General features: G+C 39.0%; 3 protein-coding genes across 7 annotated transcripts; 2 read left to right on the top strand and 1 right to left on the bottom strand.

The window, feature by feature from the left end:
- Positions 1–35,176: 35,176 nt before the first annotated feature.
- ALKAL2 (ALK and LTK ligand 2) lies at positions 35,177–40,478 on the top strand (the record flags this gene model as incomplete). Its single annotated transcript, XM_083858124.1, has 4 exons — positions 35,177–35,459; positions 37,795–37,848; positions 37,945–38,025; positions 40,414–40,478. 4 exons carry the CDS (start codon positions 35,177–35,179, stop codon positions 40,476–40,478), a joined length of 483 nt encoding a protein of 160 aa, XP_083714250.1.
- A 4,710-nt stretch (positions 40,479–45,188) lies between these two features.
- ACP1 (acid phosphatase 1) lies at positions 45,189–69,108 on the bottom strand. Of its 2 annotated transcripts, none has more exons than XM_083858231.1 (6): positions 68,996–69,108; positions 58,835–58,908; positions 58,449–58,562; positions 53,799–53,860; positions 51,486–51,591; positions 45,189–50,602 (listed from the first exon to the last, which is right to left on the bottom strand). In XM_083858231.1, exons 1-6 carry the CDS (start codon positions 69,036–69,038, stop codon positions 50,525–50,527), a joined length of 477 nt encoding a protein of 158 aa, XP_083714357.1. In that variant the 5' UTR covers positions 69,039–69,108; the 3' UTR covers positions 45,189–50,524. The 2 variants fall into 2 exon arrangements, with proteins under 2 accessions (XP_083714357.1, XP_083714356.1); XM_083858230.1 differs by lacking the exon at positions 58,449–58,562 and adding an exon at positions 58,618–58,731 and having other exon boundaries at positions 68,996–69,107.
- A 210-nt stretch (positions 69,109–69,318) lies between these two features.
- SH3YL1 (SH3 and SYLF domain containing 1) lies at positions 69,319–117,411 on the top strand. Of its 4 annotated transcripts, none has more exons than XM_083858213.1 (10): positions 69,319–69,414; positions 82,820–82,930; positions 83,996–84,109; positions 84,658–84,722; positions 87,289–87,401; positions 90,565–90,693; positions 91,402–91,564; positions 92,200–92,272; positions 92,937–92,993; positions 116,688–117,409. In XM_083858213.1, coding segments are annotated over exons 1-10 (1,026 nt in total). In that variant the 5' UTR covers positions 69,319–69,413; the 3' UTR covers positions 116,888–117,409. The 4 variants fall into 4 exon arrangements, with proteins under 4 accessions (XP_083714339.1, XP_083714342.1, XP_083714340.1 ...); XM_083858216.1 differs by having other exon boundaries at positions 91,402–91,546; positions 116,688–117,407; XM_083858214.1 differs by having other exon boundaries at positions 69,341–69,460; positions 116,688–117,410.
- The last annotated feature ends 26,768 nt before the right edge of the window (positions 117,412–144,179 follow it).

The raw sequence follows: 144,179 nt of genomic DNA, 5'->3' as shown, positions 1-144,179 counted from the left end.
ACTGTCTCCCTTGTTTTGGTACCACGGCCGCGTTGTCCTGATGGAAGGTTGGGGTCACTGCGGTTGCTGCATTCACGGCTTTCTTTCGATGTTCCGGCCTTTCTGGTTTTCCCGGTGTCATCAGGGGGACTACCTCAGTTACCACCTCGACATAGTCCTGTAATGTCGGCTTGGGATTCCGTGGAAGGGTGAGCATGGCTTGTTTGCAGACTTGATTGGCGTGCTTGAACGCCAGCGACGTGACAAGCCTGTTCCTTGCCACTTCGTCCTCTTCCTGCTGTTCTATGGCTACCGTTAGCCTTTCCACAAACAGCAGGAAGTTTTCCTGAGGTCCCTGAAAAATATCTAAATAGGATTCCATGGGGCCGGAAGGCCGCATGGTGGAAAACACTTTCACAGCAACCTGAGCAATTCGTTTCAACAACGGCCTTGGGAGGCTTTCAGCTTGTTTTTGTGGCATCTCCCATTCTCCCTCACCCATTACTTGTGACAGCGTAATCATGTTTCCTTCATTGTCTACAGCCGTGTCAGGATCGTTTGACCACCCTGGGAGGGCGTCCTGCAAGTGCCTTTTCCAGGTTGCAAACCAGAGCTGATACTCAGTTCTGGAATGCAAGCACTTGAATAGGTACTTGATGTCATGTGGGACTACATCACTCCCGGTAATCTGGCCATCCAACAAGCCAAGGAAGTACGGACTCATGCGGCCGTACTCCTTGAGGGCCTTCATGAGTTCCCTGACCACGTTCTGGGACAATTGCTGCCAATTTGCCTCCTCATGCCCTCCCCTACCCCTCCTGTAGGTAACTGGAGCGAGAGAAGGGACATGGGGGTCATCACTTCCTGGATCCCACCCCTCCCCCTCCAAGCCCCAAGCGTGGGAACCGGAAGAAGGGGCGTGGGAACCGGGAGGCAGTGGGCGGGACTTGGGCGTCACCGAGGGGAGTGGCTTGCGACAGGAGGGGGGCGTGTCAGGGTCTGGGAAAGGCACGCCTTCGGAGGAGTGGTTTTGGGTGGAGACTTGGGAGGAGCGGCAGGTGGGGGGGTCATAGGGAGGGGTTTCAGGAGAGGGACGGCCTCGGGGAAGAGTGGAAGGGGACAGAAAAGGGTTGGTGGGAGAAAACTTGGGAGACTGGGAGGGGGAAGGGAATGGGAGCGGGGCCATGGCGGCGGCGGCGAGCGGCGCCTCCGGCAGCGGGATGGCGGGCAGGGTGGACAAAGAGGACGATCGCGCCATGCGGCTGCCGCCATTCCGCGCCTCTGCCGCGCGGGCGCCGCGTGCCAGCGCCTCTCCCGCGTGGCCGCCACGCGGCTCTCCCGCGTGGCCGCCGCGTGCGCCTTCCGCATGGGCGCTGCGTGCTCCTGCCACGTGGTCGCCATGCGCGCTTTCCACGCGGTCGCCATGCGGCTTTTTCGCATGAGCGCCACGTGCGCTTGCCACGCGGTCGCCATGCGGCTCCGCGCGGGCATTTTGTGTGCATTCTCCTCCGCTAACGCTGAACCGAACTCGGGGTTTGTTTAGGGAGGTTCGGGAAGGGAAAATTCCTCGGGAGCGTGGCCAGGGCTCCGTCGGATGTCCCGGGCAGACTGCCCTGTCTGCCCCGGGCGGGGGGTCGGCATTTTGAGGGAGCCAGGGCTGGCGGGCTGGGGTATGCCCGCTGCGTCCCTGAGAATGCCGCGGCGGGGTGACGGGGAGCGGGACACAGAACGGGAACAACGGGGGGAAACGGAACTTTCTCCAGGAGACCGCTCTTTCTGCACTCCTTTCATATTTTTTACGGCGGTCCGAATCTTTTGGGACCAGAACAGATATTTCGCCGCTTTTTCGTCTCCGGAGGCGGCCAATTTGGTAAGTTTTAAAACGACAGGCTCCCAAAATCGGAGCTCCGTCACAACCTCCGGCGTAGTCTTGGGGAAATGCAGAAAGAGCATGTGCACAAACCGCTTCAGCTCTCCTTCGGAAAACTTAACATTATTAAAACTGAGAACGCCAACAAAACAACGAAACACGCCTTTCTGCTCTGCCGAGAGCTTGGCACCTATTTTTAACTTCCAAACCGTACCGCAACACAAAAACAAACTAAAAGTCGAATCCAAGCACGAAAACTCCGGTCAGGCAGTCCCCCCCACTGCCTCCGCCCTGGAGGTGCCTCGTAAAACAAAAAAAACCCGCTTTAAACTGCATCTGTCACCCGTGCACAGACTGAAAACGGGGTGGGCTCCGGCTTGCCGTCGGGGAATTGAACCCCGGTCTCCCGCGCCCGGGCCGGCCAAGGAACGAGCACGGCGCCGCTCCGGTCCCGCCGCTCCCGCGGTCCCGGTCCCGCCTGACCGGGAATCGAACCCGGGTCGCGGCGGTGAGAGCGCCGAATCCTAACCACTAGACCACGGACTCGGCCGTGTCGCTCCCGATCACCGCGCGCGGCTTCCCGATAGCTGGGCTCAGGCGCACCAGCTCGGAGCCGCGGAAACACAAAACACAAACCAACAAAACAAAATAAAACCAGGAACCTTTAAACAAAAACCCGAGAGAGGAAAACAACCCCCCCCCGAGTGCCGCGCGGCTTGATCCCCCCAGGACAGCAGCTCCTGGGCTGGATCCCCCTTTTTGGGTAGGGTGAGGGCTAGGGGCTCACCCTTACCCTTCCCTTGGTTCCTGCGTGGGTACGGCGGTTTGGTTTGGGATCAATCCGCACCGAAGAGGACTCCGCTGGGTGCTGCGAAGCTACCCTCTTCGTCCTCCCGGGAGCGCACCTGAAGGCTGCTTCCACCAGGAGGCGCGACGTCAATGAAAAATCCGTAAAGGTCCCGATCGACCGGATTCACCCGCGACGCTCTCGAACTGAGTGCGCCTCGTCAGTGCCGTCGCCGTCGGGTCGTCTGTTGTTTGCCCACGCATGACAGCCCCACGTTGGGCGCCAGACTGCAGTGGTTCGGCTTTTCCAATGGGTGCAGCTCCGGCCAGCCCTGCCGCCACTACAACCAGGGGGCCACTTTGCCAGAGGCGTGAGCAAACCCGACCACGGTGCGGATAGTGCGCAGAATAGAAAGGCGGGACTCTCAGGATGTGCAACCAAGGGGTGCGTGTTCCCCAAGGCAGCGCTCCAAGAGAGACGCTGACCTCGGGATGCCACGGCTCTTTATTGAGTGGGTTACAGGGGTGGGATTGCGTGGGACCAATCACAACCTTTTGCCAATGTATAATGAGGGAATGCACAACTTTTGAACCAATAATAAGTAACTTGGGGAGGAGGAATACATGATGAGGGGGTGGGGAAGTTATATAACTTAAAGATTGACACCTAACAGAAAAGTGGTAAACAACTATTATGGGATAGGGTTACCAGGACAACCAAGGTTTTGGCGGGAAAGTCTGAGGGAAGGAGAGAAGGAGAGGGAAGGAGAGGCCATCTTAAACAATAGTAATAATTACAAAATTATAAAACACAACTTATAAAACCAAACTGGAGCAGTGAAAACCCAACTGGAAATGAATTTAAGCACCACCACAATCATATAATAAACATATAAAAGGAAATGTTCTTAAGAAGGCTGTCAGGTACCTGCCTTTCTGAAGCCTATGAGCCACATAGCACCCAGTGAGTGGAGTCAATGGAACTCTTTCCAATAACTTCAGCGAGCTTTGGATTAGTATTTTCTGTTTCTGTAGTAGTTATGATCAGCCATTATATAAATGTTAATGAGATTAACTGCTTAGAAGCTGCAAAGACAGAAGATACTGTTTCCTCCATCCATTTCTGACAAGGGTGAAGTGCCACGATGGAGGAATATAAGGAGATACCACACAGTGTCTCAATATGGGAAATGAAATTGCTCATTATACTCTTTAAAAATCCTAAAGGATTTAGATGGATGAGTTTCTTTTGGCTCCCTTAATAATTCCTCTTAAGGATAAATCTGTAAGAGGAATTAGAATGGTGGTAATGACTGAGGTTGATATACATTTGCTGAAATTTCTTTCCCATCAGGAGCATGCCTATGTGCTTTTGTTGGGGGTTAGGTTTGTTCCTTTTTTACTTTAAAGAATTTTTCCCCGTAAGTTACCAAGGAGACTAAGTGTTGGATACTTAAGAGTACTTGACCAGAACAAAGAGGCGGCTAAAGCTCAGCTGGGGAGATTTTTCTTCATCTGTTGTAACTCCAGAAGGGAGGGGGTAACTGCCTTCTCTGATAACAAGCCAGCTCTTAAAAACCAGGTGGGGTATTGTTTCGTATCTCTGCACAGTCTTCCACTGCCTCCCAAGCCAGCTGTTAAAACCAGATGGAGCAGTGTTTCTTATCTCTGTTCACTCTTCCACTGCCCCCATGGGAATATCTTCTGTTAATGGGCCATTAAAGCTCACCAATGACATGACACATTTCATCATCCTATTGTGAGATGCTCCACCCTGGGAGAAGGAGCCAAACCATTTCCATCTAGATAAAAAGGAGCCACAAGTGTCACCAGACATCCCGTGTTCCCATGGCACTCCCAAAGGAAGACTGGACTCATCTCTGGACCCTTGGCTCCACAGGACCATCTCTGCTTCCAACAAAACCACGTCTGCCACTCCAGGAGGGCTGACTTTGGGCTGTTTCCAACACCCTGACCAACAGGGCATCAGGTTGTATTTCTGACTCTGTCAGGGTTTTCTAGGATTTCTTGTTTGTTTGTTTGTTTGCTTATTCTTCTGTACTACAACATTTGTATTTTTAATATCTTTAGCAAAGAACTGCAACACCTATTCCCAAAATCTTTGCCTGACAGCCTTTTAATTGCAAATTTATAATAATTTGAAAAGGTAGAGGGGGGGCTTACATTCCAAGGGAGACTCCAATTTTCCTTGGCAGATACCTGTCTATCCAAACCAAAACAGCTTTTAAACATTTCAGTACCCCTCCTGAAGTGGAGAATCACAAATGAATACTTGCAAGTAAGTAAAGTGATCACATATTACCACTTTGAATTTAAAAAAAAAAAACTATTTTCTCACAATGCTAACTCAGTGCTATAGGAAATTCTGGATAATAAAGAAATAAAAATGAGCTCAAATTTTTGGTCTGTTTTTGGAAGAAATGTTATTCTAACAGTATTGAAAATAATGGTATGGACACTGAGCCTTGTAAAGTTTCTATGAAAAATGTTCATGTCAGGTCATATTTAGGAATACTATTTCCTAAGAACCCACTCTTGGCCTCTGTCACAGAGTGGCTTAGAAAAACTAGATATCCTGATTTTCAGTGCAAACCCTGAACTGTCTGCTACTGGATGAAACAGCACATCTTAAATGTAGTGATTTTTCAGGCAGCAAGACAGAACATAAGGAAGATAATGCAAAGACATTCAAAGACATAAACAGAACAGTTGTGCATTAGGTGGAGGTGTCTCGCTGACATACAGAGTTTATGTTACTCTTTTGCAACAGAAAACATCATGAAAACATAGCAAAAAGCTTGTATAGAATTAACATTAAGCTTAAGGTAAACACTCCCATATGCCTATACTTGGTAAGGTTTTGTCCATTAGGTTGTCATTTGCCAAGATAATATGTCTTGAAATATATATATTGTTTACATCTTGGAAATCTTACAAATTGCTGTGTCCCTCCTTCAAGCAAGAAACTGGAAGCAGTTTCTCACTGTTCTCATGTTAAAACTTCCTGTGTAAAAATAGAAAAATGTCATGATACCTATTAATTTTCTGAGCCCTCAAATAATTTCCTAACATGAAAAGAGAGGACACTTCAGAAAACCTTCAGACTATTATAACATGAAATATTGGTGATATCATGTTTATTTATTATTGATCTCACGTTTGTTTATCTGTATACTTTTGAACTGATTTTCTTCCAATATGTAGTATATCTTTTTTTAGTATACAAACAATTAAGCTATCTTTGTCAAAACTGTGAAAAAGTGAAAAAAAATACATTTCATTTGTGAGCAAGATATTATTAAAATCTTTATTTTAACACAAGAATGACTGGATGAAATTCTGATATAATTACACCGAATACCAGACTGAATTAATTCTGTAATTTTGTTGGAATATGATAGATACCATGCAGGAAAATTAGTTTGGAAATTTTAAATATACAGAGGTTGACATGCCCTGTTGAAATAATTAATAAAGTCACATGAAAAATTTAAGAGAACTGTTTGAGTATCAACTACTCCCTTCATTCCTCGACAACTAGAAAGAAAATAAATTCCTACTAAATGGAAAACTGCTAGCTTTGATGTCGCCAGAGTCACACTGTATCTACACCTCAAGCCCATAAATGAAATATTTTCACAAGAAGTTATTATCGGCACTGAAATACATATATTTCAAAGAAATTTAAATAATAAACATAACATTTTTCTCCAGAATAATTTATTGCCCATCTTAATATGCTTATGACCATAATTAAAAACATAATAGCTTGATTATGATGTCTGCATTTCATTCAAACTTTTATCTCTTTATGTATTAATATTTCCTTGTTTTGTGACTTAGCATCAAGGGTTTTGCTATAATTTCAAATGAAATAATTTTTAGACCCATATAATTTGCTCTTGCTCTTCTGGTGAGCCTCAGAATAAATCATCCTTTATGTTACGGATACCAAGTCAGACATCTCTTTGGAATGCTATATTTACACATCTAATCAGTTTCTGGTGGTCATTTGTTTATTTATTTCACTCAGAATGGCAAGAGCAAAAGGATATACTGGACCTCAAATCTACTTTAATACTGAAGTGCTGCAACCTGTTGGTCATCTGTTCATGGATGATAGCTAAATCAGCTTAATCATATCACTGTCTCCTCTCTATTCCACAACTTTCTGTTCATCTACCTATGACAGATAGTGAAGCCTGACAAGAAACCCTGTCTTAATTCAAGATAGAAATACTTCCTTAGGAATTATCTCCCTATTAAAAATTGGAAATAGCAGCAACACATCAATACAATCAGTGCAACAGTAAAATAAAAATGGTGTTTTGCTTATATAACACATGTGGTTATTTGGGAATTTTATAGGAAGTTAAGTTTTGGAAATACATAATTTGTCCTATGTGGGCTTCCCTGCTGTGACTGCCATGTGCACAACTTTGTTTCCATGTGCATCTTGCAGGAAGACAAAGACTGTGGCATTTTGACTTTTGCCAGCACAGAGACCCCCACCCAGCTGCTTGCTCGTTCTCCCTCCTCAACAGGATAAGGGGAAAAAATAAGGTGGAAAACTCATGTATCAAAAGAAGGACACTGAGATCATTTAACAACTAACATCAGAGGCAAAAGAGACTCAGCTTAGGCATAATTAATTTAATTTACTGGAAATTCAAGATATAGTGGGAAGGTGAGAAACAAAGACTTCACACACTCTCCCTTATCCCAGGCTCAATTTCACTACTTCATTCCTGACTTCTTTATGTCCTTCTCCCAACCCCAAGTGACACAGGGGAATGGAGAATGGGCACTGTGATCAGTCCATAAGAGTTCCTCTCTGTTGCTCCTTCCCTCTCCCATTTTTCCTCTTTGCCAGTCTTTCAGGGTAAACATGCTCCAGCATGGTGTCCCCACTGGCTGCAGCTCCTTTAAGGAGTCTGCTCCAGCATAGAGTAGCATATACCCATGGCTACAGCTTCCTTCAGAACACATCCACCTGCTCCCCGTGGTGTCCTCCATGGACAGACAGACAGCACAGTCCCTCCATGGGCTGCAGGGGAACCACCTGTGTCACCCCAGGCCCCTCCACAGGTTTTGGGGGAATCTCTGCTCTGGGGCCTGGAGCAGCTCCTCCACCTCCTTCAGTTCTCAGCTTGGTATTCACAAGGTTGTTTGTCTCATCTGTTTTTCACTCACCACCTTTTGTGCAGCATTTTTTCCCTTTCTTACACACGCAGTCCCCACAGTGCCCCCAGCCATGGCTCAGCCGCCCCCTGTGGTGGGTGGTTGGATCCGGCTGGAACCAGCTGTGTCTGGCTGGAATTGGTTGTGTCCAGCTGGAATTGGTTGTGTCTGGCTGGAACCAGCTGTGTCTGGCTGGAATTGGTTGTGTCCAGCTGGAATTGGTTGTGTCTGGCTGGAACCAGCTGTGTCTGGCTGGAATTGGTTGTGTCCAGCTGGAATTGGTTGTGTCTGGCTGGAACTGGCTGTGTCTGGCCAGGGCAGCCCTGGCATCCCCTCACAGAGCCCCTGCAGCCCCCGCTGCTGCCAGGGCCCCGGTGTGGGAACTCTGCAGAGTGTCTCTACATGGAGAACATGGAACCAGCAGCTCTGAGCACAGACACCCTCTTCAGACTGGCCAAAGCCACTATCTGTACTAGTGGAGATTATCTTTAAAGTATGTATTTGAGGGTTGCATATCTTCTAGACACCTTAATGATTTTCTGTCACTATGGATACAGCCTGCCTACAACTCAGTGTGGATACAATGTGCCCAGAGAAGTGAGGCTCTGCAGTATAAATTAGGATGATTTTTTTTGTGACTGCACTGCCCACTGTATGATGGGGCCTGGGACACAGGAAGGATGTTGTCAGGAAACTGTCATGGCTTGTCCAGCCCTTAGACTGTTCTCCTGATTGCTCCATTGGAATGGACATGCTGGTCAGTAATGACATTACCAGGGAAGACTTGGAGTATACCAAGCATGACTACAAGACTCTTGTGGAAATGGCCAAGGCCATGATGGCCCAGAGTTCTTTCTCTGTAACCCTTCTGGATGAGAGGGAAGAGCTCAAAGATGATTGGAAAGATCCTACGGGTAAACAACTGTTTGCAGACCTGGTATCATCATCAGGAATTAAGCTTTCATAACTGTTTTTGAGGATTTGAGGACTCCTAGGAAAATAGAGGACCACCTGAGCAAGTGGGGCAAAATTGTCTTTGCCAGCTGGCTGGCCAACCTGCTGAGGAGAGCTAGGAAAGATGGAGAAAGGAGGTGGTGATCAACCATCAGATAAGGAAATCAGAGATGGGTGGCAAGCAAAGGATGCAGGGTGATATGGTCAGGAGAGATATGGTAATCAAAATCATCATGGTAATCATGATGTTAATCATTGAAATAGGGCTGAAGACACTATTTATGATGCCATAAATAAGGGAATGATGAGAGAGCAGCATTATAGAAGATGTCACACTTCTAGGAAATCAGCACAACTATGGGCTGTATACTAATTCATGTAGCATGGGGAACAAGCAGGAGGAATTAGAGGACTGGGTGCAGTCTCTAGGCCATTAAAAGAAAGCACTCATTCTAATGATTCATATGTACTTTATAACTTTGTCTCATCCACAATACTGTTGTTTTGAAGATATATCAATGAAGTGGTGCTAAACTTAACTGTTGCAACTTCTTAGACTCTGATCTAGCTTCTTTTGTTCTCTGATGTTTTGAATGATTTCTCTGTGACTACAGCTAAGGATGAGCTGTATGAGTGTTGTTGAGTTGGGTGGAAAAAAGAGATAGTGGGAAAGAACAGATGTTCTTAGAGATAGCATCCTTTTAAAGTTAGGAGGACTATAACTGACACAATAGAAAAGGTTTAAGTCACAAGAACCTTTCTTCAGATTTAAACTAGAATCCTTAATCAAAATGACTTCATCCCATTTACACTGTCAAATACAACTAAAGATACACAAAGTTCAGCTTTAAAGACAGAGATCACATCTATAAAAATTAGGGCAGATTAGTCCAGATTTTGAGGCAGTTCTCTTTAAATGAAGTTCATTCTTTATCAGTGTACTGGATCTGACTGAGCTGGAGCTCATTTGCACCACAGCAGTCCTCACAGCGCTGTGCTTTGTATTGGTATCTAGAAAGGTGTTGATTACACACCAGTGTTTTGGCTACTGCTGACCAGGGCTGGCACAGAATCGGTACTGTCTCTCCAGGTGGGCAAGATCTTGGGAAGGGAAACAACCAGGAGAGCAAACCCAAACTGTCCAAAGGGACATTTCATGCCACATGATGTCTACTCAGATGCAAAAGCATTCATTATTATAATGCCTGTCCTCCAGAGCAACTGCTATACATGCTCAAGGCCTGCTTCCCAGGAAGTAGCTGATGGGAAGCAGAGAATAAAGCTTTTGTTTTACTTTGCTTCTGTGCCCAGACGTTGCTTTCCAGTTTATTAAACTGCCTTTATCTTTATCCATGAGGTTTTCCCATCTTACTGCTTGGCACCATGGATAAGAGCCTGGATCCATCAGAGGATGGACATCAAAGGCAACCTCCTTTCAGATACTGACAGACATTGACAAGGAGCCCTCTCAGCTGTCTCATCTCAGGTTTGAGCAGGCCCAGCTGTTCTTTGTGAGAGAGACGCTCCAGTCCTTTAATCCTCTTTGCAGAACTCTGCTGAACCAACTCCAAGAGCTTCTGGGCCTCCTTGTACTGAGGAGCCCAGAATTGGATACTCCAGGTGCAGCCTTACTAAGGCTGGGTAGAGGGGCAGGATGACCTCCTTTGAGCTGCCAAAAAAACTATGAGGAAAATAATTTTATTAACATCTCTATAGCCTAAATTGTCCCTGGTGAGCTTATTTCCATTCCAATAAAGTGCTAAGAGGGATTTAACGTCTCATTCTGGAGAAATACTAAGAATGCAACCTCTCTGTCTTTTCCTGATTACTGCAGACGTGCATACACATCCCTTGTGAAGTGTGGATTTTTTCCTCCATTTGAATGGGCCTCGTAAGGACACGCACACACACACACACACACCCTACCTTAGAGTGACTCAGGCAGTTCTCTAAGAGGTGTCATTGTCTAAGAGGAGGAAAGGACACTCTTCCTATCTCCTGTAGACTTTTTCTACCTTGAAGGGTTTACAAATCATCCATGATTTCAAATTTCTGAAAAAATTAAGATTTCATCCAAGAAGTAAGCACATAACATTGATACCAGGTAGCTAGGACAATCTTCTGGAAATGAGGAGGGTTGTTTATTGAACAGGTAACTATCTAATATAAAATCTAAATGGTGAACAAAGAGCAAAATAAAATGGAGTTGCCTTCTCAGCAGAGATGCCTGGTCCCTAAACTATGAAAGGACAGTCCATCCTCTGGTCTCCCTCTCTCTTAATCTTGAACCATTTCTAGAATGGAAAAACAGCTTCTGTAATGATGGAGAATGCCTCATCAACATCACCCAAAGCAGTCTTAAAATAATATTGTCATGGAAATGTGGCATACAATTCAGGTTCTCGGCCATCTTGATGGGAGCTGTAACCCTGTGCCACTATACAGAGGGAAAGAAGGATTGGACTGAGCTTGGTTAAGCTTGGCACAAAATTGTGCTCATGTTTGTAAAGGCTTCTGTTTATACAGGGAACCTTGCACAAGCTCAGAATCTACATAAGCCACACAACGGAACACAAGTAAAAGTTTATGCTCAGAGTTCTCTAAATAAATCTAAATGTTTTAAGCAAGTACAAAATGGGAAAAGTGCAGGTAAAGGAAGACTGGATGTCAATTAAGCATTTAAGCTGTTAAATTTTGTCTTCATAAATGAAGAAATACATGAATGCATGAAAATATTTGAAAAAAATTTATTTTTAAAAAAACGGCACCAAGCTACTGAATGTGAAACTTGGGGCAGATGTGAATTTAAATACAAAATAGTTGATAGGGTCAATCTGAGAAGTAAAACTGTCTACATAGAGGTAGGGCAGTTGGTAAAGCTAATACAAATATTTTATATGTAAGGACTAATTATGATAGTTTTTACTGTTAGTAGAGAGTTCTGCACATTAAGACTGTGATGATTTTAATTATTTCAACTCATCTGCATTAAAAAGCACAAGTATTTATTGAAGAAAGTGTGGGAGAAATATTAAAATTAAGCATTTTTATGATTATATTTTTAGAGACAACTCCCAGGTCTAGAGGGATTATGAAGGTTGCAGGGAATTTTGTAATAAGCTTTGAAAGGAAAAGGAAATTTTTGTCTTATGAGGCCTATATGTCTTACAAATGCACTCAAGGCCAGAGTTTGTAGGTAAGGGACAATTAAAGAGACCCCAACTATTTTTAAATTTCACCATTCTCAGAGGCAAAAAGGCATAAAGAAACACCCACTGCGCTTCTGGGGTATAAAATAAATATTAAAACAGAACTCAGATCTCCCTAAAATGAATTCTATTGGTTCTATTTAAACATTCAGAAATAACTAATACAAATGAATAACTTACTTTCAGATATATAAAAACAGCTACAGAAAAAATATCTCTACTTTGGTTTCAAAGTCACGCAATCAAAAACTTGGAAATATCTACATTAAGGTTTCCTGTGCTCTCTCATTTTAATTCTTTATGTTCATTATATGATCATTTTTTATTTCCTATTCAGTTGTAAGCAAAGCATGCAATGATACATGCAACTATTTTTAAGTATGTAATTAACAGATATTTGTGCTAACATTTATTTGTTTATTGATACTGAAATTGTGGGTGGAAGAGCAGTGTTCAGAAGACTTGCATTTCAGCACCTATTAGTATGCTAGGACTGAGCTCATATATTAAATATGTCATTCTTAGAACTGTGTTCTGTTGTTTAGGGTAATTTGTAGGGAAGGCAGGTGGAGAATGAAAAATGAAAACTAAAAATGAAATCATTGTAAACAAACAAAAAAAATGAAGAAAAAGAAATGTTAATAAATTCTTGTAATATTTCATAAAGTCTACAAGCAACTTTGTATTTAGTTCAACAAACCAGTAAGTAATTTTTTTATATATAAATGGTAATAAACATACATTGGTAACATAAATTAAGATCCCAGAATCTAAAGCTCTAGTTCTCAATTATTTAAAAAATAATGGTTTTTTTGAACTGTCAGATAATAAATCCAAAATTAGTTCAGTTACATGATCTAGGGTAATTAAGGAAATATTTTAAAACTTGGTATTTTATCATAGCGCACACGTATTTGTATATACTCCACCATAGTGAAATAAAAGGTAACATTTCATCTTGACATTTTATCCAGTAAGCATTTTCAAAAAGTTCACGCAGAAAAAAAACCAATCACATCCAGATCTTCATTTTGTCCAATAATTCTGAGATTAGTGAGGGTTTTGTTTTTAATAAGCAAGCAAAAGAATGTAAGTATTTTTAGTAAGCATCAAATTTGTATTCTGAAGTCTCTTGGGCATGTTATGTTATTTAATAACTCACTCATGAATAGAAAATACAAGGAAGGATCAGTGAAAAAAACTTAACTCTGACACAGAAAACATAACACAATTTTAATTAAGTTTGGCAACTGAGTACTGAATTTTTATTTTAAAGGTGAGCAGCAACCTTGTTTAAACAGTGAATTTGGCAGGCTAAGTCTACTATTTAATGCATGTGAGAAGTTTTGACTTCAGAACATGGAATATTTTAAAACAATCCTATTACTAGGAAAAAGAGATTTGTGTATTTTGTAATGAGGATATATACACATCTATGATAAGGATGTAAATATAAGATAACCTCTGCTTCACACATTTTTTTTCTTAAATAGACTCCAACTGGGAGGGAACCTCACGATGCACTTCAGAAGTAAACTTACCATAGATCACATATCAGACAAGTCCTGTGGCTGAGAACAGAAATGAGGCTTAGCACTGCGCTCCCTGGAGTAGCACTGGCAAACTCCTGCCACTGGTGCCAGATTTGGTACCAGCAGAGATTTATGCTGGCACCAAAAATGCTTAAAGTGCATTTAAAATAAATTTTTCATTAGACATGAAAAATCTTTACTATTACACATTTTCAGGTCCTAGAGAGAATATGAAAAGCTAATTTATTTGCATTTGCAAGGCCTGTAAAGTTGGTACGACAGTGAAGGCCAACAATAATTCTAGCTAGTTCTTTATTTTTTTGAGATATTTGCCTAAATTTGGAGTTACAGTTATAGTTGGACTAAAGATCTAGTTTTATTTTTGGATTCTGAACACAGATACCAGAGAACATGAGAAAATAGCATTAAATGAATTAGGGAAGGGAATTCAGCCTCTTAGTAAGGCTAAGGCTGGATTAGAAATAGATTTAACATCTCAGGAGAGAAGGCTGAAGATCTGGATTAATTTCTGGATTCTTCAGTGCCTAGAAAACATATCCAGGGGTATATAAGCAGACAATGGCTTTTGCTTACTTTGGAAGCAGATGTGAACTAGTTTAAGAAAAGCTGTAAGATCACTCCAGGAGGGATGGAGGAGCATAGTGTTATTGGCAGCACTCGAAAAGCACAAAGGGCTGTGAAAGACTTGGTGCTAGAGCAGCAAATTGGTTTTGGTTAATTGTCTACACGTCATTGAGTTCTGGGTTCAGTTATCAAAAGGATAAAATTCAGCTCTGAGAATATAAGCAGAATTCACCAGCATGTGAAGGGTTTACCAGCAATGTTATGTATGACAAGTATGAATTAAGTATATCTGAAGAAGGCTTTGATTTAACATTGAGAACATGAAGAAGTGAAAAAGCTCTTTTTTTCAGGTTCCTGACGCTCTGCACTCTAGAATGCACAGTATCAGAGGCTTAAAATGGGTCCTATACACAATATAGTATAGTGCACATCTATAGAGTACAAATAAAATTTATATTTTGTGTAGCAGTTTAACCTTGAAAGCAGGAACTATTTTTTTTAATGTGTGATTTACAGGCCTAGGATGATATTTTTAGCAGCATCAAATAGGTCAGAGTGAGATGGACCTGGCCAACAAGTCTATTTTTTGGTTTATATTTCATTTTAGCTCAGAGATTCATACCAAGACATACTGAAAATGGGGGCTATGTGTAACCCCTAAGGCTCACAGAGTCAAGGGACAGAAAGAGTTAAATTGGTAAGACTATTTTTGGAAGACGCACAAAGGCAGAAAAGATCTGAAAACTGTAGAAACGAATTTCTTTTAGTTGACCTCCTGTCTTTAAAAATCCTAACTGCAATAAATAACCTCCTTTTACCAACAATCAATGCCCACATTAGTATTAGACAGGCTTTCCAAGGCCATTCCTCATCTTGTTTTAGAAGATCCTCAACTATATTGTTACCAGTTTAGCTCTAGAGCACTTGCTTTATAGCACCATGAAACAAGCAGAAATATAGTTTTAAATAAGATATACAACCTCAATCTGCTTCAAACCTAAAGAAAACTCACTCACCCTTATTGCTAAACATTTATTCCAGATCTGTGAGACTTGTAGTTCCAGTATAAACATCGTATCTTCTAGTTCCTGAGACATACACCCTTACTCTACCCTTAAACACAGCTTCCTTTAAACCAGCTGGTTTAGTCTATACAGACTGGGCTAATTAACTTTTTTCAGCTGCTGATGAACCGTTATACTCCCTTACAATCATACACCCATCCTGAATTTATGTGAAGCACATCTGAACAAGAAACAAAACCATTTATCCAAGCCACTTGTGGGATCACCCTAATTCTGCAAGAATTAAACCCACAAAATTCCCAGAAATTTTCAGCATCTCTTGCACAGAACCTATATTTCCTCAGTTATGCTTTCAGGGCCCATAAACTTCTTTACAGAACCTTCTGGTCCTGTGTCCTCAGCCTCACAATAGGCTTAATTTTTTTCTGTGGTCTTCTCACTTATTTCTATTCCTAAACCTCATTCAAACAGTAAATTCTCCAACACAATCATCATAAAGACTCAAAAGAAATAATTCGTAACATGCACCCTCATTCCACCTCTTTAAATTACATCTTATAAGACTTCAGTCCCCACTGTTCTTAGTACTACCCCATACCATAAAACTAGCCCCAGACTTTACCTTTTACAAAGAACTATGCTCCCTTCCCTTGCAGAACTGAACTTCTCATTCAGACCAAACTCAGCTATAATTGTCTGGTCCCACAAATTTCTCAGAAAAGATAGTCATTATCTCAACTCTGTAGTCATTGTTACTATAATCTTTCTTCTTGTTTTCAAACTTGTTAACAGCAGTGTGCTCCATAGGAAGGGGCCTCTAAAGAGTAGCTTCTAGGAGATAGCTCTGTGGTGACCCCAGCCTCCTACTGTGCAGTTAAGACAAAGGAAAAGATTGTGGTTATGGCAAAATTCATTATATTGTCAAGGAATGCCACTTGGCAAACTGGGGCTTGGGCTGGAACTGGCAAGGTCTTGTATCTTATAGCTAATTCCTAGATTATTGTAGGCTGATGGTAAATCTAAGAATAAAATTTGACTTCGGTGTTGGTAGTACTACTGGTGAGAGGAGATCACAGAAATTTCAGGATATAGCCACAGTGCTTTCATCTGCTCTCCTGGCACCTCTATGTCCTCCCTTCTCCCAGTTTTGAGATTAAATTTAAGAATAGGGTTGATTGATTTTTTGAGGCTATAGGTATATCTTGATAAACATGCAAAAAATTGATGAAGGCTAGGTTTACAATGACTGTATCCTTTTTCTTCTTAACCTGGCATCAAAGCATATATTTACATTTAACCAATAACAAAGTGCTTCAATTCATCTTAGGTCTGCATGGCTTACAAGATCATCAGTATCAAGTTCTTCATTATCTCTGCTGCCCGCATTCATTGCATCACTGTTCCTAATCTTTGGTCTCACTTTGAATCTATTAGTCATAACTGCCAGAGAATGAGCCATGACTCCCCCACTCCTGTTGGCATCAGCTTTTATTCCAAGACTATAAGCTTTTCTTCCAATACTGCATTATTAACTGTTTGGTGCCACTTTATAACACTTCATAATGTGGTGAGCACTATTATTTTACTTAAGGTTTTAGGAAGGAATGAAATCTCCTGCCTGTCTATGCTTTTGGAAAAGGTGTGAAGTTCTCAAATAAGGTACAGTAAAAACTTGACTTTTCCTGAGCTCACAAGGGCCAAAAAAGCAAAACTTGAAATGACAGAGGTGGGTAGGTTCCATTTAGTAATTTCCAGTCTGTAATTCCCATCTATTGAATTCTCAGTGTTACTGATTTATTGAAAAATCTCTTTACTGTTTTAGTAAAGGTTCTAGTTAAAAGCATAACAGATACAAATTCAAAATGAGATGTGCTGAATGTGATACACATAAATGTTTTAGAGCTGTTTATCTACCTACTAGAAGTACCCTTTGGTACAGTAAAGAAGTAAGGGTCTGATAAAGACCAGGGACAAGGGCCTGAACTGGAATTCAGCTACTCAGCCAGCTGAAGCCTCCAACACAGCTTCTCACAGATCTTTCACAAATCCTATTGCAGCAATCTGATCCCAGGTTCCACAGCTGCATTGTATCAAGCTGGCCTTGACCACAGGTGGTCAAACATCTTGAAGAAGGGAAAGGAATGAAGGGGTTACTGTTGGCACTCAGGGCTCTGACAAGAAGAGTGGCTGAGGAACACCTATCCAATTTTTTAGCAATAAACTCCTAGCTCGACAGCTGAATGAATGAAATGAATGCTAACAAAAAAGAGGCACCTAAGAAAGCAAATTAGCCTCACAACTCATTTCCCAGTTGATATTTATCAGCATTGTTGCAGTCCATGCGAAAGAAAACCCCCCAGGTTAGCCTGCTGATACTTCATCTGAAACAAAGACATCAAAAACTTCCACATACACAAAACAAAACTGTGGCATGGTCAATACACAGTCAGATCTCCTGTCACTTTGTAACTAATATGGTTGATCTAATATATTCCAGATCTAACTCTTCCATGTCCTTAACACCCATCTTTTGCTATTCTTTTACTCTATGCTGTAGGCTTTCCATATTCAGAAGTTCTGCAACCACCTATATAGAAGTGTCCAAAAAACATGCATGTCCTTAATCACAAAACAAATGTCTATGAAAACTTCTGAGGCAGCTGCTTATCTTTTCTCTTATCCTGAGGACAGAATCTTCATGTCTGTTACTGTGCCTCATGCCCAAAAATCAGCTGCCAGTTAAGGCATCAACAACTTTCTGACCATAATAGATCCAGGCCCTATATATTGTAGCCATCCTTCACAATATACCATGAAGAATTCCTTACAGAATTCCATGAAGATCAACAACTTAATGTCTCTTAAAGAAGTAAAATACCGTGTTGATCTATGGATATTCTAATAGCTCCTGAGAATGCTTTTCATGTCCAGATAAGTAACTAGTAAGATCTAGCCTTCACTGTAAGTCAATGCTAGACCACATTTGACATGTGACCTTACATTCCTTGCATGAATTCCTGCAGCAAATCTGGGATTTTCCAAACTACCTTCCATAAACTGGATAGTTTGACAACCTAAAGGTGTCTGGACCACATTAAGCCACTTGAAAGCCCTACAGATGCTTCCAGGTTACCCTCGGGCTGATTTTATTGGGATACAACAATTCCCTGTGAGTTTCGACATCATTGTACTTTGTGTGCTGGTTTCCTTTTTATTGTGGTCTGCGGATCACAGCAGCAGCTTTTAATCTTTTCCTTGGTTCTGGAGTCCCTTGTTGTTGCTGTAGGACATGAAAGACTTCAAATATTTCAGAAGGCAAAGGGCATAGAAAAAGAAGGGTTTATTGTCTAAATTCTTACTACCTTTTATAAGGTGTTCCGATATGGACTTAACATGATTGGTGAATAGGAACAACACCTCTCTAATTCCATTGGTTAAACTAAAGAAACAGCAAAATGCCACCTGGAGAAAGATTTTTTTGAGAAAGGATAGTTGTTTGCCAAGACTGTTTTGAGAAAAAACTTTCTTGAGGAAATTTTCCTTGGGAAAAAGTTAGCAGCTGTTACCAGGCTAAAAATCTCTCAGGCCCACATCTTGTTTTTAATGTTCCTCCTATAGCAATTGCTCTTGCACCATAAGTTCTTGCAAGTGCTCACAGGTTCTCAAAGGTTCTACCAGGTCTGCTGCTGCCACCTTTAACTGCACCTGTAGGTATTTTTGCTGCAGCTGTTGCTGGTGGTGTGCTGGTACCTCCTGGTTTTCTTACCAAGGAACTCTGAATCTGCCTTTTCCACTAGTAACAGCCTTGCTGCAGACATTCTTCCTCTCAGGTGGTCTGCCTTTGCCTATGGTCATCACAGGATCACTGGTATCACTCTACTGAACAACTCTTGATCAGTGTTTCAACACAAAGCAAATGCAGCAAGGCTACTCGGGGAACAACAACAACAAAGTCCTTCTTCCTTGAGTAGACATAATTTATTACAGAAGAATCAGGACACACACAATGGCAGTCCCACACTTTTAAAATCCACAAATACTTGAAAAATTGGTATGCAAACTCTTCTGCTCCTTCACTGGGGTAGGAATTGACAAGCATGTATGTATCATTTTATTATAGAGTACAGTCAATTTGCTAGATTCAGAAAAAAACCCCTCATGAACTCAATTTGAGGGAACTAACAAAATTAGTTCTTGTGAATCATCACTGTACTGCTGGTAAAGTGAAAGTATTCAGAACAGGAAGAATGGATTGATTAAACTTGAACCCTGCAAACCTCGCATGGCAAATATAAAACAAGGAACCAGTAGGCATAATACGGGTTTTATTTTCTTTTCTATCAAGTATTCATAGGTGGTTTATAAGGCTACTTGTCATCTAAAAGAATATAATGAAGGTCAGAGATCGTAATTGTTACACGTCTTCAATCTAGAGTAGAGTTAGTTATGCTTCCAATTAAGGTTTCTCAACAGAAACAGCTCAATTTTTTTAAGAGAGATTTTCAAGACATCCAGAGATGCCTGTAGGTCTGGAGCTATGACGTCTATTTCTGAGGCAAGTATGGTCATATAATATAAGAAATATAGTTGGCTTTCAACAACTCAAAATAGATTATAGTGCACGTGATGGCATCCTGGATTACTATTAAGCAAACAGTTTTATCTGGAAATGGGCTTGGGTTCAGGACTGTAAAAATCTGAGACAAGTATTGTACAATTCAAATACATGGTTGAGTAGGGTGAAAGCTGGATTTAACAAGCATGGGGTTTTGGTCTTTTTTGGTGCCCACTGTGAGGCAGCAGCCACAGGTGTCAGGACTTCCACATGGAAAAATTGCCCTATTGGTTGTTGTTTCTAATGAAGGGCTCACCTGTGATCATCTCGGGTGAAAATAGATTTCCATCACCTGTCAGAAGTTCCTGGGTCCTCCAGAAAAGACAGACACCAGAAGAGAGCAGAAACCAAGGAACTACCTGGTGCAAGGAAGCAGGAATTGAAAAGGAAAGACACAGACATTCCTGAAGAGTCCCTTTGAAAGAGGAAAAGAGGAGAATAATAGAAAATGAAATCAGAAAAAGAATCAAAATCATTACAGTCTTCAGCTAATAGACTCCAACAAACTGAAAGCATCAAAAACTTCATTTGAAACCCAGAAAAAAGATCTGCTGCTCCTGCCACTGTCACATATGTCTATTACAGTCTGCACCAAAGTCAACCAAGATGGCCCAAAAAGAGACACATAACTGAGACTGAAAATCTTCCTCCCATGGGTAACACTGCCAGGAACAAGAACAACCACAAGGATCCTTTGCTCACCATGCAGAGGAAAGTGAAATGAAATCACACAGAACTGTCAAAGAGTGTCAAAGGACCTGCAGGATGGATCACAAATCATTTCCCAGTGCTTTCTTTACCAAATGGCACCTTCAAGTCAAGAAGGCCTCTAACCAGTTCTGAAAAATAGTGTTCAAAGAAATACTATCTAGAAAAGTCCAAGATGCTGAAGCACAAAGCTGACCAAACAAGCTGCAAATGCCTTTCTGTACCCAGCAGAGGCTGCCCTTTTATTCACCAAATATGAGATTGCATTGAAACTGGATGCCCTAGAGCCAAAATCAGTTTACAGCATATTCAGTGACACCATAGTTCTCATCAAATTCATTATGACATGGAAACCATCTGCAGACTCCTCAGTATCTTCACATGAAAAAATCTTTGCCATGTTATGAATATGTTGCCAGTCCATTTGGCAAATAGCCATGCTTGGTTACATTATTCCAGGCACCTGAATGACCACTTCAAGAGTAATTCCACAGTAAAACAAGCACCTTCTCAACATGCTACAAGAACAGACTTGCCTTCTACTCTTTATCCAATACTCTCTCCTGCTGGTTTGTAAGTTCTGAGCTGTTATCAAATATCAACAACAGCATTGGCAAGAATGGCATTGTCTAGAACATCTTCACTTCTGAATATATTTAAACTCTTATCATCTGGAGGGTAAGAAACAGTTCCTATCACCTGTTTTGAATCTAAGCCCCCCAAACCTTTCATTGGAAGGTACAAGCATTCCCTATTTACTACTCTACCAATAGCACTCTTGATTTCATAAGCCTTTACCACCTGCCATCAATCATAATTATCATGTTGAAAGTCCTAATGCACTTAGCTGTTCCCTGTATGGAAGCTATTTCAAGTATCTGATCACCTCTGTCAAACCTTCTGTTCTTTTCAGAACCTCATCTAGTGCTAATATATTTCTGCAGTGGATAGGGGGGTAGGAACATAGCTGCAGACAAGATCACCATGCTCCGTGGAGAGGGAAGAAGTGATTTCCACCATGTTTGTCTGTTCTTTTTTGAAATAGTTCTTAATATTGACTTGATTTTGGAGCAACAGGATGACATTTTTAACAGAACAATCAATTTTAATTCAGAGACAACATTCAGAATAGTAATAAATTCAATCTCCTTTCTCTGTAAAATCTGTATTATTTTGCCCATATATTTTGCTGAACATCAGATCTATCTGTACTGAGTTTCACCTGCCACTGCAGTGACCATGCAGTCTTATATGGCTCTTTCTTACTTTTTTCATGGTCAGGCTTTCCTGAATACTTTAATATCAGTAAACACTGTCACATTTCCCAAGGAGTGGCTCATTTATGAATATGCTGGAAATTATTGATCTCAGCACACATTACTGAAGGGCTTTATCTGTAATTTTACAGAATCACAGCATTAACTATGTTGGAAAAGACCTTGGATATCATCAAGTCCAATGTATGACCTAACACCACCTTATCAAAGTAAACCGTGGCACTAAGTGCCATATCCCATCTTTTTTAAACACCTCAGGGATGGTGACTCCACCACCTTCCTGGGCACCCCACTGCAATGCCCAACCACTGCTTCTGTAAGGAATTTTTTCTAATGTCTAGCCTAAACTTCCCCTGGCACAACTTAAGACTGTGTCCTCTCATCCTATTGCTGATTATCTGGGAGAAGAGATCAGCCCCCACCTAGCTACACCCTCCTTTTCAGGGAGTTGTAGAGAGTGAAAATTTACTGCTTACTCCAATATATTGCACTGTGAAGTTTTACTGTTTACTCCAGTTTCCATTTTCTGTTGGCTATACATCTACATGTGTAAAAACTTTGCTTCCTATTCAGTGGATGCTTTATTTATTTAGGAGGTTTTGAGATGGCTTGTTGACAATATCAGTCAGATTTCCCTGATGTGTGCTTATTTCTCAAACAAAAGCACAACAGGTGTTATGTAATTGTAAGGTATGACTTTCCTTTGCAAATTTTTTGCTAGTAATATTGCAACACAAACCCCATCTGAACTAAAACCACCTGGACCATAAGAAAGCTAACAACAATGGGAAAAAAAAATCCATCTGCAGCACAGCTAAGAGTGAGGAATTCTAATGCACTGAAGAAGAAATGAATCACAGCAATGAAACGGCCTTTTAACTAGACATGGATTGTTAAATTATTAATAGTGTAGAAAAGGAACGTTTATTCAATTAATACTTTTCTTCTGTCTTTAAAAGAAAGCCAGATAAGATACATGGGTCACATAAGAATAAAGGAAAAACTCTTAATTCACTAGCAACTGAGAAAGATATTAGACAACATTACAACCAAATATGCATCTTACAGGTGCATAAGATGTTTCCAGTAACACTTAATTGTTTGCTGAGGAAATATCTGCCCTCCTAATTTGAATTTTATTTATTTATTACAATGACAATAAAACTGTAGAAAACTGAAAACACTGATTATTTTTTTTGTAACCATTCCAGATGAGGAAATGGAGTATTAATTGATTAGTCTGATTCCAGTCAGAAGTAAATTAATCAAAAATAATTCAGAATCAATAAATAAAGAATTAAAAGACAGAATTGTAGTTAATCTCAGTCAACAAATATTTTTTTAAAAAATACAATTTTTCAAACAAGATGGAAAGGATTTTTAAAAATAATGTAGATCTATAGATAATATTGATAATTTAAGGAATATATATATATTTACATAATATTTTAGATAGTATATTTTTGTTTACAAAAGTCTTTTAACCAAACCGATACTTTATCATTAAAGAATTAAATATGTGCCATTAAGATAATATAATAACTCAATGTCATCCTATAGGAAAATGACAATGAATTGGCACTTGAGTTTACTAACAAGAGATACATAACTGGAAATCCAAATACAGCAGTGGTGAGACTCACTGTCATACTATGACCTCTTGATGTTTTCTTTTACAAAAATTGTAGGGGAAAAGATGGAAGTCCCACAAAAGAGGGAACCTAAAAATAATTAAAGGGTTACAGAAAGTGTGAGGAGAAACATTCTACATAAACTGGAACATGAGTCAGGTGCTCTTGCCTCAAATAAAATGAAAACCTGTGAAAATAGGCAAACTCAGTAACTTATCCGCTGTAATCTTCCATCAATCCATGATTAATCCACTGATGTTTGAATAGTTAATTATGCTGAGTTCATTAGGACCTTTTCTGGAGTCATAAAGTATATGGATATTTCATCAACTGAGAGAATTAGGATCCAGGTTAATGTGGTTTTACTGAATTAAATATCACCAGAATTTGATTTTCTCTATGTATTCCTTTGGGTAAGATAAAAAGGAATCATTCAACTTCGCAACAAAAATGTACCTGCTTTTCATATTATCTGGAGCAACTAATCAAAGCATCCATTTGTTCCAGACACATATTATCAATATTGGGATAATGTTTACTTTCTAAACTATGATATACAAAACTGCTTGCCATCCTTGTGGGATACACTGGTGAAAGGGTCATTTCACCTTGAATATGGATTAAGATTAATACTATGAAAATACTGATTTTTAAAAATGAATATAAGACCCCAGAACTTTTTCTGATTTTTCTTCATGCCTTTCTGTTCAATACATATCTGCTTGCCTACATAAAGACTTGCTTGTTCAATACAGTGAGTTTTACCTTGTCTCGAAAACAACAAAAAAAGCCCCAACAAATAAACAGTGGCAATATTTAGTGCTCTGCTACTAAGAAGCACCCTAAATGGATCATGCTCATTTAATTTTTTTCCTTTATTCAGTTTCTCTGACTGAGAAATGAAGAGAGATAGTAAGAGATTTTTAAACATGGCAATATTTCATTCGAGGAACACTTCTTTGTTGAAATGCTGAACAAGTATTCTGCTTTCTATTAACTTCTGACAAATCACAAATGCTACTTCCTAGAAGGCTGCACTACACAGGTCACTTCAGAGTCCAGCAGCTGGGCACTTAACAGATGGAACAGCCAATCTCAAGTTTCTTGGCACAGTCAGGAGTTGCAGAATATTATGCAGCCGAGAACATAGAAGCCTTGGGAAATCTATATTCAAGCTTTAAAGAACCTGGAAACATCTTCAAGGCATCCTGTTCCACATATTCGTTGTGCTAGTCCTAAAGATCCCAAGAATGCTCCCACTTTTGAATGAGACATGTGCACTGTTTAATTATGGAAAATCATAGGAAATTCTGATTTCTTGAAATTATTTTAACATTTATTTTCTACTGTCAATATCTTTGAAGGGTTTTTATTTGTCTGTGAGATTGTCTCGGATCAAAACTAAAATATTTTGAAATATTTAGACTTTTTCAGACAATGGAAGTTCCATATTTTATCTAGCATCTAATCATTGCTATTGAGATCATGATCCTTTTCCTTTGAGTATTACCCTCTTGCTCCTCTAATGTGTGAGGAATGGACAAAGAAAAGGTGATAAATAGCTCCATCTGAAACGAGGAGTTTTTTCTTTATTGTGAATCTCATATTTTCAAATAGAATAATTGCAGAGCTCACAGTTGCATTGGTCAACACTGCTCAGGGAACATTCTCATTCTATGACAGCCCCTAACAGAAATATCTGCTTGCAATTTGTTGCTTAACTGACACTACTAAAGTGGTATTTCAACTAAACTAGCACTGCAGAATAAGAAGATGGGCATAAATATTGATATCTATGTGCAGTACCTGATAGCTGTGACTGAAGTCCATCTTCATTCCTTCAATCACAGAGACAAATTCTTTGGTATATCAGAAGAACATTTTACAAAATTTTCATATAAGAGAATGAATATCTAAACCAGAAATTAATATTTTAAGACAGAAACCCTTCTCTTGTGGTATTTTCCACTACATCTTTAGAAAAATGGATAACGACTTCCCCAGGTGAATATGCCAATTGGAAAAGGGGACAACAATTGCTTCTCCTATTCAGGCTGAGCTCAACGTAAAATTTAAATCAATGACATAAAACAGTGAATCATCAATTCCATTTTTATCTTTTATGTTAACCATATAGGTAATAATTCAGCAATACAAGATCTTCTCATACCTGTATACGTTGTTGTTGTTCTTTGCTGAATAGAGTGAAAATTTTGGGAAATATTTTTATAATGTAATTTTTGGAATATGACACTGCAGCACCAACTATAAAACAACCCATAAAGATTGGTTCCATTTTGGTATGAATGTCTGCTCCAAGTAGATTTCCAGTTTCAGACCCATTTGGCATTAAAGTTCTGAGACAAACTGTAACACACCTGACATTTAAGCTTAGAATAAGACAAAACCAGAAGTGAATACTACTACTACTGCTACTACTTAATGACCACTCAAATGAATCAAATTATTTGACTGGCCTCAAAACGGTATCTTTCTTTTATGTGTGAAAATTTCTCCATGAAAGAATATATGATTGGTTTTGGTAGGGACTGAGAAGGGGAGAAGGTCAAGAAAGAGGCTGAAAGAGCAGTCATACCAGCAAAACATTCATTAGGTATGTGTCATGGTTTGACACTGGCCCAACACCAGGCACCCGTGAAAGCTGCTTGCTCACCCTCCCCTGCTACACCTGAGCAGAGAGAAAAAAAAAAAATAACAAAGGATTCATGAGTTGAGATAAGGACTAGAAGAAAATTCTTCAAGGGCAAAACAGGATCAACTAAAAGTTGCAAAGTGAATCTATTACTAACAGAATAAGAGGAGGATAATGGTAAGTAAAGTTAGCCCTTAAAAATGCCTTTTTCTCCCCATCCCCTCCCTCCTTCCCACCGACAGTGGGAGAGACAGGGCGTGGGGGTTTGGTCAGTTCATCACCGAGATTTTCTTACACTGCACCCTGCACCCAGGGGAAGGAAAGGAGTCCTTCCCCTGCTGCACCCTGGGGTCCCTCTCACAGCAGAGTTTTCCATGAACTTCTCCAGCGTGGCTCCTGATCTCATGAACAGAAGTCCTGCCAAAACTGCTGAAGCATGAATTTGTCCCTCGGGCACACAGTGCCAAAACTGCTGTTGCGTGGGTGTCTCTTCCACGGAGTGCAGTCCTCCAAGGACAGGCTGCTCCAGCCTGGGACCACGTCTCCCACAGGGTCATAGACTCCTCCAGAACACCTGCCCTGGTGTAGGCACTCCCCAATGGGCTGTGGGTGGGCCTCTACATCCTCTGTGGATCCCCATGGGCTGTGGGTTGATCTCTGCATTCCCTGTGGATCCCCATGGGCTGTGGGTGGATTTCTGCATCCTCCATGGATCTCCACGGGCTGTGGGTGGATCTCTGCATCCCCTGTGGTTCTCCATGGGCTGCAGGGGCACAGTGCCTCATCATGGTCTCACCATGACCTGCAGAGGAATCTCAGCTCCAGTGCCTGGAGCACCTCCTGCCCCTCCTTCACAAACTGACCTTGGTGTCTCCGTGTTGTTTTCCCTCACATGTTCTCACCTTCTCCTCTTCCCTGGGTAGGAAACAACTGTGCTCCCAATGTTATGATTTTCTTAATTGTCATCACAGAGGCATTACCAACCTCTCTCATTGGCCTGGTCTTTGCCAGTGGTATGTCCATCCTCAGAGCCATCAGGAATTGGCTCTGCCAGACATGGTGGAAGCTTCCAGCAGCTTCTCACAGAAGCCACCTCCATGGGCCCCCCCACTACCAAGAATCAGGCCATGCAAAACCTATACAGTATGTTATATAGTTGTTTAAAAATAATGTAATGTGAGACAAAGGCATTTTCTGTCTTAGGAGAAAGACCAGATTGTAATGTCATATAAAATTATTTTTTATTCTTCAGACTAAAGCTAAAAATATTGATAATTCTGGCCTATTGCCATACAAGATCTAAATGATTTTGCATTTATAAAAATGGTGGACTTGAGGGGAAAAGAAAAAAATCTTTTTATTAAGTTGTGCAACTAAGTTGATTTCAGTGTGGTTCTACCCAACTTACATTGATTCTTTGCTGCCTCCAGTGGAAGCTGTGTACAGCTGCCTGACCATAAAACATGTAATTACTTTTTTGAAGTGATTTCAAGTGTTGAGGCTGCTTTTTGAAGCTGCTACAGTTCCCAGATTCTGACACTTGTTTTATTCCCATTTAGGACACGATGCAAAAAAGGTTATGTCAGTTCTACCAACTGGTAAGAATGCCCAAAGTTTTTGTCTCTACCCCTTGCAACACAGGTGGGACCCACAGGTTGTGACTATACCGGAAGACAAATGTGAAAACTGCCAGGGAGGTTTCCTGGCACTGGAACCCAGCAGTCAATACTGTTAAATAGGGCAGTCCCTGGAATGTGGTTAGTCTGTGACAACCCTCCTGATCGATCCCTGTGTACTGTTGGGAAGCGAGGCTTCCCAGGAAGTGTTCCTAATGAGTAGTTTGCGTAAGGTTGTCCTCTTGCTGGCAGTACGAAGGATGGACAGAATGGATGGGGCCTATCCTGTGCCAGCTGGCTTAAGTGCCAGACTTTATCAGTGCTCTTGAGCGCATTATATTTATTCCTGGAGATGTATCCTGTGTATTTCAGGTCCTTGGCTTCCTGCAGTTGAGCTGAACCAGGATGTTTTCTCTCCTCTAAAGGACAGCAAATTTCCATACAAGAAGAGACAACATTCACAATGCTCGGCTTGTGGATGTACAATATGCTACATTGAAAATATAGTCTGCACTTTAATATTTTTGCATCAAGTGTGGAATCAAGAAAAGCTACAAGTTGGACTCTGAAATCTAGAGACAGCTCTTCATAGTCTTCTGTTGCTGTTGAATAAACTGTCTGCCTTTACTGTGGAGACAGCTTAATCCCGTTATGAAGCTAGTCATAAGGAGGCTGCCTGGGTACAGTTCGGGACTGCTGCGTTGGTTTCTGGAAGGTAAAAACCTCTGGTCACCAGTGAATATGTGTAGGAAGCTCAGTGCTGCATAGTAGCTGTAGAACTGTTTACGGCCTGAAAAAATAGCTGCCTAGAAGGGGATTAACCCCGCTTCCTTCTTCAGCAGCTTTTGTAGACACATGATCTTCCAAAGAGTGTGCTTGCCTACAAGAGCTCTCTGGAATACAGTCTGGCCAATGGGCCTGCTCTACATCTGATGAGTAAAAAGTCATCCAGCTCTCCACTGGATAGTCATGAGGCCTGCTCACTAAACCAGCAGTGTGCCTGCCTACTGATGACCTACAGAAGGAAACAAGTACCTCAGCTTTTTATAGTTCTCAATGTTTGTGCTTAGCATTCATATGCTGATGGTGAGTCATACGGGATATCCTTATGTTGCCTGAGATGGCATTTGTTTTTCAGCATAAATTTTTTAAGAAGTGGTGCACAGACAATGTGAGATAAAATTCTCAGATTTAGAGTACACTATCAAAACATGTCATCATTTATCAGCCATGGCTCTAAAAAACACATGTGATCCACTTGTCTCTTCGAGCTAAGAACCATGGCTGTGATGAAAGATGAAGATAATCTGCTTCTAAAATTACTAAGTTCTTACATACACCCTCTTTCCTTTGGCATAGAAAGACCAGAGTAGGCCAGAGAATGTAATGCACTCTATCAGCTAATGAGACATCAGCTAGGGCTTTTACTTGTAATCTTAATTTGATGTAGAAAGAGTTTCTGTGGCTGCAGCTACATAACCCTAAGTGATCAGACAGGAGTCCACAGTGAACCCACATGTAGCAGGCTCAGAGCTGCATAGCAGCTATGGAAGGTAGTTTCATAGAATGGCATTAACCCCTACCCTCACTTACCTGCTTAAAAGTTTGAGAGGTTTGATTTGCTTCACTGGGGCATTTATCTTAACTGTGTAAAACAAAGTATCTCTGAAAACCTAAATACAGAATAATTCAGAGGGATGGTCTATGGAGATTTCAGGGGGTACTCTGAAGACCATGACAAGCATCTAAAAAAGTGAGACTATCCTCTCAAGACTTAAATTTCCTCCTGCTGGTTCAGTAGGACTCCCAAAGGAGCTTGTGTTGGTGCAGCACCATTGCCCTGCTGCAGCACTGCAAAGCTAATTGAACGTAACTTTAAAACTGCCTCAATAATTGATGCATTTGCCAACTCAGTGCTGTCTTTAGCCTTGAATTTACAGGCAGAGAAAAGTTCTAGCCAAAAATCTGGTTGGGAATTTTTGTTGTGGTTTCTTTTTTTAACTTACTACCAAACATCAAGCCGGCTCTGGCTGGAGTTGTGATGAAACATTTGGGAACTGTATCAAAATTCTTCAGTTTTGGTTGCAGTGATGATTAATGGGATTTTAATCTTGTTGGCATTTGCATCAGGTAGGAAGTGGGGAAAGCCCTTAAAATGCTCAATTGGCTTTAATACTCCTAACATCTGTTCAAGTTTTTGTTCTAGTTATATATGTTCTCTGGCTGATTTCAGTGCTATAGGAATTCTTACTGCCTCATCTTTAGTCTCCCCAGCAGCTGTCATTGGGCATTGCCTCTGAGAGTTGAAGGCTCACAGAGATGACTGAGCCAGGTGCATAAATATTATTTTATACTTATGTACAATACATTATCTTGAAAACATTCTGCATTTTCATTAACTTGGAACAGAGATTTTGGAAAGTATCATCTGTTGGTTGTAATGTATGCATTTTTCTATAGAGATTTTAAATGTAACTATCACACATGCAGATTCCATGTGTGTGGTCAACATTTTGTGAGTTGAATTGCCATGTCAACCGATACCCACTCAACCCAGAAGAATAACCAGCCCCATCTCATTCCATAATACTAACCTCTACAGGGATTGGTATGTGACCTGAAGATTAAATGCTGCTTTTCTTTTGTGAAGAGCTAAAAGTCTGGCTTTTAAACCAAGACTTTTGTAAGTTGATGTAATGTTTAAGAGAAAAAAGGTATTTCAATTTTTTTTTAAAGTCCTGAGGTCAATAAAGAGCAATGCAGGAAGCATTTCTTTAACCTAGCCATATAAATGTCCATTGGAATTTTCTTCTAAGCATACACTCAGTTCATGTATTGGTTATAAGCCTGATTTAGACAATCAGCTCTGCTCTGCAATCACTTCAGAAAATGTTGCACTTGCTTTTATTAAATATAGATAGGAACCCTTATGTCTGTTATAATCAGCTGAAACAAGAGCATGCTTAAAACTGTAGAGCTCTTAGCATGAAAATTTCACCAGTCTTAGACAACAGAACCAATGAGAACACATTTTCTTGTTTTCATGTACATCATGTAAGTAAAGGAAGTCAAGATATCTTTGCTTTTCTGTCTTAGCATCACATACTAGAATGGAATACTAGAATGGAGTTGGTGAAAACAGTGACTAATGTGTGTTATTTAACAAAACTAGAAATTCTGCCTGGCATTTGTTCCAAATCCCAAATGTAGTACCTTTGTTTCATAACCAAGGGAACGGGAAAGAGTACGCTGGCTAAAACTATCCACCAAATGCTGCATTTGATCTCATTTGTGTATGCTTACTTCTTGAGGTCCTTATTCTGAGGATCACAATGTTTAAAGACACCACATTTTTAATAACATTGTAAATCAATCTATGCATAGATTTTGATTGTGGAAGAGTTAACTAACTTGATGTCCTGTAAAAATAAGACAAAAAAACACCCATAACTTTTAAATGAAAACCACTCCTCCATGACAAACCAAAAAAACCTAATTGCATAGCATTAGCTCTAGGGATCTGCTCTCCCAGGTACGTGTTGCTTTTTGAAACTGAGTTTTATATGGCCCTCTCTACCTCCTTTCAAGAAAAACACGCAGGTTTTTGTCCTGGCAGGGAAAGTGTGTTCATCTTTCATCTCTGCCTGAAGAGATTAAGACTTACATCTTGTAATTCCTGGAAGAATGCTTTCTTCACCATCTTGACTGTTTAGTGTTGACAAGAGTAAGGCGCTTCCCGGCATCCAGGGAAGAGGTCCAAGAACCTGTGAGCAGCCATGGCAAACAGTGCACCTACTCACTTCAGAAGCCTCGGGAGTAACACTGAGGGTGGATGGAAGGCTTAGGGATTGTAGTTTTGACAATATATATGCAGAGTAGGAGCTTGGTAGCATATAGGCAGTTGCCATCTAGATGGCCAGCTTAGATGGAGCCCTAAGAAAATATACTTAAGAAAATATGAGCTGTTGTAATATTAAATTATCATCCTACGCCTATCAGTGGGAATTTGAATTTAATTCTATTGTAGTCATGGGAGCTATTATATACCTTTGTCTAATTCAATGTAAACAAATCAGAATAGACCCTTGTCTCAGTCTGCATGCAGAAAAAGACAACTGTTCAACTACCTCATATTTCAGCTAATACCTTCATTGTACTTTGAGTCCATGTTTATATTAGTAAATTTAAAAGGAGTATTCCTGAACATTGGAATTCAACTGTTTATGACATTGACTTGTCCTTGGTGTGTCTTAGGGCAGTTCCAGCTATCCCATTCTCAGAGTCGTGGTAGAATTATCTCATAAGAGGGATTAATGCAGTTTCTGCTTATGTCCACTGTCTTCTCAAAAGGAAGAAAACTATATAAACCATAATTATCAACAATTTGTTTGTTGTTCTTTAACAGCTGTTCTCTATGCCAGATATAACAGGCATGCCTGGGTACATCTAAGACAGTAGAAAAGGTACAGTCTAGCACTCCTGACTTGAACTGGTGTGTACTCAAAACACAGTTCGCTTCTTTCATACACAATGGTGACCAAAAACGACATGGAAATTGTAGCTGTAAGGAAGAGGAGAATCCATCCAGGTGTTTACCTGAAATCCCCTTTCAGTTTTGCAACTTTAGCTACCGTTTTCCAAAGAGATTATTTGTGTGAAGGAACACTTGCAATGTAATCTCAGTAACAGAATACCAGGCTATATTCTGCCTGCCTCGTTTTCCATCTTCCCTGTCTCCAATTGGTGACCTCAATGTGTCAATATTTGGAATGACTAACATGTAAATACAGCCATACCAAGTTATGTCATGCAAAGGGACATTCTTTCTCGCTGTTGAACTGATTGTTCAATTTCTTTTTTTTTTTCCCCTGAGTCTTAAGGTGACTGGAAACAAACCATGAAGCCAAGAGAAGGAAGGATTCTGGAAACCTGACAAAGCGGTCTTGCTCAGTCTTGCCTCTGGGTCTCTTTCTTCATCATGTGGTGTGTATTTATTTTTATTTTTTTAATGTTTTTGTACCTTCACTGTGACAGCACAGGCTAAGACTTTTGTAGTTAGATACATGCGGCATTCACATATTGGTTTTGAAGATAAACGACCAAAAGGATAAAGCACAGCGGGGCAGCCCCACGGCGCACCCCACAGGGCCCCGCCAGGCGAGCACGCGGCGCCTCAGGGGCGGGGCAGGCCCGGCCGGCCCCCAGCGCCAGGGGCCCGGGGCGCTCAGCGCCGCCTGCCGGCGGGCGGGGCCACGCGCGGAGCGGCGGCCGCTGGGGGTCGCTGTTCCCGCGGCGCGCAGCCCCCGGGGAGGCGGCCCTGAGGGTCGAGAAGCTGCCCCGGGGGTCGGGAAGCGCCCCGGGGGTCGGGAAGAGGCCCCGGCTCGCGGGGAGGCTCCGCGTCCGCGGCTGGCGAGGGGCAGCTTCATCCCCGCAGGAGAGGCAACACTGGGAGTTCGGCCGGATGGGGTTTGAGGCTCCCCCGGCGCGCCCCGAGGGGCAGGCGGGCAGGGCGGCAGCCCGTGTGTGTGCTGGGGAAGGGCTCTCGGTGCGGGGGCTCGGCGCTCCCCGTGCACTGCCCCTCGCCCGGGCTGTCACCCCTGCTGAGGGCCGGCAGCTGCGGAAGCGGACACGGCGCTCCCGGCGATGGCTCTGCCTTCGTCGTCCTGTTCCTCCTCGTCTCCCGGCCCCGCTGGGGGCGCTTCCAGGCAGCGCCGCGCCGGGAACCCGGGAAGCCGCCCGGCCACCCGGGACCGCCCGTGCCCAGAATCGGCGCGAGAGGCGGCACGCCTGCTCCCTCCCTGTGCCCAGACCCGCTCCACCGCGTCTCTGCGGGCTTCCCGGCCGGCGGGAGCAGAAAGAGCCCCTCCCTTCCCCGGCAGCTCGCCCCCGCCCCATCACCTCCCCTTCCCCGCGCCGCCGGGCCGGAGTTCCCGGTAAACAGGCGGCTTCCCCGCCCGGCCCCCCGGGGCTGCGGCCGCGGGCCGGGGACCCGCCTGGCAGAGCCGCGCCAGGGACATCAATATTTCAGTGCCTCCTCAGCGCGGTGCTAATTAAAGGCCCGGGCGATGCGCACCCCCCCGCCCCGACCTTCCCGCCGCCGCCCCCTCCCGCTCCAAACACACACACTTGGGACCGTCTCCTTACGTCGGAGAGCGGCGAAGGAGTGACTGCCCGGGAGAGCCGAGCAGGGGGAGGGACGGGGGGACCGGGGCGGGAGGGGAGAGAGGGCGGGAAGGGGGGGCTTGTGCAAGCAGCGACGCTCCCGAGGTTGCCAAGTGGACTTTTATTGTTTTCCACCCACTTCCAAGTCGATACTATCTGCCGTCTCATGTCCATCCTATAGCCTATATAAGCGGCTGCGCTGGGGCTGGCGGCGATGGAGTAGTTTGTGGATACGGCGGGAGCGCAGGGACGGGAGGGGAGCGGGCGGGCCAGCCGCGGAATACCGGGACTGCCTGCCGTCCGCGGGCTGCTGCCGTCCGGGGAGCGCCTCCCGGGGGAACACACCTCGGCTTCTGGGACGGAGACACAGGTAAAGCGGCCGGCGAGCGCCAGCAACCTCCTTCCCCTCCGCGTCCCTCCCCACGCCTCCATCCCTCCCGCCCCGCGGGCCGGAGCGCTGCGTGCGGCGGGAGCGCTGACAGCCGCGGGGGACCCACCGGGGAGCGCAGGGCAGGGCCGGGCCGGGCAGGGCAGGGCAGGGCAGGGCAGGGCCGGGCAGAGCCGGGCAGGGCAGGGCAGGGCAGGGCAGAGCCGGGCAGGGCAGGGCCGGGCAGGGCAGGGCAGGGCAGGGCAGAGCCGCCCCACGGAGCGGCCGCGTGTCTGGAGCGCTCAGCCGTCTCAAGGCGAGCGGGTCTGGGCGTGATGTTGGCCGCCGCTCCGGGCTGCTCTGCGGGGAAGGGGAGCGGGGAAAGGGACAGAAAAAGGGGAGACTGGCTGTGCCGTGCCCCGGCCGGTTGCCCCCCCCAGCCGCGCACCGCCCGTCCCGCCGCTGCTGCCCGAAGCCCGGAGCCCTGCAGCAAGGCTGGGCACAGATGCCGCGGCTCTCCGGCAGAAACTTCGGGGAAAGTTGTCGCCCCTGGGCCGCGCTCCTCCGCTGGGCGGCGGGGCGGGGAGAGGCGGGGCGGACCGCCCGTCCGGGCTGGGGATCTGCTCCGCCGGCCCCCCGGCCTGGCCCCGCTCCGGGGCTGCGCCCCCGCCCTCCCGCGGCCCGGTTCCGGGGAGCCCGTGGGGCGCTGGGGCGGCTCTGCCCGCGGGGCGGGCGCTGCGGGGCGCGGGGACAGCGGCGGAGCTCCGCGCACCCCCCGTCCCGTCCCGTCCCGTCCCGTCCCGTCCCGCTCCGCCAGTCCCGCGGCCCGGAGCGGTCTGTGCCCCGCCTTGTGTAACCTGCCCAGCCAGCGGTCGCCGCTCTTTTCTCCGCTAATGTTTCCGATTTCACCCCCACGAGTCTCCCCACCTTCGACCCACCCCCAGTTTTCTCTTCCAGTGAACAGGAGAGCTCACATCGCAGCGGATCCTTCCTGTTCATCCCTTCATGCACTCTTCAGGTCGGACTGCAATGAGTGGACTGAGGTCTTCTGGGCTGCTGGGGCTGGTACTCTTGATGCTTTCAGCAGGATACTGCAAAGAAAAAACGGACTCCACAGATTTGAAGGACAAGCAAAGTCTCTTAAACCTCATCATGGAGATCATTCACGAACTGAAAAGGTACCACCTGGAGAAGGACAATGGGTTGCAGTACTTCTCCAAGCATGACTATAACTTGGATCGAAGGGAAGTGGGTGACTACGGAGGATACCAGGACGAGCAGAGAGTTGGTAAGTCACAGTTTTTTGTTGTTGTTTTTTTTTTTTTTTTTTTTTTTTTTTCCCCCGAGGGTGACTTGGTGAATGAGGTAGTGCATTAGGTTACTAATTTTGTATTAAGAATTCACCACTCAAAATACCTGCAGATTCCCTTTGGTATCAGAAACAGACACAGATGGCAAATTTGGAATAGAAAACCTCCATTCACATCTCAGTGTTTTACTTTCTAGATAATGTACTTAACTGAAAGTCCAACTTCCTGTGGCTTTGAACAAAACCTAATAATAAGGGAAAAGAGTGAAATGGGCTGAGATCAAAGAAACAAGGGATAAAAATGCTTTTTCCTGGAAGGTTACCACTTATTATCATGTGCTTGGTTTAAGTGTTTCTTGGAAATGACCCTAGCAAGGATTCTCCTGCAGGATTGTAGTTACATCCTTAAAGACCTTATATACGGAAGTCTTCCCTGCAGCTCAGCTTCACAGAACTGTTCACCCTGCTTGTTAGTTCCTTTTGTACTCCAGAAGTAGCACCTTTGAAATACTAGGGAACTGAGAGTACTCCTCTGTCACTGTGCAGGCTGTGACCAGTTTGGGACCCTCCTGCAATCATCTTTCTGCTCATTTGACTGGCTCTTCTCTAACCTGCTTAGTTTGGGGATGTACTTCTGTGCACTCAGTTGAAAATTGATTTAGTTTCTCCTGCTGCCGTATCTAACTTAGTGTTCCCTGTCACTCCCTACGTGTTGCTCATCTGACCCCTCCAACTAAAAGTGACTTTCTGAATATTTTCCAGCAAGTATCTACTCACCTTTTCCCAAAATGGCTTTCATTTTGATAGTATGCTATTTATTTTGTTCTTATTGATCTCATAAAGCTTCATTGTACCTTTTTGTCATTCTCATTCATACTCAAATATCCTCATAATTTGCATTTATTGGTGGTTGTCATGAAGATGTCCATTTGGATGATTAATGATTGCATAGAGGAAGACAATTTTGTTCTACTTAAGGTCAACACAGGAGAGAACATTTTGTTTTATGAATGTTTAAGAGGCAGAGGCCAGACTAAGCAGGGAACCATGATCTGCACAACTCTAAATCTCATCTTGGAATGTGGGCATAGTTTTTGATCACCCTGTTGGTGCAAAACATCTGCCTTGTGTGGAACAGTTATCTACAAAATTAATAATCCTGCTTCAGAGCAGATTAGTTGGTAGTGTTGTTACTGATTCTGAAGCAGGATTTTTCATTCTGTTATTATAATGGAGTTTTTCCCAGCAACTCTGAAAAGGAACTACTAGTTAGAGTCTTTCATTTCAGTTTTGGCATCACTTTCCTAGTGAGCTTGTCCCATGGGAAATTTCTGAGTGAAGCATGTGTGTTTTTAATGCTCTTCATGACATAATTAGGTCAAATAGGATAAGGTCAATTTTACTTACACTGACTAAAGTTAGAAGTAAATGAAGAATGACTTTCGAGAAGTGTCTAAATTCACAAGTGAATCGGATCTGGATGGAAATGCTCTCTGCTTTATATCTGATAAGAGGTGCCAGGGGAATGAAAAAGGCTGCTCAGGCATTCATGGTCAAGTAAATAAAGCACCATATAGTGTATCATACACAATCAGCACTAAGCTATCAGCATAGAGTTTGTAACGGAAAGCAATCAAAGATAGCTGTAAATCAGGAAGTCACAAGCAGGGGTTAGGGCTAAAATGGATTTCAGTAAACCAGTTTCATTTTGCCATCTGCTGAACACAAAACACAAGGCGGTAAACCACAAACATAGGGAGCCAGAAGAGAGCAATTTGCTTGGAATCATTTCCTGTGAATTTTATTTACTGCTGGGGGGGGGAGGGGGAGGGAAGATTCCTGTAAGTAGATCAATCCCATTGCATGATTACAGTAGAGCAGTGCTTCTACAGACATACCTGGGACAGAATAGTGGTTACATTTGCGTAAGAGAATTATAAGACACAACCCCAAACTCGAATATGTCTTTGGGTTGTTACCACTCATGTAATATGAAAGAATTTAAATTTAGGTAAACTTGATAATGTAGTTTATAGAGAGCTAAAATCTGACTCTTAGTTAATAACCATCATCATTAATGATTTCTCACCTAACAGACATTGTTCTGTCAGTACTGTGTTTCACAGAGCCTTTTACAAGGTCTCCCTATGTAAAGTGAATGCATGGCATTTGGCCTACTCTGTGCAAAGGACTTTTCACCTCCATGCACCTGTCAAGACATAGTGGTGAATGTTGCTGGACAGAGTATTCACACTATGCTTGGCAAGCATAGGTCCAGTGCAGCAGAGTAACTATTCTTTTTTCTGTCCAACAGAAATAGTTCCCAGAGATCTGAGAATGAAAGACAAGTTCTTGAAGCATTTAACAGGTATATGTTAGTTTTGCATTTCACATACATATTGTAAGCTACGCTGCTCTACCTGGGAACTGTGTTGATTCATAACTTTTTTTCTTTATATTTCAGGTCCACTCTACTTTAGCCCAAAATGTAGCAAACACTTTCATCGGCTTTATCACAATACAAGGGACTGCACCATCCCAGCATGTAAGTAACAAAAGCAGACACTTCTCTAAAACAAGAGGAAACTCTAAAATTTATTAGCTCTATCAACTATCAGTAGTGATACAATGTCAGAATGCATTCCCTGCAAAGAAAAATTTGGACTGCTGTAAAATGTACTAAGTATCTTCTAGCATTGCTAGAACAGCATCAGCATTACAGAGAGGAAAATGGAAATAAAACTTTTTCATTGCAAATACACTATGTAGAATGGCTGTAAACACTGCATCCTTAGGTACTGATGTATTTGCCTCATGGTTTCCAAACCAAGTGTGTGCTTTTCCTAGGAACTTTACTCCTCTCACAAATATCTCATATTTAATTTCTAGTGCTGTAAGCTCAAGATAGGATCACAAATCCTATTGGGTTATTTACTTTTCATTGATTATTTATGTAGGACATGTTTTATAGGCATTTTCTATTTTGACTATTCAGCTACCAGGCTACCAGTGATGTTGGCAATGAATCTTTGCAACACTTGATTTTATAATACAGTGAATTATAAAAGTATAACTTCTTAGCTTAGGAAAAAAAAAAGTGTTGAGGGACACAACTAAGCAAATGCAGCTTATGCTACCTTATCACAGTTGCCAGCACAGAGAATTAAGTAAAAATCAAACATTGACATTTATCAGTCAGTAGTAGATGTGACCACAGATTCATACTGAGGTGGACCTGTTGAGTAAGCAGATGCTATTTTTGTACAGTCTTTTCAGAATGGAAGCACACTTTATTTTACTTGTCTGAGGTCAATCACTTGGGTCAGTAGCAGAGCTGGGAATAGAAACAAGAGTTACAGATTCCAAGTTTCAAGTATTAATAAATATTTCAGCCCAGTGCATTTTAAAGGCATATTTGGTAAGAATTGTGAACATTTTCTCTATTTGTAAGGCTTCAGATTAGGAATTCCTTGGAAAGACAAGGATTTCTAGATGACAGGTAACCAGATCACACTCTGTTTACATGGGTGGAGATGTAAGTTGTTCATAACTTGTCTGTTCTGAACCAGCAACAGTCATATCACCTTTTTCCTAAGGATCACAACACAAATGTCACTTGGCTCAGCACTAATGAGTACTCCAAGCTATGAAGCTAAAAACTAGTTGGCCTTAAAGGCTCTAAATCAGCTTTTTCCTCCTGACAGGTGACCTATCCACCAGTATAATGTCTGGATAATGGAGGATAATTTGTATGAGTGGCAATTATACCACAACTATGCTGTGAGTTGGGCATTGTTAAAATTTCATCTCCAGAAAACATTAGATGTAGTTACACATTAATGAAATAATGCTTAACAAAAGTGAACATCACTTACTGGGCTGGATTGACTAGCATCTCTTTAAAGTAACTTTCTTCTAAGAAAATGAGATGAACAGCCTGCTTTAATTCTTCATGCACAGAAAGATGTTACTTTTTGATAATATCCTGACTTCAAATTACACTGTTCCTTCTGTGTAGAAATCTGAAGGCCAAACAGCAAAGAAACTAAAAGTGTCTGTGATGCTGCAGTGTGGTGGTAGCCAATACAAAAGCATTGTGTTGGAATACTTTCTCGTGCTTTGTACAGTGTAATAGTAGCATTGGTACCTGAAAAATAGCTTACTTTTCTGTCTGTCCATAACCAACTTCCACAATATTTGCTTTTAGTTTTTCATGTAAATGAAAAAAAACCCCCTTTTTAAAATTTCTTTAGTTTTGCATTGGTTCTGTGTCTTACTATGAATCCATCAAAAAGTTAAGGGTACCTAAAATATGAACAACTAACAATGGGACTTCTGTGGAAAAAACAATTTTACTAGTTTTAAGATGAAACTTCATACTCTTATGAATGTTTATGATGTGGCCATTTACTTGGGCTAGACTTAAGATTTGTATGACTAGAAGATGTTATTTGTCTAATTTAACAGCTTTCCCAGGAAGAAAATCTATTGGAGAGTGGCATCACTTAATATTAAGTTGTCAGACTTGCTCATTGAGGGCTGGATTTCAAAGGTGGATGAGCATCGCTTATTCTTTCTCAAATACGGAAATACTACAGTCATATGTTTAGATCCTGCACGGAAGCACAGGCACAGATGTATAAATTTTGTACATACATACATACACTTGGAGAACCTCCAAGCACATTCATGCTGTTTGTTTACAGCTAGAACATGTGCAGAAGTCAGTTGCATAGACATGGCTTTTAATTATTACCCAAGTTTTACACACTCTTCTTTTAAGTCAAAGGAGTTGATTTTTATTCTGTTGCAAACTAAGGTATTCACTGAACTTTGCTGTGACACTAATTTACACACTGAAAACAATTTTGATTTTTAAAGGCAAACTTGGTTACTTTGGTAATCTAGTCATGCTTTAATTTTTTCCATACAGATTATAAAAGATGTGCCAGGCTTCTTACTCGATTGGCAGTAAGCCCTATGTGCATGGAAGGATAAAGGTAAGCTTTTTCTTAGCAGAAATGACATTCCACTGCACAGTAAAGCAATGGATGTGGTGTTTTGTGCATGAAAATTCATGGGACTATAATAACAACTGTCTTTTAGATAAGGTATTCCCCTCTCAGAGGATTTGAAGTAACTGGCTTAATCTGGCAAATTTTGGCATTAAGGAAAGGGTACCCCCTACTGGAAGTGATTACATAAATGTCCATGTGCATCATCTGTGAATTATTTATAGCAGCATACAGTTAGCAGATAGTGAATCTGTTGTTACAGAACAAAACACAACAGCTGTGGCTTATTTTTCAAGAGTTTACTCAGTACACAATTGCCTGTATTGGCAGCAGCAGCCACCCTTTTATGTGTGCAGCTGTAGATCTGTGCTGTACTCAGTAGTATGAGTTAATATATACATAGCTATCCACATCAAAGCTTTATAAATGCAGATAGGTCACAGGTGCTATTATAGTCATTCAGTTAAAATGTATTGATAGCAGCATTGATAAACTAACTTAAAGCTGTTCAGATTTTTTGGGATTTCCTTGTGTACACCTTTTATGTCTAGAGGTTAATTCCCTCTTTCTTTGCCTATATGGGCCTCTATTCCTCACAAATACTTGGGAAATTTCATCATGCACCAAAATAAAAACAAAAGCCAATCAATCAACCCAAAAAGAACTTCCAAACTATCTGTTTTTTAGAGAACTGTAAGATAGGAATACAGAAGGACTAATTTACATTCTGTCCTCAAACTTTACCTGAGATAAAACATGATCTTAGACAAAGGGATAAATAATAACCATGTAGATTTGTCAGTAACAAATGCTGTCAAGCCAAGATGCTTTAACTCTGTGACAAAATGCACATCTTTTGGAAGGAATCAGTGAGAAAAGTAATAAATATTAAATATTTTATTTTATTTTAAGCACTGACACTGCTTTGCACTTCACTCTCATAAGCAAACTGGGGAAATAGGATCAAGATAAATGTAAAAATGACTGGAAAAATACACATAAGTAAGTTGTTAAAACTTACATAAGTAAGTTGTCAAAACTGGAAAAATGTACTGACCAGTGTCAGAGAGCTTCATTATGGGTTTGATATTGTTCAGTATTTTCATTAATAACTTGGGTGATAGAATACTGTATTAGTGTATTTCAGTATTATAGGACAAGCAATCATGATACACAACAACCTTGAAATTAAAAATAATCTTGGAAAATAAACCAAGTCCTCTAAAACCAGGATAAAGAGCAGATAAAGAGCAGAATTATGAAGTCCTGTAGGATTATTCAACTGCAGAAATACATGGAATTTGGTGAATAGATAGTGCTGTTGAAAACATAAAGGTTGTCATGGACTGCAAGTCAGCAGTGTTACACTTGAAGAAAGTCAAACAATACTGTAATTTATAAATAGAATAATTGTTTATGAAACTCCTGACATAATTACTATTACTGGAATACTATATTTAATTAAGGGCACCACATTTGAAGACTTATGGGCTCTTCTTATAAGAGTCCAAAGAAGAGCAACATGGATGACCAAAGGCCTAGTAAACTCAGTACACAAGAACCATTACAGCAATTAGGATTATTTAATCTAAAGAAAACATGACTGCAGGAAAACCTGATGGAGCTATTCAATTTCATGAAAGGTTTCTACAAGTCATTCTCTCTATCCAGTCTGGATAAATAAGACATAATTTGTTTAACTTTGCAAATAGGTAAATAATATTATTACCAATAGCAATAAGCAGATACATCAGAGTGAAATTCTTTTCTCCTTTTCTTTAGAAAATTTTATCTGTATGTTAACAACCTGTCATGTAAACATGAACTGGTAACACATAATAGGAAGGAATAGCAACTGAAGTAGTTCATATCTTAAGCTGGGAGTCTATTCAAAAATGTCCATCTCTCAACCTACCTTTGCTCAACATGTTTCAGTGTCAGCAACAACTGTCCACTTCTTTTATTCACACAGACACAAATCAGTAGTGGTAGACTCCTTAAGCAGCCTTGATTAGCAGAAAGGAAGACTATCCTCTACCACACACATCTGGAGATGCACAGGTGTCTGTAAGATTAAGCCTCTTTTCTGCTCAAGGCTTTTCCACTGTATCAGTTCAATTTGTGTGAAACAAATTAGGTTTCCTGTTTTGTTCAGTATCTGATTTTTGTTTCATTGCAGATTTATTAGTGGGCTGGGCTAGAGATGGACTATTACTTTGGCAAACTGGTAGTTTTGTTGGATTTTTCAGTCTGTGGATATCTACTCATGTTTAGAGATCAATTTAGAGAGAAGAAAAAATATAAATTTATTTTTATTTGTGCTTAAAGTGCATTTTGTATTAGCACAGCTTTGAAGCACACAAGACATTGAAAATCAGAGCTAAGATCAAACAAGAAAATAATATGTGAAAACAAGAGTTAGATATGTTACTGTCACAACACATACCTATGTGGGTACATCTGTGTTTATGGTACATGTCTGTGGCTAGCACCAGATGGAACAGTAAAAGCTTCATAATCTTCAATGCATGGATTTTTGTGATCACATTACAGCAGAATTCCACCTGGGTGTGCACACTTGGGAAAATAATTTTTTATGTAAGCCTGAGGAGGTTCTGCTAATAAATACTACTGGCACAGTATTTTAAAGTTTATATTGGTATTTAAACCACTGAATTATTCTCATTTACATTAGCTTTTTCTTACAGAGTTTATCATCATGCACATGTAATAACCAGAATCAAATTTGGAAAGCTGTAATATGCCTTTATAATAGCTTTTATTTGTGCTTTTAAAAGTTAGCACAATTGACTGGGGAGTTGTATAGTTACCTGTGTTCTCAACAGAGGCTGTAGTCAAATTGCATTCAGGATCTCCACTAAGACAACATCCTTCAGCTAAGTTCTAGCCAAATATTCCTAGACCGATGTATACAACAGACTATATTAAATTAAAATTTTAAAAAATTCTAAAAAGTAGAACAGAATTATCAATGCTGAAAATCTGAGTTCTATTTCAAGGGTTTCTGAAAGCACCAGGGGTTTAGAAAACTGTGAGTTAGCTGATACAAAACTGTTGAATTACCCATACAAAAGCAGGTGTTGATAAGATGACAAATGAGCATCCTAACCACTCTTTTTCACCCACAGTGAGCTGCATATTCCCATTAGTAATGAAAAAAGATTTTATTAAATTTTCAGTGTTTAACTTGTAGATTGTACCACGCACTGATCAAACCAGAAGCATGTTAATTTCTTCTAAACATCACTCTTTAAAATTATAGTTTAAATAGAGAGCAGTAGGAGCATGCATATGAAAATGAGAAAAAATATTTAAGAAAATAAGCTAGATAAAAATGCAAGACAAAATTTACATCTGGTTCCCCTTCTAAGGAAGGATATTAAAAAAAAAAGTAATTGTCCTATCTGCAAAGACAAAAAAACCCCTAGATTACATTAAGATTTTCTGTAACATTATTACATTTCCTAACAGCTTTCAAAAATTGAAAAACTAAATGTTTAAATACTACTAACGAGTATTCCTGTATGCACCAATAGCTTGATTTTCAATGAATTATGTCAAGTCCAACTGACTTTGCATACAAATGATTCCATTACAAATTATACTTAAGCAGTAGAAAATGTAGAGAAGCTCAGAGTATCAGAGAACTCACACCAATCATTGGGAAGACAGTTACCTATGTTCAGACAGACAATATGAAAGTTTTTAACTGAAAAATATCACATCAGCAGAATTCTAGTATCAGATAGATTTTTGATGGCTATAATACACCAAAGCTTCATCTGGGTCTGTTTGCATGGAAGAGTCTTACAACTGTGTAGTTCCTGCTGACTAAAAAGACATTGTACATTTTTTACTTTTACATAAGAACATAGGCATAGAAACACATGAAACTGGGTGGACAGACTTGCAGCATTCAGTGCTCACCTGTCTAGAAGAGGATAGACTTCTAGATCTGTATAGCTGCAGTTACAGTACAATTTCTTACAAGCTTTAAAGGTGTGCAAGAGTACAGTTGGGAAAACCTTCACTGCTCAACCTTTGAATCAACATTTCTAGAACACAGACAGAATACATACATAAGCAATGTATTAACCTGTAACTTTGTATTGGTGATTTTGATATCAGTGTTGTAGGCATGGTTGTGATTTCATTCCAAGAAACTCTGCTGGAAGATGTAACAGAACAGGCAGCAAATTAAACTACTGCAGCTCCTGCTTAGTTTAGGGGTGGCTCAGTGTTGGCATGTTCCAGGCTAGTTATACAAACAACTCTAAAAAAGCTATTTCTATTTATTGCTTGTTTATATGAATCCAAGTTCCTTAACAAATGGGCCCAATGAATCATCAAATCCTTCCTAGATCTTTAAAACTGGACACCCCATCAACAGCTCCTGACACCAAGACATTTAGACAGCATTTTGCAATGTGTTAATGCTATTCCTGAGGTTTATTCACTTTCTGACTTCACAGATGCAGTCACTGGAACAGATGAACTATGAGCACATTTCTGATAGGTAGAACTGGATTTCCCTAGTGTGTCTACCAAAAATGAACCATCAAAAAAAGTGATGGTTTCCAGAATTTTAGCCTTTACTAACAAAGAAAGCATTAATGTAAGTCAGTGATATGAACTGAGCTAAATATGAAATTCACTATTGATCTTTCCAAAGTTATTACTGAATTCTCCAGTTTTATTTACTATTTTCACTATGATAAACACATTCTCAAACACATGTATGTGAGTATAAAAATGATGAAAGACAATTTTCTTCTTTCTTTTAATCCACCAGATGTTATTGTCATGACAAGAAACACCAAGAACCAAGAGAAGTGCCTTGGAAACCAACAGGGAAATAGAACTTACTACCTTTTAGCTAATTTCATTGTGAACAAGAGATTTATTTTTGCAGATTGACAGACTACTTCCCATAATTCTTTTAACATGCATTTTGTATGTCATCGACAGTTTGCAGATTGACATTCTCTACAGTAGCATAACTGCCAGTAGTACTTAATGCTCCATACTTAAAAACACACTACAATTGATGTGTAATGCTGCCAAAAATTATGTAAACATAAATATTTCACCAAGAAAATTCATGTTCTATTGCTTAATTATACAGTTTTAAGGAATGTTTGTTTGTATATCTAGAACTACTAAAGATTGGCTCCACAGTAGTTGTGGTCACTTGATATCCTTCATGCTTATACAATTCTTTAAAAGTTTGGTTAAAACAGACTTGCATTGGGGTCACATTGTACCCTGGAGTACAAATTGCATGACAAACAGGAACGTAATTCCAAGTAGGCATATTTTTTGGGACAGTGGAGCATGGATTTTGTACACAAACACAAGCTGCCATTAATTTACTTTATATAATAAATGTATAAAACATTCCAGCGAACGTGCAATATGTAAATACTGTAAATAAGCGTAAGTAATAAAGTGTTTGGTATTAAGTTGTTCTCAGTTTGCTTTCTGTTCACGGAATCCAGGTTAATAACTGGTAGCAAATATCATTTATCCACATTTAAACTTCTTTCCGCAAAGAGTAAGAAGGAAAGGTGTACTTCAGTAACCTGGACACCCTGGATTTACCAGGATGGACAGATCTGTGTGTTTCAAACCTACAGAATGCCCAGACTACAAGGCTGCTCAAATTCTCTACAGCATTATAAAATGGAATATTTTTTGAGACTTAACAGATGTTCTGAGGTTTGGGTTTGGTTTGGGGAGGGGCTTTCTGTTTGTTTTTTAATAATGTGCAGTCTGTTCATGATATGGCAAGGCAATCTAATCAGAAAATATCCAGTAAATAATTTCATTATTGTAGAATTTTTAAGGAGTTAGTGTTACTCCAAAAACCTTGACACACATTTCCCTTTCTTCCTTAAATCAGATATTAAATCCAGTTGTCACAATACAATGACTCAAACAGGAAGAAAAAAATTATGTGCAATCTATAAATCTATGTATTGGGTTTGCATGGCCAGGTTTTCGTAGTGGAGGGGCTACAGGAGTGGCTTCTGGGAGTAGCTGCTAAAAGCTTCCTCATGTCCAGCAGAGCCAATGCCATACAGCTCCAGGATGGACGTGCTGGGCCAGTCAGAAATGGTAACCTCCTTGGGATAACACAGTTAAGAAGAGAAAAGTTATTGCACAGCTGTAACTGCAGCCAGAGCAGATCAGGGTGAGAACATGAGAGGAACAGCCCTGCAGACACCAGGGTCAGTGCAGAAGGAGGGGCAGGAGGTGCTCCAGGCACCAGAGCTGAGATTCCCCTGCAGCCCATGGTGAGGCAGCTGTGCCCCTGCAGCCCATGCAGAACCACAGGGATGCAGAGATCCACCTGCAGCCCCTGGAGGAGACCCACACCAGAGCAGGTGGATGCCTGAGAGGAGGCTGTGACCCTGTGGGAGGCCTGTGCTGGAGCAGGGTCCTGGCAGGGAGCTGCAGACCTGTGGGGAGAGGAGCCCACGCTGGAGCAGGTTTGCTGGTGGGACTTGTGACCCCATGGGGGACCCAGGCTGGAACAGGCTGTGCCTGAGGAACTGCACCCCATGGCAGAGTGACCTGCTCTGCAGCAGTTTGGGGAGGACTGATGCCTGTGGGATGGTCTCACACTGGAGAAGTTCATCAAGAGCTCTCTCCTGTAGGAGGGACCCCAAGGTGGAACAGGGGAAGGACTCCTCCCTGAGCAGGAGCAGAAAGAACCTGTGATGAACTGACCATAACCCCCATTCCCATCTCCCTGCTCTACTGGACGAGGAGCTAGAGCTGGGAAGGAGGAGGTGTTTATAAGGTCTTATTTTACTTCTCATCATCCTGCTCTGAATTTGTTAGTAATTAAGTAATTAATAATTTCAGTTAAAGTCCCCAGCTTGACTCTGTTTTGCCCATGGCACTATTTGGTGAGTAACCTCTCCCAGTTCTTATCTCTCAACCAATGAACCTTTCTTTTTATTTTCTCTCCCCTGTCCAGTTGCAGAGGGGAGCAAGAGAGCAGCTCTGGCATCCAGCCAGGGCCAACCTTATACAGTGAACCACAGGTACTTTTATCTTAATACTGGCATTTATAGTTTCCATTCTGTCCTCAGTTTGAACCATAAAATGTAAAACCAAACACAACCCTTCCCACCCTGAGAACTATAGGAGCTGAGATTCTGGAAACTGACACTTCAGAGGCTTCAGCATCCAACTCTATAGAAGAAAAAATGGCAGAAGTACAAAATCCCATCCTGGAACATGGCTATATTTAGCAGGGGAGAAGGACATATTTTTATTTGCTTTCAGTGATGACTAAATGCTGAGTTCCATGTCTCAATGGATGTAATACATGCTTGGAGAAAACCTGGTTGGTAAAGGAATCAACTTCTATGGGATTCACTAAAGCTGCTCATTTACAGTAAACGTGGTGGAACTCTGTGCTTCACTGAGGTTCCACTGACCAGACCCACAGGCTAATATTTAACATAAGAGTTTAAAATATTGTTAAGCTTTTTTTTTCTAGTAGGATATCCAAAATCTAAACAAAAAACCTTCTATTAAATCTCCTTGTAAAAGGGAAATAGCAACTTATTTAATGATTTAATCAATTAATATAAATAAATTAATCCCGTGAAAGTTTTCTCAAGATTTAGCAAAAGTCGGCATGCTCTGAAAGCACACCTATACTATAGCAGACTTTTTTTTTAGTCTTAACTTTACCATTTAAAATATCATTTAAAATATAAAAAGCTGTGCAGGCAGGGAGGGAGAAATAGGAGTCAGTTCTGTATTTTTTCATTCAAAATTACATTTTTCATGAGTGTTATTTTAGATGTGTGAGCGCTTAGTCATCTGTATGATACATGATTTGTATCTTAATCCTGTGTTCACTGTTTCTCTTTGAACTCAAATAATGGTTCTGTGCAAGTGTCCTTCCCAAAGGCAATCCTTGTTCTGTATTCTATATGTGCTTCTACAAATCTGTATAAAATACCATCATGCTCCTTTCCCTCTTCCATAAAAAACCTACTAATTATAAAAATAAACCAGCTTATTCTCCTAGTAGAGGTAGTGAATTATTAAGTCACTAGATTGCTTGCTGAAAATCCATCTCGAGGCTGAGACTTCTAAAATGTGAACTGAATTTAACACCAGTTCTGACTTAGTATAACTTTACAGGGAGATTCCTCAGCCTAGTGAAGGTAAACAACTATATCCTCTTATTTCCTTTGTTACCCCAGCAGCCCAAAGATAAAGATTTAAGACCTTTCAATCTTAGCCTTAATATGCAGGAAACTAGCGGCTGAATTCCTACACAGCCATGAATGGGAAAGCACAAACCATCATGTTCTCAATCTTAAAGAGTTATTTTACTTTCACTGGATTATTTGAAAGGGTCATTCAGGCAGGGAGTAACATTAGATTATGCCTAAATAATTCTACCTTTGAGGTTAGTGCATCAAACCACATTTGGGATATTCTGTCCCTAACTGCCCATCATTTTCCTCCATTTACTTTGTCAAAACATTAATAAAAGAAGTCAATTTTTTTCCAGAGTCAGTACTTAATTGGATTTAAAATAGTGTATTACTCTTTTGTCCCTGAAAAGTGAAACAGCTATTAGCTTGCAATTCCTAGCTTGTTTTTTCAGAAGTCAAAACCAATGGTAATGCAATGCACAAAGATTCTGATTTCTGCATTTAAGTATTCCTTCTACCATCTGCCTTTTCTAAGCAGGTTCTGAAGTTTTATGTCTGATTGAAATTTTAGCACAAAACGGAAAATTTCATTAACACAAACATCTATCCTACAGCAAAAGTTCCAAGAAACAATCCCCATTGTGAAGTCTGAAACACATACAGAGTAACACCAGGATTCCAAACTCCCCAAAAATAACAGCATCTCTTCTGTTGAAATCCATCTTTCTCCCAGAAGGCTGAGCAGAGGACAAGTACAAAGACTCCAAGTTTGGAAGGCAGCAAGAGACAAAAACAAGGCTAATTAAGAAAAAAAAATTTATAGATCCAGTTTTACAGATAATGTGGTAATGGTAGTTCATACCAATGCTGAGAATATTCAAAACAGGAAAACCATCATGGTATCACTTATATTACTGATCTCGGTACATATACATGTCTCAGGCAGACAGGGAGGGTAATGTTCAGAAAAGCAGGTATAGACTTACAAAGCATTCAGATTTTGTCCAAGAGCAGAACTGTCTACTTACTGGCCTGCTAATTTAGTACTGTATTACAGATGGACTGTCTTTACACTGAACTATACTCTCAAAGAACACTTTTGACAGGCTGTACGTTCTCCTGAGTAAATCCTGAAATACTGTCTGACTCTCACATAGGAACTGAGACTACAGCAAATTTGTCATGGACTTGAGTATTTTACTACTGTGAGATACAAAATGTGATTTCACATTTCAGCTTTTAGAGTGCAATGTCTTCTCCTCAAAGTAAATGCCATGTTACATGTGCTTGTGTCAGTGTGCTAGGAACTGACCAGAAGATCAAAGGAAGACTTAGCCCATTCTATCAGGCAGCAGATCTTTTACGACTTCCATCCAAAGGCTGCCTACTGATACTGGGATGACACACCTAAGTGATACATCAATTATTATCTCATAGACTACCACTGAAAATTGACTGAAATCAACTCACTGAGGACAGACTAACAAGACCTCAGTTCAGTTAGCATTATATATAAAGAAGCAAGGTGTTAATTTTGCAGTTCTTGTGAGAAAACACTGGAAGAGATTACAGAAAAATTTATCCTGAATTATACATTTTGTATCTACACTGATGTGTGACAAAATGGTTGATCATGCAATCCAATTAAAACCTTTTTATATTTTTTCTTTAGATGACAGAACAATTAAAATACAAAATTAAACTGAGTAAATACTGAATGTAGAGGCATGATTTTATAATTTAAATACATCAATCAAGTAAACTTTACATATTTCAGGAGAAGCTAATTATTTTCTTTTAGAAATTATATGATGAAGCATTAATGATACTTCTCCAAAAATGCTTTACAGCATCTAAGACACTGCTCGTAAACAGTTTCGAAGTCCTTTTCGTTCCCCTAGAAAAGAAGAGAGGAAAAAGACTGTAAGAATAACAGCACTGGCTAAAGAGAAAATACAAATTGCAAACTGGTTTCTCCACTGACAGTACTGGCAAAAAACATAAATTAGGAAAAAATAAAAACAGTGCAAATATTAGTGATATTTTTGGCATATTTCTCTCTGAGCTCAGGAATTTCCACAGACAAACTCTGTGACTTTTTATTCAACAGTCCTGCATCACTTTCCTTCATGTATTTCTTCCACTCACTTTTGAGCCTTTTAAGTCTTTTTTGTTTTTATGTTCACACTAACCTGTCATGTTGAGCTTCACAGTTTAATGAAGTGTGCAAACAAAAAACCCAAAACAAACCCCTATTTTGTTATGAACCTGCTGCCCACTAATACCATTTGATAATCTCTACTTCCTGGGTAATGAATAGCAATTCCTTATTCAGCTTTCTCCATGATGACAAGATTTTACAGAATCCTACAGCATTTTCATCCACTTCTGTATCTCAAACTGAAGAATATAAGTCTAATTTTTTGCTCTTGCCTGGTATTATCCAACTTTTTTGACTACCTGTGTCAATGGTAGTCAGGAAAGTCTCTAACTTTCCTGATCACATCCTATTTGCAAGGAGGCTGATCAAACAGGGTTCCACCCAATATTGAAAATACAGATGCACTGCATTATTTTAATTTAAATAACTGTTATAAGCATAATAACATTTTCCTTTCCTATCCCAGTAATACATAGTTTTCTTAAGTCATTAAAAAAATTTACACTTCACTTTGTGTAACATCAGATTATGTATCACATGCCAGCTGTGGCATCTGGGAAGATTATATACCACACACACAATTTTTAATCAAGCCACCCAAAGAATTTCTTACACTTACATAATATGGATCTTCAATGATAAGCTGTTTTTGTGGATCATAAGTTCCAAGCAGCTCAATTTTGGCCTTGCAGTCTTTAACTTGGTTGCTTTGCCTGTTCAAATCTCTGCAAAAGAGAAAATACATTTTCCCCTGAATTTTCCTTCAAAGTTTTGGTATCAGTATATGTTCACGACTGTTTCTAGACAATGCAGGCAAATAACGTGTCTGGACTCCGTCAATCCTGTGGACTTTATTCTGCTCTTGTTTTTGTTTTTCTTGTTATGTGGGGTCCTTTTTAATTGAATATGGAAGACACAAACTGAATTCAGAGCATAAAGAAGCAGTCAGACAATTGACCCACAGCTTAAAAAAACTTTGTAACAGTATGTTCATCAAGTTCTTCCTCAAATCAATCATTAGTACTTTCCTCGTATACTCATAATATTCACCCTTAGCTTGTATTGAACAAAAACCAGTGGAAATTATCCGGGTATTTTTCCAGAAGTATGAGTAAGAGTCTCTTATCTGCCCAAAGCCACTGTTTCAGACTGGTATGCTCTAGTTCGTGTAAAATCCTACCACATTCAGTAACAGAAAATGGTAAATCAGTGAGCTACACCTGTTGTCCTTTTGATATACTGTAGCATTTCACCAGTTGTCACATCCTCTTCTTTCTACATTGCCTCTCATTGATAAAACATTCTAGTTTTGAGATGGCATTTTCTCTATTTGCTTAAAAATGGTCATCTGTTATCCCAAAGCCACTTAAAATGCACTTCTCGTCATCTGCAGATTAAAGGCAGCTCAGAACTATCACCCTCACAACAATGAATTCCCAAAACATACTGAATTATTTTAATATTACACATCTCCATACCAAAGCATCATTTTACTTACTCACCATTAAAAAAGGCAAAGAAACCCCTTGTGAATACTTAGTCATAACCATAACAGTTTTAAGAAATTAAATTCTAATTATTAGTTCTGATTAAGAAATTAATTTCAGATAGTTTGGAAATAGCAGTGAGACCACAGTATTGGTTTGGCTTGAAGAAAAATCAGAGATCCTCTATCAAGTTGTTGCTTGAATTTACAGCTTTTTAAATAAATTCTCTAGCCTTTTATAATTAAAAAAAAAAAATGTCAGACCATCTTCTTAAAGGCTTTTGGCATACCACTTAATGAACAAGAGAAGGTCAGATGGCTCTGGTACTAAAGACCAGGCATGTCCCAAATCATCTTTTTCTGGTAAGATAGGCATTCCCTCAACCCCTGGAATCAGCTTGCCCTCTCAGAGCTATAAATAAGCATTCCTAGGCAAAATGGTTGAACTCAGTGCAAGCTAAAGGCAAAACTTTAGCACAGCAGCAGCAATATCCCTGTTATAGTTCTGATGTTTCTTCTGCTCTAGAGCTCATATCATATAAATTGTTAATTCAAATTTCTATTTAAGAATTCAAGTGAAAATAGAAGGAAGCCTTGTCACGTCATTGCCTGAGACACTGCAACCAAGCCAAGTGTGACATACCCTTCATTCATGAAGGCTGTGGAAGAAAGGTTATTCAAGACATTCTAGAAAATTCAACAAAATCATACTTATTTCAGTTAAGTGGTGCTGCTTCTAGAAGACTTTATGTGCTACTAAAAGGGTCTTTATTGAGGTTTTGTTGTTGGTTGTGGTGGTTGGGTTTGGGCCCTTTTAAACTAACTTGACAATAGCCCTTACAAGCACTTTGACACTTGTAGGTTATTAAATTAAGCTCCTTAATCCTCCTAATATGTATGTAATTGAGTAGAAATTTTGCTAGTGATATCCAAATTTTTACACTACGCAGCTACCTAACTAGAGCACAGCTAACAATAAAACAAGACTTCCCCAACTTTGCTTGTTTCCAAGTTCCCTCTTTGAATAAAACAAAGTAAAAAAAACTGTACCATATTTAACTCCTTCCAAACTCCCAGTTTTGTCTTTTAACTGCCATGCAATTAGAAAAACTGATCACTTCACTCAAGACAGTAAGTACATCCTCATTCTGAATTATACAGGCATCAGCTGTATATAGCACAAAGTAACTAAATTACCATGTCCTTAATCCTTTAGAGGCATGTATCACACAAATAAACCATTGACTTCTGTCTCATTAAACTTATTAGAAGTGAAGAATACATCCATTAGCACATCATTCACATACATGTGAAAAAAAAACAAACCCAAACAAAGAAACCCCAACACAAGCTAAGCAGGAAAATGTGACATCTGTCTTCAAAGTGACTTATGAGACATCACTACAAGTAATCCATATGAATTTGTTCCATTTCTTCATACATTACCTTAGATTGCTCTCATCCATACAAAGTATATGATCAAAGGTCTGGAAATCCTCTTTAGTAATCTAGAAGTAAAAATAGGTGCTTTAGCCTACAAACTGCATTTGATTAATAATAAGGGGGAAAAAGGTGTTTTCAAATTCTATAGCTCTGATTTATTAAAAAAGACACAGGTGGAAAGAATAGAACTGCACCTTCATCAAATTTTACAGTAACTTACAACATTTTAAATACACTCGACCACAATTATTTACCCATATCTGCAAATATTCCACAAAAAAAAAAAAAACACACACAAAAAACCCCAAAAAACAAACAAACAAAAAACACACAAAAATACCCCAAAAAACCAGCTATTTAATCAACCTTTTCTATTTTTTCTTTTACACTTCATGAATCAACTTAGAACAATCAAAAGCAACACTTCTAGTACTTTTCAACTACTAAAACGAAAGCATTTTCTAATCATTTCATTCCATCGGGAACCATGCAATAAAAATGGTTAAGAATAAAACAGAATAATTGCTTTCTTGATAGGACAACAAAAATGTACATAACCTGGAATCAATTGCAATACTTACAATCTAGAAATCTGCCACTGCACAATAAAACATACCAAGTGAAACTTAAAGCTGAAGTATGATGTTATGAGTTACAATCTCTTAAAAACAAATGCATCCACAGTATTATAGACCATATAAATTCACAAAATTTGCAGTACAATGTGAAAAAATCTGGGCTCTATTATACATCTTCCTACCATTATACCATCTGCTCTTTTTCTTTCTTGTAATTTATTGACTCCAAAACATTAATATCAATTAAATTCAGAGATCTGTTCACAGTCATGTAGGCAAACGCAGCAGATAAACCACTGACTTAAATACTAATGTCATCTTCTTGTTATAAGGATGGCTGCAGATGTTTGCCAGTTGTCATTTTATTTCAGTTAACATTTAAGCCTTAGTTTAGGGTAAAATCTTCCCAGATCATGCCCACAATGTTGGTATAAGATATCTGGATCAGATGTTCATGAGGATGAAGAAATGGAATAAAATTTTTAATATTAGAGTTCACTTTAAGACTGCCTTTCATGCATGGTCCTGTGTGAAGTATCACAACCAATAAACTTGGAAAGGTCACTCAGAACAGGTTTTTCTGGCAGGCATCCTACAAAGGATGGGCTACAGAAGTAAGTAAGCAAGTAAACGGCTAAAAGGCAAAACACATTATCCTGTAAGTCAGAGTTTTAACTTGTAAAAAATATTTATGCATTAAAAAAAAAGGTTTAGTTGGCAAAACAGCCACTATTTTTTTATTTTTGTACAAACAGCAAATAGATACTGATTAAGCTCCCATAACAGGGAGTAAGAAAAGACAGACAGAAATTATCAGAATAAAGCCATAAATGAAACATTACACACCAAGAGAATTGAAGAGGTGAGGTATGTCAGGAGTGCACATGAAAAGAAAGGGTTAATGACGAAAACTCATGCAGACTTATTTTCACTGTAAAAATATTTGCTGTATTCATGCAGTGCCTCTGACCTATGCAAATATTTTTGCAATAGAAAGAGCTCTGTTTTCCTGGCAAATCTAATCAGGACTTCTGCAGGCTGCTTCTGATTGCTCTACACAGCTGAACACTTGCCCCTGTGCAAATACGAGGGCACAGATTTCTTTGTTGTACAGACAAATGGAAGAATAAACTAGGAACACTTGACAATGTGACAGCTATTACCCTATGACCAGCACTAATACAGTTGCAAATGCAGCCCTAAAACCAAGGTTACGATTTGGCTTGTGCTTTTAAGCCCTAACAAGAGAGTCAGATTAATAAAAAAAAAAACAAAAACAAAAACAACCAAACAAACAAAAACAAAAACAAAAACAAAAACAAAAAAACAAACAAAAAAACAAAAACAAACAAACAAACAAAAAAACCAAAAAAAAAACAAAAAAAAAACAAAAAACAAAAAAAAAAAAAAAACAACAACAACAAAAAAAACAAACCACCACTTTAATTGAGCAAACTCCAATGAACAGAAGGTATTCCTCAAAACTAGTAAAACTAGTACTTTGGGGGGTGAAACTGAGGACATAAAAACTTAGCTACATTTTAAGTAATGTAGTGGAGAGTTAAAGTAGTCAACTTTGGATGAAACTACACCTATAACAATAACTTTACATTTAAAAAATGCATGTAACAATTATTAAATTATTAGTGAAACATTTCCCTGGATTTACAGAAGGGAAATCTCAATTTCTCTGTCTGAAACCCACAGAGAGGGAGTAATCCTCAAATTTATCCAGTTGTGAAACAGTGTTTAATACAACCTTCTTCTAATCTCAGTTTCATATTTAAGGCAAATGCATGATATGAGTCATACCAAAATCAATTTTTGCCTCAGCATGAATAAAAGTGAAAATGATTAAAACCTCTCTGGTCTGTGTGTGAAGAATACGAGCTTAGAGAATTTCATACAGCAACCTATCATTAACTAAAATGATAACTTAATTTTATATATAAATATATACATTTATTTTTATACTTCACTTTTAACTGAGAGTATCACTGTTTATGGTGGTAGGACATGACCAATTTAGTATTCTCTTTGACATAAACCATTCTTGCAGTACTGAATTTTTTTTTAAAAAAGCTAAAAATCATGATTATCATAATTATGCAAGAAATTACATGAGAGAAGGTCCTTTCACTGGGTGGGTAACAGTTTTCCACAGGACTGAAGAGGATAACTGCACAAGGTACTTATGACAGTACTTGGAAGGCAACAGAAGATAAATCCCTACTCTCTATTTCAGCTTCTGTGTTAAATATTCCTTAATCTGTTCTGAAACACGTGTCATACAAAATTCTATCCTTAAGTTTGTCTCTAACAGTGAAACAAATACACTCCCACTTGTACTAACTCTGAAAAGTCCTATTCTACACTGTCAAGTACCTCTTTTTTCAGAAGTACCACAAGACCATAGCAGGTCTGCAGTTCAGAGAATCAACAGAATCAGCAGAGACCATGTGACAGAAGTTAAGGAAAAAAATTTATTTGGAGTTACATTATTAACATCAGTGCAAAATAAAGTTACCTGCAGTTCAGGGATTTGAAGATTTTCTTTACAAAAGAAACTGTGTACTGGAATGATTTAGACAAATTTTCATCCTGTTAGTCTTTCATTTCATTGCCTCATTTTTAAATTTTCTCTCCCTGTATATGTAACATTTTAAGGTCTTCTGATTGAAAAATCTTTTCAATTGCCAGAACATATAAGCAAATGTCTTCATTAAAGTGTTTTCGTTCCTTCTCTGCCAAAGGAGGATACATAGATTTGCTTCAAAACAAAGGATCAACTTGGTTTGGGTCCTTTGCTTTAATTTAACTGCTCATAAGTCACTCTAGGAATACCTAGAAGAACAGGTCTCAAGTTTCCAAGGCATATCTTCTAAGACAAACATGGGAAACTACTGTGATGACTGAAACATTGCCTGAATAACTGCAGTACCATTTAGCTTGTATATTGACAAACAATGATGTCTATAAGTACTGAGAAACAATAAATCCAGACACTGTAACAGGAAAAGATCACAACAGACTTTTTTAGTTATTATTCTAATAGTAAATTACTGAAAAAGCTGAAATGGTGCTGTGCTTAATTCTGTTTCATATAAACAGAGATTAACATCAGGAGAGGTCAGCAGAGGGCAATTGACTAATTGAGAGAATTTATTTTTGAAAGTCAAAAAACTAAACATGTAGTCTTTGAAAAGTGAAGAAAGTAAATATGACCTCAGTGAGGTCTAGAAAAATTCTGAAGGGAACAGAAATATAAGATAATAACAAGACTACTTGATCTTTTTGTCAATACAAAAACTAGTGGTGTAAACTCAAACTAAGTAAAGGTCAAGCCCTAAAGGAATATCTTATATCCAGAGAATAGTTAACTGAAGTAAATTATGTGCATTTATATGAGTGTCTGAATGATTTAAATAGATGCAGACACATTTACTTCCAATCTCTTTGGAATGCAGTACGGAAATACATGTTCTTTTGTTAATGAAAACAGATACGAGTTTAGGTAAAACTTGTAGGATTTCACTAAGTGGCAAACCTGCCTTTGACTTAAGAATGCTTCAAGGGTATGTTTTCCTCTGAAGTTACCACCAACTGTGCTACTAATCTTGGGTTTGAGTGCTTTCATTCTAATTTAGCACTCCAGGTATTTTTAGAAGATCTACATGCAAGCACAGAAACTTTTTGTGATGAAGAGGAATTCTACTTCTTTTTGGACCTGCTAAATAAATATATTCCTTGCTGAAGGATGCATCACAGATTACTGGAGTAAGACCATTTTAAAAAAAAATATTTTAATAATGCTCAAAATACTAAACATTTGGAGGCAGGAATTTTCTATAATGCAGAAACTGGTTCAATGATTTCCAGTTATATTTCCAACAAACCTTAATAAGAAAAAACTCATTAAGCTCAACTAGAAGAGTTAAGCCACTTTGGAGTCCTTTAAAAAACTGCACAGAGTATTTACTACTTGATGCTTAACCATGCATTGGTCAAGTGCCTTCTGTGATTGCAATGGTTAGGGCATGGGTATGAATAAGGAAGAAAATGTACTCTCTTCTACCTGTCGTGCTTTATGTGCTGTCTCAATGCCATGATGTCTTAGACAACCTAAAGCCCTTGAGTCTGGGAAGCGCCCCACGTTCCAGTCTGAGACAGCGGCACTGTCTGTCCTCCACTGTAACAACAAAACAAATATATAGACAGATTTTAAGAAAATTAAGATACAGTACCTGCCTGGCAATATGATTCATGGGAATGCCATGCTTCTTCATGCAATTCTGTCCTCGATAGTCAGGAGGGCTTCCTATTTCATAGCGAGATGTTGCTGCACTGTCTATCCTCCACTACAGAAAAACAAATTAATATTTTTATTTTTCTTTCCTCACTGCTTATATTTCTGACTGGCTAAGAGACACTTATCTCTTGGAACAGAAATCAATAGCTTACCTTATGTTCAAGCTTTTCATCAGTTACAAGTTTTCTGAAAACTGCTTCAGCTATTGGAGAGCGACAGATGTTTCCTATGGAAACAAGAGATTCAAGTGAATTTTCAGACTACTGAAAACAAAAAAACAGTAATGGTGTGGCTTTTTCAGCCCAGATAAGATTAAATATTTTTATTTACTCAGAATTCAAATTGTGTATGTGAGAATGCAGTCCTGCACCAGGGTTGGGGCTATCTCCAGTATCAGTACAGACTGGCATGAAGGGATTGAGAGGAGCCCGGTGGAGGACTTGGGAACACTGGTGGGTGCAAAGTTGGATAAGAGCCAGCAGAGTGCACCTGCAGCCCAGAAAGCCAATCACATCCTTGGCTGTATCACAAGCAGCATGGCCAGCAGGTTGAGGGAAGGGATTCTGCTCCTCTACTCCACTCTCATGAGACCCCTCCTGGACTAACGCATCCAGTTCTGGGGCACCCAGCACAAGAAAGACACAGAGCTGTTGGAGTGGGTCCAAAGGAGGGCCACAGAGATGATCTGAGGGCTGAGCACCTCTGAGTGAGAACTGAAGTTGTGCAGTCTGAAGAAGAAAAGGACTGGGGAGATCACATCTTACTGCAACCTTTCTATATATAAAGGTGGCTGTAGTGACAATGGGTTTAAACAGAAATGGAGAACACTTGTACTGGACATAAACAAGAATTTTTTTTTACAGTGAGGGTTGTGAGACATTGGAAAGGTTGCCCAGAGAAATTGTGGTGTTCCATCCTTGGAAATGTTCAAGACCAGGCTGGATGGGGCTTTGAGCAACCTGGTCAAGTGGAAGGCATCTCTGCTTATGGCAGGACATTGCAACTCAATGAGATGATCTAGGTGATGGTCCCTCCCACCCAAATTCTACTAGGATTCTACACATCCACCCATCTCTTGAGTAAGTCCAAAACACAGCCACCAGCACTGTGAAAATGTAGTGAAATGCCTGAACAACCTGTAGTAAAAATGCTTTTGGTGACTGAAGTCAAGTGACTACAGGCCAAACTGAGTCCTCATAAGAGCAACATCCAGAAACCAATTCTAACCCCCCAAAATTGAATTTAATTACACGAGCTCTAAAAACATCACAGAAAAAAAATCTGAACCTTTTTTGCCTAAAATAAGGAGGATTAGGAACAAAACCTAACATATGGCAAAGCTCAAGTGCTGTCAATCAGCCAACAAACAGTTAAGATATTTATACAAATGCATAAACAATCTTCCCTTTCAATAGTCTACAACTGCCCTAGCCACTTGATCTGACCGTATTTTCAAAAAGAACCTATTTCAACAATGCATTACAGCCCCATTAAAAACTAAAAATAATGGATCTACACCGTATTGGTTCTGAAACTGTAAGTACAACGGTAATAATCTATGGCTGACCTCTTAAAAATGCATGCAGAAATTCATATTTGAAAAGAATGAAGTGTCTCAATAAAAAGCCTATTCAACTATTACTTTAGCTCTTTCTACCTTTTCATCCTTCTGAAGTTTTCAGTAATTAGATGGATATTCATAATATTTGATACATCAAGCAGATAGCAGTAACTCATACACACAAATCTTCAATTCCCATCAAACAAAATGTGTAACTTTGCTCATCTCTGATTTTTGAGCAGATAAGCATAAAATACCAAAAAAGGCAAAACTCATCTCTGTACCCTTAAATAAATCACTCTCCTACTACTGATTAAATGCATTCCAAATCTCAAACCATAAAAAGAAAAAGATGCCAATGAACAAAGCTAAATTTCCATCAGCAAAAAGGAATTTTCACATGAGGCACTTAATCTCATTTTCAAACGAAACACCAAGGTTAATACTCCATTGCTAAAGAGAGAAGCTGCTATGACCTGGACATTTAATAACTTGCTGTCACACGTCAACTATAAAAATCGCAAAGAGGGAAGTGAAGGTCTGAAGCAACACAAATTGACTGTCAAAGATTTCGGAAACATCAAATCAACTAAATGGCAAAAGGAACAGGCTTTTGAAAAACTGATCTTGCCAAAACATTAAGTGAGTTCTGATGTCAGTAGATCTTCTTCCAGGAGAAAACATCCTAATTCCATTGTTTGAATTAGCTTATTTCATGCACAGAAATGAAATCAGTCTTGGAAGAAAAATAAAGCAGGAAAATTTTGGGGCTCCCTATGTGGTTAAGCGAGAACAGAAGTTAGGAAAAGTGTATTCCAATTTGTTTTTTAAATAAAAAAGTCTGTAATAGGTACTTAGTGTTTTTGAAAATAACCTGAGAACTTCTGCAATCACCTTTGACTCATTCACGACTATCAAATTTATAATTATAACCCCCTAGTCCTAATTTGTCTGTTCCCTCTCTTTATTTGTAACTTCAAATAGGTGATCTTACATCTTTTTTCTAAACTATTACATTCTGTTTCCATTACACCAGCTGTTGAGGCCATCCATTTCTTCCTGAACAAACTTTTTTCTCTGTATGAATGATCCTACAAAACTGTGCATGAACAGTAACTTTCATTACTACACTCAACATTTCAGTAAAAAACAATGATTAATATTCTTGGACCTAGTAATTCATTAACTAGCTCCCAGAATTTCAAAATGGTAGTTTTGAAATAAATCCCTCATGGCTTTTTCCATTTATTTAGTCTTCTGCTTTACATGGATTGAATTTGTTTCAAATTTTCACTCTTCTACAGCTTGCTTCTTAAAATATATGTCACAAATAAAATCTTTAATGACATCATATAAAATGCCATAATGAACAGCACCATGATCACCCTTGATTAAACATATTAACTACCTCTTCAAGCAGTAACTAGAAACTTCAGTTGTATCATTTTTGAAACCAACACTTAACCCAGTTTGTGACTTAAAAATTAATGTCTTCCCTGATGACACATTCCAGATATTAGCAGAGGTATTAACACTGTTAGGGAACTTCAATCAGCATTCAAATCTGTTCTTGGGAAGTACAGACAGGATGACAGAACTGACTTAACAGAAGCTCCTCTCCCCACATACTCTGCAATATTATTTTCATCCTAAATGACTTTTACCCATGCTACTCCTTGCAACTGTTGTCACTCATCTCAAGATTGATGTAAAGCCCTATCTTATCCCACCAACATATGTAAATTTAATCCCAGTTTTCCAGTCACTTTTCTCACTAATTTCTATCCATTTCAGATATGGTTTTCCATCCCACATGGATCCTTCCAGGTTTTGCTGAGGTTCCTCACACGTATAGTATTTCTTAAATTATGGATTGACAGACATATTTGGAGAGTGAATGGAGAAATTTTACAAAAAGTATCTTAGGGCAATTACCTTCCTCCCTGGACTAGAACCATTCTTTTCCTTAAATCTTATCTACACATTATCTTCACTACCTATCCTCTTCTGGTATTCCTTTCTTCTTTGTTGTATTTCCAACTGATCTAATAATGCTGGCTTTATGTACAAGGTAGCAGTATTCAAGTTCTCAAAATCTCCATCCTCTCCTTTTATTTTTTCACATCTCAACTTAAAGAAGTTGTAGTGACATCTTCAATCACAGAAAACTAGTGCCCAAAGTACCTAGAATCCACCTGCTGAAATTAATCCTACAAACCTCTCCAAATATGATGATCCAAGGACAAGAGAGTTCAATCACAGAATCAGTACTGGAACCATCTGTCAATCACTTTTAAGAAGTCATGTTTTCTCATTTGTTTTCTAAGCACACGGCCTCCAGTGAGAGTGACCTAAGCCAACACCTAATTCTTTGAGTTCTTACCCTGGTCTCTGCACTAATCTTTGACCTACTCCCAGACAGAAATGAAAGATCTGCTTCTACTGGCAGGAGAAACAATTTGAATCTATTTCATGCTCAATTCCACTGCCCATCTCTGAGTATGTTGATCCAATCACTTATTCTCTCAACTAGTTTTGTAATTGTTCCTTATTCAGCTCCCTACTCCTTTCAGAGCCTCCCTAAATGCAAACAAATGCTTTTCTCTTGTTCCTTTCTTTTTTTTTTTGTCTGTTAGTAAAGGAAGTTTTATTAGTTTTCATCCTCTCACATGCAGAAACCTGATTTTTATTTTATTTAAGTTTTCACAAATGATCACTTCATCGGAGTGACTGGAATAATGCTTCCCAGCATCATTTGCACCATTCATCAGGCCCCCTTCACAAATGTTTAAAACTGACCAGTCACTTTATTCTGTTCTGTACCCAAATTCCTGTCAGAACCTCATCACAAGTCCTAGTTCTTTCCATCTTCTCACACTCAGCATTCAATTAGTTTTGTGAAGAGCCATTCAAGGGACAGATTTTAATTCAGATTCCCTGGTGCATTCATGTGTGTCTCAAAAAACTTTCCTTGCAGCAAGAATAATTATCCTAAATTATTCAACTGCTGGCACATCATGCCTTTCTAATAAACCTAGAGGTTCATCACGAAAACACAAGTTTTCAACACATAAGGACCTACTCACAGCAATCAGACCCTCAACATCTTTTAAGCATAGATCTTGTTCAATACCAAGATTACTCTTACAACCATGCTTTCAACTCTCTAGTATGTCTGCATCATTTTGAAACAGATTAAATAAGATGCTGTATGCTTACAGATATATTATCAATACTGAATAGAAGGCAATTTCCTTACATTTATCTAACATTCTCTTCTTTTTATATAAAAAGACATCATTTCTTTTTGTCAACTTGCCAAGAATCCTCATTACAGCAACTGTTTTTTGTGGCTTCTTCAATGACTTACCCAACCTAGTGCCTTCCCATTATGCTCTAAGTAGCATTATAAATAGCTATAAAACAGCATTTTGTCCCATGAAACATAGTATTTGGCTATATCTAAACACATACAATGAATTGTGACAACTGAACCAGGAAACTCGAATCTCTCTGTAACAGCCATCTAACGTCCTCATACTCACTAAGTTAGTTACCATTTCAGAAATTATTTTATGCAGTCCAGATCCCTGGAGACGATACTCGTACTTAGTGATTCACAACAAGCATTAAACTTCTGAAGACCTAGTCAAACCCACTTTGCTCAACAGTACACACATCTTACAACTGCTTCTCCATCTCTGGAGGAGATCAGAAAGCCAGTGCCTGGTCAAAGATGCTCAATCAGCTTGTGTTGTAGTGGATAAGTCATCAGAGAAAGAGGCAGACTTATATAATGCAGCATCACATTAAGCCCATTTCTGGAGCTTGACTATTAATTACATGAGCTACGTAAGTGTAAAATGAGCAAACTGCATTTTGAGTCACCTCCACTTTTAATTATTTCTTTGCTTAAATGAAAAAAAAAAAATTTCTGGTGCCTTTTCATAAGCTGTAATTAAATATGTTGCTAGGTATTTCAATTATTTCTCAGTGATGAGGAGCCCTTATCATTAATGTAGTTATGCACATTAACTAGATTGTATTTTGTTGTGTAATGACTATCTGCTTATTTCATTACAAAGAAAGAACACAATAGATATTTCAGTAATAGGTTTCTTTCAAAACAATGTAGAAAAAAAATGCAGTTTTTCATGAAGAAGTGCCCTTTCTGGAATCCACTCTCACTAGATGTGGCAAAGTTTAGGATTAATGTACTACATTAACCAGCAACAGTTAAATGCAGTTCTAGAAATCTGTTTAGTACTCGTTTCAGCAATAATCTCAGGTATTTTTCCTAGTAAAATTTAGGAGAAAAAAAGTATCACTCTTGAAGAATAACCAAAAAAAAAAAAACAAGCACATTTAAAGCAGAAACAAGAAACAAGTTGCCTACAAAATTTAGCTGAGAAGAGTGTATATTTCACTGGAAAAAAAAGAGTGCTTATCATGTCAATTAGCTTTTCACACGGCATTTCACTAAGGGGTTTTTTTTCATAACCCAGTAACACAGAAGAGGAAATTTAAAAGCTACTTACAACATTTGATTAAAACAATCCATCCTATTAGCATTGGTAATGATTGATACTTGTCCATCCTTTCCTCAGGCCTAATAATTACTTAATATAAATTATTATATTATGTTACACTAGAAAGAGCTCCTGCATTAGAACCTTGTTACAGTGCAAATGACCATTCTGGGCTTACAAATCCACACATAGGAACTGTTTCACAAAATCATAGAATAGTTTAGGTTGGAAAAGACCCTGAAGATCACAGCTGACTGTTAACCCAGCACTGCCAAGTCCACCACTAACCCATATCCTTAAGCACCATGTCTGTTAAATATCTATGGAGTATTTAACTATTCCTCAACTATTTCTCTGGGCAGCCCCTTCCAGTGTTTTGACAACCCCTTTGTGATGAAATTTTTCCTAATACCCAATTTAAACCTTCCCTGGTGCAACTCCAGGCTGTTTCCTCTCATCCTGTCTCTATCAACTTATTTCAGGTATTGTAGAGTGGCAAGGTCCCTCCTGAACCTCCTGCTCTCCAGGCTAAACAACCTCAGCTTCCATAACCACCCCTCATCACACTTGTGTTCCAGACCCTTCACCAGCTTTGCTTCCCTTCTCTGGACACACTCCAGCAATTCGATGTCTTTTATGACTGAGGGGCTCAGAACTGGACAGAGCACTTGAGGTGCAGCCTCACCTCTGCAAGGACCCGGGACCATCACTGCCCTGCTCCTGCTGGCCACACTATTGCTGACTCGGGCCAGGAGGCCACTGGCCTTCTCAGCCCCCTGGGCACAGGCTGGCTCATGTTCAGCTGTGGTCAATGAGCAGCCCCAGGTCCTTTCCCACAGGGCACCCTCCCAGCCACTGTGCCCCCAGCCTGCAGCACTGCAGGGGCTTGTCCTGTCCAAGGGCAGGACTTGGAACAGTCTTGTTGAACTTTGTATTGTTGGATTTGACCCAGCCTGTCCAGCTCTGTCTGCAGAGCCTTTCTAGTCTCCAGCACACCAACACTCCTACCCAACTTGGGGATGTCTGTGACCTGACAAGAGCAGCCCTCAATCCCCTTGTCCAGATTACTGATTAAGACATTAAACAGGACTGATCCCAATTCCGAGCCCTGGGGAACCCCTACTCGTGACCAGCTGTAGTGGTGGGTGTAAATCATTCACTTTGGGCCCACACATCCAGTTTTTTACCCAGGAAACAGTGCACTCATCCCAGCCCTAAGTAGCCAGTTTTTCCAAGAGAATGCTGTGGGAAATGCTGTGGGAAATGCTGTTACAGGTTATAACAAAGTCCAGGTAGACAACATGTCTCTTTTTCTCATCCACTAGGCAGGTCACCTGGTCACAGAAGATCGGGTTGTCCAAGCAAGACCATCCTGGCTGGGCCTGATGCCCTGGCTGTCCTGTGCCACATGATGGCACTCATGATGATCTGCTCTATGACCTTCCCTGGCAGCAACATCAGGCTGGCAGGCCTGCAGTTCCCCAGGTCATTCTTTCAAACCTTCTTGTAAGTGAATGTCACATTTGCCAACCTCCAGTCAACCAGGACCTCCTCAGCTGACCAGGACTGATGGTAAGTGATTGAAAGTGGCAGAAGAGGACCTGGAGGTACTGACTGACACTCAGCTGACAGCAATGTGCCATGTGGCCAAGCAGGCCTGTGACATCCTGCCCTGAACCAGCAATAGCGTGGCCAGCAGGACCAGGGCAGTGATTGTCCCCTGTACTCGATACAAGGCCCTCCTTGAATCTTACATTCAATTGTGGCCCCTCACTACAAAACCTTGAGGTGCTGCAGCGTGTCCAGAGAAGGGCACCAAGGCTTGTGAAGGGTCTGGAACACAAGTCCTGGGAGAAGCAGCTGAGGGAGGTGAGGTTGTTAAGGCTGGAGGAAACGAGGCTCAGGGAAGCCTTAGGGCTCTCTACAAGACCTGAAAGGAGACAGCAGACAGGTGGGAGTTGGTCTCTTCCGAGGCCACTATAATAGAAGAGGAAATGGAGTCAAGCTGCACCAGGGGAAGTTCAAATTGGAGAGCAGAAGGAAATTTTTCACTGAAAGGGTGGTTAAGAATTGAAAAGAGCTGCCCAGCGGGGTGAGGGAGTCCTTGTCCCTGAAGTGCTCAGAAAGTAACTGAATGTGGCACTTAGTGTTTGGTCAAAGGCTGGACTTGATAATCCTGGAAGTCTTTTCCAACCTTAGTGAATATGTGATTTTATTCTATGAATCTGTGATACTATTCCCCATCCCTGTATTCCAGCTCAGGGGGCTGGTACACGGTGACAAATCCAACTTAGCACTCAAGACTGAGGCAAAGAAGGCATTGAACACCTCAGCCTTTTCCTCATCCTTTGTCACTGTTTTCTCCTGCATCCAAAAAGATGAAGATTCTACTTAGCCCTCTTTTTGCTGCTGATGTATTTATAGAAATATTTTCTTTTCTCTTTTATGGCAGCAAACACTTTATGTTCTAGCTGTGTTTTGGGGCCTTCTATTTTTTCTCCCTGTGTAACCTCATGACATCCTTCAGTCCTCCTGAGTTGGCCACCCCTTCTTCCAAAGGTCATAATCTCTCTTCCTTCAGTTCCAGCCAGAATTCTCTGATCAGCCAAGCTGGTCTTCTCCATTGGCTCACCCTTCAGCACACAGGGATGGTGATTACCACTGTCTTTAGAACATCATGTCTGGGAGGGAGGATTCATATAAATTAAGATTTTTTATACAAAAACATATGTATTGACCACTAGCTTCTAAACACACAGCAACTGATAATCCCTTACTAAAGGATGTTTTCTCTGGATTATTATTTGCAGTTGATTTTACTCTAAGGTAAACATCAGAACATATTTCACAAAACTAAACTCTTATTTTGCTATTCAACTAATCTGCATGTCTCCTATTACAACAACAAAAAAGCAGATAGTGAAAAGCCCAAACATTAACTAGTCGTTTTGCAACAAACTTGGCAAAATACCAGGGATTCATAGGACATAGGTAAGGTTACAGGGGCTAAGAAAGCAGATAATGTTAACAGCCCTCCTAGATCAGAGCAGAAAGCCATCCAGCTTCTTATACCCTGAAGAAAGCAGGGGGTTATAGAAAGCATGTACAAAATGGGGCATGGCTCTGTAATCTATGTACTCAGGTTAGCTATTTGCTAGTTGTGATTATCTTGCTTACCAGTAATTGATAGTCCTAAACTCCAGAAAAGCATTCAGGTGATCCCTGATTCCATCTACACTTCTCTTTTCTGGGACTTCGCATGACAAGATTTACAACTTACACATACAAAATATCAGTAAAACGAAGTTTCCTATTTCTTCATTTTGGTAGCCTTTCAAAAAAGGTCTTATTCTTTTGATTCATTTTTCATACCAGATCAAGAATTTCATGATTAGATGATAACTGATCAGCCTCTACCAAGTTCATTTTCTTACTTAAAGTTCTACCCTTCTTTCCCTCTTTTTACAGCAGCTCTTACATTAACTTCAGTGGTTTTCTCTCCCTTTCCCAGTTCGGGCGCTGTTCCCAACAGCAAGCCTGCAGGGAGGCTCCCCCTTCCCATCCCGCTGTCCAGACGCCAAGTGCTGCACAACCCATCCCAGAAACCTGTTCGAAGCCACCTCTCCGAGCTGCCCCAAGCAGCAGCCTTAGGTCAGAGCTGGTTTATGCCTATTTAGATGCGGCACTTCCCCACACACAACCTTCGTATCTCTCAACGCTGCATTTTACTTCCTTCAGTATTTCCTACGGATTTCACAGAATCACGTAACTATTAGGGCTGGAAGGGACCTCTGGACATTATCCAGTGCAATCCCCCTGTCGAGGCAGGGTGACCTAGAGGAGGTTACACAGGAACGCGTCCAGGCGCGTTTGGAACATCTCTAGAGGAAGACTCCACGATCATGTCACGCAACCTGTTCAGTGCTCTGCCACCCTCAACGCTAAGCCCTTCCTCGTTGTTCCTATCACAAAAAGGGCGCAGGTGTATTCAGCCTTCTGCTTCCCTTCCCGGCTCCTACTCCCGACAAAGCGAACTCGCGAAACCGTCCGAAGGCGGGACGCCTGCGGCCCCGCGGCGGGCCTGCCGCACTGCCCCCGGCCCGGCCCGGCCTCACCGCGCTCCGCCCCGCCCCGCCCCGCCGGTGCCCCGGGCCGAGGAGCGGCGGGCGCAGAGCGGGAGCGGTGGGTGAAGAGCGGGAGCGGCCGTCCCTCGCCCCGCTCACCCAGGCACACGAACAGCACCGACTTCGACTCCCCCGCCGCCATCTTCGCTCAGAGGACCTCGCGGCTGTCGTGCCGCCCGCGCCTCGCTTTACGGCACCGGCTGTTATAGGCGGCTGTGGGACTTGCCTGTTTGGAGGGGGCGAAAAGGAGCGGAGTGTGGAACGTGCCCGGGACAGCGGGAGGGGAGGGGAGGGACGGGACGGGACGGCACCGGGCAGTGCCGAGGAGCCGCTGGCGGGAACGGGAGCGGGCGCTTCGCAATCGCCCCGGCCCCGCCCGCCTCACCTGCGGCAGGTGCGCGGCTCGGCGGGGCCGCCCCGGCGCCGCCCAGTGAGGCTGCGGCGGCAGGAGGCGAGAGAGCGAGGGGGAGCGGGGGCGCCCCGGGCCGGGCAGGAGAGAGGATCCCGGGGGGACAGGAGTGAGTATCCTGCGGGGACAGGAGTGAGGATCCCGGGGGGACAGGAGTGAGTATCCTGCGGGGACAGGAGTGAGGATCCCGTGGGGACAGGAGTGAGTATCCTGCGGGGACAGGAGTGAGGATCCTGCGGGGACAGGAGTGAGGATCCTGCGGGGACAGGAGTGAGGATCCCGGGGGGACAGGAGAGGATCCCGTGGGGACAGGAGTGAGTATCCTGCGGGGACAGGAGTGAGTATCCTGCGGAGCAGGAGAGAGGATCCCGCGGGGGCAGGAGAGAGGATCCCGGGGACTCAGCGGGGCAGCTGTGGCGGGCCCGGACTCCCCCCAGCCCCGCGGGCGGAGCGAAGGCGCTCGTACACGGCGGGCAGGGCAAGGCAGGGCAGGGCTGGGCTGTGCGGACACTCCGCCGCCCCTTCGCGCCCGGGGTCGCGGCGTGTGCTGCGTCCTCCACGTGAAAATTTAAGAAGCGTCGAATGCGGCTTTGGCTTCGCCAGGCTGCTGGTGCAATTGAGCACACCGGCGCTTCGCTTTCCAGGGCAGCTCGAGTGTCTGGTTTTGGCTTGTTTTATTTAGTTGTATTTTATACCTATGTATAGAGGTATAAAACCTAATAATATAGATAGGTTATATATACCTTCTATGTATTGTAAGAGATATATGTATGCACATGTTTTTTTATATATATATATATATTTTTTTTTAAATGTATTTGTTTCTATTTATTTTTTTTTTTCTGCTGGGCTATCTTGTACACTGTATCTGTGTGCCTGGCTGGGTTTTGTAACACCAGCAGACACAGCCCCACCAGGGCAGGGTGTGGCCACGACTGGATTCCTCTGCTGCTTTTTAAAGACTTGCTTGGCTGGTCTTCTGGTCAAAATGCAACACTTTGGAGGTTAAATAAAAAATGCTAGATTCTTAATTTTGTGCCAGATCTGTGACTTGCAAATGAAAGCCGAAGATCTCACATAATATTTGCTGTGGAATGGAACAAACTGCACATTTGCTTTTGTGCAGCTCAAAATGCTATTCTGCATATGCTGCTTCTTTTGTTAATATAGTTGTACAACCACATTTTTAAAAATTATCTAGTCATTTGAGTTTGCAGCAGAAGCGATTGGTAATCAGCAGTGTGGTTTGTGTCCCCAGTGCCTGCAGCATTCTCAGGCCAACTCACAGGTGTTGGGAGTGTGAGGTGCTGGGGCCAGGCAGGGGCCAGGGCTCTGCTCCCTTGTCAGACATGGCTTTTGCAAAGGAGGGTGGGATGAGTCAGGTGTGGCATTCTCACGTGTGGCTCTGCCATATTATATTACTGGGCAGTGCAGAGTGCCTTTAGCCCTGCTTTCTGTCCCGTGAAGTCCCTTGCATTGTGGACATTGGAAGTAAATTCCCCCCACATCCCTGTTCCTGTGTTCGTGGCCTGGGGAAGGTGAAGTTCTATATAGAAACAAGTGCTTCGAAAGGCTGTCCTGGAGCTCCAGTAAAACCCAGTGCTTGTACCTGTGTATATCACATGTAGACACATGCCTAGCTGTAATTTTGAGACAGTCTTTCATGTTTCCCTGTCTTTGGGAGGGAACTGAGGCGGATCCTTAATTGTTATCCTACATTCTTAATTGAAGGGATTGTCAAGCATTGGAACAGACTGTCCAAGGAGGTTGTGGAGTCACCATCCCTGAAGGTGTTCAAGGGACAACATGACACTTAGGGCTGTGGTCTAGTTGACAAAGTGGTGTTTGGTCAAAGGTTGGACTTGATGATCTCAAAGGTGTTTTCCAACCTAAATGATTCTGTCATTTTCAGCCCTCAGCAGTGGAAGAGAGACACAATTTTTGCCTTCTTCAGCTAATGGCAACTTCATACCTTTGAAATGGACTGTGACAAAATTCACTGTTGTCCTTTGCATTGTGTCATGGTTTCTCACCATTAAGAATTACTGTTTCTAATGCAATAAGCTCTCCATATTTTGGAGGCTTTTGAAACAGTTATTGCATTGTTAAAGGGCCTGTAATGCAGGGCTGTTATGAAGGATAACCTGTATGACTTGGTGGAGAAGAAACGCTCTTGTGAACAAGGTAATTTAAGAACTTAGGCGGAACTAGGGCTCTTCTAATTCTTGATTAATAAATATCGAGCACCTTCACTTTTTAAATGTTTATTCCTTTTAGCTCGAAGAAATGTTTCTTGTGTGATTCATTGTAGGAATTAATTAGTTGTGGGAATTGGTGACTTCTTAGATTTCATTCATGCACATAGTGAATTGGGACATCTATGTAGTGTGGAAATAAGAGAATCAGAATGATGGTGACAGTTTTCTTGACAAAAGTGTTAAGTATTTTCATTGGGAAATAAGCAGAGTATTTTGTTTAGGTAGTTAGTATTTTTTCATGGTAGCATAGAGGGCTGTTGCATAGTGCACATCCAGGTTTTGTCTTATATTTTTATTCTCTCTGTGCTTCTGGCGTTTGTGAGAAGATAAACAAGATGTTTGCTTAGGATTTTTGTATAAAAACAGCCTTGTTTTAGTTAAAGCTGGTAATGCAAGAGGTAATATTGTTATGCAAGAGGTAATAATGTTAATCTGCTTGGGTTGCCTTGAAGTTTATTCTCCATGATTAAAATACAGTTAAGTCAAAATTAGGATTCCCTTTGGGATTTCCCCCTTACCTCACTGTCCAAATTTCACATGTCATACCAACTCCTGTATAAAGATGACACGAGACAGATAGAACTGTACTCGTAGCTCTGACTTAGCTTCAGTCATGCTACTTATCTTAGTTAGTGGGTGGGACCCCTTTGGTGCCAATTGTTTACACACATATTATAATAAGTGTATATGAAAGACTTGCTAGAAGGAGTTCAAGTGGACAGCATCCTGGGGCATGGGTGTAGGGTGGATAGGTGCAGTGGCATGTTTCAAGCCAAAGCTTGCAATTCTTGTAAAAATTCTTGCTAGAGTTCATGTGTGAGTCTCAGACAACCCCCAGCACAACTCTGCCTTTCATGCATGTTTTAGAGCGCATCACTGTCTTTATATTCTTGAAAATGATGTTTTGTGATTCTTTCTGCACAAATGGAGTGATTTCTTCCTCATGCCACTTGTGTTTATCCTTTCTTCTTTGCAAAGGCTACAACTTGGTTGTAGAACTGTGGACTTGGGATTTTACTATTCTTGCAAATGCTAAGGTATTCCACTACTCTGCATCCTGTGCAGCTGAACAGTTGTCTAATGTGCTTTTTGGAACAAATCCTCTGTGCCTCAGGCAGGTATCAACTTCACACACCACAGTTCCTTAGAAATAAGGAGCGTCACCTAGTTGAAACATCTCACATCTACAAGGGGAACACATTTTTCTTTAAAGTATGTTGTTCAGCTTTGTCACTATCATTTTACCTTCATGTGTTCTAGCTTTCATCAGAAAAGGAGAGGAAATTCTGCATCTCTGATTAGAATTTTCTCTAAGCTGACTTCAGTACAAAAGGTGCTGGGAACCCAACTCGTCAAATGCTTTTGATAATGCGGGAGACTCTGTGTTACAGGGCTTTTTTTCCTTTACTTTTCTCAAAGAAATAGTTTATTCAGTGTGGGACTGAGGTCTGATACCACATAAAGTTACAAAGTGATCAACTTTGTGTTTGAATTAGTTAAGTTCTTTCCTATCTGTGGAGAATCTGTGGAAAAATTATGCCACGATGAAACAGCGCATGGGTTTTTACACATTGTAGGATTATTTTAGCATTAACAAAATGAATATTTAATGTGAAAAATATTGAGCTCCCATGGTCTGGTCATACATAATTCGTTGCAAGATTGAAAAGGCAGCTTGTAAACACTAGAGCTGACCAAAATATTTTATGCTTTTGGACACGATACATGACAATAGTCACACTGATCTAGCTAACAAGCTGGATTATTACTTTTATCACATTTCATGCCATTTGATTTATATCAGCCTGTGCAGAGCCTAAGCTTATTTTGGATGTGTTATTTTATATAATTATGGCATTTCAAATAAATTTTGCTTTGCTTTCCAGAAGGTCATCAGCTAATATTTCAATTTCTATCTCTGTAAGCCTGAGTTCACAAAATACCTTTGCTTCGCAGACAACAGCCTAAAAACTTGACCATGAAGTTTACTTACTCCTTTAAAAAAGTCATAGCAGAAAGCCTTAAACCTACATTCAGTGCTTATCCTCAGCAAGTTTGCTGATGATATGGAGCTGAGCATTCCATTGATACTACAGAAGGATGGGATGTCATTGAGAGGGACCTGGACAGGCTTGAGAAGTGGTACCATGAGAACCTCATGAAATTCAACAAGTCTGAGTACAAGGTGCTGCACCTGGGTCAAGGCAATCCCAAATGCAGGTACGGACTGGGAGAGGAACTCATTGAGAGCAGCACTGCTAAGAAGGACTTGGAGGTTCTGGCAGACAAAAGCTGGACATGAGTTGGCAATGTGCTCCTGCAGCCCAGAAAACCCAGGTGCATCCTGGGCTGCATCCAAAGCAGCGTGGGCAGCAGGGCAAGGGATGGGATTCTGCTCCTCTGCTCTGTCCTCATGAGACCCCACCTGGAGTGCTGCATCCAGCTCTGGAGTTCCTAGCACAAGACAGATGTGGACCTGTTGAGCAAATTCAGAGGAGGTCAACAGAGATGATCAGAGAAGCACCTCTCCTATGGAGACAGGCTGAGAAAGCTGGATTTGTTCAGCATGGAGAAGAGACAACTACAGGGAGAGAGGTGATACCTAAAGGTGACCTTTTTATGGAGACAGGTAGTGGTAGAACAAGGGGTAGCATTTTTAAACTAAAAGAGTGGAGATTTAAATTAGATGTTAGGAATACATTCTTTACTGTGAGGGTGGTGAGGCACTGGAACATGTTGCCCAGAGGAGCTGTGGATGCCTCGTCTGTGGAAGTGTTCATGGCCACATTGGGTGGGACTTGGTCAAGCAGAAGGTGTCCCTGGACACCAGGGGACTGGAACTGGGTGATCTTTTAAGTCCCTTCCAACAGAAACTATTCAATGATTCTCTAATAAAGGCTCTGAAGAGTTACTCACTCATCATAGAGTATCAGCTAATGGTAGACATAGTGCACGTGCAGGTTGGGGTGAGGCAGCTTGCCTCTCCAGGTTTAGAGTTACCACATTTACACGCCTCTGGTAATTCTGGTTCCTTTGAGTTACCTTTAGAAGTCTTTTAATTTCCATAACTCATAGTAATATATTTTAAAAAAACCCTAAAAATACACAGACACAAAACCCCCGAAACTCAAACCTGCAGACTTCTAGAGATGAGAACAAAGGAAGAAGTCTGCTCATTTATCTCCGTTGCTCCATTTCTATCAATGAAAGGCCCTCTGCGTTTGAAATGGTTCTTTTTTCAGTAAATACTTGTGATTCTTTGTATTATGGGCTGATTTCATACTGTGTATTTGCATACCAAAGTCCAAATGCCTATGTTACTTCTCATTGTCTGACTCCTTAGCTGTCTTGAAATAACCATATAGATGTAATGCAAGTTTGCGTAATGTTTTCAGAAGTACTAATCTAAATTTGTTATTGCTCCCTCCACACAAATTGCTGTGATTTAAATGTATAAATATGTGTAATTGTGGAAATATAAGCTTCACAAATTCTATTAAAATTTCTTATTATAATGTTCTCCACTAAAAAATTCTTCAAAATATTGTCAATATCTCAGCTTTCTGTATTGATAGCAATGTCTGTGGTATTCTCCTCTTTGAAATATAGAATTGTTGGGCTATTTTCCTTTTAGAGAAGTTGCTATCTTCTGTTAGGTGTCATTCCTTTTGCGTATTTGATTTCTTGAAGGCTGAATTTAGTTGTAACTTCAGTATGCTCATGAGGTTTTCCTGGGCAGGAAAAGGCTGTCATCAACAGCTACCTTTAGCAGGTTATTGCAGGTAAAACAAGGAAAAACGGGCTGGTTTTAACATGGATAAGAGTGGGATTTTTATTTTTTTTTTTTTTTTTTTTCATTTTCAGCCTTACTTTTAAGCACTTTTTAACTTCTCACCAGATTGTTTGGACAGAATATATTTCCAGCTGTCTTAGGTAAGGTAAACGTTAAAATATTTCCAACTCCTGTATTTCTGTATACGGTCAGCTGCAGGTTCTGCCGACCTTTCTGGTCTGTTCTGCCTCTCTCACCACTATCCACACCAGTTTAATGCAATGCCATCCAATAAACAACTTGTAATCCAGGGTGGGGAAGGAGGAAAGTGTAGTTACATTAACTCACAGTACAAAAACCATTAGGGTTGTGAAAGCACACATGAGTCTGCCAGTGCAGCTCAGCTGACATTCTGCAAGGCCGTGTAGTGCTGGCTGTAGTACTTGTACCCTGCCATAACTTGTACCATCACTGACAAATCACTGATTTCTCACAGTGATGTTGATGAGCAGTGAAGCATGGAAGCTGGTAAAACTTCAGGAATCCAAGTGATAAAGATCATGGCAGAAATACATGAGCGTAGTGCAAAACTTCACTGTACAGAGACCATGTTCTCTACTTTTCAGCTCTGCTTCTATTGCCTTACACTGTATTATCTGTTGACTCCTGTCTCTCTTGCTGTTCTCAAGGTGCCTATGTCAGAATTGTACAGCCTTGCCCAGTGGTTAACCAGTGTGTCAGTAATGCTTTCTCATTCCCTGCTACTGCTTTCATAAACTCCTTGCCTATACCATAAGCAGGATGTTCAAAGTGTCCATTTTGGGCCTCTCCTTGTTTGTGGTCCTTGGAATCTGGAGAGAACAAGATTTGTTTGCTGCTGTTGGTTCGAAATCAGGACTAAGGAGCTCAGGCTCTGACAATAGTAATCTGCTGGATTTCAGCTAAAGAGGGTTGTTATTGCCTTTATTTTTTTAACATCCTTTTCCTGTAGGTTCCTTTTCAACTTACTCCACTATTTCCTTGAACTCCACAGATCTTCTTTTGACATTTCATTAATTCTGGATTCTTTGCTTTCAATCATTGGCTTCAAGTGTTGGAAATTGTAAATGGAGAGAGACTCACAGAGTCGTGTTTAGCATAGGCTGTTGCTCATCATCCACATCTCTGTATTGCTTCACTTCTTCTTGGGCTGGGCAAAATGCTTACATGGCACATCTGGCGTGCTGTTTGAGGAATTCCAAGTACCAGGTGAATCCCAAGGCTGGAGCTGGCTACCACATACTCGTGTTGTTACACATTTGTGAAACCAAAATTGCATTAATGTCTTTCACTGTAGTGCCAAATTAAAATTTCTTGTTTAGGCCCTTTTCCAGTGCTGCACAGTCTTGTTTTTCAGGTTTCTCCTTCCCATTTGAATGTTCTTCTTTAGCTTTTCTTGACTCTGTGAGTTTTCATGTTTATGCATGTTCATAATTTTGAATGTTCTCTGTTCATATAAGCCTTTTAGCATTGATGTTCCTGATGTAACCGTGGGTATTTGCAAATCATCTATGCTTTAATGTATTCTTGTGCTGCTTCTGAACTTTTTAGTGGAGTGAAAGCAAAGACTGAATTACTGTATGGGGCTCATAGAGGTATTTGTCATTGTTTTTTCTTCTTTTTTTAGCCAATAAAACCCACAAAACCACTTTTCACCAAATACTTCAAAGCGCAAACATACCTGGGCAACATATGTGTGAAATCTGCATGCAAGTCTTTGTCTCCCCTTTGTCATCCATTTTTTGAAACTGTATTTTTGATGTTTGGGTTCTTGTAATGCTACTAGGTTTTATCTCATCTGTTCATATGCAGCATAATTTTGATTGTATCAGAATTAGTTATAGCTTTTAAGTAAAAAGGCTTTATTTATTCTTTAATGCACCTTGCTCAGATAATTTCACCAAATGTTCAGCCAGCATATTATTACTGTTAGTCAGAATGTAAATTAGAGGCTGACGCACTTGCCTCATCAGCTTACAAATTAAGCAATTAATCAATTTTGGTGTGATATTCCCCCATGGGGATTGTGTTGCTGACTCACATATGCTCAATATCTTCTCCTTTCAACAACAAGCAGGAGTGCAAATGAAGCTTACTCCCAGCTGAGCATTCACTGGTCACGGCATTCCAAATCCATCAGTCAGTGTATCCTCCTGATAGCTATTATTGTCTTATTGCTCCTGGTTACCTCTTTCCTGAGCAGTGCTTGAATACAGAACTGACAATTAGATATGCATACTTAAAAGCTAATAGTGAGGACGGTGCTACAGGGTTATTACGTATGTTATTGATGGGGTAAACTGAACACGGAAATTTTGCTTATGTCTAAATATTTCATACAGTATTTTTGTTAAAAAGCAGATATGTCTGTATGATTTTTTCAATAGACTTAAATGAGTTTCTAAGGAACTAATTTTACAATCCAAATCCTAAGGCAGGCTTGAGGGAGAAGAGGATAATTTGAAAGATGAACAGAAGCTGAAATAATTTTTGAGGTCACAGAAATCCCAGTTACAATTTGGTCTGTTTATAAAGTGATTAAAATAAATAGAAGCAAGAATTTACTCCTCTGCCTTCACTATATTATTTATTTTATTTCTAGTGTATTTTGGGACAGATGTCACCATTTCATAGTGCGAACTTCCGTGTTCTTTTTTTAAAAGTGAATCATTTTGAATTGTCTGACATATTTATGCTATTTTTGATTTACTAGGGTTTGTTGGGTTTTTTTGCTAAAACCCCAATAATTTGCTTTGCCTTTGGACAAAGTTTTATGAAATTGGTTGATCAAAAATTAAATGGTAAGAGTCAGATCTCAACCGTACCATATATACACTACATATCAAACCGTTAAAATTTGCATTTTTAGTGTTGATTGTTGACTCTGTCCTTATATAATCCTGAACTCTGTCAACAAAATCCTAAGTGTGGCATAGCCCAGGATGAAGAGCCAAGCTTCCCTCTTTCCTCAGTGATAAAAATACTGTATTTCTTCTGCTGTGGTTCTTGCATTCACCAAAATGGGAGTTCAGCCAGGCCTTATCAGCCATCACATTATACATAATTGAGGTCTGGGTGTGGATTTGTTTGGGCTTTTTGTTTAAACAAGTCATCAGTTCCTCAAGGCTCCTGTAGGCATCCTGCCAGTTCCTTGGTATCTACACAACATTATGGAAGTCAGTAAAGGAGCACAAAGTGAGCCACTGGGGAAAGAATCGTATGGTTACCACTTTGAGTAACTGTGTTGTTTTGCAGAATGAAAGTGTTTAATCAGGTGGGTTATTCATCCTGCATGTTGGTAAAACCTCTATGTGCCATGTTTGCTGGCCAATTAATGTCACTTTAATTTTCATAACTGCTACTGTCTAAATTAAAATCTTACTTGCAGCCCTTCTCTACAAGGTGTAGCTTTGAGCTCTTCAGTTGGTAGCATGTTCAATCTCTTTATTTTTTTCTTCCCTTTTCCCCTCTCTGTACTTCTCTTGTGCTTTAGAAATATCACCCATTTCTTAGCTTCTGAAAGTGCACAAGTCTAGCAACATGCAGAGTAACTGGCAGAATGCTGTTGTCAAATCCATCTGCTGTATCTTAGTCCAGAAAAGTAATCCTGCATTACTTCAGTCTGTGGCAGGAAGGGAAAAAGTGAGGGATACTGGAGGAGTAAATTCCTGTAACTACCTATGGAATGCAGAAGAAATAATGATGCAGGAAACAAGTGATACAGTGCAAAAGTGAAGTTTCTGATGTTGGTTTGAGGATGGGAAGTTAAGCTTTCCTGTGCTTGCTGTTGTAGTGTACAGCTAGATGAATGTTGCTCCAGTTTCTCCATTCCCTCGTGGTAAAGGTACCCCACACTATGTGACACCAACAAACCCCCCCCCCCCCCCCCCCCCCCCACTTTTTTACAAAGGTTGGAGTGAAAGTATCTAATTTTTCATTTGCTTAGCTAATGCTATTTTTCTGTGCAAAGTTTGTACTTTAGAATACGGTTTTTGGAATTATAGTGCAGAAAAGTCATAGAATGGTTTGGGCTGGAAGGAAAAAGGACATAATCCACCTCCTCCTGCAATAGGCAGGGACACCTTTGGCTAGAGCAGGTTGCTCAGAACAACCAGGTATGTATTGAGAGGTGAAGGAACAGTGAGGTAGTAACAGTACTACTTTTCCTGACTCCTGAAGTTCAGCTTTGAGTTGTCTTTAATTAAATAGGAGCTCCTACATGCACAGTGGCATGCACACAGCATTTTCTGATAACCATCAAATCTTTCTGAAGTAATTTTGAATCTGAAATCTGAAAATGCTTACAAAAACTGTAGTGTGATTTTGTATTTTTTCCCCACTCTGTTCTTCCTGTTTGCAGACTTTCAAGTCTGAGAACACCTCATTTTCTCAATGGATTTTGCTAAGAGATTTATCTTCTAATCTGTATGAAATACGAGCTGCCTTTTTTTTTTCTTTTCTTTTTTTTTTTTTTAGTAGTAGGAAGAATAATTTGAGATGTTTCTCCAGATTCTGAGATTAGCCAAAGAGAAGCAAAGGGGAGGAAGGAATGCATGGGTAAACAAGGAAGAGTTTGAGAAGAGCGCAGAAGTTTATTTTTTATTTTTTCTAATCTAGAAACTGGATAATGCTTTTGCTCAGTAATGTTTTTTTACCTCCCCAGTGTTTTCATTTCCTCAATGTTGTGGGTTTTTTTCCCAATCAGTGTAGAGGTCTTATTTTCGTTGTCTTGATCACTTTGCTAGAAGTCCTGCATAGTCAGGCACATAACTGTCCATATTACCACAGTTTAATCTTATTGAACCATGAGAAAAATTAAGTATCATGAAATGTGTATTTTGGGTAGACTGGGTAGGTGACCCTTCCCAAACTTGAGACCTCTAGACTTGCAAAGTATCTTAAGTGAAAACCTACATATAAAATTGTTCACCTGATTTGCAGATGAACATGCACTGTGTATTACAATGATAATTATTAGTTACAAATTATAATATGCTAGATTTATTCTTTGTGCCTTCTTGAGAAGAATGGGGTTGCAATATGCTTTTTGGGACTGCCTCAATTTATCTCCATACAAAAGCAGAAATCTTATTTTTCTCTTACTACATGCTGGTCATTTTTACTCTCTGACCTTTAAAATGCAGTATGAAGTACAAACAACAGGAGTAATGGAGATATTTGCTCCACCCCAGTTTGCTAATCTACCAAAAGCAATTGTTCACGTTTTATTTGAGCTACACTGACCTCTCGTCATGTAACCTGGTTCCAGCCTAGGGAAGTCTTCCAACCGCAGAAGAAATTCATGCTCAAAACTGCTGCAATTTTAGTACCATAACAGTCAGAGAAAATTCACATGCCAAGAGCTTTTCTGAATATCCTGACCTCTTACAGCTTCACCTTCTCCCATCCTTTCACAGTCAGGGTCTTGACTGTCATCTTAATATTCTGAAAAGAGAAGGGATTATTAGGAGGTAGAATTAACATTTCTACTCTGATAACTGCAACATGGTTTAGAGTCTGTTGTATTCTATACATTTCCTTTTGTTCCCAGAGAGGCTTATACATCCACACAGCCTTCTGATGACTTATGTCACTTCAAAATTCTCCTAGGTTCTACCTGCTGCACCTCCACCAAAGCCAAATGTTGTTGCAAGCTGTCTCAGGGGGTGCTGATCCAGACTTTCAGCTGTCAAAATCTCTCTTGTTCTTGGAATCTTCCTTTTTGCCTGGAGAACATACTAGAGGAATATTCTTCTCTTTGAAAAATGGAGGTATATCGTATTCTAGTCAATGGAGCCTGGACAGAAACCTGGCTGACTTGCTGCTATATGCTTCACTTGATCTGAGCTGAATTGCTCTCTAAGCTTCATCAATGTAACCTCAAAATGTATTTAGTCCTCACCTTCTTGGTTTTGGGTGGGAATGTTGCCCAGAGTGAAGAGATGAATGAATGTTCATGGAATGCCAATTAAAAAAATAGTCCACCTTTGACTGAATGTTGTTTCTCTATGCACAGTCTTTTTTATATGTTTGTGAATTTAGGAACAGTAGAATTTTATGGAAATGCTGTCACTAGTTTTTTTTCAGGGAGGTGATATGAGGCTAGATGCATCTTCGGTCTGGCAATATATTTATGTGTTAGCTGGATGGTTTGGTTCTGATAAACTTGGAAATAGTGAGTGTTGTTATGTCCAGACAGGTAAACAAGAATAATTTAAGTAGCCCTGAGGGATTTTGAGTAGATGTAACAATCAAGACTGTCTCTTTAACTGCACTAAGGCTTCTTTTTGCAAATCTACAGGTGAAATATTACTATTCATACATAAAATTGTATTTATAATGTTGCAGAATACTAATAATTTATAATACTTGATTCTGTCTAGTCATTTACTAATGACAACAGGATCAAAATGGAATAAATACTTCTGAAGACTTAATGATCTTGTTTGTTTGGAGGGTAGATTTCAAGATTTTGTGTACCGTACTGTACTGTGCTACTATACTCTGCAGCTTTATAAAGTAAACACAACTTATCTTTGATCTGTGCTTTTCCCTCAGCTGAAATACGTGAGGGGTTTTTGTTAGATCACATTAGAAAGAAAATATTGAAAAGATCTTCAACAAGAAGTAGATTTTTAATGGAAATTCCTTGGTCTGAAACAGAATTTTGTTCACTTTCTGAACATGCCACAGCTCTGTAAGAGAAGCATCCTGAAGAGGTGTGAAACTTTTAGTGTTCATGAGTCAGCAGTTGCCAGTTGCTCTGCTCTTTGAAGGACAGCAGAGTTGACGCTGGTATAGAGAAGAGCAATTAGAGTGGTCAGTGATGGAGCAACTACCCTGAGGAGAAACTAAGAAGGCTGAGACTCCTGAAAGAGTGGAAGAGGCTGCGGGCTTTGACTATTTGTAAAAGCATGAAGGTAGTAGATAAGTTGAATGCGTTAGGTATGCACCAGAACTTAGGAGACTTGAGCTAGCAGGCATTCACTGTAACTAGCAGAATAATTTAAAATAGAGCACATATTTCTTTAAGTAGGAGTTGAACTGCTGCTGCAGGAATTCCAATGGCAGAGTATCTGCAGATTTGAAAAGGCATTAGACAAATTCATATGAAATAAACCTATAAATAAATAGTGACAGGAACAACCAAGGATGTGTCTCAAACACCCTTGCTGTTACCAGTGTGGATTCTGAACATGTGCAAGAGAAAGAGATTGCATGAAAGAATCCGACTTGTATGTTTTATTAAGTGGTGTCTTTAGTTACAACTGTCAGAAACAAAAAGTGGATCTGATGCAGAAGATAACTCCTTATATTTGCTTGTTCTATGTTTATTTGATTTACTCTTTATTTCTAAAAAAGTACTTTTCCCATACAAATGATACTGGCTTTTTCATATGAGATATCCTAAACTGACCGTAATTTATTTATTTCATGTTTTACAGTGAACAACCCTATACCTTCCAACCTGAAGTCAGAAGCTAAAAAGGCAGCTAAAATACTACGAGAATTTACAGAAATAACTTCCAGAAATGGACCAGATAAAATCATACCACGTGAGTAAAGAAAACACTTTGTTTCAGCTAAAACCTTCAGCACTCCTTGTGTTGCAGTCACACTGTCTTTACCAATTTCCTCTGTTTTCATTGACCACAACTTAGACATGAATAAAAATTTTGGGTGCCATAACTTCTTTGAAAATATTTCAGAAACTTCGAAAATATGAAGTAAAGAGTTTCAGTTTGCTGTATTCTTGGCAGATGTTACTTACTGGGAGAGATCTTTTGAATGTTTACTGCTACAAGGTACCTGCACTGGAAGGCTTCCCCTAGGATGGATCCAGAATCTCATGGTCAACCCTGTAAATGTATATTCTTAAGAGAAAACTTGGAATGGTAGCTCTAGCTCTTGAATACCTGTATTGATTAGAATTAGCTAGATGAAAATAAGCTGAAGCAGAGAGATCAGGATGATTTTCCTTTTGATACTGGTTTTATTTGCTGCTGTCCTCTTTTTCTTTTTTTTTTTTTTTTTTTTTTTTTTTTTTTTTTTTTTTCAGTTGTTACTCTGTGTTTCTCCTAGTGTCTTCCACCAGCTGGTGTTGCTGGTTGTGGTTTTGAATCCTTAACTATTATGTTCTGGAAGGTCTGCAGTAAGATTTGCAGGATGATGACACGTCAGTATGTGCCACAAACACTGTGTAATGATACAAGCTTGTTAGGCTTCTCTATATTGCTGTGACTTTAATTTGGACTCTTCCAAAAAATTATGGAGACGTGGTTGTCAGCTATTCACTGCCTGTTTTCTGTTTATCTTGCCAAGGGTACTCACACACAAAGTGTGTGGCATGAAACTGACTAGTTCTATGCAAGCTAATCAGGACAGGTGAAGCAATTGCGACAGCGTATAGATTGTCACAGGCTAATGTGACCTGCAGTTAGGTTTGTGATTCTCTGTGGTGGAGGTGTCGTTATCAGTTCAACTTTTTTTGCAGTTTTCTTTAAGCTTTTGCTTTGATTATTTAACTCTTGTGTTCATATTTATTAAATGTTGAGTTTTGTTTTCCTCTTCTCTTAGAATTTCTCTTACAAGGTCTTGAATAAATGATTTTGGTGTTTCAGCTCACGTAATAGCTAAAGCCAAAGGCCTTGCAGTTTTGTCTGTTATCAAAGCTGGATTTTTGGTGACTGCTCGAGGTGGAAGTGGAATTGTATTAGCTCGACTTCCCAATGGAAGTAAGTGGATACTTTCCTTTTGTACTTCATAAGATAATTAAAAGAGATAAAAATATATTTTTTCATGATTCTCTTCACAGCATAAAACAGGAGATATGTAATGAGTCAGAAGTAGGTGACAGGTGACAATGTTTGGTGTGAATGCTGTTTTCAAATCTTTGTTTGACCAAATATAAATGCTTTCACTATCTTTGTGGAAAACAATGAAATATACATATATACTATATACTGTATATAGAGATATGTCAGTTCACATATACATGTAATACTATATACATCGTATCAAAATTGTTAGAAAAATTGATTTCTGAATATGAAGAGGTATATGACAAATAATTTGTAACAAGGAATTGTTTAGGTCATGAGGGTTTGTATTTCTTAAATCCTTTCCTGTAGGATGAAGCATTATAGTTGTGATTCTATTGTACTGGTTTTGAACATAGTTTTAAAGAGATAATTTGTAAGCATTTTTTAACTATAATAATAAAATGAGTATTTCTTGGAATAGATGGTAAAATTCTGTAAATTTATCTTGTTTTATGCAACAGCCTGGTCTGCTCCCTCTGCAATAGGAATTGCTGGTCTTGGTGGTGGATTTGAAATTGGAATTGAGGTATGGTTTTGCATTTGAAATACTTGTTGGTAACTTTTTTTGCAAGAAATTAAAATACATTGACAAAGATCTAAATGTTAGTGAGACAGTAGAATCTACTTTTATGTACAAAAACATTATTTTGAAATCCATTTATGCAAGACAAACAAAAGAAGGGTTTTGATCCCATCAGTCAAATTGTTAGAAGACATTTAGATAAAAAGAAGTGACATGACACTAATTTTCTTGATTTCTCACTTCTAGCAGACTGAATTTTTCACATACGGAGAGCTTCCTGTCAGTGTTCCCATATAGGACAATTGAAGTTAATTGAAAAAGCATCCTATACTTAATACTGTGTCAAATGCTTTACTAAAGGTCAAAGAGACTCCATCTGGCAAGAAACAGTGTAAAGAACTGAAGCTGGAGTAAAATGGACTCCATTTAATGTTACTGTACTTCACACATTTCCCACTCACACTTGTGCTTACTGACATGACTCTTCAGTTTGAAAGCACCAAAACTGGTGATGCCTCTTCTGAAGGAATACTATAGAAAAGGAGCCAGTTCCAGCCAGCAGAAATGCTTAAGTAAAGGACTCCCAACGTATTCAGAGAAACCCTGGTGAGCTGAGCCCTGACAGCTCTCTGCCTCTGCTTCCCATTTCTTCTTACTCACAGCTCCTTCACACTTGTATGTTTTCATCTTTCCTCTGCTTCCCCACTCCACCCTCCAGACTCATCCTTCTCTTTGTTTAGCTTCTGTTCTGCTGATTCCCAAAGAAAATCAGAGTAACAATATGCTGCCAACAAGATCTCTTGGAACAGGCATTCTGCTCTTCAGAAGAATCCATGTCTAGCTGATTGGATGATCCATGCCAGCCCCCAATACATCTACAGCTAGCCAGCTATCCCTGTCCTGGCAGCCAGAGAGCCAGCACTCACATACTGAGCAACAGATCAATATTGTATTCTCTCCTCATTGTTCACTGTGTGATCTCAGGCATTATTTCATGCACTTTTTAAACGATGATGTGAATACAAAATCATTAATTTTTATGAGGGATTTTCATTGGTTTTCATGACTACAGGATCTGAATATATTATAGTTCAGTTTGAGCCCCAGAGTTTGTTTTGTTGTGAAGTTTTTTTGGTTTCTTCTTTCCTTTTAAGCCTCTTCATGTGATGAAAGTTTTCATTTAATCATCCCCACCTGATATTTTAGATAACGTAGACATTTCCTATTGATACTGAATCAAATAATTTCAATACAGAAGCTATTTGTGAGAGAGATTTTTCTCTGAGTAATACTGTGCCCTTCATTTGAAATTTTTGTCAGCTTACAAAATGCTGTTTCATTACATGATTATAACACAATCTTTTTTATTTCTTCTAGAAAATATGTGTTGTTCAGAAATACCTGAGTGACTTAGGAGCCCAGAGTCCCATGTCGGCATTCTTCTAGTCCTATGTAAACCTAGATGTTTTAGAAACTAGGTGAAATTTATTCCTGTAGGAGAGATGATAGTTGACATAGTTGTAGTGATACAACTGCATTTAAATAACAAGATGCTTTTAAATAACAAGAAGGAGATCACAGGCTTCAGAAGTCACAGTGACTCGGTATCTCAAATTAAAGACCAGTTTTAAAATTCATATAAATGCTTTCCTTGAAGGCTTTCCCCACTATGGATTTGTTTATCTTTAACAATGAATTCATCCTCTTAATGGGTAAGAGGAGGAAGCACTATCCTGAAAGACATTCTTCCTCCAATCCCTGCTCCTGTAGCCATCTTTTGTTTGGGATGGGGTGGAGGTTACCAAGGGGCTAATAACAAAGACCTCTCTTATGCTCTGTGTAATACTTTTAGGCCAGCCTTGTTTTGCAAATAATCTGGTATTTCCTCTTGTATTCCCTGCTGTCACTGTTTGGAATTTTCGGTAAGTTGAAAGTTATTTTCTGAACCTGGCTTTCAGTCAAGTCCATCAGGTGAAAGTTCAGGTGCAGTTGTCCTTGGGTATATTGCTACTTCTTCGATTATTAGGTTTAACAGGTTCTTGAAGCTACTGAATACTTCTCATATTCAAGTCTTAAAAATAAAAAATCATATATGCACACAGAGATATCCGAAACTCCTGTCATGAAAATAAAATTTTATCAATAGCATCTGTATCCTTTTGATTTTTATTCTTCGAACAGGAATTTTTGTTTAGTAAGTTCTGTCTTGCCTTTATTAGTTTAACTATTGAAGGATCAAAATGATTCACATCTGAAAATGTGCCTTCATAATAGCTTGTATAAGCTATAGAAAAAAAGAAATTGTCAATTAGGAATTTTGAATTAACATAGAGTTTCTCTCATAGCTGTTGTTTATGGCATAGTGACCATATCAGCACTTTGAAAAAAATCAGTCAGATTTGATTTAAAAAGTAGTTGAAAGGAATTTTGATTCAAAATACCTTGCAGAAAAAGAATCAACTTTGTTATGAAAGCCATTTCAAAATAATCCGTTACAAGAAAGGAAGATCATCTCCTGTGCTGTTCTTTCTTCTTATAAAATGTAGTACTTTTATTTGATATTTTATAGGTCTCAGACTTAGTGATAATACTGAATCATGAAAGAGCAGTAGAAGCTTTTGCCAAAGGAGGGAATCTTACACTTGGAGGAAATCTAACTGTGGCAATTGGACCTCTGGGGAGGTGGGTAATATTTTTTCATAATAATGCATATACGGAAGATCATTTTAAAAGCCATATTGATGTGGCATTTTTTAATATGTTACAGAACAACCTGGGCAACCTGTATGCTGACTGGACCTTATTGTTCTTGCCAATAACTTTTTTTTTCTTCTTTTTTTCTTCCTTCCTGACCTTAATCCTGACTGATTAAGTAATTTATTGGTAGAAGGAAAGTGTTCTGAGATTTGCTCTCTTTTTGCAGGACATTGCTTGGCTAGGGTCAATGAAGAGCAGAAGTGCTCCTGTGCCTGATAGAACTATGATTTTTAGTAACATATGGGTCTGTTCTTTCTGTCACTACAGATTTACCCAACACTAAATAAAAACTACACCAAATAATTTCTTTTAAACCTTTAAGTGGTTAAGCCTGTTTACCTTGGAGGATGAGGTGAAATAATCACTGAATAATTTTACTTGGAAATGAGCCTTACAAGACTGCTACTCCAACCTCCTGCTCAAAGCAAGGTCTCTTATGACTTCAGATCAGGTTGCTCAGTCCTTTGGATCCAGATGGATCTCGAAAATCCCCAATTAGGGAGACTGCTTGGATTTCTGGGCAACCTGCTCTACTCTTCAGCTCTCCTGCCTTACATCCAGTCAAAGTGTTTCTTCTTTCTATTTACGTCAATAGTATTTTGTTCTTCCTCCATACACTGCTATAAAGAGCCTGGCTTCATACTCTTGATTACCTCTCCATAGATACTTGAAGCCTGCTGTTAGGTTTGCCCCATGTCTTCTCTTTTCCAGGTTTACCAGGTACCAGCTACCTCAGAGTCTGCTTATGGAATATGTGCCTCCTTATGGCTATTTTTCTTTATGATGACGAAGTTTATACTGCTGGTTTTTAATATTTTCTAAGAAAATAAAAGGATGATACTGCACAAGAGAGAGATATGTAGATCAGGGAAGAGCAGTGAATGTCATCTGCCCTACAGAGGCATTTAGTACACTGTTCTGCAACATCTCTGTTTCTGAGCTGGGACATAGGTGTCAGGATGTGGAGAAGAGCGAACAGGTGAAGAACCAGATCATCAGGTTAGAAGAGCAGTGGTAAATAGTTCATGTTTGAAGTCTGAAGCCAGATTTCTTTGTAATTCCTCAGGAGACTCTTCTAGGACCTCCCCTGCTTGGTACTTTTATCAGTGACCTGGAGGAGCAGTTGCAAAATATCCTCTTCAAGTTTGTAGGTGACACCAAACCAGGGGGTGCAGCCAGTGCACTTCAGGGTAGTGCCACCATTCAGAGAAACAGACCTATAGAGTGTAGAGGAAAGATCCAACACAAAACCTCATGAAATTAAACAAGGACAAGTGCAAAGTTCTGCACTCCTAGTTGCATGAACACCCTACCAGACTGAGCAGCTTCCCTATAGAGAAGGTGCTGGAATCCTGGTGGGCAGTGAGGCTAAGCCAGCCTCACTGGCTTATAGTTGATTCCTGACAGAAAAGGCAGTGAAGAATGTAGAGGGTTGCAACCAGTAGATACGGGAAGTGATTGTTCCCCTTTACTTTACATTTCATAGACTGTGCCTAGAATATTGTATTGAGTTTTAAGCCTACAGAAAGTTGTTTATAAACCTGAGTGTGTGCAGTGCACCACTACCTAAATTATCAGGGAAATGCAGCATGTGAACAATGAGGCTGGGGATCTCAGCTTATTGAACCTGAATTAGAGAAGACCTTCTGAGTCTGTATTCCCAACAGGGCATCACCAAGAAGACAGACCCCAGTTCTTTACAGAGGCGCATAGCAAGAAAATGAGAGGTTGTAGTCATATATCAAAACAAGGAAGATTCTGACTGGATATGAGAAAAAAAAAATGGCATGAATAAAATTGAGTGCTGATACAGGTTGCTCAGAGCATCTGTGGAATTATATCCTTAGAATTCTTCAAAAATTGGCTGGACAAAGTCCAGAGCAACCTGCTTTCAATTTGATGTTATATCCATTTTGAGATGACTGTCTTTAAATCTAAAATATTATGTCATCCCATGAAGGACAAACTCTATAATCTTACAAATATGTTGAGGTCCAGTAAAGCCTTACTTGAAGTGTTTTGTGCTGACCATAAATTCCAGGGAGATTTGGAAACATTGAGTAGAGGTTCAGTCACCAGTCCAAACGTAATCAGATAATTTTAAAATGTGATTAAAGTGTGGCTTAACAGTTTTCAAAGGAGACTGTTAAGATCCAGTTACTAAAATTATTACAGAGATGCCTCTGCCCAAATAAGATGCAAGTGAGACCACATGCTGAAGTCAATAATATGGATTTTATTTAACAGTAAATGTGAGTGGGGGGGAGAGAGAGAAAGAAATAGAAAAAGAGGAAGAAGGGAGAGATTGACAGAAAGACAGATTGAGTAGAAAATATTACTTCTCTATGGGTCCCAACAGTGTCCTGTTGATCCTCTTCTTCTGGTCTTCTTAGTGGTGAGGGTTCCACGAAGCTTAGAGTTCAATGGATGTATATTCAGTGGGTATGTTCAGGCTATTTGGGAACACCCAGGTACCTCCTCTGTCTGGGAAATTTGACACTGTCTCTTGCCACAGGCTCTGATCTGTTGCATCCCTTTGCATCACATTCAGTCCTTTGGCACAAGGCCTCAGAAATCAGTCTGAGGCTGCTTTGGGGGTCTTTGATGGTTTATGATCTCTTCTCAGACATGACAGCTGCCTCTCTTGTCAGTGCATTGAGTCAGTTATGCCTCATGAGACCTTCTCCAGGGGAGGGATTGGGAGTTGTGTAAAGGAGAACAATTATCATGATAAAAAGGGCCTATCCCACCTTGCAGGATTTGCTTCATCACCCTGAAAGCCTGGCTTGCAGCCTCCCCTTCTGTCTTGTCTGAATCTCACTGCACACCCAAACTCACCTCCCCTCAAAGGATGCAGACTTGGCCTCAGCAAATGACCCTGGAATCTCCTTGATTGTTTTGAGTCATAAACCAAGAAGAGTCCAGTCTCTCAGAGACCTAATGGGGAGCATTCATGTGAGGCACCATTGTTCTGTGCTTCTGTCTGAAAAGAGGGTAAAAATAAAATGAAAGATTAAAAGAAAAAGACAACTGCTGTTCATACTACAGAACTGTATTGAAGAATATCAACCAAAACCTTTTCTTGTAGAAACTTAGAAGGAGATGTTGCCCTGAGGAGCTCTGCTGCTGTCTATACATACTGCAAATCTCGAGGACTGTTTGCTGGTGTATCTCTGGAAGGAACCTGTTTAATTGAAAGGAAAGAAACAAATCGCAAGTAAGCTCTCTTAATATCTAAAACGTTCAGTGAAAGCATAATGACAGAATTAATTAGGACACATTCACTTTGGAAAAAGAGGTTTCTGTGAAAATATACTGTGTTCAGTTTAGAATTTCTTGAGGGACAAGGGTTTCTTCAATTTAGACATCTTGCAATGGGTATTGAGATGATGGTAAATGTTAGGGATTATTTGTCTGTGGCAGGTTGACCTTAGCTAGCCACCACATGCCAGACCAATTGCTTTGTCACTCACCAACAGGATGAGAGGAGAAAAAGCATGATGCCAAACTCATAAATTAAGATAAAGGCAGTGAGATCACTTACCAGTTGCTATTTCAGTCAAAAAAACCACCAACCTCATGAAGGGGAAATTAGTTTAATTTATTTTCAGTTAATAAGAGAATAAGATAATGAGAAGAACAAATCTAGAATGCAACACCTTTCCCCCACACACCTTCTATCTTACTGGGCTCCACTTCAATCACAGCTTCTCTACTGCCTCCTCCCAAGTGGTGCAGGAAAATGGAGGCTGTGGTCAGTTTTCCAAATTTAGAGCTTTAAAATAATTCTGTCATTTCTCAGTTAATGATCAGTAGGAAAAATGCAAGGCTAGGGATGGAGATTGGGAGCTTTTGCACAAAGTGAATTTATCTAGAGGTTGGAATAATAATCAAATACCTGCAATCTTTATTTTTTTTGTATCAGGTTTTATGGACAGGACATTCGTGCTAGTGCCATCCTGCTTGGTGATGTGCCTTTCCCTGCTCAAGCAGATGATCTTTATGAAATCCTAGCATCCTTCACTGAAGTGTATGAAAATGAAGAACAAAAAAATAATCCAGGAAAATCTGTAAGGGAACAAAGAAGGGTTTGTGCACTTCTTTTTCACATAGGTTTTCCCTGCTCCTGAGCTGACTGTTCCTGGTCAGTGTTAATGCTGTTGTTGATGTGTCATTTTTAACTTCTCTATTGGATGAGGATGTAGCACATCTCAGTTACTGCATGTGGAACATTTGTTCCTGTATTTCCTTGCTAGGCTCTTGGAGGCAAGAGTGTTGCTGGGTTTGCTTGCCATCTTCCAGAATAACAAAGTATATCCTTGTTTTCTAATTGTTCATTATCAAATCTGAGTGATGATTAGGAGTATTTGAACAAGTATTTTTAGTTAAGTTAATTGCAAATCAGATACACTTAGTTTTTCTACCTTTTCTGTCTTCCATTCAAACAATCACGTTTATAATGTAATACTTGGACTGTAGAAGATATTTGCTTAGAGATGTTGATGTTACTGAAAGACAAGCATTTACTTTCAGCTTTGTTAAACCCATGGTGATTTACTTCAGTGTCATGTGTCATGTTACTATGCTTCTTGAGTTCCTACAAGTTTAGTGGAGAAAGAGCAATTTTAATTTTTTCAGTGTAACTTGACATACTTCTAGGCTCTTAAGTTACAATCTATGTCCAGACGTGATGCTATGTTTTTAAAAAATTTCTGTACTTTAGATAAATGACAGACCTGCTAGACCACCATCCAGACCAGAACCACCTAAACCTGCTGTTAGACCTACACCACCAGGTGAAAATGTTTGATAATGGCTAATTAAGTCTCTTCATAAAATTAGAGCATTAAAGCTAATTAATACTATGCAGCTGCCTCTGTAAATATGTTTTTTAAATACTCTTCCTTGGACAAACACTGAAGGCATGTTGATGTAGTGCAATGAGTGATAAAGACTAAAAGATTTGTTTCTTTTATATTAACAAACCTTTTCTCTCTGACAGATTTGCTATAGAAAGAGTGTTTTTATAGTTACATAATCATACAGTGATTCAAAGGAAATATTCATGTTACTGGATACATAGAAGCCAACAGTCCTACTAGAAAATGCTGGTCCTAGTTCTAGAAACTTCTGGTTTCTAGAAATCATAGTTTCTCTTTAGGTTGTCATTCTCATCATTAAAAGTTTCACAGTAGAGCAGAAGAGGAAGAATTCTGGCTCTTTAACAGTTTGTCTTAACAAAGTGCTTTCATTCAAAGTGAGGCTTTACTGTGCAGCTCCTCTTCTTAACTTAATTCTCTGGTTAAGGTTATGAGGCAAAGTCTGTATTTCTTTCTTCTGCACTGCTCCTTAGTTAACTGCAATCAATAACTATTGAACTTGTAGTAGAAGAGCAGTAGATGAAATATATCAATATATATTAACATGTCATGTAAATTACTACTTTATTTTCTCTTTCAGCTAAAAAGAATACAAACAAACTTTATCCTGAACTTCCCAATGATTATGCATCTGTGGGTAAGTACTAAGCCTTATTTTATTAATACAGTGTAGAGTCTGAGAAGTCCTAAAAGTACTTTGAAAAATATGTAAAAATATCTGGTCATTTGGTATTTTTCTATATTGTCCATGTGTTAAAAAGAGATCTTTTATGATCTGAAAATATTTCCTAAACATTAATCTTATTCCCTGGCTTTACATTTTAATGATGATGTTCTTTTTCTGAGCAGCACAAGTTCTTTTGTTTTATTCCGTGAGTTTGAAAAATGCACTTAAAGTAGTAAAATTCTTTTATGTTACCACAAAATTGAAATGAAAAAGGAAGCTGATATAACAAGCTTCTGTCCAAGTCCTTATGCAATGTACAACAAATCCTGTTTTAATTTTAAAAGTGCTTCCACAGATGATACCTGATTATGCTGGCATAAACAGAGATATACATTTCTTCTTCAGGATTTTATACTGGAATAACTCTGTGTTACACTAAAGATATTACTTGTTTGTTGTTCTATTGATTCTCTTATGTTCAAAGCACTTTCAGCTCTTACAAGGAGAATCTTACTGTGCAGTATTTGCATTCCATATTCCATATATATATGAATATGTACTTATATTTTCACGTATTGCGTGCTCATTTGGAAATAAAATTAAGCAAAATATCTCTTTTTTACTTATGCAAATAGAGCTAAAATTGAGCTTGGTAATAGATCATAATGAAAAGTCTGTTTCAGGTAAAGAGTAATTAGTGCTTTTCACTAAAACTTAAGATAAATTATGTGTCATTGTCTTTACATTCTTTTTCATATCTTCTCTTCATATGTGTTCTTGATAAGTGTTTCTGTTGAAGGGGCCAACATGGGAGTATCCTAAGCTGAGCTGTCAATGTGACTTGTGCAGATCAGAGACTTCCCAAGAATCAAGAACACAAGAACACAATTTGTTATTGTGTTGCAAAACTTTTACAAGGAATAGGACGATGACTCTAGTGGTCTGTACTCAATAGCTGTTTTCCAAGAGTGAAGAACTGGTCTTATGGCTATTAAAACTAAGCTTTCCCAGTCTTACCAAAGCCCTTACCAACTGAGAACAGGTTTCTAAAGCTTACACATGTTTGTGATATTGAAGGGAGTGTTCTTCTATTCAGGTGCAAGTGACCAGGTAAAAATATTCCAGAGCCATCTGCTAAATGGATTTCATGATTCTTTGAAATCAGAATATGGACTCAGTCTGCTACTGGGGATTTCTAACAATTTCTTGAAATATACAAGTTTATTTTTGAGGAATGCAAGGGGCAGTAGGATCTTGTCTAAATGATAGCATGGTATATTTGGCTTTCTGTTGCAGACCACATTTCCATAGGTAACGATTCAAATGCTTTCTGAATCCACAGAAATACTCTGTTTCTAAAGGCTAAACATTTTTTCTTATCACAGGGAGTAATCAAGGTTGAAGTCAGGAGTCACAGTCCCTTTCACAGAGGATCTGTTAATGCTGGGGGATGAAATAGGAAGAGCCATAAGGCCACACCTCCTGTCAGTAATCTGTTTCTGCATATTTATAGTCCAAATTATTTCAACAGAGCGACCTAGCAGCTATAGCACATACATGACAGTCTATTGCAGGAGTAGTTACTGCAACAGATGTTCTTCTGCAGTGATCTGTAAAAGACATATTCAACATTTTTTGTGTCTTTCTGGTTTGAAAAATACATATAGATAACCAATAGAAGAGTGAATAAACCTTATCTTTAGGAAGCTATGTGTTAGGTATAATGGCTAGTGTGGCAGTAGGTTTTAATGTTGAGCCTCAAGTTGGTCTGGGTTGCAAGTAATAAGGACTTGCCTTTGGTTGGGGAAGGGGCATCATGGAATTGTGTTACCAGCATTTGGTTTTGCAACAGTTACACAAGTAGTAGAAAGGTTGAAATATTAACTCTTCTCATTAGATGAAAGAAGAGCTAGACTTGTGGATGAAACATTTTTAATTATTTTCTGTGTACTTGAATTATATAGATAAGTAATGTAATATAACCTATTTCAAATGCAAGAACGATAAATGAAAAACATTGTTTTCTAAACTGATAATGTGATACTTGAACTCAGATGCAAGGAGATTGTTTTCATGTAACTGAATAATGCTTAAGGTAATGCATTTAGTTGTAAAATGAGCTTTAGTGGTGTTTTAAATGTTTCAGGATCTTGGGAATACCACACATTTTATTTAGATGCAGCTCAACAATTGCACAGACCTTTTACAGTTCTGGGAAACAAAACCCCAAAACAACCACAACCAAAAACTGCAACAAAATAACAGCTGATACAGTTATTGTGATTCAGTGAAGTATGAAGTTTCTACATGAGTAGCCATTTTTCTGAAGACTCACTAAATAAAGAAATTGGATTTGCTTTATGAGTATGAAATTTCATGCTTTCTCCTTTACTAGAATTAGGTATTTACATCTTCGTTTTTCTACTTGTCTCCTCTTTGTTGTAAAATCTACTAAAAGGGCTGACTGGCCCTTCCAAGAACTATTACCTAAATCTGGCTTTTCTTTTTCTGGATGGATGATTCTTTGGATTTCTGCACCACATCTGTAATACAAACAACCCATGATTCTTTAGTGACTACTTGGATATTGTAGACTCAGGAGTTTATTTCATTAGGACAATTTTTTAGGTACATTAGGTTCATAGTTTGTCACTCCTGGAATAGCTGATCCTAGATATTAGATTTTCATTAGTGTTATGATTTGTAGTTTTTTCTGCTTGAGGTTCTGCCATGGAGCAGCAAGTAACCAAAAATGTAGTTGGCTAGTCCCTACCCTCCTAACAGTTTGCTGAATAATATACAATTCTGAAAATGTTACAGTGATGTGGTTTCCTAGCTGAACTGGTAGCAGCAGGAGTAGTGATCTGCTAGTAAAATTTGGACCTGGCTTGAGGTGAATGTTGGTGAGAACTGAATCAATAACAGGCAGTTTGTTCAAATCAGAAGTCAGATATTTTTCACTTTTTCTTCAGCTCAGCTAATCAGAAAAGGACTGTATCACATGTTTGGAACAGAATCACTTGAAATTGCCAAGATGCTGAAACAATCAGAAAACAGACTGGAGACAGGAGTGGGGATGAAAATGGAAGCTTCTTCCTTCCAAGCAATGTTCTTTCACTATTCATTCACAATTATCAAATCTCACTGTGGGTTTAATTTCTTATAATACTGTAAGACAAAATACTCATATTAAACACAAAAGCAGTTCTTTTGATAGGAATGTAAGAATTTTATGATAATTTGGAGAAAGTAATGATGCTGTCTGCATTTTTAAGGGGTGGTATGATTTGCTCAAGAAACCCATAGGAACTTAGGCTGTGAGGCCTGAATATTTAAGGATTATTTTTTTTAGATTGCTCTCAGAAACACTGTCTTTCATAACCTTCCACAATTATTAAACTAAATATTGTAAAATTTTATCTTGAGAAAAATACTTGCTCTCTTCTTTGGATTTTTGAATGCAATAAATGACCTGCAGCCATTGAACTTTTTAACTATTTTGCATAAAATCGACACACTCCAACCTGATTACAGTAAAACTAAAAAAAACACACCCCAAAATACGAATTTTGACTAGGTTTTTTTAGCAAAAACCTTTCAATTTGAAAATAAAATATTAACAGATTTTTATTGTCCCAATAGGCATATATTTATATTCTTGCATACTGAAAGGAGTGCTACATCAAGCCTACTGATGAGGATATGGAGGCAGATGAGAAAGTTGTCACTGTTTTTAAGAAGCTAAAAATACTTCTTCCTTCAGTGATGATTTGAGTGATTCGTCAACCTCATTATTAAAAATTCATGTCTTCCTACATGAATTTGTCTGCAGCTTTTAGATATTTGTTGTGGCTTTCTTCACCATGTTAAAGAGCCCTTTGCTACGCAGAGGAGCATTTTTTTTTTGTTTCTCTCTTGTTCTCTTTGAGACACTTGTGCTGTAATCAAATCACTTTTTGGTCTTCCTTCATCTTTCTTTTGATTGCCAAACAGATTGATGAGCTCTTTGTCAAAAGTCATTTTCTCTTTCCTTTCAAATTTTTAGTAATAATACAAATACCAAATTCTGAGCTGTGAGCTCACTGAGATCAGTCAGATTTGGGCTCCTAAAAGCTCCAATGAATTTGCATTAAACTCCAGTCCTTATATTTTCTGTTATTTATTTACTTATTTTAACCTTCTTGAGTGTTCTTTATCTATGCTTAAAACAATTTAGGCAACATCAACCCTTTTTGATTAGGTGGTACCATGAGGTGGTAAATTCAGTTTGTGTTAACTAAATGCATCAGAGATGCTTGTTTTCATGGTTACAGTTCTCCAGGAATCAGGCCTGGCCCACTTCTCTGTAATTTCAGAGATGATTTCAGTGTTTCTTTCGGTAATCTATGAATGCCAGATGGTTCAGTAGATTTGTGAAAATCTGCTTCCCAAGAGAATTCCAAGACAGATTTCATGCCTCCTGAAGTGTATTTTGTCAAGTAAAACTGAGGTTCTATATGTGAATTTGCCTTTGTTGGTACATTATGGATTTTTTTTGTGGGCAGTTAAAAATGTGTTAACTAAGCCAACATAATTATATGGACTAAGAATTCATAGACCTCTTCACCTCAGAAGCTTTAATTTTAGGTTTGTTTTTTTTTTTTTCGCTTGTGATTTAATCTCCTGTTTCACTTATTTTACTTGCATACCTATTCTGCAGTTCAGTTTACATCTGACTTATCTTCTTATTTTGAAAGCTACTGCTCTCTTGGATAATATTGATCAAACCTGGAAAAGAAAAACATAAGCTAGCAGTCTCTGCATTAATTAGTACCTCTACTTATGTGTGGTTTGAGCTTTTTTAACACAGTATAATCACTCTCTGTGCTTGCAACTTTGAAGTAGGCTTGCTTTGGTAAATATGTATTGAAGCAATCACTTTATTTTTTTATATATGTATTTCTCAATTTAGGTTTAACAAAACCAGTACTATTTTGGAAAAACTCAGATTTAACTGGAAATCTAACATGCAACTATTTATACTCACTGTGCAGTTCCATGTTTAGAAATGTGCACTGACAAAAAAATTCTGACAACTATGCTACAAAAGAAATGTATGTGTGCCCAAATCTCCTCTTGATGAGTGACTTTTGACTTGGGCATTTTTATTTTAATTAAGACTAAGCATGAAAGCAGGAAAGTAAAAATATTTCATGAGTTTTGAAACAAACAAAATCAGCTATTGCTGTGGTCTCAGACTAACTTTTTCTCAGTGTAATACCTGAATTTTTGCTTTTCCTTTGTTGTTAGAAAACATATACGTGGAGGCTGCCTTTCTAGGATATTGTCAATATTTCATTATTTGCTTTTTTCTGTCTGTCCTGGATCAAGATGATTTAAAATGGTTTAATCATTCTGACGTTTCCTTTGTCAACTTGAGTTGTAGTAAAATTGAATCAAAAACTTGTAACTTTTAGTTAAGTAAGATTAGAAAATGTTTTTTGTACCTGATATCTGCATAGACCTGGAATGGCGAATTTTTTAAAAACCTGTTGTTTTTAAGAATGGAGGAAGACTCTGTGGTTCACAGTGAGGGGAAAAAATCATTTTGCTTTTGAACTGGAAATTAAATCATCCATGAAAACACAATAAAATCAGATGTGTACATACTCCTTTAGGTGTTGTGGATATGTGCTGTGTATCTGAAACTGGAAAAAAAGCCACTTTTTATTCTTCAGTTTATGAATTACTCCTTTTCCAAGAAAGGAAGAGATTTGCTATAGGATCAAGTAGAACTATAGTAAGGAAGAACCCTCATCAAGCTGTGCAGTAATCTGTTCCTTCAATACTATAATTTGATGTGAAACTCTTAGCAGATTATAAACTATAAAATCAATAAGACAGCTCAGTGTGACAAATAGGTATTTGTTTCAGAAAAATTTTACAAAGTGAGACATATAATGTTTCTGCCATAATCCTTCATGACATTGTCTACTAATTTGGTAAACAAAAGTATGGGAGTTTTTGTTTTGTTTTAAGAGTTTTAGCTGAGCTTCGTCTATTTTTGTGTTTTTCAAGGCAAGATTTGTGACATGTTTATATTTAGTTACTAGAAAAATAAAACATCCATCTGGTGGTCCCCCACAGTATTAATTTTCTTGCTATTATGAGCTCTTTCTTAATACTAACCAAACCCAGGAAATCCCAGGAAATTATTTTTGAGACTATTTTTATCCCTGATTCACTTTTACTAGGATCGTACTATTAGTATCCATGAATGTGGTAAGTCAGATAATCAAGCTGCTTATGGCTTATGTTGTGGCAAGCTGATAGGAAAATATGCAGCATGCAGGCCTTCACTGGTCATACTGAAACAAATAACTTGATGCATATAATCAGCTAACTCAAAATACAACAAGACACAGAGAGATTGAGGTCAGACATGCTAGAGTGAAACTGGGGTCTTTCTGACATGTGTGCATACGTGGGCCGAGAACTGTTGTGATAAGTATGAGCCAGCTACTCTGGCATGGGTAACAATTTTTTTTCTTGATATTTTTTAATGGTTTGGAATAAAAAATTAGGAAACTAAAGCTAAAGCACAGAAAAAATTCAGTGCAATCTATGTGTATTTTTTAAGTGGAAAGCACAACTAAGGTGATAATTCTGATTCACAGAATTAAAACATGAAATTGTTCACAGGAGCATATAAATGTTAAATAGTATAGATTGAAGTCTTGTCTGAAGCCATTGTAGCACATACAGATTAATGCATTAGCATCTGGAATACATGCTTTAAATGTTTCAAAGCTGTGTACTGCTTTAGATAGTATTTTCTTCTGTGTTGTTCAAGCAGTAGGACTAAAGCAAGCTTAAACTGCTTTTCTATCTATTATTCAGAAAAACCTTTGAGAGTATTGGAGCTTCTGTTTCATTTATAGTACTTGAAGCCAAACAGAAATTTTTACTACCTGAAGGTAGTGATAGATATACAGGATTTCTCTCCAGAGTGCGGTGAAATTCCCTGTGCTTGACGGACTTGAGGCAAAAGTTATCACTAAGAAATGCAGGTGTTTGTGCAGTAATGGTGGGCTGATGCTTTATAGATCCATGCTTATAGCAGGGATGAGAACATCTACTTTATACTAAATGCTAAGGAAAGACTTTCTTTTCTCTGGGGAATTCTTATTTTTCACCCGGATGGAATACGTGCTTTAAAGGTATTTTCCCATGAGCAGTAAAATTAGGTGCCATGATTGATTCCCCAAAAAGTGGATTCTTCAGTCATGGACAGTGATCCTCTGTCATGGATGGACCTGGAGTCCTGCATCTACCTTGGCTGTGCTGGTTCAGTGTTACATCATGCAGGTCAGTCAGCTGGATATTGCTGATTCAACCAAGAATGTCATTCACCTTTTGTGGAAACGCTGTCAGTCCCTGAACAAGAAATAGGAGGCCATGGAAAAAAAATAGATAAACTAGACACTGATGTAAGCTAAACTAGTACAACAAATAACTGTTCTATAAATGGTGTAATAATGCTTTTTACTTCTACAAAAGGACAAGATTTCAAGAAACTTGTTACTTTTTCATGGAGAGGTTTGGTAAAGTTTGCATTGAGACTTCTCTTGTTATATTTAATTTCGTTTGTCTTTCTCATTAACAATTTTTTTGCCATATTAGGTAACCTTCAAGTATTTTTTTTCCAGTTATATTTTTCTTGAAGAAGCTCAGATAGAAGTGACCTCTACTCTTGTGGAAAGAAGTGTTAATTTTTTCATATACAGTGAGACTTTCACCCCTCTTTTCTCTCAGTGGTGAATGTTTGTATTTTAGCAGCTCCTTTGCTATGTAGCAAGGAAGGTTGAGGGAAAAATCTGCCTTCACATTTGTTGCACACTGGACAAATATGAGCCAATGGTTTAATCTCATATGCATGCCTGAATTTCCCCATGCTTTAACCAAGGGATGTGATTACTGTTAGTTTTTTTCTTTTTAAAGAGTATCTATACAGCCAATAAACACTTGACTTAAAAGCATATGTATGAAGAATACTGTTAATACCATTCTTAAATTTCAGCTGGAAATTGTGGAACTGTTTGCTTTTGCATTTCAGGAACTTCATCATAATTGACTAGGCTGATGTAATGAGTATTCTGCAAAGTTTGGTTGTGTTTAGCTGGGAAGTGTAGTATCAGCACACTATGGGCGATAATGGCTGTCAAAGATGCTTCATCCATGTGATAGTGGATGTTGCAGGTTGGAGAGTTTGCACTGTTAAGATTAGGCTCTAGTTTATGGTTTTGTGCCACTTCTAACTCTTGCTGAAACTGTTCTGTAATGAATGGGGGCTATCTATCTTTCTCCTACCAGTTTAAACTGTGGTCAAGTGATTACAGGATTGTGCCATGGGATACTGTAAGTGGAAGTACAATTGAGTACTTGAGTCACCATTTGGCACAGGAGTGGAACATTGATTAAATACCTTTTGAAATTATAAGTTGATAAAGCCTGGTGTAAGTAGAATTAGTAATGGCTGTACTGCTGCTGAAGGAACATAAAAGCAATGAGAATTAGTAATTGCAGCAAGAATAAATCCTAGCATAGATTTCAACATCCCCCATGTCCCTTAATGCAGCTAAAGTTAACAAGACTTTTCTACATATTGCAGGTGTTCGAATAATATAAATGTTATGAAAGTGATAGACTTTTTTATTAAAACAGGAAATACTTGTTCCTTTTACAGAAAGCAGTTTCTGAATCTTTCACAATGACTTGAAACCCTTTCTCCTTTTCATCTATTTTTTTTTCCTTATCAAGATTAATTATTCTTTTCTCGTGCTCTCTAGTTTTCCAGCAAAAATGCTTTTCTGTCTGATTCCTTTGCATGGGAGTAGTAACATCTTTATTTTGTTTTACTCTGTGAAGCTCATTTTCATTTTACCTTGAAAACAGGCTTTCTGTTCTTGGTCTGCTCTTTTCTCAACCAGTTTTAAGCATTGATGATAAGGATTGTGAACAGACCTTCAAATGAGGCCTTGTACAGTATTATTATTTAGTATGTTTCTATATGAGATACTCTTTATCTCATATAAATTTGTTATTTTAACCATTTTTCTAGCCAGTGAAGACAAGTATTTCTCCATGCAAAGCAAAAAGGAAAGAAATCAGTATTTCACAAAGCATTACCCTAAGAAATGGCAGAAGCTGTATAGAATTGTTGCATTTACTACTCACTGTTTTTTTTTTTTATTGAGGCTGTAGATTGTTTTCCAGACCATTGTAAAAGCTAGAGCGTCTATCAAGTGAACCAGCTTACGTGCCAGTAATACCCTTGACAGAAATTTTGAAGCTGACAATACAGAGATTTGAGAATCAAAATGCAGAGACAGTGTGTGTAGATGAAACACAGAGAAGCTTGTCAACATAAAGGAGCCCCAGATCATCAGTTTGACCTGAATAAAACAGACTTCAGTTCTTGTCACTGTACTTTGCTTTTCAGAATATGAAGGCTATGCATTGCATTTCAGCTTTTGCAGTATGATTTCAGCACTGGCATTATTTGCATTGTAGTCTTGAGCATGATAAAGCCCTTAACATTGATATGGTTTATTTGACCTTTTCACTTTGAAAAAAAAATAATTGTTTTTTTAAAAGCCAGAAAAATCCCAAAAGTAATCAGCAAAAGTACTGTTATGGAATTGACTCTTGCAAGCAGGAGGTAGGGGGTTTTTTTTATATCCTAAATATCAAATAAAACCACAGATGCTTAACAAAAAAGGCACTGCTTTAATGCAAAAGCTGAGTGTGCTGAAATAAAGATAGAAAGCATTCCATCAGCAGATGAAGATGATGAGCCAGCATGTTCCCTAGTGGGCCAGAAACTCAAAACCAGCGAAATACGTTTCATACTGAATGAGCTAAATTTGCATAGTGACTTAAACTTTAAATATAATCAGATCTGTTTCAATCACCAGTTTTCTTTGCTGGACATGACACTGTTCAGTACCAACACAAGTTGGTAATATGGAATCTTGAAATTATCCATTTCTAGCTTATCTAGAGGAGGTCAAAAATACATAAGCCTTTTCCTGAGTTTTGTGAGTCTGTTACAAAAGCGTGTATAATATCTTCATTCCATGCATACAGATTTGCAACTGATGATGAACTTTTTATATGTTGAGGCTTTGCTGCAAAATTGAGGGTCTTGTACCTTATACGGAACATTGCTGACTAGCTTTGCCTTGAATTGTTTTTTCAGCCACCATTTCTTTGTTTATGGAGAATGTAGTTGTTAAGTTATTCTGAAAATCAACAGGAGGGCTTTGTAACACTGGAAACCTGGGCAAAGTACCCATTTAAAGTAATACATAACATCTAGCACTGCAACTAAATCAAAAATTAGGGTTTGCTGAGGCAGTCATCATGGAAGTGGAAGAGGGCTTAACATCTGGTTTTGCTTTTCTTTCAAGAACTTGGGTGTACATTTACTACTGAAACATGTTAGAGGGAATAGTTCCTGGCTTTCCTTGATATTATCAATGTACCTTGAATGCATTTTCCAGGTGACTGAAAAAAGGAAAACATTGTGCACTTCTTTAAAAAGGATGAAAGGAGGGCCCAAGGAACTACACACCTGTCAGCTTCACCTCTGTGCCTGGCAAAGTCATGGAACAGATCCTCCTACAAGCTATACTAAAGGACAGGGAGCCAGGGAGGTGATTTGAGAAAACCAGCATGGCTTCACCAGGGGCAAGTCCTGTCTGACCAACCCAATCAACTTCTGTGATGGAGTGACTGCGATGGAGTGGACAAGGAAAGGGCTACAGATGCCATTTATCTGGATTTCAGGTCCTTTCCAAGCCAACCCATTCTTTGATTTTGGAATTGCCTTAAGTCTAGAGCTGCTGTAACAAAACAGCCTTCAGGTGTTCTAGGTATAGAACAATTCTTTGCCCATAACTGAATGTGGAATAGAGATAATGCAACTTATGCCTTCTCTCCCTCCTCAGAGCAGGTTTGTTTAACTGAGCACAAATAGGCATTCTTGGGGCATTTAAAGAGTACAGTTTGAATGAGACAATGACAGTGAAACTCACTTAATGCAAAAAGTCCACTCTCATTTCCTTAGTAATGAAGAACTGATTATTTGCAGACTTCAATATTGAATTGAAATACTTGAATGTCTTAAGAAGCTTTTATTCAGAAAGTAGAGAAAGATGGTGATACTGTTTACTTGTCCAAAACAAGCAGTAATCAGTGGCAAAGAAACAGCTAAGAGATTATTTGTTCTGAGTGTGATTTGCTGAATATCATGTCTCCTGACCTTTGATCAGATGAGCATTATTGGAGTTTATTTGGATCAATCGTGGCATATGACATACTTCAAGTATCTGTACAGAATATATCTGATTATATCAGATTAGTACCTGTAGATGTAAAATGTCAAATCTACTGTGCATATTTAGGCCTTCCCAAACATCTGTTCAGTGAGATCTGAGGTGGTTGTTTTGTGTGGATGCAGAGGGTTTTTTGAGGTGATTGTACATTTAAAAAAACCCAAAAATTTAGAAGGCCAGTAAGGAAATTAGTTTAATGTGAATGGAATGTTTGAGATTTCACTTATAAGTCTTGGATGAACAAACACTTGGTTTGTTATTTGTCCGGAAACAACTAAAATTAAATTTGTAAGTATACATCTGTTCTGCTCTAGATGCTGAGATAAACCCCTTTTTTCTTAAGCTAAAAGCTGAGAGGTGAGAGCTAAGAGTATGGAAAATGAGCACATTGGGTAGAGAAGAGCTCGTCTCTATATCGGTGTGATTAAGGAACTGAAATTATTTTCCTGACTTTTAGTATTTAGGATACGGTAAGGCTACTATTTTTCTTTATAAATGGGCGTTGCTTGAAGATTTTTTTCTAAGTAGCCACTAGAATGTGTAATATTTTGTTGCTATATGGGAGTTTAAAAGTTAATTTCTGCAGTCACAGTGTATAATACACTACAATATGGTTCTTCTTTACTTCATTTTCCCCAGTCCTCACTGGCTGATGTTTTGTCTTGTCACAAGAGAAGAAAGCCATGAAATCTTTTAATTTACTGACCTCTTATTCTCTGTGCAGTAATTCCTATGGCACTTTCTTTTATCCTTTCTCTGACTTTCCTTACGTCATTTCCTTCGTAAGTTTTTAAACAGATCATTTGCCACTTTCCCACGATGCTGCTGTTTTAGGCCTATTCAGGCCTTTAAACATTGTGAATGGTAAAGCCTGAGAATGGACATTTCCCCATAAGGGCCCAGTAACTGAATCTCAATGTTATAATGTGGTTTATTTCTGCTTATCATGACATTGTAACTTAGATAACTCAGTAATTTGACTTAATTTTTGTGCATCCTAGCTGTGAACATGAATTCAACATCACCTTTGTTGGTCTAAGCTGCAACTTTGAACCAAAGCTGACATTACCTAAATTTGTTAGAAACCACTTAAAATGGTAAAGCCTTGAAATTCAGACATCATCAGAACATGGACTATTATTTACATTAAATTTCTTCATCCATAAAATATTAAAAAGTATAGATATTCAGTGAACTATGCTTAATGAAATCTTAATCTCCAAGATGCTAATTTTCAAAAAGTCATATGGAATGAGACACTACCTCTGCCATGTTTTCATTAGTATGTGTGGTCATAAAGGGCACATTTTGAGGTACTGTTGTTTAAATATTTAATGACTTTGGAATTTTTCTTTCTTTGCTTACATTCCAGGAAGTAAATGACCCAGTCCTTTTTCATAGAAGTATTACGTAATATATGCTAGAGGTTTTTAAATTTGAGAAGATATTCAAAATGGTAGTCACGCCATTGCAAACCGTGTTTTCTATTTAAGTAACAGAATACTGGTTTTAGTTGCAGTTTTCATCATTTTGATTGCTTTCTAAAGTCATGAGTGGAAAAATGAGTGGTAAAAAGAGACTTTTTAAAATATGTGCATGTAGTAATAAATGTACAATTCTGTACTTTTAAAATTTTATTTCTTTACATATGAGAGTATTTTTTTCTGTGTTTTCAGAGTTATTCAGTGAAAATTTGACTATTATTACATAAATGAAATTCTTTCCATTGCTTTGTTTTTAAGGAGACAAATTTAGTTGCATACATGTATTCTTTTGGATACTGAGACAACTTTGCTTTTAGATTATCAACAGATTTGGATTGGGATTAGAATATCAGCAAAGTCTCTTTTTTTTTTTTTTTTGTTATAACTCAGATTGTAAGTTATCAGACTTATTATGATCAGAACTACTGTAATTCACATATTTTCAATTTAAAACTAGTATTCTTTCCTGTTTTAAAACTTTTTAAAGCAATTACAAAATGTAATAGTGAGATAAGGTGTGAGATCCTTAGCATTAAGGGACTGAACAACTTTCAGGAAACTGGTATCTTGAAATAATTAATGGTTTACTCAAAAACCCAGGACCAAACCTTACATCTTTATGCTACACCTCCTTCTCAGTTTCCTTCCAATATTTCTTTGACTGTCCTTGATGCAATTCACCCAAGAAATCAAATCTTTTTCTTAGCTGCTCTTCTACGTAATAGTTCAGAGATAGACTTAAAATATAAAGAGAACGAAGGGGGTGAGTTTAGATGTAGTAAAAGGTAGATACTTCCCAGTATGACTGAACATACATAACCAAGATGTTGGATTTGTCTCATTCTTGAAAACAGCACTGTGTCGTTGAGGCTTTGATAGTTTCAGCTTCTTAATTCTTTGGAGAAAAGAGTGAAACAGAATTTTTCTCTCTCTGTATCAGTAGTCTGGTACATAATTATTTCTTTGACTTCAAGTTGATTAATGCTGTTCTTAAATATTTTCTAAATTAGTATCAACAGGTCAGTTTTAGGCTTGTTTCCTTAGTCTCTTTGAAATAGCTGCACCATTTACCTCATGTACTAGTATTTTTTATGGTCAGAGAACAGATCAAGGCACTAATCTCAAAGACATCTTTATCTTCCCTCTTAACTTTTCATCATTCTAGTCTTTTGTTTGCTAGCACATTTTTTATTATTTTATTTTTCTTTTTGTAATCTTAAAATAGGTTCCATTATTGTACATGTAGACTTCTCTCCTTTGAAAACCCATTAATATTAAAGCAAATTATGGAAAAAATGAGTTTTTGTTGGATTAATGATTATCAAACTAGTGAGTAATATTTGTATTCAGTACTGTATTATGTTGAATTCTAATTTGACTCTGGTTTAGATTTCTGAGATTATGGAATACATCTATTCATTTTCAAAAATTTCTTTCTGTATTTAAGTTTCTTTAAATTATGTACACATTCCCTTTTTTTCTTGATCTTTGTTATTAGTTTCTGTAACTTCACTAAGATTCTTCTAAATGGATTTGACCCCTTACCTCTGTGTTGTCTAGCTTTATCACATATTTTACATTTAGCTCAACCTTCAGCTACAAGAGTGGCTCTGCTACATCACTAATAAATCTCCTGTTCTTGAACTTCACTTTTCAGTGGCTTCCAGTTCCTTCAGTGTTCTCTGCTCTCCTTTCACTTCCATTTTCATTTGCTGATTTCTTCATTCATGCGTATCTCCTCATTAAAAAAAAAAGTGGTCTGACAGTCTCATGTGCTGATTCATCACATTTTTTTTAATTACAGTTTTCACACTCATATATAAATGCATGATCTCCACAAAGTAAGTTCTCTGTTCCTTCTGTTCCTTCATCTTTCCATTTAAACAACTCTTCTTTTAATGGTAATGTGAAAGGTCAGTTACTACAGGCCTTTGGGAATAGTGTGTTTACTCATTTGCAGAAAAAAATAGGTTAATCTGAATACATGTAGAGAAGTTCAGTGAGTGAATGAGTGGAATAAGGAGTCCCTGAGATGTGGTAGCTATCTTATTTTTAGTTTAACAGTCTGAAGGTGTGAAAAAATGAGTTTGGACTATAAAAACATAAGTCGAGCATATAATTTTCAAGAAAGAAAGATGTCAACCAAACCCCAATGTTGGCGAACAAAAAGAAAAAAAAATGTATGCCAACAACCAGAAGAGAGCTGTGAAATAACCTTCCCAGATGACTAATGGCGGTAAAAAGAGAAGTGCCAAAAAAGGCAGTGTATTGTCTGGCAACACACCAGACTCTATCCTAGGTCTCAGAGGATGAGCTTCATTTAGTTATGAGCTGCTGGTCTCACCTACATGGAGGCTTTGCATTACTAGACCACGCTTCAGATCCTAGCCAGTGCCTGTCTCCTCTTACCAGTTCATACTCTTTATCTTTCAGGATACTGATGCAGATATGATGGTTTTACTCACTCTCAGTTCTTATCTTCTCTAAACTTGAGAGCTTTCACAGATGCAGAAGATTCTCATTGCTTTATCTCCCGTCTCTCTCTCTCCCAGGTATCTATCTGAGCTAGTTGTTTCTTTTTAACTCTTCGATTCACAATATCTCTTTGCAGTGTTACCATCCCATCCTTCATCTTACAAAGTCCAAGGCTGATCATATTGCTGTTACCTAATCTTCTTTTATCTTGTTTTGGAGTTCTTCTGTACTGTGCTTCACCTTCTTTAAAGTAGTTTCTCTTGCTCCCAGTTCAAGCCATTGGCTCTATCTATGCTGATAAATTAGCAAAGACTAAGACTCACATCAATAATGCCAGTGTGATTGGGCACTGGAACCTGGACTCTGATTTGGAGACATCAAGTTCAATAACATGGATAGGAGCCATTCAGTGATGTAAATGTAACTTACTTCCACGTCCCTGCTGACCTGTGTTTAACCACATATTAGAAATTGCATTCCATCCTTCTATATGTAACCTGGTAGACTAATATTCATCTTCTGTTTTCTTTGGTAATACTTGTGATCCCTGAATTCTATTGCTGGGCTATGTCTGTAATCACCTTTACATCTATATTTTGGGTGTCACTGAGAAGTCTTCCTTATTCAGCCCTCTATTTTTCTGCTAAGTTTTCCCAGCTAGCTGTCCTTTGTTGCTTTTAATTTGCTAGATAACATTTTCTGCAAATAACTTTTTCTATTTCTCCTTTACTCAGGTATTCTTTTGTTAACTAATTAAGAATACAAGATAAAATTTGGCAAATAGAATCTGAAACTTCCTCTTGCTGATCATTGCAGAGCTCATGTGTTCTTCAACTTGAATTTCTTTAGAAGTTCTCACATTCACTATAGGAGCAATGAGGCCTATAGATGTTCTCGAGTACCATTTTAAAGATGCAACCTTTTCTCTCTGTCTCCACTTTTGTCCACTCTTTTGTCCTGTTATGATTCAATTGTTGCAACATCCTTCTCTTTGACCTTTGCAAATTCAATATTTCTTTACTCTCATCTAGACTGAGTTCTTGCTTCAAAGTTAATTTCCTGCCCTATTATTTTATCCATCTTTTACATTCCCCCTCTGGCTCTCCTACTAAGTATGTCTTTGAGTTCAGACAGAACCTAAAGCACACCCTGACAGATCTAGCTTTCATCTCAGTCTTGTTAGTATCACAGATTTAACTTAGTGGTTCACCTACCTACTTCAAAGTTGAACCACTTCTCTACCTGCCTTTAGGCATCATCCTGGCCCAATGCTGCTGCATTTCTCAGGTCAGATATTTAGATCTTTAGTTCCTCCTATCATGAGCCCTAACACTCCTTCAGAAAGTTATCCTTATCATTAGTAGTTACCCTGATGCCTTCAGAATTTACTACATTCCATTTCCATTGCCAACCCCTTGCCTTTCATATTCTAATGTATAATATGCTACATCCAGCATAAAATGTATCTCTCTGAGTTTTGTCCCTGCTCAAATCCTACCTGAAATAAAACTCAATAAACCTTGAGGCTTGTTGAGCTCAAACAGAACCAAAAGCATTCCCTGACAGATCCACCCTTCATTTCAAGGTTTATTGAAGTCATTATAAAGGAGGAAGGGACTGTAAGACCTCTAGAAACAGTGAGTGCAAAAGCTGAATAACTGTTACTTTCTGGATTCCATACTATGATTTTAGTTCTTCCTTTAAAGCTGGCTTTGACTGTAATGCAGTAACTCACACGGCTCGGAATAAGCCATAAAACTTTTTTTCTCTTTTCTGTCCTTCACTTTTCCTGCAAGGAGCCAGTGTTACCTTTTAGTTTTTCGATCTAGCTCTATCTGTTGAGGAACACAGCAAATGCTGACATACCTGTAAGATAATACTTACTCTTGCCATTTACTGCCTCATCGCATTTCTGGTATTGCTTGTCCACTAATTAATCTTTTTCTTCAGCCCCTTATTTTACTGAACCCTGATCTAAGAGTTGCTCTGTCAGTCCTAGGCTAAACTGATTTGTTTGTGTGCTAGTGCAACTCCCTACAACACAGTGATCCGTATGTTGACAAGAAGGCCCTACCAGGAGGTCACATTCTCAGGTCATGTGGGTCCCTACTAAGTGTGGTCCATGCTGGCACTCCCTTAGCTGGATACAGACTAGTCAGTGTCTGACAGGAAGTCTGCTCTGTCTAGCCTGACCATCAGATGATGCTGACAGTGTGAGTTCCATTAGCATCAGATTGCATTTTGATTACAGCTGTTCCAGTCCAAACTCCCCACAATTACAAATTTTCATGCTCCTTTTATACTTTCAGGTAACTATTTCAAAAGTGTCTTTGAAGTTTTTCACCAAATTACAGAATGGCTGAGGTTGAAAAAGTATCTTTTTAGATGGATGTCATCTGGTCCAACCCCCTTGCTCAAGAAGTACTGGGTCTATATAGCTTTTGAATACCTCCAAGGATAAAACTTCATCACCTCTCTGGGAAACCTTTTCAGTCATTCTTAGAGTAAAAAAAGTGTTTCCTGATGTTCAGTCAGTACCTCCTGTGTTTCAGGATGTGCCATTGCCTGTGTTACTGGGCATCACTGGCAAGAGCCTGGCTCCACACCCTATTCTTACTGTCCCTTCAGCTATCTATAGATACTGATAAGCCTTTTCTTCCCTGGGCTCTCTCAGCCTTTCCACATAGAAAAGATGCTCCAATGGCAGCTTCCACATGGCCCTTTGCTGGATTGTCTCCTGCACGTCCATGTTTCTCCTGTACTGAGAAGCTCAGAAATGCACGGCAATCCAGGTGTGCCATGCCAGTACTGAGTAAAGGAGATCAGCTCCCTTGACCTGTGTTAATACCTTGCCTAATGCAGCCTAAGATACAGTTTGCCTTCTTTGTATAGGCTCATCTACAGCTGTTGAATTAAGCTAATGGTTGTCTTCTCTTTCAGTATGTTTGTTTGGGGCCTGATAATAGTCTTCCTTTTTAATATAATCATTTGGGGCAAACATCCTTCAGACATTTTAGTGTAACCAATAAATGTATACACACAGTATTGACATTCACAGAGGTATTTTAGCAGGTGGTGTTGTCCAGACCATTTTCTAAGGTTGGCATTAAAATTTCTTGTCAAATCTTCATTGTTCAACAAGGCACCAACTATCATTTTTCATTCAGATTTGCAATGGGCCCAGTAATTGACCTAATCCTTTAACCTACTTTGGATTCTTTCCTGAACTCTGGTTACAAACTCAATACTAATGCTTCCCAAACAAAAGCCCATAACGGGTAAAGAACCAATATTTGTCTGTTCATTGTTAATTACATTGCTCAGACTAAACCTATGAGCAATACCTGATCCTTTCAATGCCTCTGAACAGTGTAGTGGTATACTAAACCTTTCTGATACTTGATATGTTTGTTTTCAAAAGCACAGATTTTTGCATTTGCCTAATCTGTTAGTTGTTTTCCATCATTTGGTCTGTTTGTTGGTTTTATCTTACTTCTGCACAAACAGGATGGTTGCTTAGTTTTCTAGGTCTCCATTTAAGCAATGAGAATTCTATTACAGCTTGGACAGCTGACCCCGGCTGGGTAAAGGTATATTCCACAGAGTCATGCTCAGTATATAAACCTGGGGGAAAGCTGCCTGGGGGCCACTGCTTGAGAACAGGGTGATTGTATTTTGGCTGATGGTGAGCAATTGCTGTTCATTTGCATCACCTGATTTTTGTGGGTTTTATTTCTCTCTCTTCTTGTTATTTTCCTTTTCATTACATTAAAAAATATTATTTAAGTTATTTTAATATTCTTATCTCAACCCACGAGTCCATGAGTTTTTTACTTTTAGCCCACTAGTTCTCTTCACATCCCACTGAGGGGGTAGAGAGTGAGGTGAGAGTGGCACTTGCCATTTGGCGTCAAACCATTACATCAGTGCACTGATGACCCACAAAATCATGCTAGCTCTCAAATTACTGATAATTAGCGAAATTTGCAAAGTGCATGTTTAGCAATCTCACCACTAACCTCAAGTACATGAAACTTATTTTGGTGTTATTGCTGTATCCATGGCCAAAAGCAGCATGTCTTCTGCAAGATGTTCAGCATCCGGCATTTGATGGCTGGGGGATATATGCATCTATGCCAGTAAAATTAAATTTGGAGCCCACAGCGGAACTTTGTTCCCAGTATTCTGTGTTCCAACTTAGACCTGGATTTTGAAAGTATTATAAGCTCAAACCAAAATTATTACAAATGCCTGTTCTTCTCTAAAAACCAGTCTTAGAAACAGCCTATAGATTTAGTAACATTTTATAAGCTCACATTAGAATGCAAAACTAGTGGCTACTACATCTACTAGTAAATTAAAGTGTGAAGGCATGGGCCCAAGCACTGTAACTCATTTACTTATGTACTTGTGTTGTTAGGAAATGCTTTGGCATTATTCTTACCTTGCACTGACCCAAATAATTCCAAGATGTGGTTTAGTTGTTACTCCAGTATAGGAACCAGTAGGTAGTTTGTAGTGGCTTGTCTCTCTGGTCAGTGTTGGTGTGTGCATGTGGCCAGTCTGTGCAAGCTGGCCATGTAGTCAAGGATTGTCACACTTCACTGAGTCACAGAAGTGTAGACAGTGTATTTTTTCTACAGCAACTTTATAGAAAATGCTTTTATTATATGATAAATGTGCCATAATTAAAAATAGTTTTTATTGCTCTTTCATTCACTCTGGGGCTGTGTTGCAGCATACCCAAGAGGCCATAAATTCACTCTAGTTTATACCCCCCAAGTCTTTTATCCATAGAAGTGGTCCTTCACAAAATCTTCAAATCATTATGGTATGTGAAGATGAATAAAATGGAAGGATATTGTGGTCAGAGAAGTTTGTCATTAAGCACATGCCATACCTGTGTATGCTGGAGCATTGAAGATACATGCTGGCTACTGTGCTAATTTGTCTTCAACCAAAATTTCTCTATTTCTGTTTTGACCACTGTGTTTGTGGAAGTGTGTATTCAAATAGCAATAACAAATAAGGATTTGTCACAATGTACTTTGGGGTTTTTTTTTGCAGTGCACATACTCATGAATCTCAATGATTTTAGCATCATATGCTGTATGTAGCACTGTAGCACCATCTTGTGTGAGCTGCAAATGTCGTTTCTGTATATGCAGTCAGTGATCTTCACATGGAATATAACAATTTTATTTAAGACCCTACTACGTAAAACTGAAATTGGGAACTGAACACAAAATAGACCCTCCTTATAATCTATGTGGTAGATTTCCTAACAGTGCATTCATTTAAGGTACCTCATTGTTAGGATGATCCATATAAATACAAAGCATGGGATGCTGAACTCTGGAGGCAAGAAATATGCATTCTGTCTGCATTGTGCTACAAAACTACAGAATTAAAGCAGAGAAATTGAAATCCTTGTTAGAAATAAAATGAAACAAAACTATAATATGAGAAAAGGCTGCTAGGGAAAATTAAGTAGAAATGGCTATGAAAGAGCTGACAGAAATAAAGCTGAAAAATGTTTTTAAATTATTGCATGTAACACGGAACTGAGCGTTCATATTCAGTAGTAGTGCTACTATTGCAGTGCTTTGAGTTTTCTCTATGTCTGGAAAGACACACGTATATAGAGACAAAAAATGGGAAGAGAAACATAGAAAACAATTTTGTTCATATGACAGAGCAAACACTAATTGCAGACATGGTTGTGGTGCATTGAATATGTTCCTATTCTTTGATATCTCCCATATGAATCTTTTTTCCACCTTTTCATGTGTTAGTTTGTGTTGTGTTTCATTTTTCTTCCTACTTTTATAGAGCCCAATTTCAGAATACTCAGCAGTTTGTGTAAGAGGAATTATAGTCTTGATGCACCTTCAGCTATGGAGGTGGTAACTATTAGTTACTGACCACTGCTATGAGTCCAGCATATCATAGTGGTCTTGACAGCTCTTCTTTTGAATGTAATGAAAAGATCTCACATCACTTTTAGCACTTTCAGTCTTTTCTTTTTCTCTGTCAAGTATCTACTTTTTTCATACATATATTTTGGGCAGTTTTAAATATATAGTAACTCCAATTCTCTTTGAGTGATTACTCATTTACATGATGGAAACACATAGATTTAAGAACTCAAAGCATAGGAATTTTTTGCCTTCACTGTAACATACAAATGCACTTTACCTATGTAAATGCCTGAATATGGCACAGGGGTAAAAGACACCACCTCTTCCTTTTTATATGGAACTGAGTCATAACTGTTTTCATGCCATAGCACCTAAAGAGTTCTGGGCCACAGAATTTTCTGACTATTCTTTGGTTAATGCTAGGACTAAAAAATTGATATTTTATTTCTGTGGGTTTTTCTAAGATTTCCTCAATAAAAATATCTAGCTTCAAACCACACTGTGCATGAGAACACATCATATCATCCCAACTGCATCAAATGCTTGAATTCTTGGGGGAGAATCAGTCTGTCAGGGTTTCAGATGTGACAGTAAAAGAGCTGTTTAGAAAAGCTGCAATGCTGCCTTTTTGATGAGAGTAACTAGTGGAGATGTGGACCTGATAAATTTGGTTTAATTTTCACAGTAAAAGAGTGATATACAACTTTAGGTCATGACTATAGATATCAGGAGAGACATATTGTGTGATCAAGAAAGCTAGCATTTGACTCCTCTGCAATCAAATCTCTCCCAGCTCATGGCCAAATAATTTTCTATTAGTCTATGGTAATAGCTAAAAAATGCAGATCATGAAGAGAAAGCACTAACCTGTAGAATGAACATATTATATATTATACATATTATATATGTATAGATACATATTATATATGTATAGATACAGCATGTATATGTATATGTATACGTATACATACAATATATATTGACAGATGCTGGGGAAAAAAAACTCTATGCTCTTTATGCATATATTTATGGTCCATTGTTTTTCTCTGTCCTCTTTGGCTACAGTTTGTGTTTGTGAGCCTTAAGGAAAATAATTTTTCCTCTTTCTTTTGAAATGATAAAAGCAACCAGAAGAAAAAAATCTGTGGGCATCAGTTGTGGAACACAGACTGCAAAAACAAACTAACAAAAAAAGTTGTATCAAAGCTTCTCTCACCACACTTTCTAGCTCTCTGCTTGTGAGCTAGCTCTCAACTAATGAGACAGGTTTCCCCTTTTGCAACAGTTTTGACAGCAAGAAGGTGCAACTAATTCTAAAAGCCTTTAGTGTGGCATGCTTGAGCATTTATGCAGCCATCATGTCCATATGAGCAATACATCCTGAAATCTACCTGACTGTAAAGATTATTTCCTCTTAACTAATTTTCAATTTGCACCTTCCATTTTTCACTTTTAGATTCACTCATGTGGGAAATTTAACTGTTTTCTAAATCAACGTTAATCTAAAGCAACTACTTCCTAGACCTCAGACGGTAAAAGGAAAACATAATTATTGTTCAACTGAAGATACTCAGATTAAAAGTTCAGTGCTAATAAACATTGGCTAAATAATAAATATTGGCCAAAAATTTTCTACAGGAATGGAGGATGGATAATAGTATCCAAGATTTTGACAGTTTTAGAACTAGTTTAGAAGCCTCATGGCATGATTCCAACCTCAGCTGAGGTCTGAAAGAGTTATTTAAGAGATTGGTGTAAATAAAATAGAGAATAAAAGCTCTTTGGGTATGTGGTTGAAAATACCACTATACATACCAGGTCACTTCCAGTACATCAAACCATGTGTGTTCTGTTTAACATCTGAGATACACCAAAATCCCAGGCACTGCAAAACCTATGGAACAAGAAGGGCAGTGCTGTGGTTATTTTGTATTTTGCTATTCTATATCCTGAGTTTGGATTTAAAAAATCAGATTTTCTCCTTTGAGTTTTGCAGTTTCCATGAAGAAGCTATCACAGAGAACACAAACCAAAACTCAAACCTGAGCAGTGGCATTAGTAGTCATTCAGGAAACGGTCGTGCTTTCCTCAACACACCACTTTTCTTCCCACTGTCTCTGACTATATGAGGCATACAGAAAAATGGCTGATCTTTACTTTGTATAGAGTATTATTTTATTAAATAGATTGTGCTGATAGGCTGCAATTCAAATTTCATTTATATGAATATAGTGGAGATGGAGGTAATTTTTCATCAGTGTATATGCTCATGTAGATTATTTTAGTGTCTTTGTCACCCTTTTCTACTGTCATTTAAGAATATTCTATTTAAGAACTTTGTGTATGTGCTGACACTAGTAATTTCCTTCTAGTAATTTCCTTTTTATTTAATTTGTTTAATTTCAGATAACTCTTGGAGTGATCCAGTAGAAGTGACAGCACTTTATTCATTTGAAGGACAACAGCCAGGTGACTTGACTTTCAAAGCTGGAGACAAAATCACAGTGACAACTAAAACAAATTCCCAGTTTGATTGGTGGGAAGGAAGACTAGGAGGAAAAACTGGCATCTTTCCAGCCAATTATGTTGCCATAAGTAACAACTAAATTTGTACAGAATAAAATGTTGAGGCAGTAATATATTTACTCTGAAAAATATATTTTAACTTTTCAGATTTATTAAAATGAGATTTTTGATCAATACTATTCTAACAAAAAATTAAATGCTTTGAATGACCATAACTTTCCCCTAAATTTATTTCTCAAGTAAACAGCAGGTGATAGTCAATTTATGAGAGTTTTATTTTTGAGCAAATTGCCCCATAAAACGTAACCCAATTTGTGTATAGTTGCAATTCTGTCTTGCTATATAAATTAATTTTTTACATGAGGGGAAAATTGGAAATAGTTTGGAATTGGACATGTTGAAAAAATGTTTAACTTCAATTGTAATTTATGGTCTTTTTCTTTAATAAATGCTCTTAAATTTGCTTCAAACCACGTTTGAGTTCTTTACTTTGCAATTACAGATTTTTTTTTCACAGGTATGGCAGATAAAAGTTCCTTCATACTTGGCTTTTTTAAAAATCAATCTAGATACTGCATTTTTTTAGTAACTACTTTAGGTCTGGTCTGTAATGTTTCTCATTGTTAGGCATACAAAGACTTTTTTTAAAGCAGCTTTGTGACAATTAAGCAGTTCAACTTCTCTGATAGCTTGTCTTATATTTCCCTCACCTTTGGAGAATTTAAGCACTTCTGAAAGTTTGTTTAGTAAAATGCATGAATGGTCCCTCAGAAAACATATAGGCTTATCCTTGATTCCTGTAGAAACTTGTTCCACAGATCTCTCTATCACAAGATAGAGAAATTTCTGGTTCACAACTGAGCTTGAATTCTTCCTGCTTCTTTCCATTTAAAACTTTTTGAATGTTTAATCTTTAAGAAAAGAGCAACATAAAGTAAACTACAGAGTAAATAGAGTATATTTATAATAGTAAGAGAGTGATGATGCTTCTGTAGCATAGATGTGATAGTAATGTATACCAGTATAATTCTCAGATTTCAACTTCATTTTGAGTATATTTGTAAATCAACTTCATTTTACAGATATAGATGCTGCCTTTAAAGTTGATGTGACAAATCAGAGCAGAGGTCAGAATGGGACTTTCAGTTCTTTAGAACCAGTTTAGTTCTCTTCTCAACGCTAAATATGCTTGTAATAAATGAGATAGTCGGATCTGAAAAATAAAAGAAATAAAAAAATTATTTTGCGTAACAGTGAACTCGGAAAGCCACCATAAAAGGACAGCCCCGATCCCGGGATCGGAGCTGAGTGAACGCAGGACAGGCCTCTATGGCACCAGTCCTCCCTCGGTCACACATCCCACCACCAAAAGTGCAGTTTATATACAGTTTATTCTCCCTGAGGCAGGGTCTCTTTGTCCACTTCTACTCAGACTGCATATTCATACGTCTTCTTTTGGGACTTCTGTGCTCCTGGACAGCCTTCTGGGCGGGGACAAGGAGTTGATGAGGTTTCTGAGAAGCCAATTTTGATATGATCAGAGCTGGGCGTCTTGTCGTTGATGCATATCTGGTATCAATCATCTAGGCTAGTAGCCTGGATGCTCACCCCTGATGGCCCATCTCCGTGGCTGTGACTCTTTTTCTGTTGCATATTCCATAGTTCCTCCCTGTCCCCTTACAGATGCAAATCAGCTTTCCTGGTAGCCGCTTGTGATTTCTTATTTCTATATTTCTTAATTCCCAGCACGAATTATTTTATACAGGCATTACCCATAACAATGCTGAATTTGCCTCTGGAGTTAATGGAGTTAATGCCAAGATGATAATTATGCTCCCTCAGTCTCAGCTTTTCCCCACTTGAAATGTATTAAGTCCTTGTTTCTTCTATGAGGACCAGAAATTTAATATGTGTGATCTTTCCAGCAACCAAGTTATAGTTGATCTGTCATGATCCACTAATCTATCAGGTAATCTTTAGCTTTAAGTTATCCCATCAAAATGGTAAGGTTAAGCCTAGTGTAGATGAAGACTCAGCATTAGGAAGTTATTCAGTTCTACTCATTTGCAAACGTTTCTGGCTTTTTTTCAGATTGGGCCAGAATGCATTATGATGAACAAACTGAGAAATGAGACAGAGGAGACTGAAACCATAATGAAATGCATTTACAACCTTTCAGTGAAAATCCTGCATATGTTTTGCCTCATAATTTAGACAGAAATCTGTCTTCAAATAGATACCACCACCAAACAGATCCAGACTGCTTGCATGTGTTTTTTTAGTAAGTGTTTTCCAGCTAGTGGGAAAGAGTTATACAACCTCATGTAACTGCAGTGGAAATGTTAATATGCGCCTTTAGAAGGATTGTAGCATCTGCCAATTTGAGGTGAGAAAGCAGGTTCTGTGCTTACCTATCTTTGACAGACTCATGTATCTATTTCTTCTTAAGCCAGAAAACACCAAGTAAGCCACCATCAAGACTCAGTGAGCAGGATTTGTAATAAATAGTGCAATAGCCTCAGAAGCTAGATATTGTCACATACTCACAAAGAATAACTCCTGCCTTTATGATATCCTGTTGCTGCACTCTAGTTACACAGTATAAGCTGAAGCATCCACTAGCAGAATTCTGCTGTAATAACTTCATTAGTCATTTCCAGAATGCTGGCTGCTTTTTCAGCCACTATACTTGCCTTTATGTAGAGCTGTTAAAGCTTCTTAACTCATCTCAAGTGTCTTCTTCCCTGAGACTGTCAGAATTTATGAACTTGCACGGTAAAATCTTTTTATTGTTTATGTAAATTCAGTTTCTTGGATTGTCTTAGCTGAGTTTGGGGGCAAATGAGGATTGTCTAATCTCAGTGTTCATGATAGTTTGTAGACTCTGCAGGAAATCACTGATTAATTAGTAAATCCAAGCTGCATTTGGAGGAGAAAATACTAAATGGAAAGGATATCTTATGACTGGAATGTGTCTTATTTCATTTAAATGTAATATAGGGAAGAGAAGATTCAGCAAATTAGCCTAATGCGAGAAAAGTCATTGGTTGTCAAAAACAAATCTTGAAGCACTACAGAACTCTACTGCCTGATTCCAAATGTCATTGACACAGGCTGGATCAGCTCACATCAGTGCGCTCAGGCTAATTCCAAAAGTGGTTTTGCAGTAAAAGCACTTTACAGTAAAAGGCACTCTGCACAGTTCAGTGAACTAAGAGCTCTGTAAGGAACAGTGGTTGTATCTCAGGTTCTCTGCAGTAGGTCTAGGGAAAAAAAAACCTAGAAATACACAGAGTGACCCATGAGACATGTTCTGGTAAGAGAAGCTTTCCATCAATGAAAATCCATGTATGTGTTCCTTTGCTACAGGATGCCTGACTGATCCAGAAGAAAGATACTGAAGAAGACAGTGCTTCTGGCACAAAGTAGTTAATGAGTTATGAGGTCTCTGATATCCAGCTGTTAGTGAGGGTTGAGAGGATGGATGTCTGCAGCACCAAATCAGTGGGAATCTGTACTGGAAGAGAAAAAATGAGTTTTAGAGCCATGGGATTCTCTCAAGGGGATATTTGTAAAAGGTACAGAGGTTACAAGTGAAGTACTTCTGTGTGTTGTGCAAGTTCAATTAATCATCCTGCTTTTATAAGCAGTTACCTTCAACATATAAACCAGCTATTTTTATTGTCGAAACACAGTTAATGAGAAAACAGTAATTTCTATACACACAGTAGAGGTATTTCCCATATTTATTTTGTGATTATATTTATATATGGCAGCTCAGTTTCCTGTCAGTCCTCATAGGCTTTATTTTGAGCAAGGTGATTCTTGAAGGGTCATAGTTAGGACTATGTGCTCTGTGTTCAACACAAAAACCATGTGCAACTATTGTTAAAAGATCTTTCTTCCACATCCATTTTAATTAATGCATCCACTTTAGTTAACTACTTAAAATAGTATCTATGGTTTCAGAGATTTAGAATCTTGTTTTGAAAATCTTTTTTTGTTTATTGAGAAGTGCCTAAACAGCAGATCCCAAAGGGTTATAAGGAGTGACATGGGGTGTAGTTGGAGGCCTGTCACTATTGGTGTCCCCCAAGGTTCAATACTGAGCTCAGTATTTTTTAATTTACCAAAACTTCCTTGTTCCTGACTTGGATGAAGGGGCAGATACATCCTTAGCAAATTCACTGACAACACAAATCTGTGAGGAGTAGCTGATACCCCAGAGGGCTCTGCAGACTTTCAGAAGGACCTTAATGGGTTGGAGAGATGAGCAGAGAACTGTGAAATTCAGCAAAGGCAAATGCAGGTCCTGCACCCGGGGAGGAACAATCCCATGCACCAGCACAAGCTGGGAGCTGATCTGCTGGGAAGCAGCTCTGTAGAGAAGGACCTGGGGGCCATGGTAGCCAACAAGCTGCTCATGAGCCAGCAGTGTGTCCTTGTGGCCAAGACGCCAAAAGTATCCTGGGGTGAACTGGGCAAAGCTTTGCCAGTAGGTCACAGGTCTACTCCACCCTGGTGAAGAACATCTGGAGTGCTGTGCCCAATTCTGGGCTTCTCAGGAAAAGAGAGATGTGGTGCACCTGGAGTGGGTCCAATGGAGGGCTACAAAGATGATCGAGGGGCTGGAACATCTCTCTGATAAGAAAAGTCTGAGGGAGCTGGGCCTGTTCAGCCTCCAGAAGAGATGACTGAGAGGGGCCCTCATCAATGTCTGTCAGTATCTGAAGGGATGGTATCAGACAATGTTTCCAGGCTCTACTCTGGATCCAAGCAATAGGACAAGAAATGTGCAGAAACTGATGTGCAGAATGTTCCACCTGAACATGAGGAAGAAATTCTTTATTTGTAGGTGACTGAGCACTGCATCAGATTGCCCAGAGAGGCTGTGGAATCCGGTGTAGTATGCTCTAGGATGACCCTGCTTGAGTGGGAACTTGGACCAGATCACAGAATCACCTTAGTTGGATGGGACCCACAAAGATCATTGAGTCCAACTCCCATCCCTACACAGCACCATCCCCAAGAATGCCCAAATGCTTCTTGAACTCTATCAGGCTTGGTGCTGTGACCACTTCCCTGGGGAACCTGTTCTAGTGCCCAATCACCCTTTTGGTGAAGAACCGTTTCCTATCAGGAAACTCAACCTAAACCTCCCCTGACACAACTTCAGGCCATTCCCTCAGGTCCTGTCACTGGTCAGCACAGAGAAGAGATCCCCCCTCTTCCCATTATGAGGAAGTCATAGACTTCAATGAGGTCTCCCCTCACTCTGCTGTTTTCCAGGCAGAACAGAGTACCCACTGCACTTCCTTCCAACCTGACCCAGACTGTGATTCTGTGATTCCTAAAATATCTTTGACAGCTTACATTACTTTGACCCTTTATGTTTGTTTCTAATACTTTAAATATATGACCAAAACTACAATTAGACAGTGTTCAGATTCTATTCTTTATGATATATTAAAAAAACAAAAAAAATCTGTTCCTTTACTAGTATTTTAGCTTTAACTCAAGATTTTAAAAGTTACCTTGGTATAACTGGAAAACTTTTCACCTCTGTTTGCTTTTTTTTTTCTTTCAGGCCATTGGAGACAAAAAAACATTTCTGTTATGTGCAGGTGTAAATTTCCATCATTACTAATATCTCCAGGTCTTCAACAACAAGTAAACATGTAATCCCACTCTCCCTTCTCATATCAGGCCAAACACTTCTGTTTATTCAACCTTTCACAAAATCTTCTCAGGCCAGTTTTTCTTGATGAAGTGTTCTGTTTCACTCTTTTTATATGCATACGCACACACACACACACTGGATGGTTATTTGGGAACTCTGTTAAATTTTGAAGCCAGATTTTTACAGATCGAATCAAATTTTAGATACTTAAATCCATTCTGCATACATTGCTGTCAATTCTATACATAGCCTATGCCTCAGATCATAAGAAACACAAAAAATTTGTTAACGTTTGCAATTTATCTTTAGAATAATTATCTGATATGAAGGGAAGTAAATGTCACCTGTTCATGTTGATTTATTGAGGGTACTTAGATGCAGAGAACTTTTGAAATTTATACACTTCTTCTGTTATCTCAAAGCATAGACACAGCATCTTACCTATAAGTATCCATTTCTAAAAACTTGGCCAGAACATTTTGAAATTAAATTAGTTTTTATTGGGAATCTAAATTTATCCAACACTTCAGTCTCAAAGTTCATGGGAAACCATTTCAGCTTTTAATTGGTTCTTGCTCTTAATTGAATTAGAAATACTACAAAGAAAACCTCTTGGGCTTTTCCCATGCCATAACTAATATAAGAAAAATAAATAAAAATAAATGGTAAGCTTCATTCTTAGGAAAAGACTGTTAGTTAATTTCAGCTAGTATTAAATGCCAGGAGTGTATAAACTAATGTGTGATAGTCCTTGTGCTAGATTGACATCCTTGTATCTAGATTGATATTCTTTATCTGCTTTCCATGCTCTAATTCTTTACCTACATCTGGTTCTTGACAGTAAAAATAAAAATTCTGATAATTGCAGACTGCAGAATTCTGCTATCTGCATTGCTAAGATGAGCCTTTGCATCTGCCTTTATAAAGCTTATAGGCAGCACCACTTTGGGGTTCTCTTCAACCGTTCTTGAGCCTTTACCTGGGAAGATTCACATTGCATTTGACATTCTGAAAGAGGCAAATGCTCCTAAAGTGCTTATATGCCTATTTCTAGCCTTTGCTTGAGAATTTGTTTTAAACAAGAGTGTCTCTCACAAGCAGAGAAAGCAGCCTGGGCAGGGCCTGGAGGAGCTGAATGCCACAGGGAAGATCTGCCTCAATGAAGACTGAGGAGCTGCTTTGCTTGTCCAGCCTGAGGACATTGTCTGTAGAGGTAATATGAGCCTGAAGTATATTCTAGCTATATGAAGTCTTTCCATAGAGTATTTGAATAGAATTTATTCCATTCACAAAATCAATAATCATAGTTAAAGTAATTTTATGGTTTAAAACATTTTGAAGCAAAGAGTTTTTTCTCCTTTCTTCTTTTCTACCTGTGTATCCTTCTTCAGTCTTGTGCTATTCCTGTGCTATGTGTGTCCAATTAGTATCTGACCTGCTGAATGCCTGAGGACTGTGTTTGACACTGTCCAAGGCAATTAAACCTAGCCTTACTATGGCCACTCTCTAAGCATCTGAGTAATGCAAACATTGTACCATACAGTTAGTTTAGGAGGAAAAAAAAAAAAAAAAAAAAAAAAAAAGGACTAGTTACCTGGCTTTAGCAGCCTAAGTTCTCGCATCATTCCTGTAAATGAAAATTGTTGTTCTGTCACATCACATATATGGTCTCACAACAAACATTATTAGACTTCTGAGTTTCTGAACATCCTGTTTTCACAATATTGCAATGCCTTTTCTGCTTTCAGACATTTTAATTTTATTTTCCAAATCCAAATGCTAATCAAATCCTTTTCTCCAAGCGTTTTAAATCTTTTAAGATTCTAATTTCATGCCAACTAAATGTGAGTTTATGCCTCACAATAAATTTAGATGATGCTCTTGAGGGAAATAAATAAAGCACCTGGATGCAAAAAATATTGTCACAGATTGACAGTTCCAGCTTGGGAGACATTTGATTGCTAAAGTATCAAGTCACTTAAATAGGTACCAATCTGCAATATTTTAACTGCAGAAATTTGGGTCAAAATTAAGTATTTTGAAGCAGAGGTGATGTCTGTTAAAAATACTGGGTTTAATTTGTCTCAAACATTCTGTGGTGCTCATTTTATTCCTAGAAACTAGATCTGCCCATTACCTTCTAAAACCCATCTCGGCTATTGATTGCTCTCAGCCTTGTATTCCCTTTGGTGTGTCTTATATTTTAATTTTCCCAATTTCCTTCTGTCATATTCTGATGTCAAAATTAAGGCCACAGTTAAGCCAGAAATTCAAAACATCAGTCTCTTATTGTAATTGGTTTCACGTCAGCTGTCAGATTCTTACAAATGTGAACCAGGACAAGCTGTTTTAAGATTTTGCAGGTGAAGATTGTATTTGATGTGTTTTGGATCACTCCTTCTGCATATCTGATTTCATGCTTTTCAGACTAACCCATTATTTCCTTCTGGGAATGCTGAAAATTCTTGGACCTGTTCCAGCTGATTTTACATCAGTGGGATTCTTTTGGTAGCTTGAGGTATACTAAATGTTAAATGGTCCTACATTTACTTAAAATCCACATTATTCTCCTGACTTTACTAGGAGCCATACTGCTGATCAAATTACAGTGTAAAACAGAGATTATTGATGTATTTATAAGCCTCAGAAAACAACCCAATCAGTATTTTCACTGTGGCCATCACACTCTCAAGCAATACATTCTCTTAATGTAGGTTTCCAGTAGCTCACATTCTTATAAGAAAGGATACTTGCTTTGCATCAGTCCATGCTAAGAATTTTTTTTGCTATGTACCATCTATGTATTTTTTGGTCAGTTACTTCTGTCCTTTTAAAAGCTATCTCACATATTTAAACTGTGTTACAACCTAAGCTCTGAAGCAGCTCTGAGCTTGGCAGATTCCTGTGCAGACTGTCATAATTTTTTCCTATATATCCCTTAGAGTCTGGTCATGATTATGGCAGCCAAAGGAAACAGAGTTTCTTTTTCAAGATTCCTAGTCACAATTGCCCTTTTGATTTTATAAAGAAAAAGAATTTACTATATAAAAAGTAAAATTCTACAGCTACCTCCTTGTTTTACCTTCTTAATATTTGGAACATTACCTTAGCTTAAATTGGAGTCTTTCATGATGCAAAGAAATTCCTCTTCTAGCAGGGCTTTACCTTCTGATGCACAAAGGTACCCTTCTATAGTGCAGCATTCCTTGAACAGTTGATAAATGCTAAAAAACAAAAGTGGAATCCTAGAATCTAGAATAGCTTGGCTTGGAAGGGATCTTAAAGGTCATCAAGTTCCAAACCCTGCCATAGGCAGAGATACCATCCACTAGCCCAGGTTGCTCAAAGCTCCATCCAATCTGTCTTTCAACGCTTTCAGGGATGAGGCAGCCAAACTCCTCTGGGCAACCTGCTCCAGTACCTTACCACCCTCACAGTGAAGAAGTTATAGCTAATACCTAATTTAAGCCTACTCTCCTTCAGCTTAAGTCTATTCCCCTTTGTTCTATTGCTGCTTGCTCTTGTGAAAAAACTCCTCTCCAGCTCTCTTGCAGGTCCCCTTTAGGTACTGGAAGGTGCTCCAAGATCTCCCTGGAGCCTTCTCCAGGCTGAACAACCCCAACTCTCTCAAAGATCTGTCTTTCTTTCTAGAAGAGATTCTCCAGCCTTGACCATTTTATTTGCCCTCCTTTGGAATTACTCCAGCAGGTCTGTGTCTTGCATATGTTAGGGCCCCAGAGCTGGGCACAGACTTCCAGGTGGGGTCTCACAAGAGCAGAGTAAAGGGATATAACCACCTCTCAAAAATTGCTGGCCATGCTGCTTTTGATGCGACTCAGGATGCCTTTGCCTCCTTGAGCAGCAAGTGACACTCTTGGTCACACTGAGCTTTTTATCCAACACCCCCAAATCCTCTTCCCCACAGCTGCCCTCAAGACATTCTTAACCCAACCTGTACTTGTGCTTGGGATTTCCCTGATCCAGGCGCAGGATCTTGCGCTTGGCCTTGGAGTGGAGGGAAAGCATATTCAGCACCAACCAACATATCATTCAAAGAGCACTCTTGGTTTTGAACATCCACCTAGATTTGTGCCATTGACTTCCAGGTACCCGTTCATAAATGTTGGAGGAGCCCTCCCAGGCTGGATGTCTGTTTTTCCAAAGCAGTTAGCTAAAAAAGGTGAGTTGCATGAAGTGCTTTCTAGAGTGCAGCACAGAAGATTAACTTGTTTCGTGAGACTGCCATCCTAATGTCATTTTGTAGTGAATCCCTCAGGATGGTCTCTGTTTATAAATCCTTTATACTTGCATTTTAAAAATAAGTACAATTTTTCTCCATGACCTGCTAAATTAAGGAAGGAGACACAATTTCATATCCTATTAACGAATGTTTGCAAACTGGAATGTGAACTGAAGCTATGGATCTCTGCCACTGGGAATGAAGAATGAAAAATCCAAGAAAGGGAAAAATATAATTTATAACAATATAAGTTCATATCTACTTTGGTGATAGGAATTAACATGTGATATTAATCTTATTTGATAATTTTAGCACACTCAAAATATCTGCTAATTCATCACTGCCTTTTTAGGTACTAAGACAAATGCTGGTTAAAAAGTATGTATCTCTCTAACTTGGTATTCAGAAAACTGTTTTAGATTAATTTAACACCCTTCAAGTTACTCTTTTTTGATCAGTTTTGAAATATTCTTGGCAAAACAAAGAGCTGGAAAGAGAACTTCCTGAACTGAAGAAAATAGACACTCGTGAAAAGTTGTTATTTATTAAAACTTTTTAAATCATATATTGCTAAATGGCTTATCTTAATTAAAAATATTACTTGTAGATGATATCTAACAGCAGTGTACATTCCAAGCCTAAGAAACCCAGGTAATCTAGAATATCTTTCTTTTTACATGTTATAATATAAAAAATTTGGTTTTATATACTTCTGAAGATGATGTTAGAATAAAAAGACTAATTCATTTACATTTTAAAAATGCCAGTTTTCTTAAACATGAAGAGTTTGCTCTTAACAACTGGGCTCCAGAATCCAAATGAACAAATTGTTTAACATGTAACTCAGCAGTTCCACATTAATAGATCCTGGCTGACAGTATGAAACTGGGACATTATTGATTACAGTTCCAATGAGATGTACTAGCTTTAATAAAGCCTACAAGCAACATGTGCAGACAAGCCAGATTCAAAACTGAAACATTATCTAAACAGAGTTGATTTCAAATGTTTCAAATGTAAATAACCCACCGGGTGGTCCTTGAGACTGTCAGCAGTCATTATTTTTTGTAGCATAAACAGGGCTGTCAGCTGGGATTTCTGTCACAGAGATAAAAAAGTCATTCTTTCCTTGCAAATCCCAGGCTGTTTTTAAAGCAAGTCATGCACCTCCCAGATAGATGGAGAGTTCCTTCCTAGATTTTAGTGGAAGTATCTTATCACAGAAAGCTGCTGTGAAAACTAGAATAGGTGTCTGAACTGTGTGCTCTATGAGGTAAGTAAAAGTTAATGGAGTCAGCAGAGTAATAAGCCTTGAATTTCTGAAATGTCTAAATAAATACATAATTTCCATAGATTCTGCATATTTGTTTTTCAAAGTTTTCTGCAGGTAGCAAAAGCTAAACCAAAAATCATAGATGCTAATAAAAGACAAACATGTAATCTTGGATGAAAAAAAATCATTGTAGATTAGAGGCAACTGCTTCAATTAAACATAGAAACACAATCAGTTTAAGCTATCTAAAATATTAGTTGATCATAAGGATTTATATAATGGCTTTAAGACTTAAGCCAACTAATCTGATTCAGATATTTCAGAGGAGTGTTACTGCACTGCCTGCCTCTACTTAGTTCAATGGCTGCTGAGCAATTAAAACATCTTAACAAATCGGGTCTGACATGTCTTAGTACAAAATTAATCATACAGTGTCACTGTTGCTGTCCCCGGGAATCTCTTCCCGCCTTGCCTCGGCCAGCCCTGGCACAGCGACAAGCAAGGTACGGCTCGGTAAGAGGGCAGACCTTGCTGGCCCTGGGAGTCCTTGGCTCAGCACTAAGCGTGATCATGGTGAGGAAATGAAGAGGGGACTCTGTTGAGGGGTTGCCACTGAAGTTTATTGGTGCCTCACGAGGAGCAACCTCACCTCCAGGGAGTCTGCCTCAGCAGAGCACAGACTGCCCTGTGACAACAGCCTTTATTGGGGGGAGGAACAAGGGGAAGGGTTAGGGAAACAACCAATCAGGGGCAGTTAGGGAATGGCTCTGCAGATGAGGGATTTCTCCAGGGATCTCTCCTGGAGGGGAAGGAGGGAACAGCTGGGATCCTGACGAATCACACGACAACCTCACTGGAACTTTCTAGATCCAGGGTGAGGCCTCGATGTGACAGACAGGACCTGGGGGTTATATAACAAATGATTGCCAAATAACTGAAAGTTGGGGTAAACTGTTAGGGATAAATTTAGGTGGGTTACATGGAACAAACCACCGTAACGTTCATTAAACAAATAAAACTAAAAATCACGCCACTACAATGCAGTACTATCTTCTGTATCAACAGTCACACCTGTATCTGATATCCACTGAAATCCACAAGAGCATTGCCATTGGCTTCAATGGAAAGATGATTTTGGACAGTGCAACACATCAGAATTTATTAATCTTTATCATTGAAGATTTTTCCAACTTGTTTCCTGGAAGACAGTAAAATTTCTGGGCCCTTCTCAAGACCATTTTCAATCTTCCTCAGCTTATCACAGGTCCAATACCTGCTTCTTGTAATGGTGATGTGCACTGCTCAAAAACTAGGGAGCTTCACTCTTTATTGAACCACAAAGATCTTTTCTTATTATGAAAGTATTTTCTTTGTGCCTGAGAACCTAAATATAGATCTTACCTTCCATGATAGAATCATTCTTTGAGACACTTATTTATACTTGCTTACATGATGTAATAAGTAGAATCAACAGAAAGCATGAACAACGTGTTTAATCCCTCCTGGTACCTTGGCTTCTCTATATATATTATATACTGTAGTAATTTTTGGAAGAAGGAAAGAAAAGGTAATTCTTCCTCTAGAGTGTTACTTGAAACCTAAAAATCTAAGGAAACAATGCATGATAAATGAAAGCTTTTGAAAGCAACCAGGGTTCCATGGTGAATCTGAACTCTCATCCTTTTCTAGCAAAAAATATCATCACATTTTAATCTGAATTAATGAACTGAATCCCATGGTTGGACTTTGTTGCTTCCAGATGACTTGGCAAGATAAACTCAGATATATTTTGCACACAAAAAAATATCCCTTCATCTAAGATCCTACGACCAGTCATGCAAAATTGATTTTATTCAAGTCTCTTACCAGAGATACATGCAGAGAAGTGTTAAAATATCAAGAAATATTTATTCCCTCTCCTACCTAAATCTTTATTCTTTGCTTGTATATCTTGCGAAGTCTGTGTGTAGTGTTGTCTGTGTGCTTGTCAGGTTGCCTGGCTACAGTTTTTCTTTTTCCTTTCTCCTTTCTTCCAGTACATTCTCCATGTTCTCTCAAGCAACCACCAAGTATTCACTTCAACCTTCTCCAAGGGATTTTGTAGAATCCTCTTGAGCCTTGTGTTCTTATCTTGGAGAAACACCTGTATAACATGGGGGAAAAAAAGCTGGGAAAAAAGCATCTTCCCTTTAAAACCTAGTACTTGTACTTAACTCTCTAAGGTTTTCTATAGTTGTCTTTATCTTTTTTCTCACTACAAAACCTTTAAATTTGCATAACTGTGTAAAATACTGTGAGCATCCCACTACTTTCTACTGCTAAGAGGAATTTGATGGCCAACTCCCTCTGAGATCAATGAATTATATAAACATAGAATATTACAGGAATATTACATATATTTATTTTGGGTCAGAATTAACGTTATTTGAAATTATGGTATATTTGAAACAGATTTTTAGTTCAGCAGATGAGGCCAGCTGTTACTCTGAGTACCTGAGCTAGATGTGTCTCCATCCCACACATGCTACAGGAGGTACAAAAACTTTCCCTGTATGACATTTTGCTAAGCAGCACCCCAGACAAACTGCTGTCACATACCTATATGTGCAGACCTATATAAATGACATGATGACAGGAAGGGATTATCCTTGCATAAGTATTGAGAAGTGTATGGAGGCTAATATCCCAGTTTCTGGGTGCTGAAAGAGGAATGTGCTCTTCTTGATATATGGTATCTTCTGCTTCTTTAAATCACAGCTGTGGATTTTGTTTTTGCCAAAAGTCATTTTTTCAACAGAATGGAATTTTCCACAAAGCACTCCCTTCCACAGGAATCGCCCATTTATAAAATGGCAAAACCAAAAACAGATTGAGTAACCAAACCAAAACAGATTGAAAAAGGAACTATTTGGATCAACAAAAACAATTTTTTCTTCAAGTGTTTTTCAGGTGTTCTAGTCCTCTGAGATTTTTTTCTACAGTTCCCCATAGTTTTTCACCCTGCAGTGTATCTGTAATTTTCATAGATGTTGCCCTTAAGTTTGTGTTTGTGCATTTCATGGCCTTTCACAGAAAACAAACTTAACTACTGAAATAAAAAGGGATAGAAATCCCTGCAGTGTAATTATGCATCAGAGATTCTGTGAGCTGTAAATGGGTGCTCTATAATCATAGTACTTCCTTTTTTATTCACCTGGCATTATCTTTTTTTACATTAACAATACATCAGTCTAGTAATTGTTTATAGTAAAGAAAATGCACTGACATATCAGATTTGAATGTTAAAGAAAAACACATGGAAGCCACCTGAAAATGTGGTTGCAGAGAAAGAAGATTCTTTCAAATCCTGTTCTTAAGTATTTTTTATAAATGCCCATTACAATTTTTTAGACTAATGCCAGAAGGCTTTACTGTATCCGTCAGTAATAAAGGAGGGACTGAGTAAGCTAGGGATAGATTCTGTGTAGTAAATTCAGTGAGTACCTCTGCATGTGTGTGTATCCATATGTGGTCTTTGGTGAAGAAGTAATGCCAGAGTGAACCTCTTTGATTGGATTATATTGTGTCTTGCCCTTTCCATCATTATTATATTATTAGCTGATGTTTATTTGCATAACTGTGCTTTTACTACAGCTGTAAAAAAAATTAAAAAGGCTTCTTTGAAGTTCAGGATTATATTGTGCTGGGAATCTTACTTAAAATTTGGCTAAAATACAGCAGTGGAGGGAGGGGGCTGAGCATGGGAATTTTGAGGCTGAGTGGAGCAAAAGCCATAGAAGTTCTGAAGCCCTGATCCTGTGACCTTTAATAACACAGCTTTGCTACTCTTCCACTCCACAAACAGCGCTGCTGATTTACTTGCATGAATAAGATTTAAAGGATCAAAACTATAACTTGACACTGGTGGACTTATAGGCATAGTTTGCTTTAATCTACCATAAGATCTAATTTTGCTCTGATTCAGAAGAGAAAAATTAGAAGAACAAACTCCCTACATAGTCACTGGAGAGAGGTAAGTGCTTCCAGGGGGGCCACTTAGGCAGTGTGAGTAGAATGGCTAAAGCAGACAGCATAGATAACATGCTTCTGAAATATAATGGTACCATGTGGTTCTTGGAAAGCGAGACAGAGACTTGGGTGCATGTTAAGATTAGTCAAAGAAAGATAAATTTATGGTGGAGCTCTTGCTACTTTCATTTGGAATGTTAATAGCTCAAATTAAACAGTGTAGAGTACTCCAAATACCAGAGCAATGAAAAAGTTTACAGCAATGATATCAACATTTGGAGGGTCCATATTTTTTCAAGGTCTGTTCACTTCCCATGACTTTTAACATATTTGTACATTGCCAAATATAACTCAGGGTACAGATACGATGTAGGCCTGATTTAACTTGAGTGCCTGGGTATAATTCCTTCACCAGTGTTACCCCATGAAACCAAAACAGAACCAAACCAAATAGTGTTGCTTTCTATTGTGAAAGTATATTTTGTCCCTGTATATGAAACAAACTTCCAGATTTGTGCACTCAGAAGGAAGCCAAGGAGTGAACCAGCAGAGAAAAATTCTTCCTATGAGTAAGAATAAAGTGATTTTCTGAGGTCAGTGCAGAAATTTAAGTAACCTCTGCTAAAATTATGCCCTCTCTAGGCAAACAGAGGTAAGTTTGTTCTCAAAGTCGGAAAACCTTGTTTTCTATACTCCCAAATTCAGATGTTTTATACAGCTTTCACATTAGAGATATGACATGGAATTAGGCACCATCTCATTAAGAAGGAAGATGAAGTTTTGGTCTCATATTTTTGCAAACAGAAGTTATCAAGGACTAGGCTGCCAGGCTGGGAAAATGGCAAAGCAACAGACAGAGAGAAAAGAACCTGAGCATTTGTGTCCATCCAGTTCCCCAGTCTGCCACTTGATGGATGCTCTTTCGTGGCTGAGCCAGCCTTGCCACTTACTTTTCCCCATGTGCAAGGTGAGGAACACCCTCTGTTCAAAACACTGCAAGGACTAATAAATGGAAGGAACTGAACATGGGCATGTTTGAGAAGGAAGCCTGTTTTTAAACCACTCCTGTTAGATTCTCTGTGTTGGTACCTTGGCAGCCTGCTCAACTTACTGCTGCTGAACAGTGGGTTTGGGCTTGTCCTTTACTTAAAGGGGCAGCAGGGTAACAGGCTGAGCTCCCTGTGGTCTCCATGGTGTCAAAGAAAGTCAAAGCAAATTGTTTGTAATATTGGTATGTGCCCACACAATAATTGAGGCTGTATCCTAAAGATTTACTGTCCTGGAAGAACCCCAGCTGTCCTGGGCATGTACCACTCCAAAAGCAAACCCTTGACCCCTTTATATTTTCACAATTATACGTATGTTATCAAAAAGTAGTAAGAACGTGGGAAAGGGGGAAAAAAGGTTAAAAATAAGCATCCTTACTGTGGGAAAATGGTGGGGGAAGAGTGGTAAATGCAGAAGCTCTCCCTCACATCAGAGTGGAATTCTGTGCAAGGTTCTGTTGCCTTCATGCCATTTTTTTTCAGAAAGGCACTGTTGCCTGAGCACTTGCCTGACTTACACTAAAGCAAACAGACAGCAAATGTGTCTCTCTTAGAGGCATTAAAAATGGCCACAGTTTGTGCTTACTAGGTCCAAAGCCAACAGGAGACCAGGCGAAGCAAATGCAACTTCTTGTTTGGCAAGTTTTGGTGCTGCCTGTTTGCTGGTGACAGTACAGAGATGCTACATATTCTATCTAATTTGAAACATCTGTGGAAAGGAGTATCGCATGAATGATAAATACAGAATCAAAGGTTCTTGTTGCCAATTGAAAAAAAAGGCAAGAAAAAAAGGCTCATTTTTGCTACTTTTCCACTGCTGTCCTTTAGTAAATACTAAAATGAAAACAAACCAAAAAGGAATGTACATTAAAATACCTTATATGCTAAAAAGGTTTGATCCAATTGCTCTTGAAATCAATAGGAATTAACTTTAGAAAGCTTTATATTGAATGCCTAAGGACATTCTTTTAAGAAATTAACTGCCTCATTGAATGTATTTGAAGCGTTTAGGATGAAGTAAAGTGCATTTGAATTACAGAGCTACTGGCTAATGTGTCAACTACAGCAGCCACAGCCCCAAGAAAATCACAGATTAAAAGAAACCATTGATATCAGCAAGAATGTCAATGGGCTTTGTATTAGCTCAAGAGTATCTGTGTTTACCATCCTCTTATGTTTGGGTTGTTGTTTTTTTTTCTTAAAACTGTACATTCCAAATTAAATTAATGTCCTTGGTACAGTATGAGAAGCTGACTAAGGCTTCTTCATAAGTGTTTGTGAGACATTACTACCCAGATAGCTTCTCATGCACAGAGAGCATGAAGAGCCAAAGCCCAAGTCTTGTCAGACACAGAGAAAGGAGTAAGGGATAGGTCACTCCCAGGAGATCTTGTGATTCCAGATAAATAAAGAGGGTTAATAATGTTTAACAAGTTAACATGGTTCCATCAGTCAGCTTCAGTAAAGAGGAACTGCCGGACAACACTGGAATTCATGAGAAAATGAGAGGTTAGACAAGTTAAGGGAAGGCATGAACTTGGGAAGAAGCTGTAGAATAGAGGGTGAAAAAATACTTATATCAGAAGAGTGGTACCCCCAATTAATTAATTGAAATGTTTTGTGGTTCATGCGTCAGCCTCATTTTATTTTGGGAATCAGCTTTAGCAACTTTGGAGCAAGATGGCAGAAGAACTGAACAATCCATTTGCTCCCATAAACTAAGGATTAATGTCTGTTGTTCTTTTGAGTTTCAAATTATATTAAACATCCTTTTATATCTCCTTATGCTCTTCCCATAGAGCCAAAAACCTAAAATTGGCACAGCACAAATATTGGCAAGGCCCCCCACACAAGGATTGCACAGAAACCTGTGGTGTTCTGTGAAACCAGAAATACAGTTAAAACTTGAAAGCCATCTCAAGAAAAATACTGTCACAGGGAAAGCTGTTTGTGATTTCTGATAGTAGAACTTTGCCTCCTGTGGATTGTTGAGAGCCACCCCAAGTGCTGGGCAGGGTGAATCTGCAGCAGGAATGTCCACAGCAGCAGTTGGAAGTATTCAGCAGTGAGTGGCAATGGACCATGCAAAACTCAGTGAAGCAGTTCTTCTCTTGGCCTCTGCACACCTATCCCAGTGCATGTGATTTCCAAAATCCACCAGAAGCAAGTAAAAACACCTATTTCTTGTCACTTGCTGTCCTGGAATGTTTGTTTTTCCCCTTGCTTTTGGGCATCAACTCAGCATAATCAAAGAAAAACACAAATTTTAGCTCAATACAAAATCCAGCATACAGGCAAGAAAGGGATAAAGATGGTCACTGGTACTTTTGTTCTTAGATATTTGTGTGCACATCACTAGTATTATACAGGGGACACACTGAGCTACCCAGAGTTTTTTTGCAAAGAAGCACAGAGTATCACCTTGGCATCTCAGGTGATTCTATAACTAGAGAAATTCTACAAAGGTAATTTATTTACATGACCTGGTGGTCCTTTCTGCAAATTTATGTAGTATTCAAATGCTAACATTAGTATGAGTTCCACATATTTTAATATGCTTCTGCATTTTTCTGTTTATCTGATCATTAAGTGAGCATCTCTGCTTCATCTCATTTTATTATGGAATAAAATTTACTGATAAAATAATATACAATAGGGAGAGTATTCATGAAAGAAGTACATTTTGAGTATCGTTTGGGTGACATTCAAAATTGCAGAACTCTGATGGCTCAGTACATTTCAGTGGGATTCTTGCTCTCAGATGGGCTAAACTTTGTCAGTGGCAGCAACCGAGCAGTAGCTAACTTGGCTTTTGATAGATGGAGGTTCTGCTTAGCCAATTGGGTTAATAAACTGTTTTGAAAGCAATTTTCTATCCCCTTTTACATTGAAAAAAACTTATAATCGTTGAAAGACTGAATTAGAAAATCCAACACAGAGAGAAGTAACTTAACAAATTTATTTTGCTGCCACTAAGTCAAAAGAGCTGAGCTGATAATAGAAAAACCTAGAATGAATGTTACTTGCTAGGGGCTGTGGCAATTCAAAATTCACAGTCTGATGTCTATTGGTGAAAGAGATATATTCCATTTTTACTGAGAAGTACATATAAGATGTTAAAGTCACACTGAACTTCAGTAAGTTTATAATTAATGGAGAATTAGGTTTCTTTGCTGAATTAGGGACCAAAGTAAATAGTTTAAACCCCCCGCAACAAGGAGTAAAAGGAAATTGCTAGAATAAGCTGACCTTAAACCAAATTTTCACAACAATAGGCTGATAAAGTTAAGGGACAGGATGGCCAGAATATTGAAGATAGAATAGAAAAAGTCCTCAGCCTTGTTTTAAGCACTTCTAGACATTTCCCTTGCCATTATGTTATTGAACTAAAGAAAATATTGACTTCCCTTGATTCCGAATTTCTGTAATGGGGATTTTTATAGAAACACAATGTCAATTTGATCATAGACAGTTGGTAATCATTGCAAGTAGAGAAGGTAATTTACCAGGTTACTTTTCAAAGCATATTTTTTGCAGATCTAGGAACTACTAGGTTTGCTGCTGAAAGATTTGGGGTGAAATTGTGGCCAATGGGAATTTTGCCATCAGCTTCAAAAGATTCAAATTTCATCCTAGATCTTATTTGTTTAGCAAGAAAGTGCTTATTTTTCTATTCTTTTTTTGTGCACAAACTGTCAGCATTGCATGAAACAAACCATCCTGATTTCCAGAGTGCTTTTCAAAAGCCGAGTGATTGCCAAAATTGCAAATCCAATTTGTTCACAGACAGACCAGTGTGTGATCATTCCAATTATATTTGGCACATGTCAAGTGGAAGAATCAAACCTCCCTCGTTTTGGATCACTTATAAACACTTCAAAAAATAAACTCCCAATATAATTAGCTGCTGAAATGCTTGGCAAGCTGCCCTTAAAAATTCCTCATCAGAGAACACACCCCCTTGATTCTTCCCGGGCATGTTCTTCAATAAGAGACTCAGATCTTGTCCCCTGCACTGGCACTGATTAGTGTAATCCTCCTGACTGCCTGTGGGTACCCCCAGAAACTAGTTTTCCCACAACTGAGGTCCAGGAACTGTGTTACATGAGAGCTGGACGATGTGGCAAGATCCCCACCCCTCCAAGCTCCTCTTAAGCACAAGCTGCTGCTCAGCCCGTGTGCAAGCTGAAAGTGTGCAGCAGAGCTCACTGGCGCCCTTACCCTTCAAAAACTCTGCTACTGATACATGTTGAGGGTTTTTAGCAATGCATCAGTGAAAATACATTATCCTGTCAAACTGTCTGAAACCCTGTGTAGGAGATACCTTTTCCAGAACGAATCTGCCTTAAATCTTAAAAACAGTTTGCATAATTCTGCCAAAAAGCAAAGGAAGAGTCAGTGAGCCAGTTACCAGTTTTTGCTGCTATCTTGAAAGACAAGAGCTTTTCCTCTTATTTCTTTATGTTTGGGTTTGGTTGGTTTTGTGGTTTTTTTTTTTCTTTCTTTCCAAAGATTGTCATGAGAATCACTTCAAAACACTCAGAAACTGAGAAAAAGAAAAATTCAATGCTGAAGAAGGAAAGCAGAACAGCAGGTAAATGTATCATGGAATTCAAACTCATTCAGCAAAACTACATTTTTGAGAACAGTTTGGCAAGAAAGAAAACATGCATTTGGACTTTTCAAAATCATAGTTTGCCATCAGAACATTGGGGACCTCCCAGTGTCTAATCCTTAAATCATGTTACTTCTGAAGATAATTCTACCTCTACTCCCTGCTGGTTTTAGCAAGGTCTGTGAGTACCCATTTTTTATGGGAAGACTATCAACTAAAACACTAAATCAGCCCCATCTCACAACAATCTCTGTAAAAGAAAAAAGTGCTTTTCAGCTCCATGGAAACCCACTTGAAGCAACACCTCATTTTTTCCTGATAAAGTATTTCCTGATGCTTGCTTTCCATTTTCCCCATCTTCTCTATCTCAGTTCAGTTCTCATGTAGGACACGACCAAAGGCGTGTTTTCAACAAGTCCAGATGGTTTGGCTCTGGTTCATCCCCCTTACCCAGGAATAGCTTAGCACAAAAGTTGCCAGATAAGTCTTGCAGAATCCATGTTTGGTAAGTATTGTTGCATTTTTTCCACATCTCTACTTATGTTTTTCTTCAAAATTGTTCAGAAATCACGAATACTGACAAATGGTTCAGTAGATGCCTGACTTATGTTTTTGTTTCATTAAATATAGCTCGGAAGTTTATTATTCTCTAGTCAAAAGCTACCACAGTCAATGTGATGGGTGTATTTATAATGGTTCCTACCAGACTTCTAGCTCCATGTGCCAGTTCTCTCAGTGTTCTGTCACCTGATCCCTGTGGCTGAACTGTGGTGAACTATTTAAGACTGTCTGCCATCCTGTAGTCAATAATGTTCATATCCATAGGTAAGTTCTTACTGTTTTCTACCATAACTTCCCACTGAAAGATGATGAGCCACTTAATTTTATGAGTAGAATTTATGTCTACACACACCATCTCATGAAGTTGTGTGAGATTGCTGCCAGAAGATTGCTTTTGGGAGAAAAATAGTTGTATTTGGAAAGATATGTAAACTTTAACACAAATATTATGAAAATAGTGTTTAGACAGGTAAACTTGATACCTACTAAGACACTGGATCTTCCATACCCTTTTTTAATTAAGGAAAACAATTTCTAAGAGAACAGATTAAAAACTTGCTATTAACATCTTCTAGATGATTTTGTTTTGTGTTATGTTTCTGCTTTTTAAGGCACTGCAGCAATCCCCACTTTTATGTATGGTGTTGGGGCTTTCTGCCTGTTCTTTATAAATGTGTATTTCTGGAAGTCTATAAATTGGCCACTCAAGATTGTTCCAGACAGATACTTGGCTTCCAGACTCTAAGTGCAGAGAAGAATGGTTTTCTTTTCTTCCTGTACTGACAAAAGTAGATGTGATAGTGTGTAAGCCACACCACTGGAATGCAGTAAGTAAACAAATATTTAAAGGACATTTTAGCAGCCTCAGCCAGTTTATTTACCTAGCTCTAACTCAAATGACCTCTGTTTAAAGCATAGTTCAGGCAGTCAACTGCACCACAAGTACTTGCATCTTGCCCCCTCAACAAGAATAAGGAATGTGAACAAAAAGCATCCTTACATCTGGGAGTATGCAGGAACAATGGGCACAAAGAAGTATCAAAGTATCAGGGCTGCATTTGGAATCTTGTATCACATGCCTGAATCCCACGTAATTCTGGTGAGGCTTTGCTAACAGCTCCTGAGGCACACTTACACTGCCCACAGAACGTGGGACTGTGGGCAAGGAGACCCAAACCTCTCCACACCAGAAGTAAAGCTATGGTAATGCTCCACTGCTATTCCATTCTTGGGTAATTTTTATAACTGGAAGGAAATCCAGGCCAGAAAGAAAGGCAGTGGACCCAATATTACAGAAATTCCCAACAGTTCCCTTCTTTTAGAGGGCTAAGGCTCCAACACTGTGTTTCATGCCATGAAATACTCTTATTGCTATTCCTCAGCTGCTGGGGAGTATCTTTCCTCCAAGCCCCTCCTGGGATCAGTGCTATGAATATCACCTCCAGCACAGCAAGCTCAGACAGGCAGCAGCCACGGATGGCATTTGTCTTGGAAAATGTTTAGCTATGTGAACATCAGCTTTCACAATCTGATTCATAGCTTGAATAAAGGTTACAAGTTTTCAGGCTGGTATGCACCACATTACACATAAGATTGTAGCCTTACCAGCTCTTTTATTTAATCTGAAGAGAGTCAAGTTACAAGGAACATAACAAGTCTTTAGAATACTGCATACACTTGAATTTCCCCACCCCTCCCCCTTTCTCTCCATTCCATGTTCCTTTCCAGCAGATAGGAGAAGCCTGGTTTTTAGAGAGGTAATGAAGGAAAACAAATATTTATGTATTGTTTGTTCCTCCAGGGCCACATGAAATTGATTGCTCTAATCAGCAAAAGAAGGAAAGCACTGTCTGCTATCAATGACTGAGTTAATCAGGAGCCTCAAAGGAAAAGTTTATTGTAGAACAGCAAAAAACATTCAACTCCCATACCTTCCTCCCTGTAGCTTCAACACTGAACCAAAGTCTTCCAGCTTTGCTTGGGCTTGTGTCTGAGGCGTCCAAGACCCCTCCATGACCTCACAAGGAAATTAACATATCTAGAGAACAATTTTAGTGGTCTCACAATCTCTCAAGCCATTAGGTTCTTAATTCAGTTGATACCCTAAAATTAAGGAGAATTATTTGAGATCACAGTTTAATATAAGTAACTGTGTCATAAAAAGACTGAAAATTCTCTTTAGAGCAGGCCAGGTAAATAAAAGGCGTCAGCTTCTTAAAATTTATGGTGTTTGCACCACAAGGAAGATTTTCTGATGTGATGATCAAACAAATGGGCAGTGTTTGTGTCAGAAGTGCATAGCTCACCTTAAAAAATGCTACTTAAGTTCGATTGAGATTTTTGCCCTCTGAGAAACTCTTCTTTTTAAATATAAGAAAAGCTTCTAATTTTCTTATATATCTTGGTTTCTATTTCTCTCAATTTTTGCATAGATTCTGTTTAGTGGTGTGTAGTGGAAAAAAGAAAAAAAAATTGGTTATTTAAACAGGTGCCCAGTCTCTGTGGGGTGCACAAGTTATGCTGAGTTTAACAAATGGCCATGAAGTCATTGTAGCTAACACTGTTGATCAAAAGAGGTACAAATATGCTTTATCTCAAAAAAAAAAGGAAAAGAAAAAAAAATAATAATAAAAAAAAAGAAATAAAAAAGAAAATGTGGGGGGGTGTCTTAGGTTAAGGTTTGGGTTTTATTACTTTAACTATTTTATTATCTGACAACAAACCAAATGTGTACGGATAGATCAAGTTCCTCCTGTGTCCTCTTTGCAATGCCTCAATGATGTAGTGGGTGCTGATGATCCAGACAGAGGCTGCTTCTTTTCCTCCAGGATGCCTAAGGCTATGATGACTTGGGTGAAGAACAGGAGAGGTTGAATGGCTGGAGATGACACTCACCTGCAGAGAACTCTCCAGGGCCGGGGCTGCAGAGACAATGCAGTGTAACAGCAGTGGCTGCCAGCAGTGCAACCTCCCCACATGTGCCTGAGCTCTTTGTGCCTTGAGGGGCAGAGGTAAAGGGAGCACATGGAGCTGGAGCTACATCAGTGTGGGGTGAAATATGTAAGGACCTCGGTTTAAGATGTAAGGGCTGACTATGAAAGGTATTTAACACAGACACTCTTCAGACATTGATGCCTACCTTTGGCTCTAGTAGAGATGATGCACAATGGATTCCAGCAGACAAGACTATCAGATGGATCTGAACAGCAGAAAATTTTTTCAGAAGATCAGCACAAGGCAAGAAGAAATTTTTACCCCACTGTACCACGGCTGAAACACCTTTCAGAGCTTTAGTGAGCCCAGTGTGGCAACCTCTGAGAGCAAGTTTCTCAGTTGGGCTTCTGCTGCTGCTAAGAATGTAAGTTATTTATGAGGAGAAGGTCATGTACCCACATTTCAAGCTGTAAAGCAAGCCAGAAAACTCTCACAGTTTTGTGTAACTGTGCCAGAAGCTAAAGAAATCTAATACATAGGAGAAATCACATTTCATTGTACCTGAGAGAGAATGATCATAAGTTGGTGGCTGTATATGAAAATAGTTGCATTTACCGTCTTTAAGATAAAACACTAAATATCTTATCACCATTTGGTTTTTTTGGTTGGTTGATTAGAGATTTTTTTTTTCCGTTTTTGTTTGTTTGTTTGTTTGTTTGTTTTGTTTTTGGTGGGGGTTTTTTTTGTGTGTGTGTGTGTATTGTTACAGCCCTAGCAGACTGGAATAATGGGAAAGACAAAACCTGTAGGAAAATATGCTGTATTTTGAGATGCAAAATGATGCCTATTAAATGCTGAAATCAGTCAACACAACTCTGCAGCCATCACAGTAAGTGTCCCTTGCCACAGGAGCTAAGGAAAAGGACAGACTGGTCCTCTTCTAGATGTCCTGTGCTTCATCCAGGCATCAAGCAGAGAATAATGCTACCAGGACACAACTAACTGAGCTGCACTGCACAAGGTGAACACGTCCTAACTAACATACATAAAGATCAAGTTAACATTGGGAGAATATTTTTCATAAAGTTTGAGCTTTGAAATCTGTTCCCCTTTAAAAACTGAATTTTAAAATTCAGAATTCCACTTGCTGTATAGACTTATAGAAAAACTTCATTTTAAGCTTTCTCATCCACAAATGTCTTTTTATTCCACTAGGACTGTTCTTTTCTAGATCCTTTACCACTCTTCTTTTCAAATTGTCTCGTTCATTAAAAAAATTAAACTCAGAGGAGTTGTTCTGTTCTCAGCCTTTCTGAGTCTGTTCTTGACCTTCCTCAACTTCACATTCCCTTCTTTTACCACAAAGAAGGGATATTTATCCCATATGCTATTTTTGTTTCACCTGTGCAGACACACAGCCAGGATCTTTACATCTTTATTGAAGAATTTTATTATTTTAATAGTACATATAAACTGAACCTCTTAAAATATAAGAAAAAAATAAATATGTTTTCACAGAATAGCAAAATCACAGAACAGCCCAGGCTGGAAAAGATCTTGAAAGTTCATCTGGTCCCATCTTTCATGAAAAAGGAAACCTAGATCTTAGTTCCTATAATACTTTAAGATTTTAAAATAATGGGAATAATGGGAATAATTTTGAAATACAACTGCCATTGAGTAGGAAAAGTGATATTTGATGTTCAAAGCTGTCCTTTAGAGGCCTTCTGTTAATAATGATCAAAGATCTGGTTGCATAGTACACTAAATGAACCATGAGTCACAACCTCTTTTTGAAGGAATATTTATCATGTATTTCTAAACTACTTGTTTCATGCAGCACAAAAACCTTTGAGCAAATTGTTATACTGGGACTTGATGTTCTGTACTTGGTATTGCCTGTGCTTCCATGTGTGCTCAGTCAGAAATCCCTGATGCTACCTTTTCTGTTACTGATCATCAGTATTCTTGAAGAGGACAGAAAATACAAGTGTATTTGTTTAAAACTTTATCAGTATCATTTCTTTATTTGGGACTTGTCATTTTTCACTGTATTTTTCTGTGATAATCACCTCTTTAAGACATTTGTTTCTACTGATTTTGTTTTTCTAGTAATTTCCTAATCAATCTCTCTTCATTTTGCTTTTCACATTGAATTCTAACTATTCTGCCACCATTTTAAAAATTAGGAATTATGTCTACATGTGCTACTTGGTTTAGTGGCTGACCCCTAAAATATAGGTCAATGAAAGTTTATGGCTGACCTAATAAAATTACCAATTTTGAAATGGAAATTCTTTTTAAAAGCACTTTTGATCAAACCAGGCATTAATCCAACTCAAGGCAATTTAATTTGTTTCAAACTAAGTTTTATCACAATGGCATTTTTTCAGTGGGAATCAAGTTTTAATTCATCAGAATGCATCAAGCTGCTATTCTAGGTGATATCCTTCTGGAGCAACAATGTAAGAATAAGATGTGTCTTCCTGAGGGTGCAGATTTGTGCTGCCATCAGAGATGGTTTTCCTGAGACCAGCATCTGGAGCTGGGAGAGCAGCCAGGGGCAGGACTGACAGCCAACTTGGTTTTTTTCTGCTGGGACAACAGAAGTAGAACCTTCTGCCATAAGGCATTTTCCATCTGAATTGAAGATGAAAGATTTGCTCAGGACTCAGGTGGGCTGAATAAAGTTGTAAGGCTAGGTCACTCACTTCCATGCTCTGAGAATCAGCTCAATGGTTAGTAGCATATTGCAGAACCGAGGAGGGAATAAAGAATCTGTGCAAAACACACTAGAGATCAAGTATTTTTGTGGAAAATGTCAGTGGTGTTGTAGCTTCAGCTTCTCTGGGTCTAACAGAGGTTTGTAGTTTTAACAAGGCTTCCCTGTATTTTATCTGTTCCTGCAGTTATGGTGGCAAACATTTTTCCTCAAAAATCAAACAGAAAAGACATCCTTGTGACTTGTTATAAACAGTAAAAATTATTGGCAGGGTTTTCAAAAGCATTCCCTGT

The sequence above is a fragment of the Zosterops lateralis genome (assembly GCF_965231275.1).
Source record: "Zosterops lateralis genome assembly, chromosome: 3".
NCBI lineage: Eukaryota > Metazoa > Chordata > Aves > Passeriformes > Zosteropidae > Zosterops > Zosterops lateralis.
Note: the sequence above shows the minus strand (reverse complement) of the source record. Positions and strands in the feature narration are given on the sequence as shown.

Bases quoted from the DNA above. Each gene is read 5' to 3' on its own strand.
- SH3YL1 (XM_083858215.1), top strand. The intron at 82,931-83,995 runs GTGAGTAAAGAA...TTGGTGTTTCAG, and splicing joins ACCAGATAAAATCATACCAC to CTCACGTAATAGCTAAAGCC. The intron at 92,994-116,687 runs GTAAGTACTAAG...GTTTAATTTCAG, and splicing joins CAATGATTATGCATCTGTGG to ATAACTCTTGGAGTGATCCA.
- ACP1 (XM_083858231.1), bottom strand. From the start codon at position 69,038: ATGGCGGCGGGGGAGTCGAAGTCGGTGCTGTTCGTGTGCCTGG. The intron at 51,592-53,798 runs GTAATGTATGAA...TCTCTTTTGCAG, and splicing joins ATGGATGAGAGCAATCTAAG to AGATTTGAACAGGCAAAGCA. The intron at 50,603-51,485 runs GTAAGTGTAAGA...CTTCTTTTCTAG, and splicing joins TCATTGAAGATCCATATTAT to GGGAACGAAAAGGACTTCGA.